General features: G+C 40.3%; 1 protein-coding gene across 1 annotated transcript; it reads right to left on the bottom strand.

The window, feature by feature from the left end:
- Positions 1-15933: 15933 nt before the first annotated feature.
- tmem245 (transmembrane protein 245) lies at positions 15934-134771 on the bottom strand. Its single transcript, XM_059972482.1, has 17 exons — positions 134194-134771; positions 110383-110500; positions 105458-105553; positions 102799-102912; positions 93892-94113; positions 86469-86638; positions 64633-64737; positions 55466-55548; positions 53738-53828; positions 48913-49011; positions 48059-48190; positions 41641-41763; positions 37671-37816; positions 31787-31887; positions 30024-30198; positions 26830-27024; positions 15934-18408 (listed from the first exon to the last, which is right to left on the bottom strand). Exons 1-17 carry the CDS (start codon positions 134752-134754, stop codon positions 18363-18365), a joined length of 2577 nt encoding a protein of 858 aa, XP_059828465.1. The 5' UTR covers positions 134755-134771; the 3' UTR covers positions 15934-18362.
- Between the last annotated feature and the right edge of the window lie 1581 nt (positions 134772-136352).

The raw sequence follows: 136352 nt of genomic DNA, 5'->3' as shown, positions 1-136352 counted from the left end.
TAACTTTACTCCATCAATGATTGTTCCCATAACCTGTGGATTCACTTTCAAGAGTTTTTCATCTCATGTTCTCGATATTTATTGCTTCTCTGTTTGTTTATTTACTGTCGTTTCTTTTTGTATTTGCATAGTTGTCTTTTGCACCTTGTTTGTTCTGTTGGGATGGTCTTTCATTGATTCTATTGTGTTTCTTGTGTTTATTGTGAATGCCCACAAGAAAATGAATCTCAGGATGAATATGATGACAAATGTACTTGGATAATAATTTTTCTTTGAATTTTGATCCTACTTTGACTTGAATGGAAATAAGCTGTAGGGAAGTTGTAAACATTGTCAGCTCCATCATGGCTACTCGATTCCAGGACATCTTCAAGGAGCGATGCCTCAAAAAGCTGGCATCCATCATTACAGATGCCCGTCATCCAGGACATGCTTTGTTCTCATTGCTACCTCTAGGAAGGAGGTACAGAAGCCTGAATTGAATTGACTTTATTTCTTACATCCTTCACATATATGAGGAGTAAAAATCTTTACGTTACGTCTCAGTCTAAATGTGCAATCATATTCATTTGTAATAGAACAGTCAATGTAACATAGAAATACACTCAAATCAGCGTGAGTTAATGTGATGACCTGTTGGAAGAATCTGGCCTGGAGCCTGTTGGTCCTGGTATTTATGCTGCGGTGCTGTTTACCGGATGGTAGCAGCTGGAATAGACCATGGTTGGGGTGACTCAGGTCCCCAATGATCCTTAAGGCCCTTTGTTCACACCTGTCTTTGTAAGTGTCTCATGCTCAACAATTCAGGAACATCATTTTCCCCTCTGTCAGCTGATTACTGAATGGACATTGAAACCCTGAACACCACCTCACTACTTTTTATTTTTACTCTACTTATTTAATTTAATTATTTAATATATATACTTACTATTTAATATAAATACATTATTTATTGCATTGTACTGCTTCCGTAAAGACAACAAATTTCATGACATATGTCAATGATATCAAGCCAGATTCTGGTTCTGATTTCTCTGGACAGAGCAATACTGGACCGCTTGTTATGGCACAAGGCGGGCCATTTACTAAAATGGTAGTTGGGGAGCACTTTGGATCCAGTGACCACAATTCTATTAGTTTTAAAGTTATTTTGGCAAAAGATAGAACAGATTCACTGGTTAAAGTCCTGAACTGGAGTAGGAGCAACTTTGAGGGCATTAGGCAGGATCTTGCTGGGATTGACTAAAGGAGCAGTTGACAAAGCTGGAGGCTTTTAAATGGATCATATCAAGCCCAGGGGCAGCATGTTCCTGTTAGGGGAAGGGAAGACGTATCAAGTTCAGAGAGCCATGACGAATGAGAAATATCAAGGTGCTGGTAAGGAAAAAGGAAGGAGACATCACTTTTAGGCAGATGGGTACAAATGAATCCCTCAACTAATACAAGATATTTAAACACACTCTTTTGAGAGAAACCCAGAAGGCAAAAAGAGGGTCAATGAGATAGATTTGCAGATAATCCCAAGAGGCTATTCAATTATATCAACAGTAAAAGTGATTAGAGAGAGACTAGTTTCTTTTAAAGACTATCAGGCTTGCCTACATGTGGAGTTTTGGGAGATGGCTGAAAATTTTAATGTCAATTTCTTTTTGGTGTTCACTCAGGAGAATACCATGGAAGCCAAAGAAATGAGGGTAAGTAGTGAGGTCTTTGATTACATGCATATTACGAGGAAGTAAGTATTCGCAGCCTTGAAACACATTAAGGTGGGCAATCCCCAGGGCCTTATGTGAAGCCAGAGATGAAATTGCTGAGGTCCTTGTAGAGATATTTGCTTTGTAATTATGTTCTAGTGAAGTTCCAGAGACTGGTTGGTGGCTAATGTTCCATTGTACAAGAAGGGTGGCCTGGGCAGGTTGGGGAACTACAGGCTGGTGAGTCTGACTTCAGTTCTAGGGACATGGGTAACAAGATGTACCATCACTTGGATGGTCAAAGCCTGATCAAAAATAGTAATGCATGGTTTTGTGCATTGAAGGATATGTCTGATGAATCTTTGAGTTTTATGAAGAGGTTTGGATGTGAATGCGCATGGTGCAATTAGCAAGTTTGCTAAAGGTACCAATTTAGGGGATCCTGTTGACAGTGAAGTAGACTACAATGAATGACAAGGAGATCTTGATCAGTTAGGGAGATAGACTAAGCTATAGCAAATGGATTTCAACTTAGATAAGTGTGAGGTGATTCATTTTGGACAGTTGATCTAGAGAGGGACTTATACTGTGAATAGCAAGGCACTGATGAGTCTGTGGAACAGAGGGACCTGGGAGTACTAGTGCACAGTCTGCTGAAAATAGCTGTGCACATAGACAGGGTGTGATGAAGGCATTTAGCATGAGGCATTGAGTCTAGAAGTAGGGACATTATGTTGCAGTTATACAAGTCATTGGTGAGACTGCACTTGGAGTGTTGTGTACAGTTTTGGTCACCCTGCTATATGAAAAAGGCATTGTCAAGAAAAAGAGGGTGCAGAAGAACTTTATGACGATGCTGCCCAAGCTAGAGGGGCTAGGTTATAGGAGGTTGACCATGTCAGATCATTATTACCTGGAGTGCAGGAGATTGAGGGATTACCTCAGAAGTTTATAAAATCATGAGGGGTATGGATAAGGTGTACGGTCCCTAGGTTGGGGGTGTCCAAACGCAGAAGGCACAGATACAACATAAGGGGAGAAAATTAAAAAAGACCTAGCATTAACTTCTTTACACAGCAGGTGGTGAATAGCCACAATGAACTGTCAGAGGAGCTGGTCAAGTGGATAAAGTTGCAATGTTTAAGGGGCATTTGGATAGGTACATGCAGGGGAAGAGTTTGAAGGCCTGTGGGATGAGCAGAGAGGATACTGTGGGCCAATGTGCCTGTTTCCATCCTGTATGACTCTTTTAAATGGTTAAATGATTTGCAGAAATAAGAGTTTTTAACCAGAATTATGAGCTTGATTGAAAAGTAATTTGACAGGAATACAGTGGATATTTTCTAACTCTGTGAATGTCTGTGAGATGGTGTGCAATAGGAAAGAATTTCCAATTTACATTATTAGAAGTTGAAGCCTCCTGCTGGTAAGACAAAGGACGGTGATCACCTTTCTTTAAACAGGTATTCCTTTGAAGAGACCCTTAAATATATTGTATTTATTTGCTATAGACTGTGCGAGAGGGAAGATGAGCAGGTGATAGAGAAGGGACACGCTCAGACCGAAGGTTTGAGATGTGTCTATTTTAACGCAAGGAGTGTTGTGAACAAAGCAGATGAGCTTAGAGCATGGATCAGTACTGGGAGATATGATCTGGTGTCCATTAGGGACAGACAAGCTAGAAAAGCGTTTATTTGGAGTAAGGGGAATTATGAGGCTATCAGGCCGGAACTTGGAAACAGATGTTCTCGGGGAAAAGTACGGAAGAAATGTGGCAGACGTTCAGGGAATATTTGTGTGGAGTTTTGCATAGGAACGTTCCAATGAGACAGGAAAGTTATGGTAGGGTACAGGAACCGTGGTGTACAAAGGCTGTAATAAATCTAGTCAAGAAGAAAAGAAAAGCTTACAAAAGGCTCAGAGAGCTAGGTAATGTTACAAATCTGGAATATATTATAAGGCTAATGGAGCTTAAGAAGGAAATTAGGAGAGCCAGAAGGGGCCATGAGAAGTCTTGGCGGGCAGGATTAAGGAAAACCCCAAAGCATTCTACAAGTATGTGAAGAGCAAGAGGATAAGATGTGAAAGAATAGGACCTATCAAGTGTAACAGTGGGAAAGTGTGGATGGAACTGGAGGAAGTAGCAGAGGTACTTAATGAATACTTTACTTTAGTATTCTCTATGGAAAAGGATCTTGGTGATTGTAGTGATGACTTGCAGCAGACTGAAAAGCTTGAGCATGTAGATATAAAGAAAGAGGATGTGCTGGAGCTTTTGGAAAGCATCAAGTTGGATAAGTCGCTGGGACCGGATGAAATGTACCCCAGGCTAATGTGGGAGGCAAGGGAGGAGATTGCTGAGCCTCTGGTGATGATCTTTGCATCAACAATGGGGACGGGAGAGGTTCCCGAGGATTGGAGGGTTGTGGTTGTTGTTCCTTTATTCAAGAAAGGGAGTAGAGATAGCCCAGGAAATTATAGGCCAGTGAGTCTTACCTCAGTGGTTGGTAAGTTGATGGAGAAGATCCTGAGAGGCAGGATTTATAAACATTTGGAGAGGTATAATACGATTAGGATGGCTTTGTCAAGGGCAGGTCGTGCCTTACGGACCTGATTGAATTTTTTGAGGATGTGACTAAACACATTGATGAAGGAAGAACAGTAGATCTAGTGTATATGGATTTCAGCAAAGCATTTGATAAGGTACCTCAATGAAAGGCTTATTGAGAAATCCCCTTGGGATACAAGGGGACATTGCTTTGTGGATCCAGAACTGGCTTGCCCACAGAAGGCAAAGAGTGGTTGTAGATGGATCATATTCTGCATGGAGGTCGGTCACCAGTGGTGTGCCTTGGGGATCTGTTCTGGGACCCTAACTCTTTGTGATTTTTATAAATGACCAGGATGAGGAAGTGGAGGGATGGGTTAGTAAGTTTGCTGATGACACAAAGGTTGGAGGTATTGTGGATAGTGTGGAGGGCTGTCAGAAGTTACAGTGGGACATTGATAGGATGCAAAACTAGGCTGAGAAGTGGCAGATGGAGTTCAACCCAGGTAAGTGTGAAGTGGTTCATTTTGGTAGGTCAAATATGATGGCAGGATATATTAATAATGGTAATTCTCTTGGCAGTGTGGAGGATCAGAGGGATCTCGGGGTCTGAGTCCATAAGACGCTCAAAGCAGCTGGGCATGTTGACTCTGTGGTTAAGAAGGTGTACGGTGTATTGGCCTTCATCCATTGTGGAATTGAACTTAGGAGCTGAGAGGTAATGTTGCAGCTATATAGGACCCTGGTCAGACCCCACTTGGAGTACTGAGCTCCATTCTGGTCGTCTCACTACAGGAAGGATGTGGATGCCGAAGAGAGGGTTGCAGAGGAGATTTACAAGGATGTTGCCTGGATTGGGGAGCATGACTTATGACAGTAGGTTGAGTGAACTCGGCCTTTTTTCCTTGGAGCAACGGAGGATGAGAGGTGACTTGATAGAGGTGTATAAGATGATGAGAGGCATTGATTGTGTGGATAGTCAGAGGCTTTTTCCCAGGGCTGAAATGGTTGCCACAAGAGGACACAGGTTTAAGGTGCTGGGGAGAAGGTACAGAGGAGATGTAAGGGGTAAGTTTTTTTTTACTCAGAGAGTAGTGAGTGTGTGGAATGGGCTGCTGGCAACGGTGGTGGAGGTGGATACGATAGGGTCTTTTAAGAGACTTTTGGATAGGTACATGGAGCTTAGAAAAATAGAGGGCTAGAGGTAAGCTAAGTAATATCTAAGGTAAGGACATGTTCGGCACAACTTTATGGACTGAAGGGCCTGTATCGTGCTTTAGACTTTCTATGTTTCTAGGTTCAATTTTTGATTTCAGAGTGTGGGACTTGGTGATGTTACTTCAATTTGTTCATTTAAGTGTTTGGGCAACCTACCCAAAGAGTAACAGAAACCATCAATATCTTAGTATAGATTATGAAATATAGTTATGTTACCATTTCTGGAATTGTATACATTCTACGAAGTACCTTCTCAATAATTTTTTAATCTAAGAAATTGGTGTTAATTATACTGTATTTGAACTTTCAGAGTCTGAGCTTTGCCTCTTACTTCAACCTGTTTCTTCGGCCCAGGAGTGAACTTTATTTCTTTATTTTCAGTTGGGACTTTCTCATGAAGTCCAAAACTAGGGATTTTCATCTTCAATCTATGGAATGCCAACTGGATACTTCTTAATAAGAAGCCTTGAGGTAGTTGGTTCATCACCAACCAGTGCCCCGCCCCCCCCCCCCCCCCCCCCAAGTAAGTAAAGTGTGTATACCAATTTGTGGTTATACTTTTGTTTTGACTGATACTTGGGTTTTTGTAATTATGTAGTAGTTTTTAAATTAATAGATTCAGAGCCTGGAATCTACTGTCAGAGATAGTAGTAAAAGCAAATCTATTAGTAGTGTTCAAAAAGGGAGCAGGGTAGCTATGGAAAAGATGAGGATTCATAGGGCTAGGGCGACAGGTGTTGCACCATAGGTGTTTCACTCTTTGACATAGTGCTGAATAGCTGCATCCTGCACTATGATTATTTGATGAATTTCTTTCATTTGTAGAACCAAATACTGGAACTGCTCATTTACTGCTGTACATCTTTTTTCATCCTTTTCGTTATGCTCACATAAAACTTTTGCTCTCAGAACTGACATCAAACACAGATAATATAAAAACTGACAGTCAATTACTAATAGAAAGCCTGAAAGAACTCCCTTGGGTGGGTGCAATTGCCAAAAAAATTACTGGATAGTTATCTGGATTCCCACAGGGGCATTTAACTCCCTCTTAATCCTTTAAAATAACTTGCTTATCAGCCAAAGGTCAAGACGATGTTTCAGCCCGTGAGACCACTAATTTCTAAAAACCATTCAGTGCTATGCAAAAGTACTGCAGACTTAATATCGGAATTATGCCATAGTTACGTACGTGACAATTGGTTGCAAGAAACTTCCAAGATGACAACCAATCCTTAATCAAAAACACATTGAAGGAGAATTCAGGGAGTGCAAATATAATACCTTAAGATCTTCAAAATACTTGCTATGGTTAGGCCGGGAAATAATTTTAGAAAACACTTTGGCAAGTTTATAAAAGGTGTGTGCATCCATTAAGTAACTCTGTCCACACCTGTTTAAACATTGATTTAGTACTTTGAGCAAACTAAATGGAGCAAATGCTGCAATGCAAGATTATTCTGAGGTGCAGTGTGCTGACCCAAAACATATCTAAAGAGGTTTGATATTGAGCTGGGAAATCGTATATCTACAAAGGTATATCTTTTGAACCAATCATATTTATATACACAGTATTAATCAATACAAACTGTATATATCTGGTATTTTAATATTTTGCACTATATTTTTAAACAGAAAATAATTAAATCTATTTCTAATTTTCATTGCTTCCAAAAGCAAGCAATTAATTCTGAATAGGGGCATGAATAATATACTTGACATTCATTTACTCTCCTGATGTTCTTTTAAAGGGTCAAAACCCTGGTTGGGGTCATTTTGTGCATGTGTGTGTAAAATATTTTAATTTCCCAGAAATATTTCAATATAGTATAAAGTAAATTATCAAGTATGTATGTCAATGGTAATTTCTGAAGAGCCTCCTCTCAATGTGTTTTGAGAAGCTTAAACTAATTGCAATTAATACAAAAGCAAGTTACTTAATATATGTATGGCTTGCTTGTGATGATCTAATCTCTCACCATTTGTGCTCCAAACAGCTGGAGTTTTTTAACAACTTGTTTACCTTTTGTAGTTGTTGCAGCTGTGAAAGCTTTCCTGTCAGGAAATGGTTGAAGGCAGCCTTTGACAGAATCGATTAGCTGGCAAGGAGCTGGTAGTGTTGTGCAGTAGCATTGAGTTCCTATGATCTGAAGTTTCACGTGTAATTGATTTTCCTATGATCTATAAATATGCATGTAATTGATTTTGCATTTCATGTGTCTTTACCCAAGCATGTACAATGAGTGCCACTTCTTTGAAGCACTTGCCAAAGTGAGCTGCCTTTTGTCATATTTTCTGATTGCCCTTGTTAATACGTCCCCTCAACCTTCAAGGCTCAATTAGCTAACAATCTCCCTGATCCAGTCTTGGAGCACCCAATCCAGCATATATTTCGTTATATTGAATCTGTAAATTTGGAATTTATAATCTTATTCCCCACCCTTTTATAATCTTATCCCCTCCCAGTTATAATCTTAACAACTGTACATGTTGTAGACTTTAAGGACACTGGTTATAATAGGGAGCAGGGCATATAGCAGGAAATACATGGCAAATATAATACTTTGAGAATGTGCAACACTCACAAAATGCTGGAGGAACTCAGCAGGCAGGCAGTATCTATGGAAAAAAGTACAGTCGATGTTTCAGGCCTGTTGAGTTCCTCCCCTATATTATGTGTGTTGCTTGGATTTCCAACATCTGCAGATTTTCTCTTGTTTATGACATTGAGAATGAGCTTGATCTTAGAACATGGAGGACTCGATGTGCTGGGAGCTTTATGCTGTGCATAGATTCCATTACGCCCTCCACAGAGCAAATGGTCAGCTGCATGATAATAGTATCCCACCTTGACTTCGGATATCTGTTTGGAAAACAAAACACCATCTAAATGCAAAGGGCTTGGAAAAAAAATGGGAATGGTAGAAAATTTAGCCTGGCAACAACCATAGAAAAAAATTGTAGAATCTATTATTAAGAAAGTGATAAGGGACACTTAAGAAATAATAGCATTGAGCACAGTCAACATCAATTTATGAAGGGGAAATCATGTTTGTCAAATCTGTGGGAACTTTCTGAGGCTGTAACAAACAGTGCCGATGAGGGCAAATCAGTTGTGAGTTGGATTTTCAGAAGCCCATCATTTCACCATCCAGAGGGTGATGAATTCTCAGAATTCTCTGTCCAAGACGGCTGCAGTGGTTCAATTGCTGATTGTGTTCACATTAGAGAGTGTATTTATACATTGATGGATTTGAGGGCGATTGGTTTGGTGCTAAAAAAGTGGAGCTACAGTAAAATGTCTTGTGGAATGGTGGAGTTTCAAATGGAAGGGCAAAATAGGGTATCTCTGCTTTCAATTCTTATCGATAACCTCAGCTGCAAAGATCAGTGTTAATGCAGCATAACTTAAGCCTTGTGTTTTCCTTCCATGCAGTGAGAATAGTGAGGTGTATACCCCAGAGATCTGTATTGGCCCTGTTGGAAGGGTGAGGTTGTTCCTGGTTCACCTCTTATCCTCAATCGTTTGAACTACCTAGCCAGGTGAGCTCGGTTAATCCTGAACCGCTTGAGGCATCTTCCCCACAATTTCATGACCTACTATCCAGGTCATGCTCTCTTCTCACTGCTGCCACTGGGAAAGAGGTACAGGAGCCTTGAGTCCCACTCCAACAGGTTTAGGAACAGTTATTACCCTTCAACCATCAAGCTCCTGAACCAGTGTGGATAACTACACTCATCTCAACACTGAACTCATTCCAAAACCTAACGACTCACTTTCAAGGACTCCACAACTCATATTCTCAGTATTATTTATTATTTATTTATTCATTATTTATATTATATATTTTTGTTTTTGCACAGTTTGTCATCTTATGCATGTTGATTGGTTGTCTGTCTTTGTATGTAGTTTTTCATTGATTCTATTGTGTTTCTTTTTATCTACTGTGAATGCCTGCAAGAAAATAATTCTCAGGGCCGTATATGGTGAGATTTAAATACTTTGATAATAAATTTACTTTGAACTTTGAAAAGACATATAAAAATAGTTCAAATTAATAAGCTCTTTCCAATGGATCAGACAATAAGAGGGCTTTGCAATGGTTTTTTCGTGTAGGTCAACTATCTAATTAAGGTCTTATGGTTTCAATCACTAAGAAAACCTTTGCTCCTGTGTGTTTTCAAGCAAGGTATTCTATATAAACAGTTATCAAGTCTATGCTTTTGCTTTGTCAGTTTGTTCTCAACTCATAGCACCTGCCCAAACTTTAGGGATCCATCTTCTTTTCAATCAGTTTGATGGTTTGCTAGGTCATCAATCCTTTAGCCACTTTTGATTTTAATATTTGTGATATTCCTTATGCATCATCAAGCCATATCCTTGATGCAATTGTCTTCATTCTGATTACCTGTACAGAATGCATGTAATATATCTTCATTCTGTTCACCACACACTTGTTAAGTAAGTTAATTTAAATTTTTCCATGTTCCCTGGAAAAGTTGAAATCTTGTTGTTTTGATATTTCAAAACAACATTTCTTCATTCAATCCTCATGTACCTAATCAACATCTACTGCTCATGTTTTAAACACACACCTCACTAAGCTAGTACTGAATCCTAATCTTCAGTGTTTTCTCTTTTATACCAAATGTTTATCTCTTCATGCCGATCCACTTTTACACAGAAGTTGAATGTACTTAAAATTATAATATTCATCTCATTGCAGAAAGCTACAATGGTGATCTGTGATTAGCTTCCATCTTGGCTGTCTATTAGCTATCAACTTGAAGTCCAAAATTAGATCACATGTAAAAGAAAAGCACTGGAGAGTACAGGATTTTATTGGCATAGAATGTTTGTCGAATCCTGTCTTAATATAACTTTGCTTTCAGGCTAAATTACTCTTAAGTACTATTTAGTTTTGATGAGAATGTCAAAAAACACAATGCTTGCTGCAAAATGCTAGTACACTCAGCTGTATAAAATGAAAAGTAAAAATGCTGGAAACCTCCAGAGTACAGGCAGGATCTGTGGAAATATGTGGATAATGTTTCAGGTCAAAGGCCCTTCACCAGAACGCAAGTCTGAAACATTAACACTGCTTTTCTTTCCATAGAAGTGCCAGGCTTTCTGTGCTTATCAGCAATTTCAGTTTTTATTTAGTTTCTTAACATCTGTTGGTTTTCGATTTTCAACCACAGCAGTTTGTTGTCTTATCAAGTTAACTACAATCAATTTATAACTGAGTAAGTGCTTCAGAAGCTTTGGAGGAAATGCCTTCTCTCAGCCTGAAGTTTATGGTCAGCAATGGAGTGGTATCACTTGCTGTGATCTTGAGGAAAACTGCTTACAAAGACATAATAAACACTGTGGTGTGAAACTTCCACTTTTCTGAGGATGGTTGCTATCAGGCTTCATTTCAAAGGTTCTCTCATGTCTGTCAGATATGAAATCATTAGCTTGTTCAGCAGTTAATTATTTTGAAGCTGACTCATGTGACTGTAATAAAGTGAAATTTCAAACTTTTTGAAAAGAATTTTGCTTATTATAAATGGAAACATTTGATGACCTTAGAATTCATACATGCAAATTATTAATTTAAGAACCAAAGGCTTTACTAAGCAGTAATTGTGCCTTCAAAGGCTCATGAAGAATTTGTGCAACCAAGTATAATATCTCCAGGGAGTCTGCAGTGAGACTAATTTGTAAATACCTGGAATCCTTGTCAGTTGTCTTTGATTGGCTCAATGCAGAGGAGGGTTTGAATCGCAGATGGCAATATGGATTTTTTTTTTGCTTAAACTATTCATTTGATGGAAATTGACAATTACTGGAGCTGCACACATAGTTAATTGTTTCCCAGGTTTTGCAAAACAAATCTGGGCATTTGTCCTGTAATTCACCAATTGCGGCTTATATTACACAAATAGGAGTACTACTTATAGAAGAAAGCTTTTTAAAAATTTTATTTGGAATGTTTAATGAGGTTTGTCCTTGGGGATTTCTACTTAAATCAGCTCCATTAACAAAATGCATCTTTCCACTTTTTTCATGTCTTGTTAATCAGCCTGATACTGACTGCTCCTAAACCTGTTTCCCTAAGGTGAGAATTTATTCACATGGGTGTAATGTGAACCTGAATCTAATCTTTAGTAAATAACCTATTTGTTTTGTGTAACTTATTTTTTCACATTTTCAATAAGCCTATTTAAGTGGCTGTTTGCATACATCTATATATCTCTGTATGCTAAACCTTGTGAGTACTTAGGGGTGTGAGATTAAATGTATTTCTATTTTACCTTGGTATTGTGCTGCATTCTGCTTGGTAATTTTTCACTCATTGCAACACTTGAGGCCAGTCAGACTGCCATCTCTCTGCTGCCTCTGAACATACACATTCTCCCACTACTTCCCTGTATCCTTTTCTTTCATACACAGGTGAACCCTCTCCTGGTTCTCTCACACCCATATATGCTGTGGGCAATTGAAATGTGGAAGGAAACACACATGGTCACATCATTCAGTATTAAACCCAAGTTGCTGCAATTCTGATCACAGATTTTGAATATGATCACAGAAGAAGGACTGTTTGTGGCAGCTTTCATTCTTAAAACTGTCTCTTGAACTGAATAACAAGGTTGGTTTATCGTATTCAATTTGAGTTTCCGGCACTAACTATAAACTGGAGTGATGGAGAGAGGAATTGCGAAAACATTATGTTTCAGGCAGTTCAGGATTTCAACTGATTTAGCTCAGTTTTGAACATACTCCAGACTCCTCTTAGTTCAGCAGAACTGTGTTCTTTGTCAATATTCTATGTACATTCTGGAGTAAGGAAATCCTATGTTTCTTCCGGCTAGATATATATATATTTATTTTGGAGATACAAATGCTAACAGGCCATTTTGGCCAATGAGGCCATGCTGTCTAATAAACCCTCATCTGATCAATTAATCTACTAACCCGTCTGTCTTTGGAATGTGGGAGGAAACCTGAGCAACTGGAAGAAACTCACGCGGTCAGAGAGAGAACATACAAACTCCTTACAGACAGTGACCAGAATTGTACCTGGGTCGCTGGTTCTATATAGTGATTGTACTAACTGCCATTCTGCTGTGTTGCCCCTGTGTTAACTGGACACATCGGGACCAGTACATTTTGGCCCGTCTGAAATAGGCAAAATTTCATGGAAATAGTTAACAAGGTAATAAAAAAAGACAAACTACTGTTTAATTATATATTTGAATGAAATACAGAACAATTAGAACACTATAAATACTACTAAAGCACTATAAATTGTGTATTAGTTCCTAATATTTATCAACAGAGGAATTCATGCCATGTTATTTTTGATTGGAGTTCCTTCATACGATGTTAGCGATGAATGCATCTTCCAAATCTTCAAATTTTATTGTAACATTTAAGATGATTGTCTATATCTTCGAATTCTTCATAGTTCCTACTTGTTGAAGTAGTGAAATCATTTCATTTTTCACTCTCGGCCATCTCTGGCATCATCAAGCATCAATGCTCAAAACCATGGTGAGCAAAACAGTTCTGAATTGTCTTACTGCTTATTTCTCGCTAACAATCAGTGACAGAAATCACTGCTGTTTGAACACAAACACATGGAACTGATGCTATTTTATAACTGTTCACTCTAATATGCACAGTGTGGTGTCTAACAGTCACAAAAGTGTACCAGTCTCCTGCCCCTAAGTAGCATAGCATCCCAAATAAACAAAAGGAATCCCAGCTATTTTCTCAATTGGTTTTTCTTCTTTAAGAATTGTCCTAAATAAGCACTTGCCCCAAAAAACCAATGGCCTAATTAACTGGTAACCACCGTATGTGATTTAGAACTTCTGCAGCTTGGTGTAAGCAAAATTTAACAAACTGTGTGCATAACATGTATATGATGCTGCTCAAACAGTGAAGATTGTTCAAAAAACTCTCCTCTGTAAGTCTTGCCTAGCATCCTTCAAGCAGAGTCCTTTTGTCCCTATGGTGCAGTTCTGAGCATCACACCCTGAACACAATGCAGCATTCAAACTAACTTATTCCATCTCCATGTTTCACCTGCAACGTGTATTCTCACTTCACTGACTTTGTGATACTTTTGTCCTAGAGTGAAATAGGCAAACCATGTTCCATGCTGACCTTTGAGAACTTATCTACTCCCTTACTCCTATGGACCCACTCTCCTTTTCTATCAGATTACTTCCTCTCCAGCCCTTTATCTTCCCCACCCACCTGGCTTCACCTTTTACCTTCCAGCTAGCCTCCTTCCCCTCCCTCCCACTTTCTATACTGGCGTCTTCCCCCTCCCTTCTCAGTCCTGAAGAAGGCTGTCGGTCCAAAACATCGATTGTTTATTAATTTCCATAGATGCTGCCTGACCTTCTGAGTCCCTCCAGCATTTTGTGTGTGTTGCTTTGGATTTCCAGCATCTGCAGACTTTATTGTGTTTATTTTTATCTCTTGTTATCCCATTTACTAGCATTTGGTCTGTAGCCAAGGTGATTTAAGCATTGTCCGACTGAGCACTTTCATCTATTTTCTGCCTGCACAGATCTCTACCTAGTATTTCTGCTAATTTCTACTGAAAGTTTTTCCCCTTTCCTAAAATGCCCCTCAACATTTCATATAATAAAGGTTATTTTGAATGTCGTTAGTTGGGAACCATTTTGTGGATCTCTCACTGGTTGTCAGGCCCCACCCAGCTGCTGCACCTGTGAGACATAATAGGTGTCTAAAAATGGCTGCATACAAAATCTGTTGACGTATTGCTTTTAAGAGGGATGAATATCATGGTTCTGGCATCTGAATAATGCCAGGCTGTAAAAGAAAAACTCGACAACAATTTTGTCCAGGTTTTAAAGCAGGCTACAAATTTGATGTACTGGTTTAAATAATCATTTCTACAGGCTGATATTATTAGGTCTGTGACAACATAAATCATATATCTGAACATGGAGCTCAAATAGGAAATGGACTGAATGTGTTGTGTGATAATCAGTAAAATCATCTGCACCCAGGTTTAGGAAATCAAGCAATGTGTAAATTACCCATTCAGAGAACTGCAGTGTTCTAAATTAAAAATAAACAAAAATATATATAAATTCCCATGAAAAATATATACAGAAGCTGTTTTAAATATTTGTGACATATGCAAATATTAATAATCATCTTGGTTCCAGAATAATTTCCTTCTGGCCTCAGCACCTAAAGAACCCACGTACGACATGACCTCAGACAGGCGGGATATGGCAGGCAGGTAAGTCGGTGTGCTTCTTCTGTTGTTTAAATTCCCAAGGTTTCAATGCCACCCAGTGAGATTTCTGGTTGTCAGTTACATTTCTTCATGGAGTCTTTGAGCACTGTGGCAATAAAGTTAACGTTGACAGCCAGTGAGAACCGTTCATCTAAGGAGTTTGTACTTTCTCCCCATGACCCCTCGGGTTTCCTCCCACTTTCCAAAAGATGTACAGGTTAGTGGGTTATTTGGTCACATGGGTGTAATTGCATGGGCCAGAAAGGTCTGTTACCATACCATATTCTAAATAAATTAATGAACATCAGTGGCTCTGCTAAAGGAAGTTTGCAGTGCAGCTATTGAGTCAGAGGCCATGCCATCAGTAATTTGCTGAAATACAAGTGATGCTTGGTGATTGTTGGCAATGGTACTATGCTTGAGCTGGCAGGAACAAAAGTAAGTACTGCCTGTACTGTAGTGTGAATGGTTTGGCTGGAGAACATTACTTGTTTAGTTGCCAGTGACAAAAGTATAATTGATAATACTTTACGATTATGTTAGTATTTCTAGGCTTCATTTATCTGCTACATTCCTGTCACCTTTGTCAAAATGTCTGAAAGATGATGTAATAGTTATTAAAATTAAGTTTATATCTGACATCTGTAGACCTATTAATTTATTTCTAGAAATAAATTAATCAGGTTTACTGTGCATACCTGTGTTAGACATTTTCCAGACATTTCCTTTCAAGTAGACTGGTTGTCATGTTTCAGGATTAATTCTAGTAACTAAAAGCAGCAGTCCTTTAAAGCAATTTGTTATAATTTTAGCCTTTTCATTACTTGCTGAAAGTGAAAAGACTGTAAAAGCAAGAACAGAAATGTGCCAAAATGCAAATCTTTACAAGTATGTAAATGACTGGAGTGATATTTGAAACGTACAAAGCTTTGCCTTAATTTCAATGATGTGGATTGTGCTAGCAAAGTCGGTATTTGCTTGTTTCTAATTTCCCTTGCCATCATCTTGAGTCCCTCTAGAATTTCTGCTGATGGTTCTCCCATAGTATCATTGGGGTTGAGAATGCCATGATTGTGATGAAGGATTAGGGACTGTTTTGCCCTGTCCATCACCTCAAGACAGCTTCATAATTCAAGAATAATATCAAAGGATTGTTGGTAATGCTGCTCAGGATACAGAAATATACTTAAACATGGAAAAAATTTCATTTATACTTTATTTTTGAATCCATTCAGTTTAGACAGGTTACAATTAGCTAGCTCAAATCTCTTGCAAATAAGATAACTGAACAGCACAATTTCTTATTTTTTGTATGATAATGTATCAAACAATTAAAATAATTTGGAGAAACCATGATAAATTCATGACCTAAAAAGTTTATAACAAATATACTGATACATATGAACCAAGCAAAATTAAGTATCAGTATCAGTATCACACACATGGAATTCCTCAGCCAGGATCCACTGCTAATACAGTCAGAAGGGAACATCTATAACAGGAGTTCTCAACCTTTTTTCAATGCCATGGACCCATAACATTAACTGAGGGGTCCGTGGACCCCAGGCTGGGAACCCCTGACACTTAAACTAATTGATGTAAACTGAACCATTCAAACATTTACACAAAACTTTCAGATTGTGTACCATACAAATTGTAAATTACCAATTGGAATCGTCTGCTAATAAAAAAAACACAGCCAGTGTAAATGAGTTCTTCCATCTGAATCCTAATAATGCATTCAACTACATTAGAAGTGCCCCAAATTATAATGTGTTTACAGATTTTATGTCTTTATAGTTATTGTCTGACTAGAAACAGAAAATAATAGATGAGTAACAAATTTAAAATATTAATATAATTTTCTCCTTTCATAATATAGCTCTACATCTCTGAATAAAATCCTCAAATCAATTTGTGACTGTTAAATCCCCTCAGAAGTTAACATTTACTAAATTAAATCATAGAATAGTCTGCTTATTAAATCATTTTGCTACTTTTACAACTTTATAGACGAGAATAAATTGGCATTGGTCTACATTCTTTTGTGAAATTAATATATTCATCTTTCAACATTTATAAAAAAAAATGGTATTTCAGTCTAACTCCTCCCAGCCTTCCATTCAATAGTCTTAAAATTTGTCAGTTCTTTGAAAATAAACTGTAAGTCAGTGCTTAATTATGATTGAAACATACAAGAATCACACTTATTATCACCCCATTGAGTTGACCAGAATGTACTTGTGGGCTCCATACCAAATTCAAGGCAATGTGAATCCAAACTTAAAAAGTGGCCTAAAATACATTAAAGCATTTGCAAGAAAAACATTTGAAATCAATCCAATATATAGCAGCACCACCTTTTAAGTCGTAAATGTAACTTCCAAGGACACTGTCATGTGCCTAGGTTAGAGATTTCATTGTGATACACATTTGGCATGGAATTACTATCAGTAAGCTTGCTATGGAGAGAAAGTGAAGAAAAACCCTTTCCACATGTGCTCTTTAAAATGCCTGAAATGGGTAAGAGGTTGCACAAATTTAATCTGTTCTTTCTCCCCTCTATTGTCAATTTAGGAGATACAGAGGCATACCATATAGAAATAGGACCATCTGCTCACCAACTATCGAACACTCATTTATTTATTCTCCCTGGATTATAACATTCACTTACACAAAGGGGCAAGTTATTATGACAAATTAATCTGCACATATTTGTGATGCAGGAGAAAACTTGGAAGAAACCCTCGTGGTTACAAGGAGAATGTGTCAGTTTCACACAGACAATGCGGGAAGTCAGGATTGTACCCAGAACACTGGAATTGTGGTACTAAGTATTCAACAAAAAAACTTTAGTGTACACTCTATGGGAATTAAGGGCATTTTGAATGGGTGGCAAAAATACCATGAAATCCTACTGTACTGTCCTATATCCCAAGTATCTCTGGTAAAACTTTTACTTACAGTACAATAATTTCAAATATCATTATTGTAGATTAAACTGAAGCACTGCATAACTTCAAGCAACAGGAATCAAGGAGTGACTATTAAAGAGGGAAATAATTCAGGAACATCAAAATAGAGAAAGATTTAGTAACTTAACTGTATTATTTGTGTACTTTTAATCACAAAAATGTTGTTTTGATTTTTGAGCGGAAGGATATAAAGACTACGTCAGCTGAGTAATTTTAAGGCTTAATCAGGCCATCTGCCCAGATATCAAGGCGTTATGGACATTTACAGAACTGAAAGTAAACAAACCAATACAAAATGTTTTCAATACTTCAGCAAGCACTTAGAACATAAGAATAAAATTAAATTAAAACAGCATTTCAACCTTTCTTCATATCAAACACAGCTAAAGAACTATAATAACTGGAGATCGTATGAAAACTAAGGTTCAGGAGTTACAAAGATAAACTCTGGATTGTATTCTTGATAGTTATGTGCAAAATATTGTGAAGCAGATTCCTTATGCCCATCTGGTGTGAATGACATCTTCCTGCTAATTGCAGCTAATACAATATTCATCTTTGGATGTCCAGGAAGGCCATAACTCTGAACAGTGCAGGAAAGCGACAGATAGAAGAGCCAACACTCGTCTCAGTAATAAAAGGAAACACATGGTCACTCAGTAGAAGGCTTTACTTCCTCAGCACTATCCCCAAAAGGCCTGAAATGCAAACAAACACATCAGTTATCAACATGCAAACTGACTGACTGAACAATCTGCCCAGCTGATACTTTGAAAATATCTTTACACTAATGGTAAAAAAAAATCTATACTTTTCATCAAAAATTAAGCCAGTCAGAAATATCTATTTATCTTTACTAAGCCACCTGATCTAACAAAGGGTGCAGGAGTTGTTTTGTGAGCTAAGGACCAGCACCATTAGAATTAGAAATTCCTCAAACATAAGCAACTGAATTGTGCCCTGAAGCAGTAGTTTTTAGAAATGCCCTGGAAGGTATACACTGCACTATATCAACCGTACACTACAAGAGAACTGCAATAATCTACGGAGATTTTAAGAAATCCTGAAATTTCATCATTTGGCTCACGTTGTTTGTGTTCCAAATAAATTCTTTTAAAATCCCCTGGTTCACTAGAAAATTTAATATACTGGTGTGTGTATTACTAGGAACATTCACATGATATGGAGAATCAGAACTTTACTGAATTTTTTTTATATGTAGCTATCACTAGAAATAAGACAATGTTAAAATGAAATGTACAAATACCATTTGAAGTAAAATTAAATAAAGAATCAGAAATCAGAGGTAAACTATTCTTACTCATAGATTGTCTTTTAGAATCAAAAATTAAGTCTGTACAAGTCAATCCAGACACAAAAAAAAACTATTTGGAAAAAATGAATTTTTTTTTAAAAGGCTATATAAGATTGCTGGGATTGGAAACATATGGTGATGGAGTACGGGCTAAAGCAGCAGAGGGGTTGGGGGGTGGACAGTATATTGAGTGACATGAACAACCACAGCAAGGGAAGCATGGTACTGGACAGGACAAAAAGAGGAGGAAGTAAAGAGATTAAAGAGTTTGATTCCAGTAATCTGCAATGTATTGAATATTCCTATGTAATTTTACTTACCTCATTGAAACATGGGAGTATAGTTCTTCCCCTTACTTTATTGCAGCCAAGTCTTAGTCCAGGTTAATATGTTAAACCACAGGCTATTCTGTATCATCCTCTTATCAGTTAATTATGATTATGACAGCAAGTCATGAACTCACGTTAGGCACATTTGGAGAGTCAAGTTGCAGTGTTGAAGAACAGATTTTTATCAGGGAGTAAGTTATCAATGGAAAAATATTTTTTTTTAGCTGAATTCAGATTTTCTGAACTGTTTTAACCCAAGCTCCTGTACAAACAGCGATTAAGAAAGAATAGTTTCTGTTGCTACAACGATGTAACAGTCTGGAGAATTACTGGAATCATCTTTGACAGAGTTGTGCTGATTTTCAACATTTGAGTTATAATTCACTAAACAGCCCTGATAAGATGCAGTTCCCTTTCATTCTAATATATGGTTATATATATCTTTTACTATTTAAAGCGCCCAGAAAGATTGAGACATCGAGGTACATGGGAGTTCAGTGCCAACTGCCTTCCTTTTGACCCCCGCCGGAGAAGGAGCCTGTGAATGGCCTATCACCGTGTGGCTCACTGTGGCAGGTGGACAGGCCTCTCATGTGGTGCTCCTCTCTTTGGATGAATGTCAGTGATATTGTAAGATAGTATCATGATTTCGCATTTATGGTTTGGATTACTGTTTATGGGCTGTGAAATGTTCAGACTTATGGTTTTATATATTGAGTTTTTTTAATCACCTATTCCTTTTCCATTTTTGTTGTGCGAAGAGAAGTTGTTTGCAGTTTGATGTTCTGATAGTTTTTTTAAATATGGAGGAAGGGTTGCATTTGGGGGTCGACGTTTGTGTTGTTTTGTGTGGGAGAGGAGAGTTTTGGGGGTTTATGATTGGGATGCCATTTTTTTGTGCGGGGGGGGGTTGGTTTGATGTTTCTCTCTTTTCCAAAATTTTTATTAGTTTCTACATAGAAGAATAGAGTACAAGAAAGTGTATATAAAAGGTAAAAAAAATTTAAAAACTATCAATTACATTATATAAGTTCATAACAACAATCTCATTACCCCATATTCATGTAAATTAATCAATAGTTATATTGAAATATACTAATTTAATACAAAAAAAAGAATCTAACCCCTACCAAGACTGAAGCTGTTTATTAAGGAGAAAAGAAGGTAAATACCTTCTCATATAATAAAAAATAATAATAGCCAACATCTGAACTTAAATAATGAGTTGAGGGTTTTGAAAATAATTCAGAAAAGGTCCCCACTACATTTGAAAGTCTTGACGAGATTCAGAAATTGAACAACGAATCTTCTCTAAATCTAAACGTGACATTGTCACATAACCATTGAGCATGAGTAGGAGGAAAGACATATTTCCATTTAAACAAAAGCGTCCTCCTAGCTAGAAGAGAGCTAAAGGCCAAAATATGTAAATCAGATGCCTTCAGCTTAATATCTTGTCCTGCAACAATACCACACAGGGCCGTCAGAAGGCTAGGCTTAAAATTGACTTTAAAAAGTAAGGGAAAAGTTTGTAAAACTTCCTTCCAATATTTTTCAAGATCCGGACAAGTCCAAAACATATGAATTAATGAAGCTTCTCCATTATTACATGTCACAGTAGGGAGATATATCTGAATAAAAATGAGATAACTTATCCTTAGTCATATAAGCTCTATGTACCACCTTAAATTGTATGAGGGAATGACGAGCACATAGCGATGAAGTATTAACCAGTTTAAAAATCTCATTCCAGGCATCCTCAGATATCGATGTCTGTAAATCTTGTTCCCAGAGATTCTTAATTTTGTCTGAAGGAACACTCCGCATCTCCAGTAACATACCATAAATCTTAGATATTGAATCATTATGAAAAGGTGTCAAACTAAAAATTACATCTAGTAAGTTCTTATCTGAGTTTATAGGGAATGTACATAATTGAGATCTTAAAAAGTCTCTAATTTGTAAATATCTAAAAAAGTGAGTTTTGGGTAAGCTATATTTAGCTGACATTTGCTCAAATGAACAAAGGTTCCTCCAACAAACAGATCTCAAAAACATTTAATACCCAACCTGTCCCATCCCTTAAAAACTATATCAGTCATGGAGGGTTTAAAAAAATTAGAATAAACGGGACTTGAAAGGGAAAATCTCAATAAACCAAAGTTTTCTAAATTGTATCCAGATCCTCAGAGTACGTTTAACTATTACATTATCAATTAGTTTACTTACAAATAAAGGAAGTGAGGATCTGAGAAGAGAAATAATAGAAAATTTATTAACAGAGTTAACTTTTAAAAAGACCCATACTGGACAGTCTACAAGATCAATACAATATAGCCAAAATGTAAGATATTGTATATTAACTGCCCAGTAATAAAACCTAAAATTAGGTGAGACTAAACCTCCAGACTTCTTAGATTTTTGAAGATGAACTTTATTTAAATGAGGACATTTACTTTTCCATATATACTTTTCCATATAAATAGAATCAAGAGAGTCAAAAAAGGATTTAGGAATAAAGATGGGTAAAGCCTGAAAAAGATATATAAATTTAGGTAAAATATTCATTTTAATAGAATTAATTTGTCCAATCAGCAATATTGAAAGAGGTGACCAATTTAATGATATCCTTTTTACATGAATCAATGAAGTAAGAAAGATTTCTTTAAACAGTTGTTTGTAATTCTTAATGACTGTTACACCCAAATAAGTAAATTGATTCCTTACAACTTTAAAAGGGAGATTAGTATTAATTGATACCAAATTATTGAAAGGAAATAATTCAATCTAATGTAGGTTCGATTTATATCCTGAAAACTGGCTAAAATGGGAGAGTAAAGTAAGTACGCAAGGCAACGAGGTCTCAACATTAAAGATAAACAGCAATATATCATCAGTGTAAAGCAAAATTTTGAGAGTGAAACCTCTCCTTAAAATACCACAGATATCATTAGATTTTTAAAAAGCAATGGCAAGGGGTTCTAAAGCTAGATCAAAGAGCAAAGGGCTCAATGGACAGCCTTGTCTAGTTCTGTGATGAAGTTTAAATGGTTTCGAATTTTGAAAATTAGTAAGAACCCGAGCAGAAGGAGATAGATAAAGTAATTTAATCCATTGAATAAAATCTGGTCCAAAATTAAACCTTTCTAAGTTTTTAAATAAATAATTCCATAAAACCTGATCGGAGGTCTTCTCAGCATCTAAGGATATCACACATTCCGATATCTCCTGGGAGGGAGAGTAAATAACATTTAATACATGGCGTATATTAAAATGGGAATGTTGCTTTTTAATAAATCCAGTCTGATCATCAGAAATAATAGAGGGTAAAATATTTTCAATCCTACGAGGCAGAACCTTAGAAAGGATTTTAGTATCAATATTGAGGAATGAAATTGGCCTATAGGAAGAGCATTCAGTTGGGTCCTTGTTCTTCTTAAGCGAAATAGAGGCTTCATAGAAAGATTGAGGCAAGGTACCCAATTTGAAAGAATCCAAAAAGACTAAGTGCAACTGCAGTATAATTAATGAAGAAAAAGCCTTATAAAATTCTCCAGAAGATCCATCTGGACCCGAAGCCTTCCCCAAGTGTAATGAACGTATAACCTCGGCAATTTCCTCATAAGAAATGGGTTGATCCATCTGTTTACAATTATTTGCAGAAAGTGCAGCGATAATTAATTGATCTAGAAAATTATTCATTACAGTATTATCTTTAGGGGAATCAGAACTATAAAGTTTAGAACAGAATTCTCTAAAAGTATCATTTATTTCAGAGTGATCAGTTGTCCTATCACGAGGAAATCTGCAGATGCTGGAAATTCAAACAACACACACAAAACGCTGGTGGAACACAGCAGGCCAGGCAGCATCTATAAGGAGAAGAACTGTCGACATCTCGGCCCAAAATGTCGACAGTGCTTCTCCTTATAGATGCTGCCTGGCCTGCTGTGTTCCACCAGCATTTTGTGTGAGTTGTCCTACCACCATTACTTTTGCAAATTTCTTTTAATTTGTCATTTAACTACACAAGTTCTTAATTGGTTGGCCAATACTTTGCCTGATTTATCTCTGTGAATGTAAAATTGAGTCTTATCTTTAAGAAGTTGAGTTTCAATTGGATATGTTAACAGAAGATCATATTTGGTTTTAACTTCAACGCATCTTTTATATAAAATAGAATCTTAAGCTATAGCATATTTTTGATCTAATTGTTTCAATTGATTGGCTAATTCAATTCTTTCTTTATTAGCTTTATTCTTAACACTCGCAGTATAAGAAATAATTTGTCCTCTAATATAGGCCTTGAAAGTATCCCATACAATATGATTAGAAGTCTCTTCCTTTTTATTCTCTTCAAAATATGCCTCTATAGAAATTTTAAAAATTCTTTATCTGATAACAAAGTTGTACTAAAACACCAAAATCTGTTTGTTTGAGGAAGGCCAGGGAGATTAAAAAATAGAAATACAGGAGCATGATCTGAAACAGCAATCTCTTTATATTCACAGGAACGAACTGATGAAATCGTTTGACTATCAATTTAAAAAAAATCAATCTGGGAATATGTATGATGAAAAAATGAGTACTCCCTATCTGTGTAGTAATGTAGGCCTCCGTTAGTCTCGATAGACCATGGATTTGCACCTTGGAAAGTTTCCAGGGTGCAAGCCTGGGCAAGGTTTTTTTTTGGAAGACCAGCAGTTGCCCAAGCTGCAAGTCTCCCCTCTCCACACCACCAATGTTGTCTAAGGGAAGGGCATTAGTACTCCCTATCTAAAGGATGTAAGAAACACCAAACATCAACATACCATATTTCAATAAAAAAGACTGAATAAAAAAAGCTGATTTATTAAAAAACGCTGGTTTAGACGATCAGTCTAAAATTGGATCTAGCCAGCAGTTATAATCTCCTCCCATCACCAAAGAATAAAGACACAGATCTGGTAAAAATGAAAAAAAAACCCTCAAATAATCTACATTTGGAGCATACACATGGGCAAATACTATTAATTTATTATCTAGTTTTCCTAAAACTATAAGAAAATGTCCATTAATATCAGACACTACCTTATGTTGGACAAAGAAAAGTGTATTATCTATAAGAATCGAAACTCCTCTAGATTTGGCCTACAAAGGCAAATGAAAACAAAATCCATTCCAACGGCTAAAAACACGTAGATGATCACATTTATATATGCGAGTTTCTTGTTAAAAAAATAGGGACCTTAAATTTCCTAATACAAGCAAAAATCTTATTACATTTAACAGGATGATTTAACCCTTTCACGTTAAAACTGAGTAAATTAATAGTTTTGTCCATTTTTAATATTATTCAAAGGAAGTGTTAAAACGTAAATTAAAATCAATCCATAAACCTTGAGAAATGGTAACTAAGCAACAAGTTGGCTAAAAAAAATTCAAAAACAGCTTCTGAGAGAAAAAACCATAACCCGCCCACCTCCCAAAGAAAGAAGACCGACCAATAGAAAGCCGGCATCTACAACTACGAACAACGCCCCCCCCCCCCCCCCAAAAAAAACCTGGTGATCGCTCCAATTAGTTTCAAGGTTATTTATATTCCAACCTAGACTAAACAATATCCAAACAAGAAATTCAATTCTCATATATCAAAAATACAGAAAAAATACAAAAGGAAATTAGTTACAAAGGCTTACCAAAAGTAAAAGATACAATTATTCATACATTAAACATTTAATCTTACATCTTCATAAGTAAACAGGCTAAGCAGTTAGCTTTCAAATTTAAAAAATCTTTATGCTTCAGCATTCAAACGAAACCATTCGAAGGAACCATCTTTAATGAGATTCTCAGTCAAACTGGGTAGCCAAGGGATGGGTTAAAACGCTTGTTAAAAAACTTCCAACAAAGCTTGTTTAAACTTAGCAAATTCCTGCATAACCTCTTTTTCTTTTTACAATATTTTTATTCAGAAGAAAAAAAATTTAGAGTACAACACATAGATACATCTCAACATACTTTGTGTACATTCATATATTGTACTAAAATTGATCAAAATGTTATAGCATAACACAAAGGTATACCACTCTGTAATCAAAAGTTTAAAGATAGGTCATAGATCATAAAATAATTTTTTTATATATATAAAAAAAGTCAAACCCCCCTACCAACTACCAAAGAAAAAAGCTGCCTTTTTCATTTCCTCAAGCGAACAGTCTTCAAGAAACTTAATATTCCATCCTATAATGAATCATGCCCCTCCAACAGGATTTGCAAATTAAAAGTTTCTCATTTAATCTTGTCTTCATGTAAGGACAAACTAAACAGCTAGCCTTCAGATTTTAAAAACCTTTGTGCTTCAGCTGTTGAACAAAACCATTTGAAAGATCCATTTTTAAGTGTGATTCTGAGTCGAGCTGGGTAGCGAAGGGAAGGCTTGAAACCCTTGTTAAAAAACTCAAGACGTAACTTCTTTGAACTCGGCACGTTCCTGCATAAGCTCAGGCGAGTAATCTTCAACAATTTTAATCTTGCAACCATGATAGTCAATGATGCCTCTTCGATGAGATTTGTGTATTAACTGTTCCTTTGTTTTAAATTCATGAAAACAGATTATTACGGATCTTGGTCTATCTCTGTTAGGAGGTCTAAACACGGGAGACCTGTGAACTCCGTCAATCATAGGCAAAGATGCCAAAATTTCCAGAAATAATTCTTGCAGAAAGTTTGCAAAGAATTCTGTAGGATGATTACCTTTGGTTAATTCTTCAAGACTCAGAACCCGTAGGTTGTTCCTTCTACTTCTATTTTCTATGTTGATAATCTTCCATCGTAACTTTTCGTTGGACTTCGATTGCTTTTCACAAAGCTTTTGCAGTTCATCCACTTCCGTTTCCAGAGACGACAACATTGCTTCATTATTTTTAATACGTTTATCGTGTTCATTAAGAGTTTGTTGAATAGAATCCAATTTACCATCTATTCGTTTAAATTCAGAGATGAATTGTTGAAACTTCTCAGAGGCTTCTCGTATATGACTTTGCAGTAAATCCATAATAGAATCCAAAGAAGCAGGGGAATCATCATTTTTAGTACCTTGGCAACCCCTTGATGTAGCCATAATGAAAAAAAATCACACTTAAAAAAGAAGTTTCAAGACAGGTTGGAAATAGTAAGATAATTAGAGTTGGAGCAACTACAGATTGCTGTTACTCCATCAGCCACCACCAAGAAAGATCCTGATGTTTCTCTCTGAATGACTTTTGTGTTTTTTCTTTGTTTCGTGGCTATCCGGAGAAGAGGAATTTCAGAGTTGTATATGGATACATGCTTTGATAATAAGTGAACCTTTGGTCCATGGTCCAAGAGAAGAAATTATGGATCTTCTGGAAAATCAATCAGTCAATGTACCTCCTATTGAAATCAATTTAACTTCTGAGACACAATATACATATCAAGGATCCATAAAGCCTAATGACCCAGTAGGAACTTACCGATGTATTTGCAATGGCCAAGGAGTCTGGGAAGGAGTCGGTAAGGCAGTTGATGGACTCATCAACATAGCACTGTATATGTTGGAGGCAACTACTAGGATGCACAACAGTATAGGGCCAATGATCGCACCTTCTAGGCCAAGGTAGTAAGCTCCGCCTGCTACTGCCAAACCAGTGAGATATGGGTGACCACCCCTGTGGAAACAAATAACAAAGATAACATTTTAGGAGTTCAAACTGCATTTCTTTTTAGTTTTTACTTCCCCTCGCCCATCTTCCCAAGTGTATCCAGTGATTTTGAGAGGAGGGGTAGAGTGAGATGCCAGTGAACTTCAAAGAACAGAGGAATAAACCAGGTGAGCCAGATACCAGACCATAAGTATTTCCAAAACAAAAATGGATGGCAAATTATCTGTGTCATTTAAGCAGTATGTGATTTTCTTAATCTTTTAACCAAAAGCACATCTGCTTTATAAGACCATAAGGCCACAAGACATGAGTTTTGAAACTCATTTGCCAATTGAATACACATACAGCAAATTTATTCATGGTTTGCCTTTTTACTATTTGTAATAATACTTCCTTTAATTTGACTGTGTCTGCAAATTTAGAAATCATATTGAAAAGAAAGCGACCCTTGACAAACTGGATTTAACTGGTAGTAAACTATGTGTGGGATCCACAAACTCCATTGAAATTGTTGAAGATCAGAAGAATGCAAGTTTGTAAAATAAAACAGCACTTTAATACATTGTTGGAGAATCCAAATCACAAAGATCATTTGAATCAATCCTTCAAAGTGAATATTGCTATTACTCAAAGATTTAGATAAAGAGGAAAGTTAGGCATTGATAATACAACACTAACACAGTGCAAGAGAAAGGCATTGAAAACATGCTATTGTTTAGCATAAATGTTTTCTGTTGTCAGTTGTGTTGCCACAAGGATGATTTTACTGTTCATATTTGTATGTAACTTAGACTTTATTCAGTCTACCTCATTACAAATATGTAACACTCTGGTTTCGTCAGCTGCGTAAGTCTAGGGGAAGACACACTCCAGCCCTGCCAAATGTGGGAGATCGATGCTGAGTAGTGATTTGTTACCCTATTACAACTCAGCACCGTGAAATAACAGATGGTACACCACATACAATTAAAAGATTTAGCTTTATAATTCTTAATTTGACTAAAGAAAGAGCAAAAAAGGGCCCATTTTAATGAAACAGTCTAACGTGCACAAGTTGCTCATGTTTCCCCCTTGGCCAATCCTCCTTCAATGTCCCCAAGCTTCATCGAAACCCAGCTCCACTCCAGGTCGAATCCTCCGACCTCTTCTCCCCTCTCAGAAACCCCAAGTCCAACCTTCGTGTCCCTTACCAGAGAAGCCTCCCCTGAATCTATTCATCCCCATTGAATGGCACACATTTCTCCTATCTCTCGTCTTCAACAGCAACCCAAACAAGTAGCTTACACAGGAAACAGAAAAGCATAACAGAGAAAAAATATGAACCATGTGAACCAGGGTATTATAAATAATTATATAATTAGTGCTTTAAAAGCTGTAAAGACTGTCCTCTGTCAATGGAAAGGGGGAGTGTCATCTCCCCCAATTTGTCTGTGGCCCCAATCTGCAAGAAATATGTCAAGAATAACCTATATAACATTCTACACAATATAAATAAGGGAATAACTCAGGTTGAAAATGCATCACTAAAAAAAGGCAAAATTTTTTGTCCTGACGAAGGGTCTCGGCCCAAAATGTTGACTGCTCATTTCAATGGATGTTGCCCGACCTCTGAGTTCATCCAGCTTGTTTGTATGTCTTAAAATTAAATCGAGTAGCAATGTACTTCATCCCAAAAATTAAATCTTTGAAAGGTAGTTAAAGTTAAAACTTGTCCTCTAATTGCAAAAACAAAGTTTTTCCAAATACTCAGATTCCCTAAGTGCCTTAAAAAGTCTAATCAGTCTGAGCCCTGCATAAGCATTTTTGGAAGTGCATAATGCATTTGGGAAAACGCACTCGGGCAAGGTGATAGACAATAAATAGGAGAATATTGAGAAGTATGAAGGAAAAAGAAAAGTATTCTCTCCTTTATGGGTGGAGTCACCTAATAAAAAACAAAGGGAAGTTGTGTTTGAATTTCATACATGAACTATTCGGCCACAGCATGAATACTGAATTGTTTGGACATTACTTTATAGAAAGGATGTGATGCTCTAGAGAGAATGCAGACAAAAATTAAGGATTTTGCTAGCACAGGAAAAAAACTAGTTATGAGAAAATACTGAAAAAAGTTAGTGTTGTTTTATTTGAAACAGAGGGTATTGAGAAAACATAACTATAAATTTTGAAAGGCCCAGATGAAGTACATAGGTACCAATTTCGCTTAGCTGAGTTGAGAGGGTCAAAAATTAGAGGGCATAACTTTTAAGTAACTGGTAGAAAATGAGAGGAGGTGCACAGAGAACATATGAGTCTGCAACTTCAATGCATGTAGGGCAGGGGGGTCAAAAATCCCAATTATATTTAAACAAATTCTTAAAATGAAGATTACCTTTACTTGCCACATATGCAGTATATCGAAACATGCAGTGAAATGCACCTTTTGAATCAGACCAACATAGTCTGAGCATGTGCTGGGGCAGACATGCTTCTAGCGGCAGAATAGCATGTTCACAAACTAGTAACACTTAACACATATGACTTTGGAATATCAGTAGAAACCTACATGGTCATGGGGAGAACATACTAATTCCTTATAGATAGTGGTAGGAATTGAACCCCAACCTTACAATTGGCACTATAAAGCATTATGTTAACCTCTACATGACTGTGCTGCCTATGGTACAAAAGAGCCAAGACTTGTAGTGCCATGAACCTAACACTGTCAAATGGGATTAAGCTGAGTGACTCTCCTCTAATCTGTGGCAACACGATGGGGAAATTTTGTGTCACGGGTTTCCCTACCTAGTATTTCACCTATATGACAATGCTTAATATTAGATAAAACATTTTATCAAGTGGATTATGTCTGTTTATCTACGTTCTATCTTTCGTTTTGAAAGGCACTTTACACAACTAAGTACTATAATAATAATGACAGTTTTGCATAAATCAACTTCAAAGCCAAATCATTTTTGTATGTGTGCTATAGCTACAAAACTGGACATTACGCATTTAACACTCACCCAGAAATATCAGAATAAATAGCTGTATCCACAAAATAGGTTGGTAGCAAATGGCAAACTAGAAGGAGGATGGCCATAAAGTTCTCTCCTTGTGTCAACCAGAGGTCTATCACTGCAGGCATTGCAGCCCAATAAGTTCCTAGAAATGGGACTGCTCCAAGAGTAGCTGCTAGTGCTATTAATTAAAAAAGAGAGATTTTACCCACAAGGTGTCCAAATGTAATCAAATAAAATCCATATCCTAATGTTAGTTTTCATAAATGATTACTACAATCAAATGTCACAGATGCTTAAAATCTGAAATAAAAGCAGACATAGGAATTCAGATAGACTGCATCAGAGTAGTGAAGAAAATAAATGTTTAAAGCTGATTATTTTTCATCAGCAAAGGAAAAGAAATTAAAGTAATGGAAATAAAGTTGGAGGAAAAAATACAGGAAATAGTCTGTGAAAGGATTGTGGGAATGTTTAAATGAAAACTGACTATTAATTTAAAGGAAAAAACATAGTGAAGGAACAATTTAATTAAACAAAGGAGATGTAAAAGACAAACAAAACATTACCCAAAATAGTTAAATCCGATGATGACTGTGAAAGGATATAGCAGTGTTGAGTTGAAGTGTAAAGTTCATTCTGAGTAGTGGAAAATGAGGTAAAAAGACAAGAGCTGAATTCCTACATCTGCATGAGAAGGTGCTGGGAGGGGAAGGGGAGAGGATGTTGATCGCGAATGATCCTATAAAATACTGTAAGGGAAGAGATGATGTCCAGTGTGGTGGCATCAGATGACATTTCTGGCACCTTAAATAGGATGAAATAGAGAAGTTGGAAGGCAAGAACATGGAAATCTAAGAGGGAGGCGTAGACACAAGTCTAATAGCATAAGGAATAGGAATGAAAAGATGAAGGGTATGCTCAACAAAGAACAACAATCTTATATTTTTTAGTCAATTGTTTGTTCACAAAATCATAATCCTCAAGAAAAAGTTAAAAGACGCCTTGAGGGTTGAGATTCTTTTCTAGGTCACTAACCTTTAAAGTATTTTGCATCACAATGTAATTCCAAAACCAAATGTCTAACTAAAACATATAGCCATGGTACAATCTTTTTTCCAACAGATAATCCAGGAAACTCCTGCATAACATCTGATTATTGAATGGAAATTCACCCTTACAAAATTTATATGACTAGGAAGTAAATAAATAAAACATATTTATCTTTTTCAACTTGTAATTCTTGACGCATGCAGTGATGCACCTTTGTGATATGCAAAATTGTGAAACTATTCTCTACGAAAGCAACACCTCCCCCTCCACTCAACACTGGAATGTAGGTGTTGCCTGTATGATGTATCAAAGGTCTTTCCATTCTGGTAACAGTCTGAAAGTTAGACCAACTTTATTTTCCTAAAATTTCAGATGGGTATTTTTAAACAGATTTCAAAATCAATGCAAAGTCATTTGATAATTTTAACAAAAACTAGAAATTAGTTGCATGGTTCTTGTACTATTTTCTAAATGTATCAGTTTTTAGTACATTTTTATGTTAGAATAAATGTTGCATGCAACGCAGATGACACTCTTACACTTGTTGAATGTGCATTACCATTCCTTGTTCCAGTTCTATTTTTTGAGCTGTTAATTCTTGAGCAATTATTTATGAATGCTTACACAAGCATGGCAAAATATTACAGCTGAACTACAACTATAACTGATAAATTGCTTACAAAACTGTATTTTACAAAAAGGCAAACCGAGTATACCTGATGGGATGAAGACGATATTGATTCCAAATACAGTATGAGTCAACCAGGTGTAAAGCCCGTAGAAAGCGGCCATCTTGAGGGAAGCATCAAACACACCGCTGCAGAGGATACAAAATCATAAACTTGGTTTATTTGTATTTGACCTTTATATATTCAGAAATTCTAATGAAGAAAATGACAAATGATGTAATACATGAAGCTGTGATAATAAACTGAAGAAATTAAATATAGTAGCTTCCAAAACAATGACACCATACAAAATATAATGGGCAAACTAGGTAATATCTTCCCAATTAACGTAGAATGGTGCCAGAGCCACAATACCTTTCACCACACAGTACACAGTCAATCCTGTCAGGTAATTTTGACACATTCCTGAAACATGCTTGTTTTAAATCTCTCCTAGTAAAAGGCACCAGGTATCCAATTACTTGCAAGTTTTCAAATTTCATTTTGATGCACATTACACAATAAAACTAAGTCTATCATTGTTGGATATGTTTAATTTTAAGTTTCCATTATGTGGTATACGATAGCCATCTTGGAGACCTAAAACAGTTCTGTTTACTTGCTTGTTGACAACAAACTTTCCAAAATTTTGGATGCCTTCATTTTGTACTGTCATGAAATTTCTTTATTTAAATGAACTGGCAGAATCCCATTTTTCTTCTAAGAATAGAAGTGGCAATATTCTTTTCAAAACATTGAAAAATGAAAATTGTAAACATATACCTTCAAACAAAAGGGCAGCTTAAAATATAGTGAATAAATTTTACAGATAATGTAAAAATTCCAACTGAACCCAATAAGCAATAATAAACAGCAAGAGAAGTCAAAGAAGAGAAAAAGATAAAGGAGAATGAAAATGAAATTGTACATTTAACAAGAAACTGACAAATAAAAATGGATTGTTCCAAAAGAAATGATAGACAACAGAAAATTGGAAAATAATGCATGGAAGAGAAGTTAAGGTGTGTGAAGATAAGTGTTCTAAACACTGTAATTCAGGTCAAACTGATTCACATTAAATCTTACTATAAAACTATAAAAGAGATATAAGAGATATATAAGAACTATAAAAGAGATATCTACAAAAATATCAAATTATTCACTGCACTTCAAACTGGCACCCCACAACAAAGTAGTTCAATGAGATAAAATAAACATATAACAAACTTCTTGGAAAATTCTGGTTGTGTATTTCAGAAGGAGAGATTATGATGAAATTGAAAGAAGTGAGGGTATAAAGCAGAATTTTGAAGGTATGTAATAAAGTAAAAAATGTTCTTATCATTAAGGAGGCAGATTACAATGAAAAGATTTTGGACAAAGAATAATGGCCCATTTTTACTTTTTTGTAAGTAACATTGAGAAAATAGGAAATGCACCTCTGCAGTTCCTACAGTGATAGAGCACTCAACATTTGAAAACAAGATAAATAGTTGTCAAAATTGTAAATTCTTTGCTAATATTAAAATACTTGAGTGCAGAATATTTATAATATCCCATTTGTGATGCTAAAGCCCAAGATAAAGGTATGAACCACCCTTCGGTATCAAATATACTAAAGCACTTAAAATGGTGATAACCATTTATCTATCCTAATCTTAAAACTGATGTGGCCTCTGCTTCCATAATTGACTCAGAAATTATTTACATACTTTCTCACATTTCTCACATCCATTGCTCATAGCCGAGCTATTTCAGTGCAATTACACCACCTGATAATACCCCAAATTTTCCTGGAATATCACGTTCACAAAAAAACAGTACAAATCTAACCTGATTAATCACAATTCCATCTGCTTCCTTTCAGTATTATTCAACTAGGTGATGGATGGAATCATCAACAATACAATTAAGGGGCAGCCTACTTACCCGAGACTACCATGGAGCACTGACTTAATTACTTTCCATCCCCAGAACAACTCCTGCAGTAATGGATGCTTTTTCTTTCCTATGTTATTGATACTGACATAAATTACAATTTCCAGCTGATCTCTTTTTTCCCCCTACAAGCTCCAATCAATCATAATGGCAGCATATTAGATAAATTTATCATTAGATAAAAGACCATCTATCTTCGTAACTAAGCTTCCACTATCATTGATTTCTGGCAAATGATTCATCATCAATAGAAATCATTTGCTCTGTGTTACTGAGGATTATTCACTAAATCTGTTATGAATCTATGTACCTTATCAGTTGATCAATCTCACTGTTTCACAAGCTCAGGAAATTATGCCACTGACTACTTGCAAGTTGCAAGCACTCCTCACAGAAACTTCCTTCAAGAAGCAGTGATGGCTGCCACTGCTCTTGAAGTGAAATTTCCAGAATTCCCACAATAATGAATTTCTACAAAGCACAGACACTTTGCTGCAATAAGCATATCGTGACTCCAACAACTTCAGAAACAAATTCATGCAAAATCCTAACATTTACTCATTTGTCTTTCCATTCCGCATACTTTTCATTAATGTTGATTACCTCAGTTCTACCTAAATTCATTCAACTAGAGAGCAAAAAATTTACCAAGCTATTTCGTCTCAATTTGTCACTGCACTAAACTTTTAATCAAGCTAAACATATTTCACTCACCAGCAGAATTTTACAATAAACACATATTTACAAAATTCTCTCAATGCTCCTCTCAGGATTTCACTCAAAATTTCTACGGTTTCATTAATTCAAATGTATAATCAGTCATTTATGGTCAACCTAATGAATCTTGCAGCTAAATTACCAGTAATACATAACCATCACCATTCCTCTTCAAGACAGACCCTTCTACTTGCCGTTACCAAAAGCCTACTGAATGCCTCTTTCTTTCATTGTATAGTAATATATGTTCTTAAGAAGCTTACATACATTTGTCTATGTTACAAAGTTAAAGTTTCCCTGAAAAAGAAGGCTCTCAATACTTACCTTAAAATAGATCCCTGCCTTGTAGTATATTAAAATAAATGTCACAACCAAATTTTGAAGAGCTCAATAACCATATATGGGAATTGACAACTTCAAAGGTTTAAGTGCTATTCAGGGCATTCTTGATGGGCAGGAGTATTGACCACCTGGTGCTCAATGAACCATATAATACCTCCTTATGAACATAAGAAATAGGAGCTGGAAAAGACAATATACTCCTTACACCCACTCCACCTTTCAATAAGATCTGATCTGATCCTATATCAGATCAATAATCTGATCCTGGCCTCATTCAATTTTTTTGCCTAATCCCCATAACCCTTGACTCTCCTGCAGTGTAAAAGTCTACCCCAACTTGGATAATTCTCATAATTCAGCTTTCACAGATCTGCGAGGTGGTAAGTTCCTTATCATCTCTATTTTAAATGGACCATCCAAAAAAAAAAGAAAATGCTTAAAAATAGCAAGTCAGGTGTCACCTTCGAAAAGAAAAACGTCAACATTTTGAGTCTGCTATCCTATACAGAATTCAATTTCAATCTCAATGGTCAACCCCTTATTTGTAAACTACTGTAAATGGTCCCAGCTCTAGGTACCCTTTTAATAGATATCTTCTCCCCAGTTAATTCCACTAAGAATGCCACTAACCAACAATGATCCAATGTGTTGTACAAGACATTCCCCTTTCATCTCACTAATGAATGCTCTCCTGACTTCCACACAAATATATCACTCCTTTAAAAAGGAGACAAAAATTGTACACATTAACCTAAGTACAATCTCACCAAAACCCTCAAACCTAAAATCATGTACTGTACTCTTCCACTGGCAATAGAGGGAAACATTCCACTTGTCTTTCTCTTTTACTCCCTGTATACCCATGAGTGTGTCACCACCCACAGCTCTAATCTGCTAATTAAATTTGCTGATGACACTACGATGATTGGCCTGATCTCAAACAATAATGAGGTGGCCTACAGAGAAGAAGTAATCTCTCTGACACAGTGGTGTGAAGAAAACCTCTCCCTCAGTGTTGCTCAGGAGCTAGTTGTGGATAACTCCTATTGACATCAATGGATCTGGAGTTGAGAGGGTAAAAAGCTTTAAGATCCTCGGCATCCATGTCACCGAGGACCTCTCATGGTCTGTACACACCAGCTGTGTGGTGAAAAAAGCAGAAAAGCACCTCTTTCACCTCAGACGGTTGAGGAAGTTTGGTGTGGGCCCTAAATCCTAAGAACTTTCTACAGGGGCACAACTGAGAGCATTCTGACTGGCTACATCATTGCCTGGTGTGGGACTGTACCTCCCATAAATCGCTGGATTCTGCAGAGTGGGGCGGACAGCCCAATTCATCTGTAGTTGTGAACTTCCCACAATTCAGGACAATTACAAAGACAGGTGTGAAATAAGGCCCCGAAGGATCATTGGGGACTCAAGTCACCCCAATCATGGTCTATTCCAGCTGCTACCATCTGGGAAACGGTATTGCAGCATAAAAAGACAGGACCAAAAGGATCTGGGACAGCTTCTTCCACCAGGCCATCACAGTGATTAGCTCACGCTGAGTTGAGTGTATTTCTATGTTACATTGTGGTTCTATTTATTATAAATTACTATGATTCCACATTGCACATTTAAACGGAGATGTAAAGATTTTCACTCCTCATGTATGTGAAGGATGTAAGAAATAAAGTCAGTTCTATTCAGTTACATGCTTTACCTTCATGTTAACTTTTGTCTTTCATTTTGGAGGCCACCTACAGCAATGTGAATAATTTTTTGCTTTTCTGTTTTTATCACCCACATTTCACTTTCATCTGCCAAATATTTTCTACTCATAGCTATTTTACTCTGAAAGTATTTTGTATCCGCTTCACAATTTCCTTCCTTACACTTGCATCCTTAGCAAATTTGGTCACTTTCTTGAAGCCGGATGCTATAATAAAACCAATTAAAACATTCCAAAGGTCACTTGATGAGCTAACATTTGCCTCTAGGCTTTATATGACAAGACTAGAAACTCATCTGCATTTTATTACCCCAAGGAATTTAATCTAAAATCTAAGATCTAAGGCTTCAACCATAGAAAATATAATTGAAGTGGGATTAGAGATTGAGAAAATGGGATTGTTTGCCAAGCAAAAAACAGGACTACATGTCTATGTTAACATGCAAGATATATAATGTTTGATGACTCTGGTATTTCTAAATTTACAATTAAAAAGTTAACTTCATAACTTTAATAACAGGCAAATGGAATATGGAGTCAATTAAGAGAACAATCACTTTTGAGACAAAACTGACATATGGTGATGAGATGAAAATGCTTCATCAAAAGTGCTTTTAAATTAAAAAAAATATAGATTTTAACAATGGTTCTCAAAACACTGAGCAATGAGCACTTATCGATCTCCACAAGCTGCAGTCATACCAATGTGCATGCACTCACATGAAAGTATCACACACACCAAGCTGCACGGAGCCTCTCACAACATGCAACTTGGTAGTGTGCAATGCCTCCACCAGAGCAGAGCAGGCAGAATGAGAACTCTAGATAAAGAATGAGAGCTTGATCTATTCAATCCAGGATACGAAACTGCATGCTAATTAACAGGGAAAGGTTAAGTCAAATGAAACCACATGCTCATGCAGTGTACTTAATCATTGACATTGGTTCTATTACTAAAAACATCTCAAAGCATATTGCTACGTCTCTCACAATGTCACAGGAAATGCTAAGCTGCAGTTAAGCAAATTATTTGAACATAAAGAGACCTAGCAACATTTAAATACTGTTAAGCAATTGTGATTGTTTGTTAAACCAAGGACAAGAAAAAACAAATTAAGTATTGAATGCTACTGAACAGGACAGTTAGTTTGATAGTCAGAAGAATTGTCATCTGACTAATTAAGCTTTTAAAAGCATGAAATTGATAACTGGGCTTCCTACCGTATAGCTTCTTCAACAGATTGCCCCACGATGTTGGAAGAAGGGCCTGGCTGGGAAAGTGGTGTCAGACCAATCACCCACTTCACTGGTTTGTAGCATTCATCATTTGAACTTAAGAGATAGAACAGTGTGGTCAAGAAAATGACCTGTATAATAGGGAGTTGGGGGGGAGGGAGAGGGCACAGGAGGAGAAAAGAGTATCAGAACTGAACCCAAATTTAATGCATTAAATAAAACAATCATTAAATTACATCAGAATCAAAACTGTGAATAAACCTGCCAAAATAAGGCAGTACAATCACAAACTGATATATTATACAAATTAATCTTTACGCATTTTGGGTGACATTACTACCCCTGTTATTTGCTGAAAGAGGATTGACCATTCTAGGATTTAAATCCAATGGATTCATCTTATTAGTTTTAGTCCAAAGTATTGTAATGGAACAACTCAGTAATACATTTTTTGTAAGCTTACATTGAAATGTGGAAAAGAGGGTTGGGGGGGCGGGGGTTTGCAGTGGTGATAGCGGTAAGTGTTCAGCCACAAAATAATGTTTAAAAATATTTTACAGCTAGCTCAGGCTTCAGTGCTTGTCAAACCCAGAGAAAGCTTTCTTCTGTCATTCAAGAACTATTTGTACTCTTTTTTTAAATCTTGAAAACTTTAAATAAATGCAAACTATTTGACACAAAATCATTGAAGCAAACTCAAATGAAAACAGTATCAAAATATTAACATTTAACCCTCTACTTAAACCAATGGAGAAATAATGCCCCAGCACATTCTGCACTATATGCAGAGGGAATTTCTAGAATTCTCCCTTTCCTCACAGCAGTCCAACATCATACAACATTCAGGAAAACTGCAACAATTAGCTGATAGCAGATTCAGGGCTTCCAGTTTTGCACAGTAATCAAGTTATGGAGAGGAATGCTGCTCTAATATCTGTGTTAATACTACACAGCTATCATAACTTTATAAATGTCCCAGAAGTATTTCCAAATTTTCTCTGGTGTAAGTATCTCAAAGGTGAAAAAGGTGGGATGACAGGAAGAAGAATACAAAATTTGAGAGTTTTCAACTGGGAAATTTTGATGAACAGTGTGACAAAATCTCAGGTAAATAATGCCCCTAAGTATTCTGATATAGTTGGCCCTCCATATCTGTGGGTTCCACATCCGCGGATTCAACCAACCATGGATCAAAAATACTCAAAAAAAAAATTTCCAGGAAGTTCAAAAAAACAAAATTTGAATTTGCCACACGCTGAGCACCACGCTGAATCCACGTGAATGAAGTGATGTGTAGGCATACCCTGCTGTAGTCTCCCAGCATTTCATAGATCCTCTATCTCTCTCCAGCACTCATTGTTTGAGCATTGTTCGCCTTGTGTCTCGCTCATTCACTATTTGTGTTGTGAGTGAGAGGAAGGAGTTTAAGGCTAGTAAAGGATGGCTGGCTAGCTATGTAAAGCGCTACAGCCTCAAGAACTTAAAGATCACCGGAGAATTGGCATCGGCTGATGCTGAGACAGCATCAGTATTCCCAGAAGAGCTATGATGGTTGCATCTGTACTGAACATGTACAGACTTTTCTTTCTTGTCATTATTCCCTAAACAATACAGTGTAACAACTATTTACATTGTATTAGATATAAGTAATCTGGAGATGATTTAAACTATATGAGAGGACGTGTGTAGGTTATATGCAAATACTACGCTATTTTATATAAGGGACTTTAGCATCTGCGGGGGGTCCTGGAACCAATCCCCCGCAGATATCGAGGGACAATTGTATATCCGTTTGTATGCACTGTCACAAAATACAGCCAGCTCTATAACTTATATACAATAATAATTGTTCTTAGCTTTCATTGAATATAATACATTTAATTGCATAATGGTGCTGACAGTTTGCAATAGTTCACTGAACTAAAAATGTTTTGTTGATGATTTTCATTTGTATTCTGTGTCTGAGGATTCTCACTTGTGTCCAACAATAATCAGCCAGTATTGATGGTTCTAGTTGCCCTGGTACAATTTCTCCACGACCACAATGCCCTGATGAAACATTTCACCATGCTTATCACTGACAGCACCATGATTTGCAGGGAAGAAGTCTAAGTGGGAATGCAGAAAATGCACTTTATGGTTTCGTATGTTTGAAGCATGTTGTCAACCAGCTGCATGCAGTGCTCTGTAGTCGCCAAGAAAATTTTCAACAACATCCTTGAACTCCTTCCATCTGATTTTCTCCAGTCCCATGAGAATTCTTTAAATTGCTTGTCATTGATAACCTGTGATTTGTGGCCCAACAAAATTACTTTCCTTAATCTTGGCATCAGTTATTCTGGGAATAACCTGTCTCAGATATCAAAATCCTTCATCTTCCTTGGTCATTGCTTTGACAAAGTTTTTCCTACGGCCCAGTTTTATATGAAGGGGGGTGGGGAAGCAAAAAATATCTTTGTTGGGTCTACAAGTGACTTATGTGCCCCACACCTTTAGCGCTGAAACCAACTGCTTAAAGAGTAGCCAATCCTTTTTAATATAATGAGATTCTTTAGCATGTCGGTCCCATTCACAAATGAAACAACATTACTTAGTGTATCTGAGCTGCATTCCCAGTGGCAGTGCTACATTTTCAGATCACCACAGATGTTCTAGTTTGTAGTTGCTGTAATGTATGTATTTCAACGAGACTTCCAAATTCCGGTAGTGTGTACCGCACAGCTGATTGGTGTTGAAGGGTGGGCATTGCCATTGTGTGGCAGCACAGCCTTCAGACTGAACACTGAAGAATCAATAAGAAGATGCCATTGCTGTGGGTCATGCTGGTGACCCAAAACATTTCCAGACTTGCCTGGACAAGATAGAAAACTTTATTGCTACATATAGGGCAACATTTAATTGACTTGAATTATTAATTGAAATAACAAATATAGGCCATTCCAAAAATAAAGGTGTGTGATAGGAAACTTTATGGTGATTTTCATGATCAGCAGCCCAAAATCTTTAAGATACACCAAAATGTATTCAGGAAGCAAAATCTTTGTTGTTCAGTGCTAAGGAAAAGTGCTGAAATAGTAAGAAGATGACTATTGCCATTGTTTAGTGGTCTGCATCAGGGCCAAAACATTTTATAAAGTTCACAAATGACTTACATAATAGGACAGAAAGCCACAAATCAAAATTTGCTGATGGCATGGATGGTTTCATTATATGTAGAATAATTTTATGTTTCCATATACAGAGAAATATCAATATATTGTATTAATGAGCAAACCAACCCCCAATGGATATCAATGCAGGTGAACACAAAGTTATTGCTGATAGACACAAAAATAGAAAGAACAGCACACTTTTAAATGATGAAAAGCTAAAAACAGAGACTTTGGGTGGTCATTACTATGCCCAATATTGAAATACTATGGGCAGCATTGAAAATAATGTTAAAGAGTGAGAAGAATGGTGATCTTTATATCAAAAGCTCTGCACTACATGGTTATGTTGGAGCGTACAACTTACTCTCGTGGGACTAGAGAAAATCACATGTAAGGAATATATATATAAAAATTCCAAGTTGCACTGTCTTGATTATGTCAGGCAAAGTTTACTATTTACTACCAGCAAAAAGTAAATAAATGGCATAGGGAACTGTAATAAAGGAGCATTAATAAACCAAACCAGGTGGTCAGTTTTAAATGCACCGTAGCTGTTTGTCAAAATACATTTCCTCCCTCAGCTACACCCATGCTATTGAGCACCACCTTTATGAAACTGGGTTACTATTCCAATGGCTTAGTATAATGCAGCAAAACCATCCATGGAACTGGAAAACAATGTTCTTGTGATACAAAAATGAAAATATTTCAATATTTTCTTTCTCCGATACATAGAACAAGCATAATTTTATTTATTCATTCCAGTACTATTGTTAGAAACAACTTGTCATTAATTTTCTCACCAAGGAAAGGGCGAAGTTGAGGAGCGCGGTACCACTGTGAAACAACACGGTCAGTAAGGTGGTGGCAGTTGTGAACAGCAAACTCACATTTCGGCTCATCACAATCCACAAAGACTCCAGTATCTAAGGGAATGCAAATACAAAACGTGAGAAATATTTGCTTCCTTTCCCTTAACAATACAAGCAATCCAACAGGTCTCGGCTTTGAGCTACACAGTTTTATGGTGCAGTTGAAGCTGATTACTACAGAACTGATTGGATAATTAAATTCAAAAGTCTAGAGGACCTTTGGTTTAAAAGATTTAAATCAATAATCAATCAGAACACCTTTCTATGTTATACCTTTTGCATACTCACCTGATTATATAAATTTGCATCGTCTCAAATATTAAAGAAGTGGGCTCCAAACAGAAAATCAATAAGGGTTACACACAATTTTGAAAGCACTAGAAAGCTTCCAGAGTATTAGTCTACAATAACAGAATAAAAAGAATGGAGAACACAGCCAACAATTTGGGAACATTGTATGATTCAAAGGTATGATCTAACGTAAGGGAAAACTGTGGAAGGTATAAAAAAAGAACTTAAAGCAAGAGATTTTCCACCTATGAAACAAAACCAAAGCACGATAAATTGTCGGTTTACTTCCCGCTCTGCAACAATAAGAGTCTGTTCACCATCTTAAAGAATCACAGAACACTACAGTACAGAAACTGGCCTTTTCTCCCATCTAGTCTGTGCCAAAGTATTTAAACTGCCTAGTCCCATCAACCTGCACCCTGACCATAGCCCTCCAATAACCCTCTCATGCATCTTCCTATTCCAAGTTCTCTTAAATGTTGAAATTGACTCTACATCCACCACTTGTGCTAGCAGCTTGTTCCACACTCTCACCACCGAGTGAAGAAATGGTCCCTCATGTCCCCCTTAAACATTTCACCTTTCACCCTTAATCCATGACATCCCATTGTAGTCTCATCCAACCTCAGTGGAAAAAGCCTGCTTGCATTTACCCTATCTATACCCCTCATAATTTTGTACACCTTTATCAGATGTCCCCACAATCTTCTACATTCTAGGAAATAAAGTCCTAACCTACTCAACCTTTCCGTATATCTCAGGTCCTCAAGTTTTGGCACCATACTTCTAAGTTTTCTCTGTACTCTATCAATCTTATTTACATCTTTCCTGCAGGCAGGTGACCAAAGCTGCTCACAATATGCAAATAAGCCTCACCAATGTCTTATACAATTGCAACATCCCAACTCCTGTATTGAATACATTGATCTATGAAAGCCTATGTGCATTGTTTATGACCCTACCTACCTGTGATGACGCTTTCAAAGAATTATAGATCTGTGTTCCCAGATATCTTCATTTGTAACTCAATAGTTCCTACATGCCTATAACTGCAATGCACTTCCTTTTCTCTCTCTTAACCAGTGCCTCAAAAACTCTTGAAATCAAAGGTTTCCTAAACCTATTATCCATGCCTTTTATTTTGACAGGCACATACAAGCTTTGTAGCCTCAAAATTTCACTTTTGAAGGACTGCCACTTACCGAATACACCTTTGTCAGAAAACAGCTTGTCCCAGTCCACGCTTACCAGATCCTTTCTGATACCATCAAAATTGGCCTTTCTCCAATTCAGAATCTCAACCCGAGCTCCATATCTATCCTTTTCCATAAATACCTTGAAACTAATATCTTTATGTTTATGTTCACTAGATGCAAAGTGTTCCCCTACATAAACTTAGCCATCTGCACTGTCTCATTCCCTAAAAGCACATCAAATATTGCACACTCTCTCACTGAGATTTCTATGTATTGATTAAGGAAACTTTCCTGACCACATCTGACATACTCAATCTCATTCAGTCCTTTTACAGTAAGAGAGTCCCAGGCAATGTGAGTCAAGTTAAGTCACCTACTGTACTACAACCTTATGTTTCTTGCAACAGTCTGCGATCTCTCTACAAATTTTCTCCTCTAAATCCAGTGGACTGCTGGGTTGTCTGTAATATAGCCCCATTAATGTGGTCATATCTTTTTTATTCCTCAATTCTACCCATAAATCCTCACTAGACAAGCTCTCCAGTCTGTTCTGAGCACTGCCATGACATCTTCCCTGACAAGTAATGTGACCCCTCCCCATTTAATCCCTTCCACTCTGTCACATCTAAAGCAATGGCACCCTGAAATATTGAACTGCCAGTCCTGCCTCTCATACAACCAAGTCACACTAATGGCTATAATATCATAATTCCAAGTGCTGATCCATGTCCTGAGCTCCATTTGTCTTTTGTACGATACTTCTTACATTAAAAGATAAGCAGCTCAGAAAATTAGTCTCACCATGCTCAACCTTTTGATTCCTGTCTTTGTCTGAGGTCTTAACAATATCTGTCTCTACAATCACTCCACCATTTGTTCTGGCACTCTGGTTCCCATCTCCTTGCACCTCTAGTTTAATCCCCTACCATGAAGTACTAGCAAACCTTTTTGCTAAGATATTGCCCCCCTCTCCAGTTCAGGTGCAAATCATGCCTTTGGTAAAGGTCCCATCTTCCCTGGAAGAAAGCCAAATGATCCAAAAATCTGAAGCCCTCAGTCCTGCACCAACTCCTTAGCCATGTGATCTTCCTATTTTTCATTTCACTAGCACGTGGCATGGGCAGCAACTCTGAAGGTCCTGTCCTTTAACTTAGCACCTTGAAGTCACACCGTTGAACTTCAACCCTCTTCCTGTCTATAGCATCGGTACCAATATGGACCACGACCTCTGGCTGCTTACCCTCTCATTTAAGAATGCTGAGGACTTGACCTGATATGTCCTGGACCCTGGCACCTGGGAGGCAACATAGCATTGTGGAATCTCATTCTTGTCCACAGAAACCCCTTTCTGTTCCCCTAAGAAACCCCCCATCACCACAGCCTGCCACTCTTTCCTTCTGAGCCAGAGTCAGACTCAATGCCAGAGACCTGACTGAAGTGGTAAACCTGTTGTTGAGGGGGATGGTCACAGGAGTACTCTGCACTAGCTGCTTAAACCCTTCCACCCTCCTATTACCCAATTTCCTATGTCCTGCACCTTGGGTGTAATTACCTTTCTATCACCCCCTCAGCCTTCCAAATAATCCGAAGTTCATCCAGCTCTAGCTCCAACTCCTTAAAACGGAGTATTAGAAGCTGCAGCTGGATGTTCTTCCTGCAGGTAAAGCCTTGCAGACGCAGGTCTCCCTGCTTTCCCACATTCTGCAAGAGCAACATTCAACAATCCTCCCTGGCATCCCAACTGCTCTAACTATGCAGTTATAAAGAAGGAAACAATGAATAAACAGAAAAAAAGATCCATCTACCCCTTTTCTCCTTCTATCACTCAAGCCTCTCTTCTCCTTGCCGAAGCCTCAAATCCCTACTCTAGCATTGTCCACTCCAACAATGGCTGCTCTGCTGGCCCCAGCCTTATTTTTATTTGCCCTTGCTAATGAATCCCAGTCTCTGATTGGCCACTGAAAGTCCTGTGAAGCACTGCTTTTTAATGCACACCTGTTGATCTGTGAATCACCACTTCACTCCGACTGGCCACTGTTCAAGCATGAAGTGCTGCTTTTAGTGCACATTCGCTGACCTGTTTGAGTCACCTCTTCTATCAGACTTGATTCTGATTGGCTGCTGTCAAATATCTATGACTAATGCTTTAATATGCTTTTGTAATAACTATGATTAAATGACAACATAGAATTTACAGAATTACATGAGTATCTAACTCCTTTAGAATCATGTCTAAAATATAACATCAAGTTAAGATATAGCAATGTGCTGCACCCTACTGGCATCACTATATTAAAACATGATGCAAAACAAATGTAAAATGCAATCGAAGCATAGGAGATTCTTCAGAACCATTAAAAAAATCTTCATTGACTATTTTAAAATGAAGATTTAAAAAATCTTTTATTATTAACACCAAAAAACAGGAGGAAATCCAATATTTTGGTGAAATTATATCATATTCATAGAAAATTGGTTTGCATTCCATGTACCACCAAAACTCAAGGGGACAGGGTAGTTAATTAAACATCAACTGAAAATATAAAATTTTAAAAATGGCATTAAAAAGAGATGAACTGCATTCATTGACAGAAATACTTAAGAGTATCACTGAGGATGGGTATCTTACTGGAAATTTATTTCTATGTCACAGAAACAGAATAAGCAGCCTAAGTGTTGTAACATGACATCAGCATGGAAACATTATATGAATACATTGTTGTCATTTGCATAATTTGTTTATTTTTGCATAGGGGTTATGTTATGTTATTCTTTGAATGGGTTCCATGGATTTCTTTGTTTCGTGGCTGTCTGGAGAAGATGAACCTCAGTGTTGTGTACTGCATACATACTTTGATAATAAGTTACCTTTAAGTTTTGTGATCTGATCTTCTAACAAAGATCCTACAAGTTTCTGCTGTACCTCCACTGGCAGTACTTTGTTGGTAAATTTAGAGGTGAAGATCTCTGAGGATATTGCCAAGCCAGGAATATTGTGTGCAATTTGTGACCGCACTTCAGGAAGGATTTGTTTAGGCTCAAAAGGATACAAAAAAGATTCAAAAGGATGTTATTTGGTTTGAGGGCCTTGAGTTATTTAGAAAAATTGGATATGCTAGGCTTGTTTTCCAAGGAGCATAGAAGGCAAGAGGTGACATGACAGAGAAATGTAGAATTATGAGAGGGGTTGATAGCCAATGTTGATTTCCCATGTTAGGGGTGTCTAAAAGAAGGCATAGGATTAAGGAGATGATTTAAAGAGCATCTGTGGGTAAACTTTTCCAAACACAGGGATGATATCTGGAATGAACTGCCAGCTGAGGTTGTGAAAGGAGGAACAATAACAACATTGAAGAGGCATCTTAACAGGAACTTGAATGAGCAAGGCTTAGAGGAAGTAGTTAATACAGTTATGTGGAATGGGCATAGATAAGCATTGATAGTTAGCAAACACAGGGTGGGCCAGAGGGCCAGCTTCTATGCTATACAACTCTAACTGTGGAAGGTATCAGGTACAAGCCTGGGGCTATCTTCAATAGAATAAAGGGACTGAGAATACATTCGTAAGAGGCCTGAATGTGTATCGATTTTACTTAGCATAAAAATCAATATAATGGTGACTGTCAAGGTAAATAGTAGTAGGATTAAAACTGAAGAATATTTTTGTACATAGTAGTGATGCATTGAAAATGTCCTGAAAGAGGCAGAAATCTTCAATGGATTTAAAACAAATTTGTCTTCCAGTAAGACAGTGGCCCACTTGAACACAGTGGACTCAGGGAGCCAACTAAAGGTGCACTTTTCTTTTTAAAATATTGCTTTTTATGTTTGTAGGACTACATTGGACTCCAGGTAACAATGAACACAGTAGGTCTACTGCATCAGTGAGCTGCCCGTTGTTCAGAGCAGCCGGGCAGGCTGTCAAAGGGGAAGCCAGCGCTCGGCTCAAAGGGGAAGCCAGCACTTGGCTCGAAGGGGAAGCCGGCGCTCGGTTCGAAGGGGAAGCCAGCGCTCGGTTCGAAGGGGAAGCCAGTGCATGGCTCGAAGGGGAAGCCAGCGCTCAGTTCGGAGAAGTCGATGGACAGGTCGGAGAGGGTTCAGAGGAGCTGAGCTGGGTGCAGACCGTGTTGCTGCCTGCTACTCGAAGACATTAGAGTTGGTGCACAAAAGCAGCATGTAGTGACTGTCTTGGATGTTTTTCTTGTGATTGCAAGACCCTGTTGAACATTGATAATATAAGAAGCTGCAGGCCTGTTTCACTTGTTCAGTGGCGACACAGACAATGAGGCAGCAGTGTGGCCTCAGTTACAGCAAGGATTAGGCCTCGAATTAGGCCTGCCTGTTGCTGTTCAGGTGAGACGATGCTGGAGGTGGTATAACATGGGCAGGAGCTGGTCTCTCCTGTCAGTGCTGCCCTCCAGTGTTAAATTGGAGGAATGACAGGATGGATTGCTGGGAGCCATACCATCGATTTGCATGTCAATCAGGCACTTGGACTATGTATGTGTTTTCTTGTGTAACGATGTGTGTTTTTTTCTCTCTCTCTCGCTATTTTGAATGTATGTTATTCACCTTGGTCCCAGAGGAATATTGTCTCATTTGACTGTTTCCATGTATGGTTTGAATGGCAAAGTAAATTTGATTTGATTAAAAAAGACACCTGGAGTGTTAACAACTGAAGGCTAATCCAACCATCTCTTTCTGCCTGGCATGGACAGAATGTGCAAATGTATTCACACTGCATCAAATATTAACTAGACAATGCATAACACTTATCCCAATTTTAAAAACTGCCATTACTTTGTGTAGGTGAAATGAAAGACAAGGACTTGTTTTAAACTATTAACATGCAAGATACTCACGGAAAGAAATGTCTCAATGTTCTCATGAATAAAGGAGACAACATCTTGCCAGTCTAATATATCTCCAAGCCAACTATTCTGCCGACTGATAGTGTATTTGTGCCCCTTATGTCTTCCAGAATGAGTTACGTTCTAGGTAAAGAAATAAGAGTAAAAGTAGATTGTCAAAATAAGTAACACATACAACATTGTGAAAATTAATTAGCAGCAGCTCAAGACCACATGGAAAGATCACTTACAGACTTCACAACTATCTGGCAAATGAACACTTTGAAAGAGTAAAATTAAGAAGAACACAAAATGCTGGCAGAACTCAGCAGGTCAGACAGCATCTACGGGAGGAGGTAGTGACGACATTCCAGGCCGACACCCTACGAAGGGTTTCGGCCCAAAACGTCGTCACTACCTCCTCCCAATAGATGCTGTCTGGCCTGCTGAGTTCTGCCAGCATTTTGTGTTTTTTAAAAATTTATTTCCAGCATCTGCAGATTCACTCGTGTTGACTTTGAAAGAGTATATATGTTATTCCAAGGAAGTGGTAGTGAGAGGTAGAGACACTTGTGGGAGGGGAAAGACCTGTGGAAATGGGTGGGGTAACTCTGCAAGAGGATGCAAGGAGGGCCCTGGAGATAGCAAATACATAGATGAGGGAAAGAGGTTAGAGAAATGAGCAGCATGAGTAGGTGCTAGGTAGGAATCTCTCAAGAAGCAGACAGAAGGCAATGGGAGAAATTGAGATCGTGGCAGATTAATAGAGGAGGAAGACTGTAATCACTGTTGTGGGATATTTCATTACTTTTTCTTGACCATATTTATGAGCATTTTATATAGTTACAATTGATATCAACACTCACCTTTACAAACCAATTTTGATATAACCTATCCCAGAGCTCCAGAACTTGCTTCTCTATAACTGTTGTATTGTTCACCTTGTCTCCCAACATCTTATGAAGCTAAACAAGATAGAAGATATAAACACAAGATAATCAGAATAGGATCAATTTTGAGTTATGAGAATATAAGTAATTTAAAAATCAACCAAAAGTTTCAGGAACCAACTAATGCATGATCCAGGGAAGAAATTTAAGAGCTTATCTATGGGGTTATCAACCTTTTTTTTATAAAAAAATGTCATGGAAACCTAGCATTAATGGAGGGGTCTGTGGACCACAGATGAGTTTATATAATTTAAAAGTTGTGACACAAATTCTGAAATGGTTGGGACAAAAAGAGGAAAAATTATAGAGACTAAATAATGAAAAAGAGACAGTACAGGTAAAATTCAAATCTGAGAAACTGGATGCTTTCTTGTACATGGGTCCGATAGATATTTTAAATGTGCACTGCTTAAGACAGACACATAATCAGGGTGCTTCCACAGTTCAGAAATGCTTCACACACAGAAAATAACCTTGCAAATATTAAAATCCTGAACCTGATCCACTGAGTTTCTGACAAGGGGCCTTGGACCTTGAACATAAACCTCGTTTCTCTTTCTACAGTGGTGCCGTCTGATTGCTGAGTGTTTGCAGTACTTTCGAATTTTATTTCAAATTTCTAGCATCTGCAGCTTTTTGATTTTCACCTCACCCTTCATGACTGATGTATTCACTGTTCCAAAAAGAGGATTTCCAAAGTTGGTTAGGAAAGGAATAAATTCTGATTCTTGGTTAGCCTTTTACCAATTTCTTTATTTATTGAAGGACATAACAATTTGAAGAGCAAACGATTCAAAGTTGAACCAAAAGCTGCAGCAGCAATCCTGCAACCACTGTTTACTATAATCTGGGAATGGAGCAAGTACCGAAGGACTGGACAAAGGGTGTCATTGTTAGGGTCCCCAAGAAAGTAGTGCTAAGTGATTGCAACAACTTGTGTGGCATCATACTTCTGTCAGTGCCCAGCAAGATTCTTGCCAAAATCATTGTTTAACGGATTACAAATGCAGTCAATGTGTGCTTGAGGAAAGAGCAAGTGGGCTTCAGGAAGAGCAGAATCTGTGTCAACCAGATCTTCATGCTGCATAACATCAAAGAGCAGTGCACAGTTGGCAGAGACAACTGCTTATAAATTTTGTGGACTTTGAAAAGGCTTTTGGTAACACCCACAGGGGGGAGCCTCTAGTGAATTCGCAGATTTACAAGATCCTTCTAAAAATCGTCCAGTTTATCCGGAGTTTCTATACTAATTTTACTTGCACAGTTGGGGGTTGCAATTTGAGCTTTGAAGTCAAGATTTCAGGCAAGGCTGTGTGATGTCAGGGGTATTATTTAACCCAGTGATTGACTGGGTTATGAGGCAAACAATGAAAGATAAGCAGAGAGGCATTAGGTGGACTTTATTCTCTACTTTAGAAGATCTTGACTTTGTGGATGACCTCATGTTACTAACACATACATACCAGCACATACAGGAGAAAACGCAGCACCTATGTACCTTTGGTGGACAACCTGGACTTTGAGTCAGCCAGAGAAAGACTGCAACCATGACCCTCAAAGTAGAGTCTCCTCCCGTCAAGCCATATGGCACTGAGTTACCCAGAACCAGCAGATTCACCTACCCGGGCAGTATCTTTCGGTATATGAGGAATAACCAAGTACAACATCCACACCATGGTGAAGCTCTACCAGAGCTGTGTTCAGTCCATACTCTTGTACAGGTCAGAACGCTGGTGCATGTTAGACAGCAACCTTGCCAAACTGTCATCATTTGTACACCAGGACCCTTTGTATTTTCTGGCTAAGAAAGGGATCCAACCATGCCCTACACCTTCAGTGTCATCAAGAGACTATGGCCACCATCATCATGAGGAAACGTTGGAGATGGATTGGGTACATGATGAGACCATCATCAAGACAGCACTTCATTGGACCCTTGAAGAGCGGAGGAAACACAGGAGACCTATGACAACTTAGTCCAGTACCGTAAAGGCAGAAATGAGGACTCTGAGCACTCCTGGAGCACAATAGAGAAGATGGGCAAGGACAGACAGAGACAGAGGACCTTCACTGCCGCTCTAAGCACCAGTGGCATAACGGGCAGTAAATAAGTTTATTTATTGAAATATTTTCCCATGAGAATCATTTAGCATAACAGGCTATGCATATTTATTTACACTGTTTCTTTCATAGCTAATCACTGATCAATTAATTTGTCGAGAAATAATGTCACTTCTGTGGAGTGTAAAACTAGAAAGATTGTTGACTGTGATCTGGACCAGCACTTGAGAAAAAAAAGAGGCAAGAGGGAAAGGAGTAGAAGGCAATTTTCCATGCACGTTGAAAACTTTTAATAGTGACAAATTTGAGATTAGTAAACTACCCAAGATCTTGAGCAACTTCATTACTTTTGCTGTTTATTAAGAGTCATAAAGAGATACAGCATAGAAATAGGCTCTTCAGCTCAATGGCACATTTTGACTATCAACTACCTATCTTGCACTAATCCTCTATTATTCATAACATAGGACAGTACAGCATAGTAACGAGCCCATGATCCCATGATGTTGTGCTGACCTATATAAACCTACCCCACAATTAATTTAAGCTGTCCTTTCTACACAGCCTAGAACTGGCCATATTTTCTTACATCCATGTAAGATTCTAAGTGTTTCTTAAATGTCCCAATTGTATCAGCCTCAAACACCAACCCCAGCAGTACTTACTACACGTACTTACCACTCTGCTAAAAAACCTCTGACATCTCCCATAAACTTGTGTCCACTAACCTTAAAAGAATATATTGACCACTGCCTTCCTGTGGAAAAGGTGCTGATGTCCACACTATCTCTGCTTCTCAATCTTATATACCTCTATTAAGGCACCTCTCATTCCTTGTTGTTCCAAATATAAAAGCCCTAGCTTGTGCAACCTTTCCTCACAAGATATGCTCTCTAATCCAGGCACATTCTGGTAAATCTCTTCATGGCCTCTCGAAGCATCCCACATCCTTCTTACAATGAGGTGATCAGAACTGAACACAATTCACCAAGTATGGTCTAACCAGAGTTTTATAGAGGCAAAACAGTATCTCCAGGGACATATCTACTCTAATGTTTTTCATAAGCTCCTTTTTTAACTTCAACATACTCCAGCACAATACCTAATGTATCTGACCTCACACTTGTCAAAGTCCTTCTCTCTGGAGAACACTGAAGCAAGGTACTCTTTACAGGCCTCCCATGCCTCCTCCACCTCCAGGCACGTTTCATTTTCTGTCCCTAATCAGCCCTACCCTCATAATAGTCATCTTCCTGTTTTTCACGCTCATGTTGAATGTTCTGGGGATTTCCTTAATACTACTTGCCAAGGCCTTCTCATGTCCGCTTCTAGCTCTCTTAGGTACATTCTTTAAGTTCCTTCCTGGCTAGCTTGTAACTCTCAAGAGTCCTGTTTGATTCTTATTTCCAAACCTTAAGAGTGCTTCCTTCTTTCTCTTGACTAAATGTCCATCTCTCTTATTAACCATGGTTCTCTCAACCTACCAAAACCTATCCAGAACCCCATGCAGGTGCTTCCTAAACAACTTCCACATTTCCATTGTGCATTTCCTTGAGAACATGTTCCCAATTTACATTCCTATGTTTCTACCTAATACCATCATAAGTAGCCCACTTCCAATTAAATACTTTCGCATATTGTCTGCTCTTATTCTTGTCCATGGCTATGCTAAAGGTTGGAGGGGTTGTAGTCTCTATCTCCAAAATGCTCTCCCACAGAGAGATCTATCACCTGACCAGATTCATTTCCTACTAATAGATCCAGTCTAGCCTCTCTTCTGGTAGAACTGCCAACATACGATGTCAGGAATTCTTCCTCGGCACATCTAACAAATTCTGACCCATCTAAACCTCGTGTACTGAGGAACTGCCAATCAATATCAGGAAAGATAAAGTCACCCATAACAATAGACTCATCATTTCCTGTCCTTGCAAAAGCAAAGTCTTTCCCATGGCCACATCATAATTCCATGTATATATCCGTGCTCTAAGGTAATCACTCTTGTTAATACTACTTGTGTTAAAGTAAAATTCTCCCCCCCTTGTCCTCAACTCTCCCCAGATTCTATCACTCACTCGGACGACTTACAGTGGTCAATTGAACACATATATCTTTGGAATGAGAGGGGAAACCGATGTGGTATACAAAATCCTCAAGCTGATTGAAGAACATATAGTAATTAAGATCCTTTTTTCATTTGTTTGTAGACAACATAGAAAAGCAAGGTATGCATGCTATCCAAGCTCACGGCCAAAGTATTACAGAGAAATAAAGGTATACAGATGACCAAGATGTCTTTCCATAGAATAAATGTTCTTCCTGATTCCATTTTGAATCATCTGTGACAATAAGTGTTTAATCTTTCATCAAAATAATGCTACATTTACTTCTAATTCTGCTTTTGAGGAATGTAAAGAACAACAAAAATGTTAAGGGAAATAGAATGGTTTAAGAACAGTATATGATTTAAGTGCCATATTCTACTCCTTGACTGATTAAGATTACCTAGAGTTCTATCCTCAAGCTGTTTTTTTTGTTTGCCCAAAAGTTAAATGTTCTTGACAGGAACCCAAACTAACACTGCTCTTTGCAACACCACGTTACTACACAAATGAGCTCTGGCGATCTTTCCTGTAATTAAATTGAAATCAATTCTAGATATTAGAAATCAGAATTTCACCTTGTGGGTTATCCACTCTCTTCCATACTGGTAGACATTGTTAGCAGCAGAATTTAGTGCCTTCTGTATCACCTGGGCCTCAGGTAGCCAGCTGAAACAATTCAATGATCAAAAGGTGACATGAAAATTGGAGAAGCACAAGTTTAACACATCCAAACAGCATTGCATGGCTTTTGCGTACACTGCAAAATCATATTATCCATAAGGTCACTGTTCATTCACCAACTACAAGAAAATTATTCAAAACAAAGTGATATTACATAATTTAATATTTTAAATTCTTTAAAATTATTTGTTAAAATCATCATCAATGGTCCTCCACTTCTTTCTTTGCTTTGGCAGCATGCTCTTGAATCTTTCCATATCATCGAAAAACTTTATATCTGACTGACCTCTTAGCCATATTACTCTCTTTAGTTACTGATTACCTGCAAAGGCCCTTCAAGATTTTTAACATGTTAATCTGCCCTTTACCTTCCCTACCCAAATAAGTGCCATGTCTAATTCTCTCATCTCTAACTAGCCAAGCCACTCATTCTCTGCACCCTAATTTGTTTTGCTACGAGCGGGTTATGATCAGAGTCGAATCCTACACTGTATTCATAATCTAGCCAGAGTTAATGATTTAACAACTTTCTCACTTTTCTAGCTAATGCCTCATTTAAAATCTGTATTGAACTTTTATTATGTTGCAGATATCCAATTTTTACATCCACTGTATCATTTATTTTTCAGTCCAACTCATTATTTTAATTCCACAAAGTGTCAAAGTGGCTTGCTTGTAACATTTCTATATTTTCAAAGAAGTTAGTGAGAATTTATCAATTCTTCCTTTGGATGTTCATGCTGGCGATTTATTTATCTGGATAAATGGTAATTTCACCTCCTGATGGGGCAAGTGAAGTTGAGTGAAGTTACCCCTTCTGTCTGAGTCCTGAGGCTTCTGCACCTTCCTTCCTGATGGCTGCAGTGAGGAGAGAGCATGACTGGGCGGTGGAGGTTCCAGATGATTTACGCGCTGATTTTCTGCAACAATGCTTCATGTAGATGTGCCCAATGGTGGCGAGGGCTTTACCCGTGGTGGACTGGACCATATCCACTACATTTTGTAGGATTTTCTATTCAAGAGCATTGGTGTTTCCATATAGACTGTGCTGCAGCCAGTTGATATACTCTTCACTATACATCTAAAGATGTTCAGCATAGTTTTAGATGACATGCTGGATTTTTGCAAACTCTTAAGGAAATAGAGGTGTTGCCATGCTTTTTTTGCAATTGCACTTAACACGCTGAACCTAAGACAGGTCCTCCAAAATGATAACACCAGAACTTCAGTGTTGCTGTCCATCTCCACCTCTGATGTGGACTGGCTTACAGACTCTTGTTTTCCTTCTCCTTAAGTCAATAATTAGCTCCATGGTCTTGCCAACATTGAGAAAGAAGCTGTTGTTACAGCACACTCAGCCATTTTCAAACTCCCTCCTATACGCTGATGCATCACCACCTTTGACTTGGCCTATGACAGTAGTGTCGTCAGCAAATTTGAATATGGCATTGGAGCTGTGTTTAGCCACACAGTCATAGGTGCAAAGTGAGTGTAAATGTAGAGACCATGAGAAAGCACAGGTACATTTGCGTCAAGGATTATGCAGATACAACAGAAAGAAATGAAATGCAGACTACAAAAAAAAAACTTGTAAACAAACAATTAGTAATTTTATTGCTTACTTTGCCCATTCCGGATGGTTAGCAACGGTCTCATTTATCAGATTGCTGGTGACTTTGATGATGTGAACACTTTCCTCATGAACCTACAAAAGCACAGAACCAGCGAAAGAATCAAAAATGTTCTGGATTTTTTTTATTAGTGGATTTTAAAATACATTTTCATTCACTTATTCTTGTAAATTAAGTTATGGCCAAATTCATATTTATTTATTTTTATCCTAGGCACTGCCATAAATTTGACATTTATTAGCTATTGCTACAAATGGTAGAGTCTTTCTTGAGCATGAGGAAATCTGCAGATGCTGGAAATTCAAACAACACACACAAAATACTGGTGGAACACAGCAGGCCAGGCAGCATCTATAAGCAGAAGCACAGTCTACCTTTCGGGCTGAGACCCTTCATCAGGACCTTCGTCAAGATAGGAGAGGACAGAAGGCCATAGAAGAAAGAAAAGGGGAGGAGCACCAGAGGGAGATGAGAGAGGGAAATGGGAATGAGGAATGGTGAAGGGAGGGGGAGCAATATGGGAAGTTCATGAAATTGATGTTCATGCCATCAGGTTGGAAGGTACCTCTGACCTGACTGTGGCCTCATCGTGACAGTAGAGGAGACCATGGACTAACATGTTGGAAATGGAATGAGATGTGGAATTAAAATGGGCCACTAGAAGATCCTGTTTTTTTTTTCTGGTGGACAGAGTGTAGGCGCTCAACAAAACAGTCTCCCAATCTACGTCAGGTCTCACCAATATACGTTGTGCCACACTGGGAGCACCAGATACAACAGATGACCCCAACAAACTTATAGTGAAGTGTTGCCTTGCCTGGAAGGACTGTTTAGAGCCCTGAATGGTAGCAAGGGAAGTGGTGTAAGGGTAGGTGTAGCATTTGTTCTGTTTGCAAGGATAAGTACCAGGAGGGATATCAGTAGGGAAGGAGGAATGGACAAGGGGGTTGCAGAAAGCAGAAAATGGAGGGGTGGGGGGGGGTAGTGAGAGATGTACTTGGTGATGGGATCCCCTAGGAGATGGCGGAATTTATTTGAGGGTTATGTGCTGGATGCGGAGGCTGGTGGGTGGTAGGTGAGGACAAAAGGTACCCTATCCCTGGTGGGGTGGCAGGAGGATGGGATGAGGGCAGACATGCATGAGATGGAAGAGATGTGGTTGAGAGGAGTGTTGATAATGGAGCTCCATTCTTTGAAGGAATAATTAGCATGGCTTTGTCAAAGGCAGGTCATGCCTTAGAAACCTGATTGAATTTTTTGAGGATGTGACTAAACACATTGATGAAGGAAGAACAGTAGATGTAGTGTATATGGATTTCAGCAAGGCATTTGATAAGGTACCCTAGGCAAGGCTTATTGAGAAAGTAAAGAGGCATGGGATCCAGACCTTGCTTGCCCATAGAAAACAAAGAATGGTTGTAGATGGGTCATATTCTGCATGGTGGTCGGTGACCAGTGGTGTGCCTCAGGGATCTGTTCTGGGACCCCTTCTCTGTGATTTTTATAAATGACAAGGTTGTTGTGGTGGGAGATTTTAATTTCTTAAATATTGAGTGGCATCTCACCAGAACAAGGGGTTTAGATGGGGTGGAGTTTGTTAGGTGTGTTCACGAACCTGTATGATGACACAATATGTAGATAAGCTTACAAGAGGAGAGGCTGTACTTGATCTGGTAAACACAAAGTACACTGCAGATGCTGTGGTCAAATCAAGACGTACAAAAAAGCTGGATGAACTCAGCAGGTCAGGCAGCATCTGTTGAAAGAAGCAGTCAACGTTTCGGGTCGAGACCCTTTGTCAGGACTAAAGAAGGAGGGGGAAGGGACTCTATAAAGAAGGTGGGGGGAGAGGGTGGAAAACCAATCAAAGGGTGGGGGAGGGGAAGCAGGGAGGGGATAGGCAGGAGAGGTGAAGAAGGAATCTAAGGGGAAAGCACTATGGATAGTAGAAGAAGGCAGAGTGATGAGAGGTGACAGGCAGCTAGAAGAGGAGACAGAGTGAAGGTGGGATGGGGAAGAGAGAGGGTGGGAACTACTGGAAGTTGGAGAATTTGATGTTCATACCAAGGGGCTGGAGACTACCCAGATGGTTTATGAGGTGTTGCTCCTCCAACCTGAGTTTGGCCTCATCATGGCAGTAGGGGAGGCCATGTATGGACATATCATATCATACTTGATCTGGTACTGGGAAATAAACCTGGTCAGGTGCCAGGTCTCACAGTGGGAAAACATTTTGGAGATAGTGATCACAATTCTATCTCCTTTACCATAGCATTGGAGAGGGATAGGAACAGACACTTTAGGAAAGCATTTAATTGGAGTAAGGGGAAATATGAAGCTATCAGGCAGGAACTTGGAAGCATAAATTGGGAACAGATGTTCTCAGGGAAATGTATGGCAGAAATGTGGCAAATGTTCAGGGGATATTTGCATGGCATTCTGCAAAGGTATATTCCAATAAGATAGGGAAAGGATGGTAGGATACAGAAACCATGGTGTACAAAGGCTGGTGAAAATCTGTCAAGAAGAGCTTATGAAAGGTTCAAAAAACTAGGTAACGATAGAGATATAGAAGATTATAAGGCCAGCAGGAAATAGCTTAAGAATGAAATTAGGAGAGCCAGAAGGGGTCATGAGAAGGCCTTGGTGAGCAGGATTAAAGAAAACACCAAGGCATTCTACAAGTACAGTGGCATACAAAAGTCTGGGCACCCCTGGTCAAAATTTCTGTTACTGTGAATAGCTAAGTGAGTAAAAAGCGATTTCCAAAAGGCATAAAGTTAAAGATGACACATTCCTTTAATAGTTTAAGCAAGATTATTTTTTTATTTCCAAAATATTATTCAAAATACCAAAAAAGTTTGGGCACCCCGCATGGTCTTAGTAACACCCCCTTTGACAGGTATCACAGCTTGTAAACACTTTCTGTAGCCAGCTAAGAGTCTTTCAATTCTTATTTGGGGGATTTTCACCCATTCGTCCTTGCAAAAGGCTTCTAGTTCTGTGAGATTCTTGGGCCGTTTTGCATGCACTGCTCTTTTGAGCTCTATCCACAGATTTTTGATTATGTTTAGGTCAGGGGCTGTGAGGGCCATGACAAAACCCTCACCTTGTGCCTCTTGAGGTAGTCCATTGTGGATCTTGAGTGTGTTTAGGATCATTATCCTGTTGTAGAAGCCATCCTCTTTTCATCTTCAGCTTTTTTACAGATGGTCCGATGTTTGCTTGTAGAATTTGCTAGTATTTAAACATACTTTTGCTCATTGTGGCCAAAAAGTTCTATTTTAACTTCATCAGTCCACAGGACTTGTTTCCAAAATTTATCAGGCTTGTTTAGATGCTCCTTTGCAAACTTCTGACGCTGAATTTTGTGGTCAGAACACAGGAAAGGTTTTCTTCTGATGACTCTTCCATAAAGGTCACATTTCTGCAGGTGTCACTGCACAGTAGAACAGTGCACCACCACTCCAGAGTCTGCTAAATCTTCCAGAAGATCTCTTGAAGTCAAATGGGGGTTCTGATTTGCCTTTCTAGCAATCCTACGAGCAGTTCTTTCGGAAAGTTTTCTTGGTCTTCCAGACCTCAACTTGACCTCCACTATTCCTATTAACTGCCATTTCTTAACTACATTAAGAAATGAGGAAACAGCTACCTGAAAACGCTTTGCTATCTTCTTATAGCCTTCTCCTGCTTTGTGGGCATCATTTATTTTTAATTTTCAGAGTGCTAGATAGCTGCTTAGAGGAGCCCATGGCTGCTGATGGTTGGGACAAGGTTTGAAATTTGCATCACCTGGCCTTTCCTAACGATGACTGTGAACAAGTCATAGCCCTAACAAGCTAATTAAGGCTGGGACCTTGGTAAAAGTTATCTGAGAGCTCAAATCTCTTCGGGTGCCCAAAGTTTTGCATGGTGTTCCTTTCCTTTTTTCACTTTAAAATTGTACAAAACAAAACTAATGCACTAATCTTGCTTAAAATGTTGAAAAGAACATTTCATCTTTAACTTTAAGACTTCTGGAGATCAGTTCATCTTCTGCTCGCTTAAGTATTCACAGTAACAGAAATTTCGACCAGGAGTGCCCAAAATTTTGCAGGCCACTGTACGTGAAGAGCAATAGGATAAGACGTGAGAGAATAGGACCAATCAAGTGTGACGGTGGAAAAGTGTATATGGAATTGGAGGAGATAGAGGAAGTACTTAATGAATACTTTGCTTTAGTATTCAATATGGAAAAGGATCTTGGCGATTGTAGAAATGACTTACAATGAATTGAAAAGCTCCGGCATATAGACATTAAGAGAAAGGATGTGCTGAAGCTTTTGGAAAGCATCAAGTTGGATAAGTCACCGGGACTGGACAAGATATACTCCAGGCTAATATGGGAGGTGAGGGAAGAGATTGCTGAGCCTCTGGCAATGATCTTTGTATCATCAATGGGGACAGGAGAGCTTCTGGAGGATTGGAGGCTTGCAGATGTCATTCCTTTGTTCAAGAAAGGGAGTAGAGATAGCTCAGGAAATTATAGACCAGTGAGTCTTACTTCAGTGGTTGGTAAGTTGATGGAGAAGACTCTGAGAGGCAGGATTTATGAATATGTGGAGAGGCATAATATGATTAGGAATAGTCAGTATGGCTTTGTCAAAGGGAGGTTGTGTCTTACGAGTCTGATTGAATTTTTTGAGGATGTGACTAAACACGTTGATGAAGGTAGATCAGTAGATGCAGTGTATATGGATTTCAGCAAGGCATTTGATAAGGTACCCCATGCAAGACTTATGGACAAAGTAAGGAGGCATGCGATCCAAGTGGTGTGCCTCAGGGATCTGTTCTGGGACCCGTTCTTTTCGTGATTTTTTTATAAATGACCTGGATGATGACACAAAGGTTGGGGGTGTTGTGGATTGTGTGGAGAGCTGTCAGAGGTTACAGCAGGACATTAATAGGATTCAAAACTGGGCTGAGAAGTGGCAGATGCGAGTTCAACCCAGTGTGAGGTGCTTCATTTTGGTAGGTCAAATATGATGGCAAAATATAGTATTAATTGTAAGACTCTTGACAGTGTGGAGGATCAGAGGGATATTGGAGTCCAAGTCCACAGGATACTCAAAGTTGCTGCACAGGTTGACTCTGTGGTTAAGAAGGCAGATGGTGCATTGGTCTTTATCAACCATGGGATTGAGTTCAAGAGCCGAGAGGCAATGTTACAGCTATATAGGACCCTGGTCCACTTGGAGTACTGTGCTCAGTTCTGGTCACCTCAAGGATGTGGAAACTACAGAAAGAGTGCAGAAGAGATTTACAAGGATGTTGCCTGGATTGGGAGCATGCCTTATGAGAATAGGTTGAGTGAACTCGGCCTTTTCTCCTTGGAGCAATGGAGGATGAGACATGACCTGATTGAAGTGTATAAGATGATGAGAGGCATTGATCATGTGGACAGTCAAAGGCTTTTTCCCCAGGGCTGAAATGGCTAACACGAGAGGACACAATGTTAAGGTGCTTGGAAGTAGGTACAGAGGAGATGTCAGGTGCAAGTTTTATTATGCAGAGGGTGGCGAGTGCATGGAATGGGCTGCTGGCAACAGTGGGGGAGGCAGATACGATAGGGTCTTTTAAGAGACTCCTGGATAGGTAAATGGAGCTTAGTAAAACATGAGGGCTATGAGTAACCCTAGGTAATTTCTGAAGTACACGTTCAGCACAGCATTGTGGGCCAAAGGGCCTGTATTATACTGTAGGCTTTCGATGTTTCTGTTTCTATCTCCTTCGTTCGGGAATGAAAAGCCTCATCCTGACAGCCAATGCAGCGAAGACAGAGGAACTGAGAGAAGGGGATGGCATTTTTACAAGTAACAGGGCGGGAAGAGGAATAGTCCAGGGTGAGAATCAGTAGGTTTATAATAGATATCAGTAGTATTGCTGTATCCAGAGACAGAGACAGAGAGATCAAGAAAGGGGAGGGAGATGGACCAGGTAAATTTGAGAGCTGGGTGGAAGCTGGAGGTGAAGTTGATGAAGACGACGAGCTCCACACGGGTGCAGGAAGCAGCACCAATGCAGACGTTGATGCAGCATAGGAAAAGTTGGGGAGTGACACCAGTGTAGGCTTGGAATATAGACTATTCCACACAGCCAACAAAAAGGCAGGCATAACTGGGACCCATGCAAGTACGCATGGCGACACCTTGTTCAAAGGATGTAGAAGAAGGCAAAGGAGAAATTATTGAGAGTAAGGACAAGTTCTGCTAGGCAGAGGTGGAGGAGAACTGGTTGGGTCTGGTGTCCAGAAATAAACAGAGAGCTCTGAGGCCTTCCTGGGGTGGGGGCGGGGGATGGGATGGAGCTGTATAGGGACTGGACATCCATAAAATGCTCATGGCCAGGGAACTTGAAATCATTGAAAAGATCAAGAGCATGTGAAGTGTCATAGATGTAGGTAGGAAGGGACAGAACCAGGCGGGATAAAACAGAGGTACACAGATATAAGTTCAGTGGAGCAGGAACAAGCAGAAACAATAGGTCTACCTGGACAGGCTGGTTTGTGGATCTTGAATACAGGGTAGAAATGGGATTTGCTGGGTGAGGGAATGATGAGGTTGGTGGCAGTGGATGGGAGATTCCCAGAATTAACAAGGTCACAATGGCGTGGTAGACAATGACCTGGTGCTTAGTGGGATGCTATTGAAGGGTTAAGTAAGAGGAGGTGTCTGGCAGTTGTTGCTGGACCTCAAGAAGGTAGAGGTAAGTCCACCAGACTACTAGAGCACCTCCCTTATCTGCGGGTTTGATGGTGAAGTTAGGATTAGTGCAGAGAGAGTGGAGAGCAGAGTATTCGGAATGAGTTTAGTTGGATTTGGAAAGAGGAGTGGTGAAGTCGAGACTTTTGATGTCCTGTCGGCAGCTGGCAATGAAAAGATCCAGCGAAGGCAGAAGACCAGAGTGGGGTGTCCAGGAAGGGATTTTATTGAGACCTGAAGATCCACACAGAAACTTGTTGCTCCAAAACAGGTAGATATTTCTGCTGGAAAGCAGCAAGAGTGGGAGAATGTGCAGAAGCCGTGCAGGGTAAGGTGAGATGCTGAAAACCTTCCAAGACAGGGTGGAGGATTAAATTAAGAAAACTAGGAGAGATCAGCTAACATTTTCTTATATATTAAAAATAGTTATATTGAGAATATGGCAATAATTTACTTAATCTGAAATTAAACAGCCCAGTGATGAAAAACAAATGGATTAAACCTGAGATTGCTGTTTGGTTTTTATTCTAGTAATAGAAACTAGGCAGGACATCCCATTGAATATGTCATGGGAAATCAGGATACATCTGGCATGAACACCTTTGGTGCAGAAAACACCCACAACTGAAAGAGCCAAAATTCCAGATTCTGAGCCCAGGGTACAGCTGATGCTACAATAGTGCATCCATATGGTGGAGTGTCATAGAAAAAAAACACATTTCAGAAAGATGATCATCCCAAAGAAGGTAAAGACAGAATAAGTAATCACTAGGTAGTTAAAGCAGATGCAGTAGTGTGGGAGTAACTGGTATTTAGCTTTGAATACTGTAAGGAGTTCACCTAGAACCAAGACTACAATAGCATGGGCGAAGTGTCAGGAGATGGGGAAAGTTAGTGGAAGGATCATGAAATGGTCTGGAAAACTATGAACCATTCACAGTTTAACTCCTTAGTCCTCTCTTCCAATTCCACTACCCATCTTTTCTTAGCACTTCACCTGTAAATGTGGAGCATGCAACACCTGCATTTTTTACCTTGGATATCAGTGAGATAAAGAGGATTTCAAAGAGTCAGGATAGTTTTGGGAGAGCTTTCATTATCGTGTGGAAGATCGGTGACCACCTGAGACAGTATTCAAATAGTTGAGTTTATGCCTAATAGAAGCCTGGATAGGGGTTTCATCAGCAAATAATTAATGCAAATTCTCTTATGACTTATTTCCCCAGTGATTTTTTTTTTACACTTAACATCATGATAGACAGAATATGGCTATAAATGTGAAAGAAAGCTGCTCTTTTAAATGTTAAGACATATAATAAAATACAGGTTTTGCAGGACTACTGTCAATAAAAATAGATGCAATATAGAAAAGTTTATACATTGAATTACATAAAAGTGGAATGTATATCAGTGACACCTGACGTAGATTGGAGACCGCTTTACTGAGCACTTATGCTCCATTTGCCAGAAAAGGTGGGATCTCCCAGTGGCCACCCATCTTAATTCCCATTCCGATATGTCTATCCATGGTCTCCACCAATGTCGTGATGAGGCCATGCTCAGGTTGGAGGAACAACACCTTTTAATCTGTCTGGATAGCTTCCAACCTGATGGCATGAACATCGATTTCTCGAACTTCCTGTAATAGCCCCCCACTTTACCATTCCGCATCCCCTTTTCCCTCATTCACCTTATTTCCTTGCCTGCCCATCACCTCCCTCTGGTCCTCCTCCCCCTTTTTATTTCTTCTATGGCCTTCTATCCTCTCCTCTCAGACACCTCCTTCTCCAGCCCTTTATCTCTTTCACCAATCAGCTCTCCAGGTTAGCTCTTATCTTCATCTCTTCCCCTTCAGGTTTCACCTACCGCCTTGTCTTTCTCCCTTCCCTTACCTTTTAACTCTACTCATCTTTTTTTCTTCAATCCCATTGAAGAGTCCCAGCCCAAAATGTCGACTGTACTCATTTCATAGGTATTGCCTGGCCTGTTGAGTTCCTCAGCATTTTGTGGGTGTTGCATGTATATTCATAATGCCATATACCCAAGGAAATGATTAGCAAACTTCTTTTTTTTAAACTGGAATTCTATTCAGGATTTAGTAGCTGCCCCACTGAATTGTCAAAACAGTTTATATTTTAATTCCTTGAATGCCAATTATTTTCTGTCTACCTCATTCCAATCTTTGCAACCACACAATCAACAGCTCACCCTCCATCTCCCTGGCATCTTCTCTACAATCCCCACCTCATCACCCACCCACCCACACAAGTACATACACCTTACTAAGTACCACTGCACGATTTCTCCTGTGTAACTCCAAAAGATATTTTGCATGTGTGTCACTATTTGGAAACATCAGCTTAGGACAGCGTACTTCCTCAATGTTCTTTTTTCTCAAAAAAATGTACACATCTTTACCTTTGCAGTTAGGAGCAGAGCCAGAAGTAGTGTTCCCATAACCAACAAAAAGATGATAAAAACGCTGATTAACTTATCCAATGATTTCTCCAGACAAAAAATAATCTGAAAGTAAAAGCAAAATACTAGTACTATGATCAGTGTCTATTGAGAAAATTCAAGTACTTATGAAACATGCAGAAACTTGTGCTATAAATACGTAATTCAGCCATGTGTATCAAACATGTTGTAAACTGTTCAGGCAAAACCCTCTGCAGCTCTCATAAATGAATAACGTTCGTGGAAAGTGCAGATCCTTTGATAAATCTGTTAAGAATTGCATCAAGTGCAGAAGGACTAATGAAGTAATGATGTTAATGCTGTATTCATAATGCAGACGAAACACAACCAATTAAATCAAAGTCAAAAATTCTGGAGTGTACATTTTTCTTTCAATGGAACTAAAATCAAAATTTGGACATTAAAATGAATTAAAAGTGCTTCTTTACATTCAAATTTCTAAGCAAAGTTGTAACAAAGGTTAGATATAGTGTACAGTACAACTTTTGCAAATGGCCCAAGCCATATAACCATGTAACAATTACAGCACAGAAACAGGCCATCTCGGCCCTTCTGGTCCGTGCCGACGCTTACACTCACCTAGTCCCACTGACCCGCACTCAGCCCATAACCCTCCATTCCTTTCCTGTCCATATACTTATCCAATTTTACTTTAAATGACAATACCGAACCTGCCTCTACCACTTCTACTGGAAGTTCATTCCACACAGCTACCACTCTCTGAGTAAAGAAATTCCCCCTCGTGTTACCCTTAAACTTTTGCCCTCTAACTCTCAAATCGTGTCCTCTTGTTTGAATCTCCCTTACTCTCAATGGAAAATGCCTATCCACGTCAATCAATCTATCCCCCTCATTATTTTAAATACCTCTATCAAGTCCCCCCTCAACCTTCTACACTCCAAAGAATAAAGACCTAACTTGTTCAGTCTTGCCCTGTAACTTAGGTGCTGAAACCAAGGTAACATTCTAGTAAATCTTCTCTGTACTCTCTCTATTTTGTTGATATCTTTCCTATAATTCGGTGACCAGAGCTATACACAATACTCCAAATTCGGCCTTACCAAAGCCTTGTACAATTTTAACATTACATCCCAACTCCTATACTCAATGCTGTGACTTATAAAGGCCAGCATACCAAAAACTTTCTTCACCACATGAGATTCCACCTTCAGGAAACTATGCACCATTATTCCTAGATCACTGTCAATTCCTGTGAAAATTTTTCCATTTTTCCATAAACATTGACCTAGAAATGTGCATTAATAAATCTTTACAGTCATAATTAGAGAGGGTTTAATATACAACTAAACTATCTATAGTGTATTCAAAGGTCAAAATAAATTTGCTATCGAAGTACATGTCACCATATACCTTGCTTTATTTTATTTATTTAGTAGAGTCCCACTACCTGTTGCAGGTTCAAGAGTTAATTCAAAAGGACTCAGTGCAAAAATAAGTGCAATCAGGAAATTAATAATCTGTTCTCTGATAAACCCAAATAAGACAAGTGGTGCAGAGATTAAATCTGTCCCCTATGAAGGCATCCACATCCACTAGCATACTGATCTTGCACCTATTAAAAATAGAGTGGTCAAATGGCTAATCTCTAAGAGGAATTGAGTTTAATTATTAGACTCAGTTTGAAGTAGTTGAATAGTAGCACTGCCACCATGTGCAGATAAATATTGAATTTCTGTAGGTGCTGTCAAAGACTCTGATCTTCAACAGGATCTGCTTATCTGGCATAATTTTCTGATGTCAATCTCCTGAGAATGCCTGCGTTTCCAAATAATTATTCCCGTTTAAAACCCCAGAAACTGTCATGCCCTGTAACACAAAGTGTTACTGAAAAGTTAAAAGGTTTGCCAATACATGATTACTTGCCAATACATGATTACTATTTAATGAACATGTCAGAATCTGGCTTCTTTGAAATTATTTTAGAATATGATGATTTTATTTTTAGGTTTTAACCTTAATTTGATACTCTGTGTGATGTTTAAGAGTTAGTTCCCTACTTGCCTCCTGAGATTTCTTCAATGTGATTGTTTTGCCTACTGTCACAACAGGTGAACAGCAATGCCATTTCAATGGCTCGTCACTCATCTCTGAAATATCTGGACAGTGAAAATCAGGATGCACTTCACTGACAACTGCTCAGCATTCAACACTATCATCTCCTTGAAACAAATCAATAAGCTCCAAGGCCTAGGCTTTGATACCTCCATGAAACAACTGGATCCTCAACTTTCTCACTTGCAGTTCAGCTTGGCAACAACACTTCCACAAACACCATCAGCACAAGTGCACCACAAGGCAGTGTGCTCAGCCCCAAGCTCTACTCTCTTTATATTTATGACTGTGAGGCTAAGTATAGCTCCAATTCCATACTTAAGTTTGCTGATGACACCACTGTTGTTTGCAGAATCAAAAGTGGTGAAGAATCGACATATAGGAGGGAGATTGGAAATCTGGCTGAGTGGTACCACAACAACCTTTCACTCAACGTCAGCAAAACCAAATAGCTGATTATCGACTACAGGAGGAAGAAAGTGGAGATTGATGAGCCATTCCTCATCAGGGAATCAGAGGTGGAGAGGGTCATAACTTTAAATTCCTTAACATCATATCAGAGGATCTGACCAAAGGCCAGCATGTAAGTGCCATTACAAAGAAGACATGGCAGTACCTCTACTTTCTTAGACGTTTGTGCAGAATCAGCAGGTCATCTAAAGTTCATAGACTTCTGTGTATGCACATTGGAAAGTATCCTGACTGGTTATATCAGGGCCTGGTAAGGAAACACCAATGCATAAGAATGGTCAAGTCTACAAAAAGTGATGGATACAGCCTAGTCGGTCACAAGAAAAGCTCTCCCCATCATCGAGCACATCTGTAGGGAGCGATGCCACAAATAAGCAGCATCCATCAACAAAGACTCACACCATCCGGGTCATGTTCTCTTCTTAATGTTGCCATTAGGAAGGCGGTACAGGAGCCTTAGGTCCACAGCTCCAGAATCACCAACAATTATTACCCTTCATCATAAGGATCCTGAACCAGCATGGATAACTTCACTCAACCTCAACTCTGAACTGATTCCACAACCTATGGACCACTTTCGAGGACTCTACAACTCATTCTCAATACTAAATTACAATAATCACTAATATTATTTTATACTTGCACACTGGTTGTCAGTCTTTCTGTGTAGTTTTTCATTGATTCCATTGTATTTCCTTGAATGTGAATACCTGCAAGAAGATGAATCTCAGGGTATTATATGGTGACATATGCATAGTTCAATAATAAATTTACTTTGAACTTTGAATCTTGAGAATTGAAGCCTGAAAGGAACTCTGCTCTAGGACTAGCTACATTTGTTGAATGCCTGTGGGGTGCACCATCACTTTGACCTATGCCATAGTGTAAGCTACTTTGTAATGGGATGCTCAAGTTGGGACATCATATTTCAACCAAGACCTGATGTAACTCTGCCATGGATAGTCCCAAGCCTGGCTACAAAAGGAGGAGGTTTGGGTCAGGGTTAGCAACCCCATCATGTAAAAATCCACAGCTACAGAAACTTGAACATGCGCTCCAAGGACTTCATCCTTGAGAGAGTAAGGATCCTTGTCTAAACTGGCCCAGGTCAGAGTACTCTGGTGAGCTGCTGTCAGCAGTCTACGGCCCAGTAGGAGTGATGGACTTAAATAAAAAACAAACAAAAACTGACTTATCTTACCATGTCAGCTTTATTCTCTATATACACTCTATATGCACTCTTACAAATAGTTAAGCACCTTAACTGCTGTATTCATCCCCAGCATTTTTCTGTTTTCTTTCGGATTGCCAATATCCAGTTTCCTTTTACCTTCCCAATCCACCAAATCCATTTATAGTTGCTTTGCTTGTGTTATCAACAAATCTCAAGGGCCAAAATCAAGAATTCAAGTCCATTGTTTCAAACCCATTCTCCAGTCTACTTTTACTCTTGTACCAAGATCTCATTTCTCCAAAACTTTCATGTGAGATACGTTAAAGAACAATGAGAAAATCTTACATCATATTGATATAATGATCACCTTTTGAAACATGTCCACTTCAAGTATTTTTCCAAAATATATTAATACTGTTGTTCTTAACCATAAACACCTCACAATGAAGAACATGTTCAGTAATAGACTGAGACAACAGCACTGCTCCAAAGAGTGCTATATGAGGCCATTAGGCCCACAATGAGGCAACCTATAGCCAGGGAAGTGTTAGACAGTTATTAACCTCTGTTTACCCCACCCTGTGCAATACTACCATCTCTTCTTATCTGGACGGTATGTGCACCCATTATTGTATAACATGGTACTTCTTACACTACCATCTTATCAGTGTAAACTAGTAAATCTTGTACATCATATTTATAAGGTAACTTATTTAATTTTTTTCTTTCTTGTCTTCTAGTACTTTAAATGCTACCATGACACTGTAATTTCCTTTGGGATCAAAGAAACATAGAAAATAGGTGCAGGAGTAGGCCATTCGAGCCTGCACCGCCATTCAGAATGATCATGGCTGATCATCCAACTCAGAACCCTGTACCTGCTTTCTCTCCATACCCCCTGATCCCTTTAGCCACAAGGGCCATATCTAACTTCCTCTTAAATATAGCAAATGAACCGGCCTCAACTGTTTCCTGTGGCAGAGAATTCCACAGATTCACCACTCTTGGTGTGAAGAAGTTTTTCCTCATCTCAGTCCTAAAAGGCTTCCCCTTTATCCTTAAACTGTGACCCCTCATTCTGGACTTCCCCAACATCGGAAACAATCTTCCTGCATCCAGCCTTTCCAATCCCTTTAGAATTTTATACGTTTCAATAAGATCCCCCCTCAATCTTCTAAATTCCAGGGAGTATAAGCCTAGTCGATCCAGTCTTTCTTCATATGAAAGTCCTGCCATCCCAGGAATCAATCTGGTGAACCTTCTCTGTACTCCCTCTATGGCAAGAATGTCTTTCCTCAGATTAGGGGACCAAAAGTGCACACAATATTCTAGGTGCGGTTTCACCAAGGCCTTGTACAACTGGAGTAGAACCTCCCTGCTCCTGTACTCAAGTCCTTTTGCTATGAATGCCAACATACCATTTGCCTTTTTCACCACCTGCTGTACCTGCATGCCCACCTTCAATGACTGGTGTATAATGACACCCAGGTCTCGTTGCATCTCCCCTTTTCCTAATCGGCCACCATTCAGGTAATAATCTGTTTTCCTGTTCTTGCAACCAAAGTGGATAACCTCACATTTATCCACATTAAATTGCATCTGCCATGAATTTGCCCACTCACCTAACCAATCCAAGTCACCCTGCATCCTCTTAGCATCCTCCTCACAGCTAACACCGCCACCCAGCTTTGTGTCATCCACAAATTTGGAGAAGCTGCATTTAATTCCCTCGTCTAAATCATTAATATATATTGTAAACAACTGGGTCCCAGCACTGAGCCTTGTGGTACCCCACTAGTCACTGCCTGCCATTCTGAAAAGGTCCCGTTTAGTCCCACTCTTTGCTTCCTGTTTGCCAACCAATTCTCTATCCACATCAATACCATACCCCCAATACCGTGTGCTTTAAGTTTGCACACTAATCTCCTGTGTGGGACCTTGTCAAGAACCTTCTGAAAATCTGAATATACCACATCCACTGGCTCTCCCCTATCCACTCTACTAGTTACATCTTCAAAAAATTCTGTAAGATTCGTCAGACATGATTTTCCTTTCACAAATCCATGCTGACTTTGTCCGATGATTTCACCTCTTTCCAAATGTGCTGTTATCACATCTTTGATAACCAACTCTAGCATTTTCCCCACCACCGATGTCAGACTAACCGGTCTATAATTCCCCGGTTTCTCTCTCCCTCCTTTTTTAAAAAGTGGGGTTACATTAGCCACCCTCCAATCCTCAGGAACTAATCCAGAATCTAAGGAGTTTTGAAAAATTATCACTAATGCATCCACTATTTCTTGAGCTACTTCCTTAAGCACTCTGGGATGCAGACCATCTGGCCCTGGGGATTTATTTGCCTTTAATCCCTTCAATTTATCTAACACCCCTTCCCTACTAACATGTATTTCCCTCAGTTCCTCCATCTCACTAGACCCTCGGTCCCTTACTATTTCCGGAAGATTATTTATGTCCTCCTTAGTGAAGACAGAACCAAAGTAGGTATTCAATTGGTCTGCCATGTCTTTGTTCCCTATGATCAATTCACCTGTTTCTGACTGTAAAGGACCTACATTTGTCTTGACCAATCTTTTTCTTTTCACGTATCTATAAAAGCTTTTACAGTCAGTTTTTATGTTCCCTGCCAGCTTTCTCTCAATCTTTTTTCCCTTTCCTAATTAAGCCCTTTGTCTTCCTCTGCTGGTCTCTGAATTTCTCCCAGTCCTCAGGTGTACCGCTTTTTTTGCTAATTTATATGTTTCTTCTTTGTACTTGATACTATCCCTAATTTCCCTTGTCAGCCACTGGCGCACTACCTTCCGGTTTATTCTTTTGCCAAACTGGGATGAACAATTGTTGTAGTTTATCCATGCAATCTTTAAATGCTTGCCATTGCACATCTACCGTCAACCCTTGAAGTATCATTTGCCAGTCTATCTTAGCTAATTCACATCTCATACCTTCAAAGTTACCCTTCTTTAAGTTCAGAACTTTTGTTTCTGAATTAACTATATCACTCTCCATCTTAATGAAGAATTCCACCATATTATGGTCACTCTTACCCAAGGGGCCTCGAACAACAAGATTGCTAACTAACCCTTCCTCATTGCTCAATACAGAGTCTAGAATGGCCTGCTCTCTAGTTGGTTCCTCGACATGTTGGTTCAGAAAACCATCCCGCATACATTCCAAGAAATCCTCTTCCTCAGCACCCTTACCAATTTGGTTCACCCAATCTATATGTAGATTGAAGTCACCCATCATAACTACTGTTCCTTTATTGCACGCATTTCTAATTTCCTGTTTAATGCCATCCCCAACCTCACTACTACTGTTAGGTGGCCTGTACACAACTTCCACCAGCGTTTTCTGCCCCTTAGTGTTTTGCAGCTCTACCCATATTGATTCCACATCCTCCAGGCTAATGTCCTTCCTTTCTATTGCGTTAATCTCCTCTCTAACCAGCAATGCTACCCCACCTCCTTTTCTTTCCTGTCTATCCTTCCTGAATATTGAATATCCCAGGATGTTGAGCTCCCATCCTTGGTCATCCTGGATCCATGTCTCTGTGATCCCAACTATATCATATTCATTAATAACTATCTGCATGTTCAATTCATCCACCTTGTTACGAATGCTCCTCGCATTGACACATAAAGCCTTCAGGCTAGTTTTTACAACACTCTTAGCCCTTATACAATTATGTTGAAAAGTGGCTCTTTTTGTTTTTTGCCCTGGATTTGCCTGCCTGCCACTTTTACTTTTCACCTTACTACTTTTTGCTTCTACCCTCATTTTACACCCCTCTGTCTTTCTGCACTTGTTCCCATCCCCCTGCCACATTAGTTTAAAGCCTCCTGAACAGCAGTAGCAAACACTCCCCCTAGGACATTGGTTCCAATCCAGCCCAGGTGCAGACCGTCCTGTTTATACCGGTCCCACCTCCCCCAGAACTGGTTCCAATGTCCCAGAAATTTCAATCCCTCCCCTTTGCACCATTTTTCAAGCTACATATTCATCTGAAATATCCTATTTCTACTCTGACTAGCACGTGGCACTGGTAGTAATCCAGAGATTATTACCTTTGTGGTCCTACTTTTTAGTTTATCTCCTGACTCCCAAAATTCACCTTGTAGGACCTCATCCTGTTTTTTATCTATATCGTTGGTACCAATGTGCACCACGACCACTGGCTGTTCACCCTCCCATTCCAGAATGTCCTACAGCCACTCAGAGACATCCTTGACCCTTGCACCAGGGAGCCAACATACCATCCTGGAGTCTCGTTTGCGGCCGCAGAAACGCCTATCTATTCCCCTTACAATCGAATCCCCTATCACTATATCACATTGTTTTGATGGTAGTAAATCACAGGAATGGCTGTGTTTCTCACTGCCTGTGACATGTCCATTGACAACGTTCCTTCTCACTGTTACCGACGCCCAGATCAACACTGACTGCAGCAGGTGGGTCAGAGCTTCATACCCCTTCCCGGTGAGAAGCAAGAGACAGTCAGTGGACTGTTCTAGTGAGAAGGAAAGAAATACCACTGTAAGATTGTCTTCCCCTGTTCTTCCTGTGTGTTACTATCACTATCAGTGAACGTGAGTGACTTTGCTCACCACCAGATACCCAGACCCTAAGGGCACATCTCATCTCCCGATTGTGGGCCTCAGTTCAGACTCACCCCCCTCGTACAATCTATTTCTGCATCCTCTCATCGTGTGGGATTAGCTTTTCCCATTGGTATCGTCCTGTGGGACCTCTCTTCCACACCCCCCTTCCTCCTGCATATCCTGTCTTCCTGTCCCTTTTCCACCATCTCCCATTGACATTTCCTCAATCACAAACCTTCTTCTCTGTGGGAATTTCTCCCCTTCAAACCTGCCCTTCCGACCCTCTCGTCAGTAACTCTTTTCTAACCAATGGGAGATGTGGCAGAATACGTGGAGTTTACAGGGTCACACTGACAGACTAAATAAATCATTAAAGTATCTATCTTAATGTCAAAATACAGATTGTGAAAAATCATCCAAAATACTGATTAACTGCTTTTCCTTCTTCCTCTTTTTGATCAGTATTATCAAATCAGCCTTCCTCAGCCACACCGAATGATTTGTACATTGAAGAAATTTTCAAAATAAAATTGATGGTCTGACTCACCCGTGTCTAGTCTGACTGCAATCACTATTCTAAGAAACATGCTTCCAAAATTTCCATAAGTAAAATGTCACCTGTTCATAACTATACAAGACATTCATAAACAATAAAATTAAAATCTCATGCCCATCCATCAGTAATGAAAATATATGATTGAACAAACTGCGTTAAAATGAAAGCAAATCAAAAGAGCTGGAAGCAGATACTTGGTGGTGAATTATTATCAGAGTAATAGATAACATTCAAGGAAGAGTCAGTAGGAACTCAGACCAATTTTACTGTATCTTCAAAGAGTGAAATTCCAAATCTAGATCCCCTTGAATGTTGGTGAATACACTTTATAAGGAAAAAAAAAGAGAAACATTTGATAAATGTAAAGAGTCTGTATACCCTCCCCATGCAATGTGTGGATTTTCTCCGTGTTCTGGTTCCTTCGCACAGTCCAAAGTCATACCAGTTAGTCGGTTAATTGGTCATTGTAAACTGTCCTATGATTATGCTAGGGTTAAATTGAAGGTTGCTGGGTGGGCACCTTGAAGGGTTGGTAGGGCCTCTTCCTCAATAATCTCAACAAACAAACAAAAATTGTAGCCCAAGTTTCGGAGAGGTTGCATTCTGAAAAACATTTTGCAAAACTGTTTTCCTTACCAAATCCCATTTAATAAGTGGAGCTGCGTTCTTACTGGAAGTTTTTCTCTCAGAAGTAATGTTTCTACAGGTGCACAGTCTATATGCAAGGAAACTCTAATTGTATTGTAGGCAGGAAGATTGTGGTTGTAATTAAATAGAAATTGATGTACACTGTTCAATAAAGTTTCATTGGACAAATATCATTAGAGATTGCTGCCTTATCATTTTCCAAAGCAAATAATTTATGTGGCGTCCCACTGTGTACAGGCTTTCTGTAACTTATGTCCTTGTTAAGTTAGTGCAGTATACATCTTGTGATGATTTATTTACTTTGACATAAATTCCATGAGAAAATTTCTATTTTCTGTCTCCAATTTTTGGTAGTGTTCACGAATTCTATCGGGACAAATTTCTGTTACTCGAGCTGGCACTGCATGGGGGCACTTATACTGGGAGCTCAGAACTGCCATATACCTACAGAAGATGGAATGGTTGGATGAGATTAAAAAGGAAGACTAAATGAAAAAATACTGTCAGGAAACATCTAGGAAGCACTCAAGTATAGATAAAGGATAACAAAAGAAAGGTCCCATGAGAGACAAAAAGGTTCCTTTCTTGTGAAGGTGAAACCTACACAAATATCCAAATGAGTATTCTGTCCATCTCCAACAAAGAGTAACTTGATGCAAAAGAGGAAGACTGAATATTGGAGATAGTAAACTAAAGAGATTATAAGAAAATGTATCCCAGAATATGAGATAATTGGATTAAAACTTGGCCCAATAAAAGAAAACCAAGGACTATAGTCAAGAGGCCTTTTTTTGACAGAATGATGTGTTCAATTAAATTTTCATAAAATTCAGTTAAGACAGTCCCTGGTTACATAGGGAATTGTCCATGAACTGCCTGCAAAGAAGTCGAAAGCAAATTCTTTCCTCCAAAACTAACATAAAAACCCGTTTCCATGAAATAATTGAGCCTCCCTTCCTGATGTATATTTTCTTTTCTTACTACTGCATCATACTGTCAATTATTTTCTACGGTTACCTACACCATATTGCTCTGCATGTACTTCCTATAATTCTTCCATTTCATCAAACATCTACGTTCACTCGAACACTAACCATAATTAAACTAATGAAACATACATTGCATTCAGTTATTAATGAATAACTCCAAATATTTTAATATTATTTGTTAGTTGAATCATTTATGGAAGTATTTGCATATGGTGATGAAGAAATTTCTAGGTTGCTTCGAAGCATACAAGAGTGCCAAATATAATTCAATCTGGAAAAAGAGAGCATTTGCTGAGGAAATGTATGATAAATGCAGCATACTAACTCACCCAGAGAAATAGATATTTTTAAGTGTTCAATACTAGAAAGTAATAAAACCATAAGACACAGGAGCAGAATTAGGCTGTTCGGTCCATGGGATAGTCCCTCCATTGCCCAGTGCAATGAATATGTGTAATGCTCAAAAGTAGGGAAGTTATGCTGAAAGAATATTAATTAGGCCACAGCTAGAGTTCTAGCTCTGATCACCACATCTCAGGAAGAATGTGATTGCTTTAAACAAATTTATGATGACACTAGGGCTGAAGAATTATAGCAATGAGGAGAGAACAACTGGCATGAGGTTATTTTTTGTATAACAAGGGTAATGTGAGAAAATTTATTTATATAAATATAAAAAAAATTAAGGTTTTAGACCAGGTGAACACAAAAGTTTGATAGATACATTACATGGATCTCCAAATCTGACACTTTATTGCTCCTTTAATTCCTAACTTCCCTGAAATGCCTGCGAAAAATGCTATGGACCTATTTTTTTCCATGAATCCACTAGGTAAAGGCTTAATATCAATCATCCGAGATAAACTAGCGGCCTTATGACAGGCCCCCATAGATAAAATCAAAATGGCCTGGGAGCAGGATTTAAATATCTCCTTATCTGAGGAGAGCTGGGATTCAGTTCTCAAATCGGTTAACTCAACCTCTCTTTGTGCTCGCCACTGCCTTTTACAGTTTAAGATTGTTCATCGAGCCCATATGTCTAAATCTAAACTATCTCGATTCTACCCTAGCGTTAGTCCGCTCTGTGATAAATGCAAGAGGGGCGTGGCCTCTCTCATCCATATGTACTGGTTCTGTCCTAGCTTGGAGAAATTCTGGAAAGATGTCTTCACTACGTTATCGTGTGTTCTGAATCAGCACCTAGAACCAAACCCCTTAATTGCTCTGTTCGGTTTTTGGGGCGAGACAGATTTATGTCTGGGTCCGACCAAATGTCGAATATTATCCTTTGCCTCTCTCCTGGCTAGACGCTTGATCCTCCTCAGATGGAGAGATGCTGCCCCGCCCACTCATGCTCAATGGCTTAACGACATCATGGCCGGTTTGGACCTCGAAAAAATTCATTATTCAGTTCTCAATTCGGATCTAAAGTTCCATAAGGTCTGGGGACCTTTTATCGAGTACTTTCATAACCTTCCTCTTGACTAGGGTTTTTTTTTCTCTTCGGTCCCTTGCTTTCAGCTCTTTTTTTTTCTGGTAGAAGGCATTATTATCCTCTGTTGCTGAGTGTATTCACAGTCTGGGAGCTTGGCTGTCCTGACTTATACTCTCTATATTGTGTTGTGGTTGGTCTGGAGTTGCTGTTGTTTTTTCTTGTGTTGTGGGGCTTGGGAAGGACACTAAGCTTGCTTGTCTTTAATTTAGGTGCTTTTTTTTTGCTAAATTCTCTTCCTTTGTAACATATTGTTATTGTATGCTTAATTTTGCACTGTTTTAATGTTCCTCATTGGGATTTTGGGTTTTTAAATTTGTAAAATGTTTTGAAAAACTAATTTAAAAAATTTTTTTAAAAAGAAGTGTGACATGGAACTGGACTTCATTGCAAAAAAAAATAGAGGAAACAGAAACACTGGTCATTTTCAAAGATACCTGAATAAACATTTGAAAGTGTGCAATGCATACATCTAGGGACCTATAAACTTAGAACTGTGAAGTTTGAGGTAACTAAATTATAATAAACGTCTATGCGTCTTGTATAAATGTTTTGTCAGTAAATATCTGACATCTGTTAGGTAAATTTGGGGCAATATAAATTAAGTACTTGGCCAGTTCTTTCAAAATTTGCATTTGAATAGATAGGGATACTTCTATTTTACTTGGCATTCTGAAAGTGGTTGCTATCAAGCATGTTCAATGGCCAAAATGACGTATACATACAGTACTGTGTAAGCCTTAAGTTTATGTGGAAGAGCTGCAGACACACCAAGCCCTGAGACACCAGGCAAGGTCATTTGATTCCTAACATTTGGTTTATTGATTATTACAAAATGTAATGATCACCAGCATGTAATCACCAACAGGCAGAACAAAAAGGATCCTTGCTCTCTGCTTATTGTTGCTTTCTGGTCCTGTAAACCTCCGAAGCAACTGTGCCCCAACACTTTGTTCTTCACCTAAGGCCAAAGACCAGTTCTATGAAGCTCTGGATGAGGCAATATTCAGAATCCCAAGCACTGGAAGATTGTACCTGCTGGGAGACTTCAATGCCAGAGTTGGAGCTGACCACGAAGCATGGCCTTCTTGCCTTGGCCATCATGGCATCAGCAAGGTGAACGAGAATGGGCAGAGAGGGCTAGAGCTGTGCTGCCATTCTGGACTGTGCATCATCAACATGTACTTTCAGTGTAAGGAATGGCACAAAGTCTCCAAGAGACATTCACAGTCCAACCACTGGCATCAGCTCAACCTATCACCCGGCACAGGGACCTGAACAGCGTCCTTGGCACTCACAGTTACCACAGTGCAAACTGCGACACAGACCACCCCCTTGTCAGTAGAGTGGGGCTGACACCAAAGAAGCTCCTTCATTCAGAGACTAAGGGCTGATCTGCACAGCAAACCCCGACAGAGTACAGCAGTTCGCAGACACCTGAAAAACCCTCTTTCACTTTTAAGGTTAGTTCAGGTTGCTTTCTTTTTTCCCCCAATTAAAATATTGTATGGTCATGCCAAGCACATCAAATTAACATGCCCTTCTCTCCCACATACAAATTAAGTATATTATGAAACTTAATGGAAATACTTTTCTCAATAAATATTAAGAAATGAATAAATGTTTTCCCTTATTTCTTGATTGTGATGTATAAACAAATTTGTAATATATTTTTCATCTAATCAGCAGCTTTAATAGCTCTTCCAATAGCACAAGTTTCTTTATGTTGAATCAGGGTCAGTATCATAAATTAAGCAAACCATCACCATTTAAGGCTGCTAGAATGTAAGGGACAAACATCAACAATTACCAGTTAAAAAATGTGGAACATTCATGCACGTCAGCAATGCAAGCAGAAAGTAAAAGTAAAAATCTGTAGTAGATGAAAACATCAAATCCACCACCCTAGCAAAGCAGCTGTTATTTTTCTTTTCAAATAAACCACTGAATCAGGACTATACAAAATAGAACAGTTTTTTAAAAATACATTACGATGAAAGTTGAAGAATTTACAGCCGATATGCATTTAACAGTTAGGGATTAAAGTTAGTTTGTTAATATACGTCCTCCGATGAGCAACTGGCTCTTTAGTAGCAAGACAATTTTCTGGAAGTACTATAGGATTCACCTGACCTGAAACATCTGACCCATGTTCAAACAATTATCCAACATAAAATATTGGTGGCTTAACAGAAACATATTTTTAAACCGTTCAGCAAAAGGCTGGAAAAAATTCATGAACACAAGTGTGCCAGCCAAAGTCTTGGAGTAATTCTGGGTGCAAATGTTTTGCTTTAAAATTAATTTCAGCATCTACAATGTTTTGTTGGTAGAGATACATATATTAAAACCTACCCTCCCATGGTTTAAATCAAGATAATTAACAAAAGAAATTGGAAACCTTGCTGCTAACAATGAAAAAGTAATTGAGTCCATTAAAATCTGAAAATTACGCAATCCATGCTTAAATTAATGAGCTAACAGATTGAAGCAGCAAGCGTTGAATCTGAAACAGCAGCCTACTAGTTACCTGCTTATTAAGCCAATGCCACAGCTTTTGGAAGAAGAACAAATTGGAGAGTTACTGATGAAAAAAATTCACAATATAAAACGTAATAAAGGCAGTTTAGGTCAAAAGCCAATGAAAATCTTACCTATTCAACCTGCACAAACATTTTTTTTGTTGGATCATTGCAGAAAGGAGCATTAACTCAGCATTGGCAAACAGTTCACATAACATCAAACTAAACTGTGCACAGAGACAACCAGGGAGAACTTCAAGCCTGTGAGCTGAGTATCTGTTAGGTGAAATTATCAAGAAGTTTTTACAAGATGAAATACTTTGAAAGGAACAAATGGGAGAAGTGATAACCTCTGGTGATTGGTACTAAATGAGTGTTAATGTTTCTGGTTCAAGTCACCACTTAATCTTCTTATGCAGAGCCACGAGTTCAGCCTCTGGGTAACACTCTTGCGCCCATTTAGCATGAGCAACCCAAGAATAATTTTTTTTCTGAGATGTGAAGAGAGGAATTGTTTTCTACTATCCTAGTAGTAACAATGTTGTTGACGATCCCTGCTAATCAGTTTCAAACAGACCTAGACAAAGTTGTGGAAATCCCAATCTTGAGAATGTACAGTATGTATAAGGAACTTTTCAATCAAAGTTGCCTGTTCTTTCCAGGCTTTTTTCAGCCTACAGCCTCTTTGTACGGTTGGTGAAGATGTTATCTTGGACTATTGGTTAACAACACGAGTGAATCTGCAGATGCTGGAAATAAATAAAAACACAAAATGCTGGCAGAACTCAGCAGGCCAGACAGCATCTATGAGAGGAGGTAGTGACGACGTTTCGGGCCGAAACTCTTCATCAGGAGTGAAGTAACATGGGATGGTCGAGGAGGGATAAGTGGGGGGAGGGATAAAGTAGAGAGCTGGGAAGTGATAGGCTGGAGGGAAATGGGCTGGGGGAAGGTGGAGAATTATGGGAAATTAAAGAGAAAGAAAGGTAGGGCTGGGGGGAGATTATAGTGAGGGGAGAAAAAAGAGAGAGAAAGAGAACCAGACTAAAATAACAGATAGGGATGGGGGCAAGGGGGAGGGCAGGGGTATCAACGGAGGTCTGTTCATCCCTGCATGAACATCCAAATCACAGACCTCCGTTGATACCCCTGCCCTCTCCCTTACCCCCATCCCTATCTGTTATTTTAGCCTGGTTCTCTTTCTCTCACTTTTTTCTCCCCTCACTATAATCTCCCCCCAGCCCTACCTTTCTTTCTCTTTAATTTCCCATAATTTTCCACCTTCTCCCGAGCCCATTTCCCTCCAGCCTATCACTTCCCAGCTCTCTACTTTATCCTTCCCCCCACTTCTTATCCCTCCTCGACCATCCCATGTTACTTCACTCCTGATGAAGGGTTTCGGCCCGAAACGTCGTCACTACCTCTTCCCATAGGTGCTGTCTGGCCTGCTGAGTTCTGCCAGCATTTTGTGTTTTCATTGGTTAACAATATTGGTCGAGATAGACTCAAGAAACTTTTTTGTTTAAAAAAATGTAATTGTTAAATAATACTTGTTATGTTCCAGTATCACTTTTAAAACCATGCCAACAGATAACAGAGGAAAATTGATGGCAACTTCTGTGATGTGCAGCTTAAAAAAAAGAGGGGCAGGGGAGGGAATCTCACTGAAACAGACTGAATATTTAAAGGCCTAGATAGAGACAACATGGACAAGATTTTTACAATAGTGGGACTGTCTAGGGCACAGACTCAGAAGAGAAGAATAGAACAGTGATGAAGAGGAATTTCTTTGGCTAGATGGTGATGAAGCTGTGGAATTCATTGCCACAGACAGCTGACAAGGCCAAATCATTGGATACACTTAAAGTGGAGATTGATAGGTTCTTGATGAGTAAGTGTCAAAGCTGAAAAAGCAGCAAGTTTCTGATGGAAGTTGTTGATTGTACTATTGTGCAGATGCAACAGAAGCGTTCCTGTGTAGGTCCAACAAAGATTTTCGATGGGAAACCCAGTCTTTGTAAAAGAGCGGTACTGGCTAGCGGAGCAGTCATTGTGAGTCTGAGTCAGAGTAGGAAGGCTTTGGCTCAAACAGGGCTTCAAGCGAGAACAGGCGGTGTCTAGGGAGGTTCATTCCTTATTTCTTATTCAACTCTAAAGGGAATAGGGAGATTGTCTACAAAGATACTGTTCTGTTTTGGGTGTCAGATGGGGGATTTCCAGTAGATTCCCAGCCTCCCCAGAGGCCACATCTGCATCTGGTGCATCGAGATGCAATTCCTCAGAGACTGTGTTAGGGAACTGGAGCTGCAGCTCAATGACCTTTGGCTTGTTAGGGAAAGTGAGGCAGTGATAGACAGAAGCTACAGGGAGGTAATTAGCCCAACGCTACAGGAGACAGGTAAATAGGTCAGGAGAGGAAAGGGGGAACGTCAGATAGTGGAGAGCACCCCTGTGGCTGTCCCCCTCAGCAATAAGTATTCCATTTTGAGTGCTGTTAGGGGGGAATGACCTATAGTGACCGTGCCTCTGGCACTGAGTCAGGCCCTGACTCAGAAGGGTAGGGAATTGAAGAGGATGGCAGCAGTAAAAGGGGACTATATAATCATGGGGACAGACAGGCGACTCAGTGGACGCAAAAAGGAAACACAGATGGTAGCTTGCCTCCCAGGTGCCAGGCTCTGAGATGTTTCTGGACACAGCCACAATATCCAGCCAGAAGCTGTAGTACATATAGATACCAACGACATAGGAAGAAAAAGGGAGGTGGTCATGAAAAAAGAGTTAGGAAGGAAGCAGAGAAGCAGGACCTCAAGGGTAGTAATCTTGGGATTGCTATCTGTGCCACGTAACAGTGAGGATAGGAAGAGAATGAGGTGGCAAATAATTGGAGCAGGGGGCAGGGATTCAGATTTCTGGATAATTGGGACCTCTTCTGGGGCAAGTGGGACCTGTATCGAAGGATGGGTTGCGCTTGCACTTAAATCTGAGGGGGACAATATTCTTGTGGGGAGATTTACTAGAGCTGTTGGGAGTGGTTTAAACTACTATGTCAGGGGATGAGTCAGCCGGGTTACAAGTAGATTTTGGGTGTAACATGAATGTAAGGAAGACAAGCCACTAATTGGGTTAAATGCAGACTGTGCTAAGAGTTGAATTGTACAACAGAGGCAAAATTCAAAACAGTGAAGAATGCAGGACTGAATGTGCTGTATTTAAATATGTATAGCATTTGGAACAAAGTTGACGAACTCGTGGCACAATTAGAGATTGGCTGGTATGACATTGTGGGCACCACTGAGTTGTGGTGGAAAGAAGGCCATAGTTGGGAGCTTAACATCAAAGGATATACTTTGTATTGAAATGACAGGCAGGAAGGTATAGGTGGTGGTGCAGTTCTGTTGGTAAGAGATGGAATTACATCTTTAGAAAGGTGACACAGGGTCAGAGAATATTGAATCTTTGTGTGTGGAGTTAAGAAATGGCAAGGGTAAAAAAAACCATAATGGAATCATACATAGGCTTCCAAATAGTAGCCAAGATATGGGGTTGAGATTGCAAAAGGGAGCTGGAAAAGGCATGATACAATGCCCATTAAGGGTAATGATACAATTGTAATGAGTGACTTCAATATGCAAGGAGATTGGGAAATTCAGGTTGGTGTCAGATCGCAAGCAAGGGAATTTGTTGAATGCCTATGAGATGGTTTTTTAGAGCAGCTTGTGCTTGACCCTACTTTGGGAAAAGGTTATCTTAGATTGAAAATTGTGTAATAACCTAGATCTTATTAGGGAGCATAATGTAAAGGAACCCTTAGGAGGCAGTGATCATAATACGTTTGAATTCATAGTGCACTTTGAGAGGGAAAAGCACAACACTCATGTATTAACATTGCAATGGGAAAAAAAGGGGAATTACAGAGGTATGAGGGAGGAGCTTGCCCAAGTGGACTGAAGGAGGATACTGGTGGGGATGATCACAGAGCAGGTGTGGCTGAAGTTTCTGGGAATAGTTCACAAGGCGCAGGACAGATATGTCCCTCAAATGTCTGCAAAAAATCCAAGGAAAGAGCATATAAGGTAGCAAAACTGAGTAGGAATTCAGATGATTGGGAAACTTTAAAATCCAACAAAAGGCAACTAAAAAAGCTATAAGAAAGGAAAAGATGAAATATGAGGGTAGACTAGCCAATAATATAAAGCAGGATACAAAAAGATTTCAGTTATAATAAAGAGTAAAAGGGAGGTGAGAGTTGATACTGGACCTCTGGAATATGATGTTGGTGAGGTGGTAATAGGGGACAAAGGAATAGCAGATGAACATAATGGCTACTTTGCACCTGTCTTCACTGTGGAAGACACTAACAGTGTGGCAGAAGTCCATGAGTGTCAGGGAGCAAGAGTGAATGCCATTGCTTTTACAAAGGAAAAAGTGATATGCAAATTCAAGGCTCTTAAGGTGCGTAAATTACCTGAGCCAGATGGACTACATCCCAGAGTCCTGACAGAGGTTGCTGAAGAGAAAATGGATGCAATGGACATGATCTTTCAAGAATCACTTGACTCTGGCATGGTCCCGAAGGACTGGAAGATTGCAAATATCACTCCATGCTTTAAGAAGGGAAGAAGGCAAAAGAAAGGAAATTATAGACTATTTAGGCTAGCCTCAGTGATTGTGAAAGTGCTGCAGTCTATTATTAAGGATGAGGTTTCAAAGTATTTGGAGACTAATGATAAAATAAATCAAAGTCAGCATGGTTCTTGTAAAGGGAAATCTTGCTTGACAAATCTGTTAGAGTTCTTTGAGGGAGTAACAAGAAGGATGGACATAGGAGAGAAAGTGGATGTCACTTACTTGGATTTTCACAAGGCGTTTGATAAAGTGCCACACATGAGGCTGCTTAACAAGATAAAATCCTGTGGTGTTATAAGGAAGATACTGGCATGGATAGCGGAATGGCTATCAGGCAAAGGAGCAATGAGTGGGAATAAAAGGGGCCTTTTCTGGTTGGCTGCCTATGACTAGTGGTGTTCCTCAGGGGTCAGTATTGGGACTGCTGCTTTTCACATTGTCAATGATTTAGATAATGGAATTGAGGGCTTTGTGGCAAAGTTTGCAGATGATATAAAGATATACGGAGGGGTAGGTAGTGCTGATGAAGCACAGTGATTGTAGTACAACTTAGACAAATTAGAAAAATAGACAAAAATGTGGCAAATGGAATATAGCATTGGGAAATATATGATAATACATGTTTGTGAAAGGAACAATAGTACAGACCATTATCTACATGGGAGAAGATTCAAAAATCAGAGGTGCAGAGGAACGTAGGAGTCATCGTGCAGGACTGCCAGAAGCTTAATTTATAGGTTGGGTCTGTGGTAAAGAAGGCAAATGCAATGTTGGTATTTATTCCAAGGGGAACAGAACATAAAAGCAAGGAGATAATACTGAGCCTTTATAAGACACTAGTCAGGCTGCTCTTGGAGTATTGTCAACAATTTTGGGCCCCATATCTCAGAAAGGATATGTTGTCATCAGAGTCAAGAGAAGGGTCACAAGGATGATTCGGGAATGAAGGGGTTAACATATGAGGAGCACTTGGCAGCTTTGAGCCTGTACTCACTGGAATTTAGAAGAATGCAGGGGGATCTCATCAAAATTTACTGAATGTTAAAAGGACTAGATAGGGTAGATGTGGAGAGGATGTTTCCAATGGTGGGGGTATCAAGAACTAAAGGGCAGAGCCTCAAAATTGAGGGGCAACTCTAGAACAGAGGTAAGGAGAGATATTTTTTGGCCAGAGATCAGTAAATCTGTGAAATGCTCTGCCACAGACTGCAGTGGAGGCCAAGTCCGTGTGTATATTTAAGGCGGATCGGTCAGGGCATCGAAGGATATGGCGAGAAGGCAGATGTATGGAGTTGAGTGAGATCTGGAATCAGCCATGATGGAATGATGGAGCAGACTCAATGGGCTGAAATGGCCTAATTCTGCTCCTATGACTCATGGTTATGGGGAGAAGACAGGAGAATGGGGTTGAGAGGGAAAATAAATCAGTGATTATTGAATGGCAAAGCTGATTTATGGGTCAAATAGCCTAATTTGAAATATATATTCATAAGCAAAATAAATGCAATACACAGCTTGAGACAAGTGACTGAGAATAGGGATGAGTGGGTGGTGCATTACAATAAAGGTATCCACATTCTGGTAACAGTACAGAAAACAGCAACTAAGGAAACACTCAGTTTAAGGCACATAAGTACTGTGCAGAGATTAAAGACCAAAAGTTTGTTCACCTTACAACAAAGGAGGCTATAAGGTGAAGCTAGAAAATTTGCCATGATGAAGTAAACCTGAAACTGAGGGAGTGAGCACAAGTTTAAAAAATAAAAAGTCTAGTTTCCATATAATTATTTTTATCAAGTGATGATGGCAATCAGTATGTAAGTATCAAAGTGATGGATTGCTCTTCAAGATAATCAAAAAACTGTAACTTTTGGGATGAATCAAGGTGAAAGCATAATGTTTTGTATTTGTTTCTTTTGGATATTTAGGTTAATATTAAACAGAAAATACAGAAAGATCCAACATACAGACATGTACTAAACTTAGAATACACACATGCAACAATGTTATGTGAATGGTTAAATTGTCTTATCTACAAATTCGAAGTGCCTCCTATTAGAGATTTTGAATAAGTTGGAAAGAGAAATCGGTGGCAACTATTTAAGTTGTTAAAATTATTATTTCATTGAATATGTTAAGGTACTTTGGCTGGAACAATATGAACAATCCTAAATGCTTCAATGCATTAGACTCATTTTATAAGGCATAAGAAAGTAGATCTAAGAATTAACCTCAAAATTAATTGTGATGTTAATTTTTTTCCGGGTAAAATTTAACAGCTAAGCATCAATTTCTTCAACAGATAATAAAGATAAAAATGGGAAGCAAATGCTTAACTAAAGCTAGATCTGAAATGCACATACATAATTTAATTATTGTTTTTCTGGAGATCATTTATTTTTAAAATAATCTAATTTTGAACTATTTAATCATGATTAACATTGCCTGCAGGTAGTCTAGGTTATCAGGAACTTATTTCTTGTGCTTCAATTAGTGGTTTCATCAAGAGCAGTAACAGAAGCAGCCTCCCTATTACTGGTCAGCCAGGCAAAGAAGGAGACAATCTAAAATAGTCTTGTTAGAATAATATGTTCAGTAAACTGTACCTTACTGTCAGCTTTTATAACAATTCTTCCAAGTCCTCGTATGGGTCCTGGAGCTAGAGCATCTTGTCTGTCTTTAACAAAGGCCGATAGAATCTTCCAATAATTACTAATGTGTCTCTCTGCAAAGTTTATTAATCCAAAACGTAGGACCAATTTCTTAAGTCCCCAAACTGTCATCAAAACAAATTAAGAATACTTCATAAACATATTGCAACACATTGAATAGGAAAATATCCAACAATGGCAGCTTTTATAATGCTTAACTAGACCTCTATTTCCATCATATTACAGGTGGATTCTCGTTAATTGGGCCATCGATTAATTGAGCAGCCGTTTATTTGGGTCAACTCTAAAAGAACAAAATCTATGTTGCTAAGATAGCTGGGATTCCCTTTGTTTATTTGGGCCACTATGCTGCCTAATTGGGGCAGAAGACTGTTGCCGAACGGTTTCTAACTAGTGTAATTTGTGTGACCGTTAGGCACTACACCATGCTTATGGCAAAGAGTTTTTAAGTAGTGTCAGTTGCGTATGTTTGTGTTCAAATAACAGTGATTTTTGTCACTGATAGTTGGTGAGAATTAGCAGTAAGACAATTCAGAACTGTTTTGCTCACTGTGGTTTCAGGCATTCGGGCTTAGAAGCACTAGAAACGGCCATTAGACATAAGGAGTAAATAGTTCTTAAACAACATCAGCTGCATGTGTTAGTGTTATTTCCTCCACTTGGGCTGTTGGATACTGATGGATAAAGCAGTGATTTTTTGATTATTTGTTTTTTATTTTGACTTTATGCAGGAAGGCAATGAAGGAAGTCCATTATCTGCACTAAGTGTCTGTGCTGATTTTGTTCTTTTACAATCAAAAGAACACTGTATTGATGAATTCTTCCATTGATAACTATTAGAACTCATACACAGTTTTATAATACTGTAGTAATATCAGTTGTGTTCTAATTTGTTCTGTATTTCATTTAAAAGCATAATTTTTACTCAGTTAAACAACAGTTTGCCTTTTTCCTATTTCCAAAAAACTTTGGCTAATATAGGGTCAGCTGCTTAGCTGGACCAAAGTGTATGGGTTCCGATGTGTCCCAATTAACTGGAATCCACTGTTCATCTTAAAACACTTTCTATGGAACTTTAAAAATAGAAATATATCCAAGGATACTTCACAGATACATTTATCAAAATGGCAGGCACAAAAATGTCCAAATAATGAGAATACAAAGTTCTTAACAGCTGACCACAGTTTCTGAGCAAGCGGAAGAATGACCCTATAAAATGAGTTGAACACATGACTGTTTCAATCATAAATCCATGAGGGACTTGAGAGAGAAACCTTCAAGTGAGCTGATTTTTATAGTGGAAGAGTGATGGATGGTTACAACAAAAACATAGAACTACTGACCCTATAGATGACAAGAAGTTGATAGATTAACAGATAGGTTATGACTAGATAGAGAAGGTTAATGTGTTCTGAAAATAGAAGTAGGCTGTATTCACATTGAAATGCATCTATGACTTAATAGCAACCAGAAATCAATTTGGCTAAATCTGAAACAGCAGTTCAGGACCAGGATAAAGTAATTATGGACTTTTTACTACATAAATACAAAACATCTAGGACTGTATGTTAAATAAACCATTTGAGCAGAAGCACTGATAGAATCAAGACAGCTGAAGTAGATCTAAATGTTATCAGCATTCATATATTCATCTGACTTGAAGTCAGAAATGATATTGACAAGACATGGTATGTTGATGAGACACAGGAATACAAACATACTTAGCAGACTCAAGAGTAATGAGTCCAAAACCAATAAAAGATAAACATCCTAAAATACAGATTGCTAAGACTTAAAAAAAATGAGGGAAATCATGTTTAGCTGGTAGAGAGGCATAGGAAGAGAATGGTGCAGTTAGTTAGATTAAAGGATGCAGACACGAGAAACAGAATGCTTGGCAATTAAAATTTACAGAGAATGTCTTTTGATAGGGCTTTTTTAACGCCGGTAAATATTGAGATTTGGCAGGAGGGATTCTAATATGTGCAGATGAACACAGATATAGATGTGATAATTTATTCAAGAATGTAAACAGGAAGGGGAGACCAAAAATGAAATGAAAATAAAAAATGATGGAAACATTGCAAAAGAACAACTGACTGAAATTGTCATCCTCTCTGCAAAGATGCCAAATGACCTACTTTCACCATTTCCCGCTTTTATTTCAGATTTCTATTTTGACTTAAAGACCTTCTTAATATCTCTACACAAGTTGTGACTTTGTTCAAATACATATCCTGGATTTGGCTGACATTGAAGATCACACCCTTATCCAGTAGCTAATTACAATCTGCAATGAGATTCTGGCATGATTTCTTTTAAAATCAAGGGTAGGCCATTAGTTCACAAATATAGAAGTAGGAATTTTCCTGCTATAAAAAATGTGGTGTGCAAACCGAGTTTGTGATGGGGTCCAGAATTGACCCTATGAACTGTGCTGCTATTAAGGGGGGGGGGGGGGGGGAGAGGCATCCGGCGCAGATGTGAAAGAGAGAGAGAGAGACAAGGTTTAATGTTATGGTTCCTCGGCTGATTGTTTCTCCAAGGACACTTTGCCTGCTTGTTAAGATTCCTGCAGAGACAGCTGGGATGAGCCGGTTGATGGACAGCTGGTGTCCAGCATGTGGAGATAAAAAGCAGGTCTGCTGAGACATAGGCGGACACACCATGGGACACTGAACGACCTTGGTGCACCCACGTGAAGGTGGGGTTTTTGGAGGATCAATTTGGGGAAATCAGTGGCTTGCAGTGAGTAAAGGTGCGACCGGTGGGGAACTGCTTGTGTGTCCACCCTTGCCTGGGTGACAGGCCCACCTCTGAAGAATGGTCGTAAGTGGTATGGTCATAGTCGGTGACCACAACAGGAAGACAACGGGAAGATCGACGGCAACGGCATCACCTCTGTCTCTCTCTCCAACAACTGCCTCAAACTGAACTGAACTCTGCATCATATCGTAAGACTGTATCCATTTACCCCTGGCTCTGAAAGAGCGTGGTTTTGGTTCCTATTTCCACACTTCTGTATATATCATTGCTAACCTGTTTCATATACTTGCATTTTATAGTACTGTACTGCTTAGTTTACTAACAAACACTATTAGTTTATGGTAGTACCAGACTCCAAGGTGTTTTCCATTTCTGCTGGTTCTTAACCTGGTCACAAACAAGAACAAGAGAATAAAAAAGGCCACAACAACTTCTATCGTCCAATTTACTTCCTTTTTTAAAGATTGTAACAATGTTGGCTTTTCTCAAGAATGCTTGAATTTTCTCTTTATACCAGATTCTGTGCCAGTTATTTTTCTCAGATTTGATGATGAGTCTCATTTCAAGGAAACTGACAATGGGGTGGGTCAGATGGTTAGCAAGAGGTTCTCTTTCAGAGCATTGAGGGATGGTTTTTGTACTGATACATGGCATAGTGCTCTAAGTATCCTTCCATCCAGCTATGCTTTCCTTAAGGAAAGTTAGCTCATCTTTGGTTTGAAGTGTTTCCTCAGAAAAGAAACTTTGACTGCAACTTGGAAAGGGGACACACCATGTTTATTAGCAATAACCTCAATCTTCTTGGATCTATTGCACTTTTACTTATTTGCAATGACTGTGATGGTCTTCTGAATAGCTTCACACCAAATAAATTAAGGTCCAAAGACTTCTTCATAATCAGTGGACCATACTGTTGTCTGTAATATGCTGCAGCAGATGGGCCAGTTTTTCATTCCAACTAAGATTAAACAAGGTCATATCACTTCTTCAATCATGTTTTTCATCTTCAGACCAGACATGTTTGCCCTCTTCAGAATATCCATGACACATGCACAATGATAACGGCTTTCAATCCATTCAATATCGTTTTTGCACAGGTTAGCAAAGCCTCAAATTTTCTCTCAACATCAAACAAAACAAAGTCCTCAACAAGGCTGCCTCAGGCCAACCTCAAATCACTGCTGAGAGTTCCTGAGACTTTGGAGAGCATTAGACATGAAGGATTGTAAAGGCAGAGTGATGTATATAACTGTATGGACATTAGCAAAGCATTTGTCAAGGTCCCCATGGTAGGCTAGTCTTGAAGGTTAAATCACACAGGGGTCCAAGAGAGCTAGCAAATTTGATATACAATTGGCCTGATGGTAGGAAACAGATGGTGATAGTGGAAGGCCGATTTCCATACCAGAGGCTTATGATTAATGGTGTACCACAGGGATCAGTACTAAGCCCATTGTTATTTGTCATTTATACAAACTATTTGGATGGGAATGGACAACAATGGTTAGTAAGTTTGCTCGTGACACAAGAATAGGTGACATCATAGACAGCAAAGTAATTAATCAAAAATTACAGGGTAAATCTTGATCAGCTATGTAAAGTGGGCCAAGTAATGGTAAATGACAGTCAATTCAAATAAATGTGAGGGTTGCATTTTAGGAAGTCAAATCAGGGTAGAACTTTTACAATGAACAATCGAGCCTTACAGAATGTTCTAGAACAGAGGGACCTATGAATACAATTACACAGCTCCTTGAAAATGGCATCACAGGGTTGCGAAGGCAGTGTTTGGCACGCTGACCTTCAGTTAGGGCACTGTGTATACTGAGAGTGAATGCCTGCAGGCTTTTCCCTCTTAGGTTGGGTGAGTCTAGAACTAGAGGTCATAGGTTTGTAGTAAAAGGTGAAATATTTAAGGGTAATCTGGAGTGGAGGGAACTCCTTCACTCTGAGGGTGGAGTGAGTTGGAAGTGAGCTGCCAGTGGAAGTAGTAGATGAATGTTCAATTGTAACATTGACGAGAAATTTGGAGATGTACATAGATGTGAAAGGTATCGACAGCTATGGTTCAAGTGAAGGTAGATGGAACAGGGTAGAAGAACAGGCCGGCAGACTAGATGGGGGGACGTGCCTGTTTCTGTGCTGTAGTGCTCTATGACTCCATCGGAGTTGATTTACATTGCAGCTGTACAAGATGTTGGTAAGATTGTACCTCCAGTATTGTGTACTTTGTTGGCTATCTTGATATAGAAAATACATAATTAAGCAGGAAAGATTGCAAAGAGATTTATGAGAATGTTGCCAGAACTCAAGGGCCTGAGTTTATAGGGAAGGTTGGGTAGGTTATGACTGTATTCCCTGGATCTTGAGGATGAGGGGTGATCTTTTTAAGAGTATAAAATCATGAGGAACACAGAAAAGGTAAATGCAAACAGTTCCCCCCCCCCCCCCCGAGAAAGATAATCAAAAACTAGATGGCACAGGTTTATGGCAAGAGGAAAAAGATATAAAAGAGACTTGAGTAGCAACTCTTCACTTAGTGGATCTGTGTGTACATGGTACAAGCTACTAGAGGATGTAGTTGAGGCAGGCATAGTAACAACACTGAGAAGACACGTGGACAGATACAGGGATAGGAAAAGTTTAGAGGGATATGGGCCAAACAGTCAAATGAGATTAGCTTAGATTGACAACTTGCTCTATTATTCTTTGACTCCATTTCTGTTACCTCACGAGCTACCCATCTCAGAGCCAAAATTCATCCTGACATTTGTCACAGGATCCTTCAGCACAGAGTAGTTACTTAAAGGAAATGCTGCAGCACATTTTCATCAATCATGATCTACACAGTGACACCAAGATCCGGAAGTATAACGCAGTCATCATTTCTACATTCCTCGAAGGTCGTGAAACCTGGCCAATCTACGGCAGCGTGTATGGAAGAGATTAAACAGTCAATGTTTTGAACTGAAGGGGGAAGAAGCCAGAATAAGAAGTTGAGGCGCCGGGAGGGGAAAAAGTACAAGCTGGCAAATGATGTGAAACCAGGTGAGGTGGGTGGAGGATGGGGATGAAGTGAGAAACTGGAAGGTAATAGGTGGAAAAGATAAAGGACTAAAGAACAAAATCAAAAAATCAAAAAGAGACTATAGAAAATCCTTTACTTTAAATAGTAAAGCCAGCATTCCTGTTGCAACCAATGTCACCAGCAGTGAGACAATGATCTCACTGTAGTCATTCCCCTGAACGAAACATTCTGTGCACATACCAGATTCTTTTTTCCGAACAAGTCCTTGATTCTCAGCCTAACTATGGCTAGGAGATTTATGCAAGCACAAAACAGAAAGGAAAAATATGCTGAAAATATATCTAAAGAAAACAGAAACAGATATTATATTGTAAATCTGTAGTACCAATCCTTGAATATAGTCAAACACTGATAAGAGTGAGCTGGTAATGTCCACAAGAACAAAGGGAAAAGTTTCTGTTTGGAATAGTGCTGACCAAGTTGGATGGAGTAATGCACTTAAAAAGTCTGGTGATGTGAAAGAAGGGCAATTTGACAAGAGTCAGAGAGATCAAGCTACAATGTCCATTAGCACAGGGACCAGTAGCATAGTGGAAGCAAGAAATGGGTCTTATCGACCACATTTAATCAGAGAAACCATCTAGGAAAAGTAGGAAAAACATGGACTCAAAGCTAAGGTGAAATGAATCCTGCAACAAATGTGACATTAAAAATGTGAGGAGCAAGGGTTATGAAAAAGTAGTATTTGAATGAGTGCTAATGACCTTGATGTAAAACAGGATCTGGAGTATTTCACACTTGTTGCCTGAAAACACTGCTGGAGGGGTTAGGGCAATTTAAGATACTGGTTATGGAAAGAACCATCTTTTTCAGCTCTGGAATTTTGCCATTCTGTGCATAGTAGTAAGTACAGTTGAGTGCTCGATTTTCTGGGATCCCAACATATACTGTTTTCTCCCCTGAAGTGTTGCCACAGTTTCCTTCTAAAAGCTAAGATTTTTATAGCGTGGAAACTAGCTCTTTGGTCCAGTATGCCCATGCCAAGCAAATAGCCATCAAACCTATGGCCATTTGTCTCTGTTTGGCCCATATCCCTCAAAACATTTCCCATCCATACACAGTACTGTCCAAATGTATTTTAAGTTTTGTCACTGTACCTGCCTTAACCTCTTCCTCTAACAGCTTGTTTCAGATACACATCACCCTAATGTGCAGAAATTGCCTTTTAAATCATTCCCCTCTCACAAAGCTGGAGCTACACCTAACATATACCTTACAAACAAGATCTAGAAAACATTTGGGGATCATCTATCACAAATGCTTTATGTACTAAAAATCTCAAGGTGGTGAAAAAGGGATCTGGGGCTGAAATGTAAAGTTAACATAAGACATTAACTTCATAGAACAGTTGATAGCTGCACAAGGAACAGTCATAGGGGCCATTATTAAACGGTACATTCATTTTTGGCATATGGACTAATGACTAATAAGGATTATTTTCATTCTGGTGTTTTTAACTAACAAAACAACATCAACCAGTTGTTTGAGAGTCAAATATATTACCAGCTACTGGAACAGGAAGCAGCTCCAATATCCAAAGATTCAGCCAGATCTGCACTATAGCAATAGCCCAAACAAGCATCACAAAGTAGATCGCACTTGTTTTCTTCTTTTTGGCAAATGACACAATTCCAGGCCTTGGTACTCTGATTGGAGTAAACAAGGTTGAGGAGGCAGAGGAGGTGGCAGATGACGAAGAACTGAAGTCTCTAGATTCAGCAGACCCTAGTGAGAGAAAAAAATACATTACTGTTTGATTAAATCAGCAACAGGAACACTGCAAGAACTAACAAAATTAAATGGCCAAGCTATAACTATTAAGTACGATCCAGAGCAAAGCAGTAACTAAATCAAGAAAACTGCCAAATTTTGACTAAAAACCAAAATGAAACAGATTGATTTTCTGCAGGGAAAAAAGTCTGTCCATTTATTTATTGATTGATTGAGATACAGCGTGGAATAGGCCCTTTGAGCCGCACCTCCCAGCAATCTTTAATTTAACCCTACCCTAATCACGGAACAATTTACAATGACCAATTAACACACTAACCTTTGGACTGTGTGAGGAAACAGGGGCACCCGGAGTAAACTCACACATTCTACAGCAAGGACTTACGGATTCCTTACTTTGGACTCTTTCAATATCAACTAAACTACTCATTCTCAGACTATCTTATTGCTCCTTCCAAAAACAAAATTTGATTATGACTCTAAAGAGCAAATGCAAGGAAATCTGCAGATGCTGGAAATTCAAATAACATACACAAAATGCTGGTGGAACACAGCAGGCCAGGCAGCATCTATAAGGAGAAGCACTGTCGATGTTTTGGGCCGAGACCCTGGGACGAAGGGTCTCGGCCCAAAATGTCGACAGTGCTTCTCTTTATAGATGCTGCCTGGCCTGCGGTTCCACCAGCATTTTGTGTGTGTTGTTTATGACTCAATTATTTAGTTCTCCTTAATAGTATTAATGGCAACTAACAATGTTTAAAGTGATTCTATTCTTACCCTAGTTTTAACATGTGTCCTTTGGCACAACTTTGTCAGCAAGCAAACAATTTGTCATTTGCCTCAATGAACATTTCCAAATTCGTAAAAAAAAAAAGAGCCAGAAGTCATGCTCTGTACTGGAACCAACAACAAGGATTCACATTTGTTTCACATTCAGGTCAAAATTTTAGGAGTTAGGAAGTTTGAAAGCAGATACATACTTCTGGTGACATACACAAGTGAACAGAGAAGCAGGAATACATGAGAAGTCAATGCTTGTTTCAGAAACAATGCAAATAGGTGGACTTGGATTCTTGATGCACTGGAACTCGTACAATTTGAACAGCTTAAAAAGACCAAAACTAATTATTGCCTGGAGAATTGGTGTTTTGGTTGTGTATATAACTAGAAGATGCAGCAGACTGAAGAAGGCAAGAGAAGATACAAATTACTGTGAGCAAAGGCAAAGAGTGGTTGTCGACGGATCATGTTCTGCATGGAGGTCAGTCACCAGTGGAGTGCCTCAGGGATCTGTTCTGGGACCCTTACTCTTCGTGATTTTTATAAATGACCTGGATGAATAAGTGGAGGGATGGGTTAGTAAGTTTGCTGATAACACAAAGGTTGCAGGTGTTGTGGATAGCGTGCAGGGCTTTCAGGTTACAGTGGGACATTGGGCAAAACTGGGCTGAGAAGTTGCAGATGGAGTTCAACCCAGGTAAGTGTGAAGTGGTTCATTTTGGTAGGTCAAATATGATGGCAGAATATATTATTAATGGTAAGGCTCTTGGCAGTGTGGAGGATCAGAGGGATCTTGGGAGTCCAAGTCCATAGGATGCTCAAAGCAGCTGTGCCGGTTGATGCTGTGGTTAAGAAGGCGTATGGTGTATTGGCCTTCATCAATTGTGGAATTGAATTTAGGGACTGAGAGTAGTTATGTTGTAGCCATTTCGGACCCTGGTCAGACCCCACTTGGAGTACTGTGCTCAGTTCTGGTCGCCTCACTACAGGAAGGATGTGGATGCTATAGAAAGGGTGCAGAGGAGATTTACAAGGGTGTTGCCTGGATTGGGGAGCATGCCTTATGAGAATAGGTTGAGTGAACTCGGCATTTTCTCCTTGGAGAGACAGAGGACGAGAGGTGACCTGATAGAGGTGCATAAGATGATGGACAGGCATTGATCATGTGGATAGCCAGAGACTTTTTCCCAGGGCTGAAATGGTTGCCACAAGAGGACACAGGTTTAAGGTGCTGGGGAGTAGGTACAGAGGAGATGTCAGGGGTAAGTTTTTTGAGTGGTGAGTGCATGGAATGGGCTGCCAGCAATGGTGGTGGAGGCAGATACAATAGGGTCTTTTAAGAGAATTTTGGATAGGTACATGGAGCTTAGAAAAATAGAGGGCTATAGGTAAACCTAGTAACTTCTAAGGTAGGGAGATGTTCAGCATAACTTTATGGGCCGAAGGGCCTGTATTGTGCTGTAGGTTTTCTATGTTTCTATTTGGGGGGGGCACACATAATTAGAATAAAGAAAGTTCTAAAGTAAAAAGGATCAGGCAGTAGGTAAATTTGTTGTGGACTATCTTGAGTATTGAGTGCAAAAGCATAGATCCCAATTACGAGATAGCTGCAAACTGAACTAAAATTGAGTAGCAGTAAGCGAGATAGGGTATTCAAGGAGATCCATGGTTACAACATTTTCAGAGGAAGTAGAACAAAATTAAAGGGATGATAGACTTGGAAGCTTTTAAGTATAAAATTTATTTGGTTAGACTTAAACAATACAGGAACTACAACAACGCTGATTGAACAGTACATTATAGTGATAATGGAAGACCTCAATTACACTGGACAGCAATTTTTTTTTGAAAAGTATTAAACACTGAGCATCTATAGCACATTACAGGCACGTTAAAGTTGTGCTGACCATGTAACCTACTCTAAGAAGCTGCCTCGAATTTCCCTACCACACAGCCCTCTATTTTCCTAAGCTCCATGTACCTATCTAAGTCTAAGACCCGATTGCATCTGCCAAAATTTGGCTTTTAATTTTCAAAAACAAGAAAAAAAAATGCTGACTCCCTTTCTTCTTCCAATATTTATTGAAGTTCAGAGCTGCTATAATTTTCTCTCATTAGGCCTAACTAGCTAATGTTCACATGAATCCAAATGGAAAGCTGTCACCAGATTAACTCAGAAGCACATGAAAGCTGAACAGATTCTTATCACAAAGTCAAAAGCATAAATGCCCACACAAGCAAAGGGTTTCCACATACTGCGGTCTCAAATGTTATTTATTCAAAATATCCCTAGTAATCAATCTGTGCATCAATTGTTTCATAAAAGTTGACAATAAAGCAGTTTGTAATAAGTAGTGAAATAAAAACTCAGAACCAATCAATAAATTTTAAAAATAATTTACAGTAACCATGCAAACATAAATATTCAAATGAGGAGAAACTTTAATACTAGTTTGCTGAAAACGAATACATTTTGACTGGATTTTATTTAAAGTTAAATTCATTATTTTAATGTTACAACCACCAGTTGAAATTTTCCTTAGCCTTTGTGGTTTTTGAAGCTAAACGAAAAAATTGCAGACTACTTGTATCATCACGTAGGAATTTGGAGAAACTAAAAATGAACTTTTATTGAATACAATGCAATTAATTGCATAATGGTGGGGACACTTTGCAATAGTTCAACTAAGCTAAAAATATTTTGTTGATGATTTTCATTTGTACACAGTGTCAAAGGCTGCTCAGTTAAGCGTCCAACAATGATCAATCAGTGTTGATGAATTTTAGTTGCCCTGATACCGTTTCTCCTTGAGCATAATGACCTGGTGAAACATTTCATCACACTCATCACTGACAGCACTAAGATTTGCAGGGAAGAAATCTAAATGGGAATGCAGAAAATGAATCTTTAGTGACATGCTGCACTTCATAGTCTTCATTTGCTTGAAGCATATTGTCAACCAGTTGCATGTAATTTGGTACTCTGTAGTTGCCAACAAAATTTTCAACAACATTCTTGAACACCTTTCTCCAGCCCCTCTGGAAGCTGTTCAAACTGCTTGATGTTGATGGCAAAAAAAATGACTTCCTTAATCTTGGCATCAGTTATTCTGGGAAATCTCTCTCTCAAATAATGAAATCCTTTATGAGCATATCTGCCTGGTGACAGCAGATTCCATCCTTGCAGTCTTGAACACAGTAATTCTGCTTTCACCTTTGACAAACCCAAATCTCTAACCAAGTCAATTAACTCAGATTGACTTATCAGAATGAGGCTCACTCAACATAAATGTTCAAAATTGGTATCAGTATCATTTTCCATTCCTGGCTCGTGAATCATGACATCTTTGTCGGCCTCTTCTAGACTCCATGTCTCTGGTGGCTTTGGTACTGGAAGACTATTGTCATGCGGCACAGGTCTTATAGCTGAAGGAAGACTGGCGAATTCAATGGCTTTCTTGTTTTTAGCAGAGAAACCAGACACACCGTTCAGACAGATGCAGCAGTCTGTCACACGATCCTTCTGCTCTCACCACATCATCAAGACAGTGAACGAGATTGATTTCCCAGTACTTCAGAGCCAAGCTCTACGATCGACAGTGCATGTTGTACAATAGATGTGGGGAGCCCAGGCTTTGTCTTGGTCACGGTTGTTGCAACATTGGCGAGACATTTTGCTATCACAAATTGTCCTGAAAACACATACCTTATTATAATGAGTACACACAATATGGTATGTGTGTAGAGCAGGAGCATCAATGTGATCACAAACTGATATACATGTAAACACAATGCATAAAACAGTGTGAGCATGATGATTTTACAGCCTTTCTAAAACTGGTCCTGCCACGCACCATGCCCTGCCTAAGCATGTTTGAACAACAGAGAAAGCTTTCAGCTCACATTGTGGGCAACATTTTAGCAGACTCAAATTATGAACTGAAATAACAAATACAGGCGATTATAAAAAGGTAAGTAATAAGGAAATTTCATAGTAATTCTCATGATCAGCAGCCCACACTCCACAAGATATACCCAAAAGTATGTAGGAAGCAAAATCTTTGTTGTCCAGTGTTACTTTATGATTGATGGGGAAAAGTAAATATGTATGGGATAATTAACAGATAAATTCTTGAATTTTGTAAGACTTAAATGAATTTCCAACCCAATGATGTTATTCTCCTGATGAGATGGAAGGTATTAGAATCTGGAGTAACCAACAATGTACTGGAGGAACTCTGGATCATGCAGTATGTGTGTCAACATTTTCTTTCCTCCCACAGATGCTGTATGACCTGCTGAGTTTTCCAATGGTTAACATAAGTAGAGAAACTATGGAGTGAATTGGCAAAGCGGAACTATAAAGTCAATGGCATACTTCTTTCTCCTAAATACTTCACAATTTCTTAGCAGGAGTGTATTTTTAAGGATTTTAATGATAACAAGCTTGATAAAATAAACTACTGTAGTGGATTCCACCACATGAATCAAACTTGTTTGGTCAAGAAATATTTCGTAAAACACTATTTTTACATTTACCATCTCGTAGAACACCATGCATTCAAGTCCACGAAACCTTAATTGGTATCCCTCAAAACACTAAGATCAATCTGGAGCCTTTTGGTCATATCTTTATTTTATGCTATTCCCGTTAGTGAATAATTGTCTATTTGATGAAAAGTGGCCACACAAATTCACGACAAATTTGGGAGCAGCACTGTATCAGTGAGGTTATAATCTGATACATGGATTTTTAGCAAGATCTATTCTTTTATGTGTTGGGGCTATAAACCTCTAATTTTTCTTGCTATTGGCACTTGGCCAGTGGTGATGGATAACTGGACTTCATGGAGGCTGAATGAGGGTGGCAGAACAACATGCATGACTGGGAAATGACTGGGTGAAAAATAAGCTCCAAAATTAGCCTACATAGCATTCTTACTCTCTGCAGATTATATTAAATTCTTTCAAAACAGTATAAAAGGCTGAGGATAGGGCCAGGCATTGATTGTAGTCTATAAAGCTGGAGTCACCTCTAGTTCTAGACTGTCTCATAGGAGGAAGCATCTCTCCATATCCATTCTGCCAAGACCCCTTATTATCTTTTATGTTTCAATTAAGGAGATTCCTGTTGTTTTAGGGGGAAGCAAGACGAGCCTGTGAAACCTTTCATTGCATAATGCACCCATAATTATTATTCTTATGACAGAGCTTCAGCTGTAAGATCAAGCACAGAATTATACTGTCAACATTGGGATGTTTTTACTCTGATAAACAATGTATTTATCAACTCAGAGATTTCCTTTCAAAACAACTTTCATTTATAAAGTAATTAAATCAACCGTTGTGGATGTATATGGGCTTATTTGAACATAGTTGCTGCTATCAGAATCAAGTTTAATGCCATAGGCATAGGTCATGAAATTTGTTGTTCTGCAGCAGCAGTACTGTGCAATACAGAATAATAAAAAAACTATGCAATACACTAAGAAATACACATAAAAAATTAAGTAGTACAAAAAGAGAGCAAAAAAATGTGTTCATGAGTTCATTGTTCATTCAGAAATCTGATGGCAGTGGGAAAGAAACTGTTCCTGAAACATTGAGTGTGTGCCTTCAGGCTCCTGTAATTCAAGGTTCAAAGTAAAATTTATTATTAGAATACATGCATGTCACCACATACAACCCTGAGATTCTTCTTCTGCAGGCATACTTAGCAAATCTAGTAACTGTAAACAGGACCAATGGACAACAAACCATGCAAATGCAGATATAAATAAATAGCAATAAATAACAGGCATGAAATAACAAGATAGAAGTCCTTAAAGTGAGACCATTGGTTGTGAGAACACTAGTAGTAGAATGAGTAGTTATCCCATTTGTTCAGGACTCTGATTATTCAGGGGTAGTACCCCTGCTACTACCCCTGTTCTTGAACCTTTGGGGTGTGAGTCCTGAGGCACTTGTACCTTCTACCTGATAGGAGCAGCGAAAAAAGAGCGTGGCCTGGGTGGTGAGGATCATTGTTGATGGATGCTCCTTTTCTTCGATGATGTTTCATGTAGATATGCTTAATGGTTGGCAGGATTTTACCTGTGATGTACTGGGCTGAATCCACTACCTTATATAGGATTTCCCACTCAAAGGAATTGGCATTCCCATACCAGGCCGTAATGCAGCCAGTCAGCACACTTTCCACCACATATCTATAGAAGTTTGTCAAGGTTTCTGATGAGATGTCAAATCTCCGCATATTCCTGAGGAAGTAGAGTTGCTGTCATGCTTTCTTTGCTATTATATTTTTATGATGGGTCCAGGGCAGGTCTTCTGAAATAGTGACACCTAGGTATTTAAAGGTATTGATCCTCTCCTGAAGTCTACAATCAGTTCCTTGGTCTTATTGACATTGAGTGAGAGGTGGTTGTTATTACATCACTCAGCCAAGTTTTCAATCTTTCTCCTGTATGCTGATTCATCTTCACCTTTGATATAGCCACCACAGTGGTGTCATCAGCGAACTTGTATATGGTGTTGGAGCGGTACTTTGCCCCCTGCTCTACTCACTTTATATCTATGACTATGTGGCTAAGGACACATTCCTGTGGAACAATAGGCAGTCTACCTCCTCCTTGATGGTATCAATGAGAAGATGAAATGTCCTGGGTGATAGGGTTCCTTAATGATGGATGCTGCCTTTTTGAGGCATCACCTTTTGAAGGTGTCCTCAATTATGGATCAGTCCATGATGCAGCTGACTGAGTTTACAACTTCCTGCAGCTTTTTCCAGTTCTCTGCAGTGACCTCTCCAAACTAGAGGCTACGAATCCTGAAGCCAGTAACTCATCTCCTAACTCCCCAGACCCTATCCATAGTTACAAGGCTCAAGTTGGGACTGTGATAGAATATTCTTTCACTTGCCTTAATAAGGCAGCTTCAAAAACACTCAAGAAACACAACCCCATATGGGATAGGAATCTCATCCACTACCAACTCACAGTGACAGTAGTTGTTGGTACACTACAGGATGAACAGTAACAACATAACAAGACTCCTTGGGCATCACCTTCCAAACACAGCTAGAACAATGACAATAAAAATCAGTGAATACCACCACCTGGAATTTGCTCCCCAGGCCACTCTCTATCCTGATTTGGAAATATATAGTTGTTTTTTCAGTGTTGATGGGTCAAAATCCTGGCACTCTCTCCCCACTGCATGGTGGGTAAACCCACATGTCAAGAACTCCAATGGTTCATGAAGGCAGCTCAACACCACCTTCTCAAAGACAATTAGGGTTGGGCAATTAAATACTGTTATAGTATATATTAATTTATTTCAAATATTTGAAAATTGAAAAACTGTTAATGTAGAAAATCCAACATAAATACAGAAAATATTGCTAACACTAAATAGGTCAGGCAACATCTGCGAAAGATTGATGACTTTTTGTCAGATATTTACTTCAAATATATACTGAGAGTTGTTCAAATTTCTGCACATACTTGTAAAAACACATACAGTGTATCAGTATCCCCATATGATCTATCTGGGTTACAGGAATGAGAGTACAAATGGAATCAGTGCTAGAAGACGTCATTACAGCAATATAGTATATCCGGGAGTTGCATTATTAACAATACTACTGAGGTTGGAGCCTGGTTGAAGGTTCAGTCAGCACTTCTCCAACTATGAAAATTTTAAGTGACCTCTTCGTTTGATGGAGATATGTATTCACAAGTGAAGCCCTGGACAGAGTGCTAAAATGATCAAATACTCTGCAGGGTAGAACTGTAGTGTACCAGTATATAATTAATATATTTTAGCAACTGTGCAATTTAGTTATTAACATACTTCAAATTTTCTTTCCTCAATTCATATAGGCAGAATACAATTAATCACCTGATAATTCTTTTGCTGGATTTTCCTCTTGGTGACTTGAGAATCCTATCATTGATGCTGCCATATTGACAGTGCTGAAAACCATTTGAATCATATGACCTAGCAGCTCCAAACCTGCAGATAAAAAAAAAAGAAACAAATCAGAAGACAACTAGCAGCCGGAACATAACACAACACTGAAAACAGAACTAAGCATTTTCTACAAATAAAATAAAATTAATAACTGTAGCCAACAACTACAGACTTACAGGCACTGACAATATAAAATTCAAGCCCTTTTATGTCTTTGCCCTAACTTTTCCAAAAACTGAATGAGACTTATAAACATATTCCAATTCCTCTCACAAACATCAGAAAGAAACCTTATTAAGCAGGAAGAACGTACATCTAAAAGAACTTGCTTTTCCCATCTTGATGGTCTGGATTGTTCTGCCACAGGGTTATCAGCTATAATTGCCCCTCATATTCTCTGCTTCCCAGGACCTAACACAGCTGAATCTAGAAAAGTCGATATTTGGGTTGGATGATCCTGGAATCAACCAGGAGCTCTGAACAGCTGGAGTGGGCATAGTAATAGTGAAAGCAAGCCCTAAACATTAAATTCTTCTGGAAGACCGACAGCTTGTAACAGTATGCCCTAGCTTTTCTGTTGTCAAATTATAGAACACTTGCCTTTGACATATAGAAATATATAAAATTTAAAAAATTATAAAGTTAAACATTTAAATAATTGAACATCAAAAACAAAATCAACTAAAAGCAATTAAGAAAGCTTAAATGATTTAAAACCCAGAGTACATTTTTTTTTAAACTCTGCTTACTTTATCCTTATGTTTTTGTAGCTCTACAGCTTCTACGCAAACGCTGTATATGCAAACGACTTCATCAGGTCCAGAGTGGTACAGATTCCACATCTTAAGTTTTGGGGAATCTTAGCAAGGTAATGCTTCACCTGGGTTCCAGTGGAATACACTTCATCAATCTAATCACAAATACCAAATTTGAAGGCTGGAATTTTGTAATCAGCAGCAGAAAGAGGATGCTCACCATCCATTGTGCTTACTTAACCTCCAACGATAGTGGCAAAATATGGGAGCTAAAGGTATTTCATGTGTTTTACTGATTGCTTCTTCTGAAGCCTTACACTTATAAAATTACAAATCTGATTTGATGCTTAAAGGCAAAAAATGTTATTACTAAAATTTCAAAATATGACATGCTTTTTAAAAGCTAACAAATTTAAAGTGAAACTGATAATTATTGCTAACAGATCAGTAAAACATGCCACTCAAAAGCTGGAGTGAGAAATTGCCTGATGAATAATGACAATAGTTAAAAGGGAGGTGCATAATGATATAGTAAGGGTTCAGGGTCAAATGGAAGATCATGCTTGTTCTGTTTGTTGCTTGGATTTCCAGCATCTGTAGATTTTTCTTTTTTTGTGGTTTGATTACTACTCTGTGAAGTCTCTTCAAGGAATGCCTACCCTGAAGGTTTAAATCTTTGCTTTGACGGGAATTCAGTGAAACTCTCACTGCTCCCCCACTGTGATCCCTGCTGCTCTCTGACACTTTGACCATGTGCTTATCCAGCCATGTATCCTTTCTGGGAACACGTCTTTGCCACCAGCTTATACCACATGGTTTCCAGATTCTTCTTCAAGCTTTTCAATTTTGAACCTCTGAGGATCCCAGGTACTCACATTCAATTGACTGCTCCATCAGAACAAGCAGGATCTCCCTGTGGTCACCCATTTTAACTCCACTTCCCATTCCCACATGTCCATGCATGGCCTCCTCCACTGCCGTGATGAGGCCACACTTAGTTTGGAGTAACAACACCTTGTATTCCGTTTGGATGGCCTTCAACCTGATGGCATGAACATCGATTTCTCAAACTTCTGATAATGCCCCCCCTACCATTTCCCATCCCATTTTCCCTCTCTCACTTTATCTCCTTGCCTGCTCATCACCTCCCTCTGGTACTCCTCCCCTCTTCTTCTTTCTTCCATGGCCTTCTGTCTCTTTCACCAATCAACTTCCTAGCTCTTTACTTCATCCCTCCTCCTCCAGCCTTCACTTGGTGTTTCTCTCTCCCCTCCCCCCACCTTATAAATCCACTGCTCTGCTTTTTTTCACTCCAGTCCCGCCAAAGGGTTTTGGCCCAAAACATTGATTGTACTTTTTTCCACAGATGCTGCCTGGTCTGCTGAGTTCCTCCAGCATTTTGTGTGTGCTGCTTGGATTTCCAGCACCTGCAGATTTTCTCTGGTTTGTAGTTAGTGACCCAGATGTGTTGTCTACCATAAGTAAAAATGCCCAGACGGTAAATGAACAATACATGCTTCATCATTAGCAAAGATATGGAACAACAACTATTTGCTGGAAAAAACTCAGTGGGTTAAGCATCATCTATGAGATGAAGGGAACTGCTGACATTTTGGGTCAAAACTCTGCACAAAGAACTCATTGAGTCTTTCCAGCAGATTGCTTATTGCTTTAGATTCCTGCATCTGCAGTCTCTTGTATCTCCAAAATTATAAAAGAAACCATTATGTTTACTCACAAAACAGGGTGAGTATTGCTTAATAATTTAATGAAACATGTCAATAAATATGTTTACATATAAATTTAAGTCACTTTGCGCAGTATCAACTCACCAGTGCCATCCCCTGTCCCTTCCTGAAATGCTCCCATTACCAGCAGAATGACTATCACCAGAAAAACTGGAATTTGCCAAGCTCCAGCAATTGATGCTGTAAGGAAAATGAATTATTAATCTACAAACTTGAACATTCATTATAGACTTAGGATACTGAGGAAATTAGAGATAGAAACATAGAAAACCTACAGCACAATACAGGCCCTTCTGCCCACAATGCTGTGCCGAACATGTACTTGCTTTAGAAATTACCTAGGGCGACTCACAGCCAGCTCTACTTTTCTAAGCGCCATGTACCTATCCTAGAGTCTCTTAAAAGACCCTATTGTATCTGGTCCACTACCATCGCCGGCATTCCATTGAGCAGCCCATTCCACGCACTCACCACTCTCTGCGTAAAAAACTTACCCCTGACATGTCCTCTGTACCTACTTCCAAGCACCTTAAAACTGTGCCCTTCCGTGTTAGCCATTTCAGCCCTGGGAAACAGCCTTTGACTATCCACATGATCAACGTCTCTCATCATCTTACACACCTCTATCCGGTCACTTCTCATCCTCTGTCACTCCAAGGAGAAAAGGCCAAGTTCACCCAACCTATTCTCATAAGGCATGCCCCCCAATCCAGGCAACATCCTTATAAATCTCGTCTCTACCCTTTCTATGGCTTCCACATCCTTCCTGTAGTGAGGCGACCAGAAATGAGCACAGTACTCCAAGTGGGGTCTGACCAGTGTCCTGTATAGCTGTAACATTACCTCTCGGCTCTTGAACTCAATGAAATAGTTTCCTTAAATTCCCATATTCTATTGTAATTTCCCACTGATATTAGTTTTCACAGTGGACCTTACTAAGAGTTTCTTTGTAGAAGTCCTATAAGAAAGACGGATTTCGCTATCATCCATGTAAAGCCTGGATTGGAAGTGAAACAAGATAACAAATTTAATTAAAATTGAGATCACAATACTTGTAAATAGAATTAGGCCATTCTCTGAAAAACATGTTGAGAGGCCTATGTCCTTATCTATTGAAATTATTCAAATACAAAAATAAGTTTGTTATATTTACAAAATAACACTGCAGTTGAGGTTTCAACAGTTCAGCTGAAATGTGAAACCACAGAGGAATGATCAATGTTGCTGGTATGGGGAGCCTGAAAAATATAAAAAATGACATTTCAACATCCAGAAATTGTCAAAGATCATTTTAAAAAGATACAGAATCCCTTCCAGTATAATCCACAACAGTTAATGATAAACATGAAGTTATTCTGAGTATTCAGATTTGATCTAGACTAAAGAATGCTGCGATAAGGAGGAATCAGTGTGTCTTTGCATATGAAGCACAGAAAATTAAATGTACAGATATAGCATGCTAACAGAAAGGCAAATGGAATGGAAAATAGAGCTTTTGGTCACATTTTGATTATATTGTGCTATAGATTTCCCAAAACCAGACTGCATTAAAAAAGCTAATTCTCTTTACATATATTATCCTAAAGTACTTCAGGATTTTAGTTAACATTTTTGAGGTACTTTTGGAATTTACCAGTGAAGAAAAAATGCATCACTGTTACATCTTTCCTGACGTGGTTTGTTTATCTCTATTACCATATCTCACTACTTCCAAGTTCACAGCTGTTGGTGATTACTTATTATCTCATTGTTAACCAATTAGTTTTCATCATCAGGGTGTCCATTTTATATCTTTGTACATTTCATTTAGTAGTTAAAAGCACTCATTAGAAGTCAAAGGAATTTCAATCAATATTTGAATCTGCCTTTTACACAGGCTCCTTGCATACTGTAACGCATTGGTGAATAATAAAATCTCCTTCAACTACAGCTACTTTGGGACTGGAGTTACCCATCAGTCTAGCTTGAAAAAACAGGCAAAACTCTTGAGGGCAGAATAATTACCATGTGCAATATCCTGCGAGAAACAGTAACAGACCATCAATTCTGTTTTGTTTTTTCATTCCCAATTAAGGATTACTTACATTCTTGATGAGTTAGAATGGGACTGCAGGAGTCTCTACTTAAAAATATTGTGGTGAGCATTTGGTCCATAATGACAGACGAGGAAGCTCTTTCACTCAACAACAGTTTCATTGTGATAAACACAAAACAGATGGGGCATCATGACACGGAGAGTGAACCCAACCAGTCTCACACCAACGGGGGAGGTGACCATCACACACTCCGGTTCCAGTTAGGGTGACCCACAAATACACAAGCAAATAACTGTATAAGCCAAGCTAACAATAAATGAACTGGAAATTCCCACCATAATCTGACAAAAGCATTTTAACACAAGCTCAGTAAACAGGGCTGGTCATTGGAAATGCAGGGCAGATTGTCGACCACACCCCCCCACCCAAGGGGTCAGCCATCCCCGGCAACCCCAGAGTCCATAGCAAGATCCACAAGTTCCAGTGGGCGTCGACACTGCTGCTTGTTTGTGTGAGGCAGAGCCCGGGCCCGGAGTGTCAGTTCCTTCCTTCAGCCTCGCTGGGCCAAGGACCGAAATAGTGCCAGCCGTTCTGGTGCAGCACGACTGCCTTCCACCGCTCAGGTAACTGCACTCGATATATCACATCAGAGATGTGGTCCAGCACCTTTCCAGGCCCCTTCCAGTGGCTTCCAAGCCTGGGGGATAGTCCCTTCTTCCAGGAGGGGCAGTAGACACTTAAGGGGGCCCCCACCATGTACTGCTGCATTGGTACCCCGAACTGGCAGCCCAGCCCCTTCTGGGCCTTGCAGGCATCACAGCCATGCATGAGCAACTCCACATCCTGCCTGTATCCAGGCCAATAGAAGCGTCCACGCAGCCTGCCCACGTCTTTGCAACTCTGAGATGGCCGGCCCCCACCAGCCCATGCACCGAACCACAGCACCATGGTGCGGAGCCCCCGAGGGTCCACCACCTGAAAGAGTCTGTCACCATCGGACAACCGCCACTGCTGGAACAGCAACCCGTCATGGACCTCCAGTGTTCCCCACTGCGAGTACCCTTGGTCTCTGGGTCCAGGGCAGACACCTCTGCCCACTCCAGCCCTTGCCCCACAGTAGCCATTCCCTTACCCGGGCCAGCACAGAATCACTCACCTGATCGCTGCGCAGCTGCTGGTCCATGGTGAGGAGGTGGTCGCTGGCTGTCAGCAGAAGTGCCTCACTGACGCTGTTGCGCTGGGCCGCTGCGGGGGTGCCGCACTGCCGTGAGCCACTGTGAAACCGGTGGTGGTTGTTGCTCCTGCTGGGACTGCTTCCTGGAGCTGCCCTGCCAGAGAGCGACGGCTTCAGCACCAAGGTAGGGTGTTGCCCCCAACACATCCACGCGGAACCCCCAGCGGGACAGCAGGTCCAGGTCAAGGATATAGGACTATGGGCTGTCGGCCAGACACATCTCGTGCTCCACCGTGTTACTCCCCACTGCGATGCACAGCCTCCTCTTCCCTCATATCGCCGCACAGTCACTGGTGACCGTCGCCAGTTGAACTGCCATCGTTGTCCACCCAGGTGGGGATGGCTGGTCTGTGTTGGGGAGGACACCAGGATGGATGATGGTGATGGCGCTGGTTGGACCCATCTCACGGACTCCTCCTCGTCAGAGTCCTCCTCCACCTCGGTGACACAAGCCCAGGCACGCTGCATGCAGGGCGATGCTGGAACATTTTGGGGGGGGGGGGGGGGCTAAGATCGCTTCTGCTCTCTCTGCCTCGGCCAGCACCTCATCCAGCGATGATGGCGGCATCAGGCGAACATGCTGCCAAAGGCGCTCTGGCATCAGCACCTTTACAAAGGCGAGAAGGGCAAGCTATTCCTGGGCCACAGGAGGAACTCGGGGTACCAGGGAACTCAAGCACAAAGGTTGAGAACTGCTGCTAGTGCCCCCAAGTTTTCTCCCATATGGTGCCATCTGCTGCACAGTTCTTCCCTCATTGTTTCCGCCCACGGCCTCTGCTCAAAACTCCGCTCCAGTGCCATTACGAGCGCCCGGTAGTCACATGGCTCCACCAGCGTTATGTCGAGGAGGGTTTGCATGGCATTTCCCTCCAGAGCCAGGGCAAGGTGCACCACTGTCTCGGTGGGGCTCCACCTGTTTGTCTTGGGACCAAGTTTGACTTGCTCCAGGCGGCTGGTACCATCGTATCTGGTGGAGCTTCAGGGTAGACCTTGAGGCACAAATTATCGAGGCCCTTTGATCTTCCTGTTGCTCCGGTGGCGTCTGCCAGAGTGCCCATCCTGCTGTGGCTATGGCATCTTGGGTTCCCTGGTGTGGGTTGCTACGGAGGTGAGTGATGTGCTCCGCTCTGTCCCCGGGTTGGGGAGCCTGGCTACACTCGCTCTGTTGTGGCTCCCTGAGAAGGTACGATGCTCGGTTCCCAGGTTCTCCCTCCGGGTCCCGTCTTCACCAGCCTTGCCCGTGGACGAGGGGGAGGCATACTGCTCAGTCCCTCCTCTGATTCCCTGGGTCGGAAGGCACTCTAACCGCCGTTGGAGCTCTTCACACTCGTCTTCGAACTGTTCAATCTCACATCCCACTCCTGACACCAATGTAGCGAGCATTTGGTCCATAATGACAGACGAAGAAGCTCTTACACTCAACAACAGTTTCATTGTGATAAACACAAAACAGATGGGGTACCATAACCCGGAGAGTGAACCCAACCAGTCTCACACCGATGGGGGAGGTGACCATCACACACCCCAGTTATAGTTAGGGTGACCCACAAATACACAAGCAAATAACTGTATAACCCAAACTAAAATGTAACAATACATGAACTGGAACTTCATAATCACATAAAAGCATTTTAACACAAGAACAGTAAACAGTGCTGGTCATTAGAAATTCAGGGGCAGGCTGTCAACCATGCCCCCTGCCCAGAACGTCACAGTATTTTTAAAGAAAGGTTTCTTACCTAGGTAAAAGAGAAGCACTGTCCAAACTGGAACAGAGATTGTTTTAAGAAAACGCTCTGTTTTTGTATTCCACTTAAATGAAACTGCCAATACATATCCAACAACAAGAGTCCAGACCTGTATCAAATGAAAATAATTGTTATAAATATTTTGATAATATCAGAGGTATTTCAGTTCAGGACAATCAAAAACAATATTGTAGCACCATGAAAATTCTATTTTTTTTTAAAGAACTTACTGGATTTGGAATATTTTTGACATTAAGAGTTAGATACATTTTTGCCAAAAGGTTATTGGTTACAAATAATGGAGACGGCCTCCTGGAAAAAAATTATGAATTATCAATATAAATGATCAATTATCATCAAGTTTTAATCATATGAAATCTTTATCAAAATATCTTCCAACATATGGCTACAGCTGAGATAACCAAGCAAGCATCCATAATTTTGAGTTGTATGTAATAGCTGTTTATCCTTTAGATATACTCAGGATGACTGCAGTCTTTTTCTCAGGGTTGTGGAATTGAGGACTAGAAGGCATAGGTTTAAAGTGAGAGTAATTTACCACCAAAGGGTGGTTTGTGTATGGAACAAGCTGCTGGAGGAACCAGTTGAGGTAAGTACACTAACAACACTTTAAAGGCACTTGGACAGGTACATAGATAGGATGAACAGTACAGCACAAGAACAGGTCCTTTAGCACATGACATCTGTACCAACCATAATATCAAAATAAACTAATCTCATCTCTCTGAACGTGTTCCATATCCCTCCATTCTTGGTATGTTTGTGTAACTGTCTAAATACTGTGGCGACCTACTTTCTGCGCAGGCGAACTGGCTCACAAATAGCCAGCACGCGGGGAGAGACTTTGGTAATGCACCTCTGATGTCATTTCCACCCGGAGAGGGCGGGCGCAAGGGATTAAATGCCAGCGCCGCGAAGTTTGAATAAACTAGTCTCAAAATGACTTACCGACTACGTGTCATTATTTCAGCGCTGTGTGTAGCACATCGCTACGTTGGTGACCCCAATGGTCCAAACGGGATTTGGACCAAAGATGACCGACTCTTCATCTGTTCACGCAGTTTTGCTAAAACTGCCGACTTTCTGGACGCTGCGACCACGCGTGTGGTTTAGCCAAGCAGAAGCCCAGTTCCAGATTCGGCAGATATCTCTGATTCCACGCGTTACTATCATGTGGTGAGCGCCCTTGACCAGGAGACGGCCGCCCAGGTTGCGGATTTCATACAGTTGCCCCCAGAAGAAGGCAAATATGAAGCGTTCAAAGCACTGCTCATTGGGAGCTTTGGCCTCTTGCGGCATGAGCGTGGTGCCCGCCTGCTTCACCTGGACAGTTTGGGAGACAGGCTGCCGTCAGCATTGATGAACGAGATGCTGGCCCTGGCTGACGGACACAAGCCCTGCCTCATGTTTGAGCAGGTGTTCCTAGAGCAGCTGCCCGAGGACATACATCTGCTGCTGGCTGACGCAGATTTCAGTGACCCCCGGAAGGTGGCGGCCCGGGCAGACATGTTGTGGAAAGCCAAGAGGCAGAGCATGGTGTCCATCGGTCAGATTACCAGACCACACGCCTAGCAGCAGACCAGACCAGGCCCGGCAGGGGGTGCACACAACACAGAGGCAGGAGTGAGGAGGGCAGTGAACAGTGCTGTTTTTACCACCAGCAGTGGGGCACAGAAGCTCGCTGTTGTCGCCCGCCCTGCAAAGGCCAGGGCCAGGAGCCGCTAATGACTATGGCCGCCGGCCACCAGGACAGCCTCTTGTACGTTTGGGACAAACAGTCGGGACACCGCTTCTTGGTGGACACCGGAGTGGAAATCAGTGTCTTGCCCCTGAGGGGGTACGACACCCACAACAGGAAGCCAGGACCCATCCTGAGGGCTGCAAACAGCAGCACGATATGGACCTACGGCACCCGCACAGTGCAGCTGCAGTTTGGCGCCAGCCGGTTCACGTGGGACTTCACACTGGCTGCTGTGGCCCAACCACTTCTGGGGGCGGACTTCTTGCGAGCTCACAGCCTGCTGGTCGACTTGCAAGGGAAAAGACTGGTACATGCCGAGATTTTCCAGACGTTCTCCCTGGGTGAAGCCAAGTTGTCGGCCCCACAGCTGGACTCCATCATGCTGTCAGACAACAAATTCACCAGAATCCTGGCGGACTTTCCATCGATTCTGGCACCGCAGTTCACGGCAGCCATGCCCAGACATGGGGTACAGAACCACATTCCGACCCAGGGACCATCCCTCTATGCCCGCGCACGAAGGCCCCCCCCGGAAAAGTTCCGCCTGGTGAAGGAAGAGTTCAAGAGGATGGAGGAATTGGGGATCGTACGGAGGTCCGACAGCCCATGGGCCTCCCCCTGCACATGGTGCCCAAAGCAGCCGGAGGTTGGAGACCATGTGGCGACTACCGCAGACTGAACGAGGCTACAACTCCAGACCACTACCCCGTGCTGCACATACAGGACTTTGCAGCAAACCTGCACAGGGCAAGAATATTTTCCAAAGTAGACCTCATCCAGGGATACCATCAAATCCTGGTGCACCCGGAAAACATTCCCAAAACAGCACTCATCACCCCATTCGGCCTGTTTGAGTTCCTCCGAATGCCGTTCGGCAGGAAGAATGCTACACAGACACTCTAGCGGCTAATGGGTGCAGTGGGACGCGGCCTGGACTTTGCGTTCATCTACTTGGACGACATCCTTATAGCCAGCAGTAGTCACCAGGAGCATCTGTCCCACCTCCGCCAGCTCTACTCCCGCCTGAGTGATTTCGGCCTCACAATCAACCCGGCCAAATGCCAGTTCGATCTCGATACCATTGACTTCCTGGACCACAGGATTACCAAAGGTGGGGCAACACCTCTGCCCGCCAAGGCCAAAGGCCTGCAGGAGTTTGTCGGTATGGTGAACTTCTACCACCGTTTACTCCCCTCAGCAGCCCGTATCATGCACCCTTTGTACACCCTGGTGTCGGGTAAAGGCAAGGGCATTACTTAGGATGAGGAGGCCGCAGTAGCTTTTGTTAAAGCCAAGGAAGCCTTGGCAGATGCCGCGATGCTGGTGCCCCCCAGAACAGACATTCTGACCGCCCTCACGGTGGACGCATCTGACACAGCAGTCGGTGGGGCGCTGGAGCAGCTCATTGAGGGGCGCTGGCAATCCCTGGCATTCTTCAGCAAGCACGTACAACCACCCGAACTCAAGTACAGTGCTTTCGACCGGGAGCTGTTGGCACTTTATCTGGCAATCCGGCATTTCAGGTACTTCTTAGAAGGCAGGCCGTTCACCGCGTTCACGGACCACAAACCATTGACCTTTGCGTTTATGAAGGTGTCCAATCCCTGGTCAGCTCACCAGCAGCGACATCTGTCCTACATCTCCGAGAATACAATGGACATCCAGCATGTCTTGGGAAAGGACGACGTCGTGGCAGACGCACTCTCCAGACCAGCTGTCCAGGCCCTGTCCCTGAGGGTGGACTATGCAGCACTGGCGGAGGCGCAGCAGGCAGACGACGAGATGCCGAGCTACAGGACCACAGTCTCGGGTTTGCAGTTGCAGGACTTTCTTGTAGGCCCAGGTGAGAGGACCCTCCTGTGCGACGTGGCTACCGGCCAACTTCGCCTCATCGTCCTGGCAGCCTGGTGGCAGCAAGTTTTCCATACACGGTTTGGTGCACCCATCTATCAGGACAACCGTCTGGCTGGTCTCCAGCCAGTTCGCGTGGCACGGACTTCGCAAGCAGGTCAGTGAATGGGCCAGAACATGCATGCAGAACCAAACAGTCAAGGTGCAGCGGCACACTAAAGCCCCGCTGCAGCAGTTTGAACCCACCCACCGGTGGTTCGACCACATTCATGTGGATATCGTGGGCCCCCTACCAGTGTCCCAAGGAGCGCAGTACCTCCTATGGTAGACCGGTTCACGAGGTGGCCAGAGGCGGTCCTGCTCACTGACACATCTGCCGATTCCTGCACCCGAGCACTGATTGCAACCTGGGTAGCATGTTTCGGGGTACCAGCCCACATTACCTCCAACAGAGGTACCCAGTTCACCGCCAGCCTGTTGGGAACGCAGCTACACCACACTACTACCTACCACCCACAGTCAAACGGACTAATGGAATGCTTCCACCGTCACTTGAAGTCGGCTCTCATAGCCCGCCTGAGAGGACCTAACTGGGTGGACGAGCTTCCCTGGGTCCTGATTGGAATTCGCACAGTGCCCAAAGAGGATCTGCACACCTCGTCGGCCGAGTTGGTGTATGGCACACCCCTGGCCATCCCAGGGGAGTTCATACCAGCCCCAAGGGGGCAAAAGGAAGAACCCGCAGCAGTCCTGGACAGACTACACGAAAGGCTTGGCAACCTGGCCCCCGTACCGACTTCACAGCATGGACGGACCCCGACCCATGTACCCAAAGACCTGCAAGACTGTAAGTTTGTGTTTGTATGAAGGGGCAGACACCGGGCACCGCTACTGCGGCCGTACGAGGGGCCGTTCAAGGTGATCAACAACAACAGGTCCACATACGTTCTGGACATTGGGGGTAAGAGGAGGTTTTCACGGTGGACCGACTCAAACCAGCCCACGTGGACTTGGCGCAGCCGGTCGAGTTTCAGGCACTGCGGCGCAGAGGCAGACCTCCCAAACAGAGGCTGATCCAGACTGTGGACATTGGGGGGTGTATCGCTGGTTCGGGGGGGGGGGTGGGGATTATGTGGTGACCCACTTTCTGTGCAGGCGAACTGACTCACAAATAGCCAGCGCACGGGGAGAGACTTTGAATATGCACCTTTGACGTCATTTCTGGCCTGGAGAGAGTGGGCGCTACAGATTAAATGCCAGTGCCGCAAAGTTTGAATAAACTAGTCTTGAAACGACTTACCGACTGCGTGTTGTCTCTAGCTCTGTACGTAGTACATCGCTACAATACCTCTTTAATATCTAAGGACCAAAATGGACAGATCATTGACATGAAATCTTAACTCTCTCTACTGAAACCATCTTACCTGCTGACTATTTCCAACAGCTACAAAAAGCAACTATTTTAGATTTAAGATTGATTGATTTTTCCTAACCACGTTACTTAGATATGGGAAAGTAGCAAGATATGAAGTGCATCATACTGTAGATCTGTCAAAATATTGGTGAACGATGGACAAAACTCAGTCACCTGGCATACCGGACTTCATTTTCCTATGTAGGAAATTTCATCAATAGGGTAAGTGACAAAGCAGAGTCCACAACATGATCAATGGAAAACTGCATTAAGTAGACAGGCCAAATGCCTGGTATTGTTCCATTTCTAATCATAACTTATATCTTTGATAGCTTTTCATGTATACATTTTTCACAAAGATCATTTTGACTGAGACTTAGTTTGAAAATTACTTGCACACTGTTGCCCTGTTTGTTTGCTTGTTGTTCGTCTCCGCATCTGTGACGCATCAGGCGGCAACCTTACCATTTCTTTAGCATTTGTCTTTTTTTACGAGTCCAAGTTGCTAGCTCAATGCTCAAGCCAGAATGGATGGCAAGTGTGCAAGTAGCTGTCCGGATTCAAATCTGGGACCACTTAACTCGAAGTCCAGTGCAGATGCCGGTACACCACCAGCCAGCTTGCCTGAATATTAATTCCCTATTTTAAAAAGTTTATGTAAAATCTCAGTTTTGTTCTGCTTAGACGAATCTTTATTGCGTGAGAATATAGTACAAGCTGGAAACACAACACATGACAAACACAAGGAAATCTGCAGATGCTGGAAATTCAAGCAACACACACAAAATGCTGGTGGAACGTAGCAGGCCAGGCAGCATCTATGGAAAATAGTAAACAGTCATCGTTTTGGGCCGAGACCATTCATCGGGACAGGAAAAAAAATGAGAAATCAGAGCAAGAAAGTGGGGGGAGGGGTAGGGAGATGAGGAAGAAATACAAGGTAGTTGTCGTCGTCGCGGCTATCTCTCGAGGTCGAGAATGATGGTCTTCATTTCGTTTCCACAGAGTGAAGACGCCTCTGCATGTATTTGTTTAACGTGTACTTGATATTGCACTCCAAGAAGCACAAGATACGTCACAAATCAACCGATTCCAATGGCATGGAAAACACGACGATTGGAGCTGATGGATTTGTTGCAGTCTTCATCCGCCTTCACAGCCACTAAGTTCGAAGTAACTTTGTCCGCTTGTTCCACCACTGAGGTCTTGGTTGGATTGTTCTTTGTCAGGGACCTCGCCCTTGACCTTACCGCCATGGGTGAACCTACCAGGAGCGTAGCTCCAGACGGCATCGCTCTCAGGATCTTAGGACCACACAAGCTTCTCCACCGTGACAAGGTGACAATCCACGGAGAAGACAAGGTAGTGGGTGATAAATGAAACTGGGAGGGGGAGGTGAAGTAAAGAGCTGAAAAGCTGATACATGAAAGAGATAAAGGGTTGGAGAAGGGGAAATCTAATAGGATAGGGTACAAAACAATGAAAAAAAGGAAAGGGCAAAGGATACCAGAGGGAGGTGGTGGGCAGGTAAAGAGATAAGGTGAGAGAGGGAAACAGAAATGGGAATGGTGGGGAGGGGGAAGAGCAGGGCAACAGGATCCCACCACCAAGCACATCTTTACCTCCCTCTGCACTTTCCGCAGGGATCGCTCCTTGTGCGACTCTCTTGTCCATTCATCCCTCCCAACCGATTTCTCTCCTGGTACTTATCCTTGCACGTGGAACAAGTGCCATACCTCCCCCTGCACCTCCTCCCTCACAATCATTCAGGGCCCCAAAGAGTTCTTCCAGCTGAGGCAACACTGCACCTGTGAGTCTATTGTGATCATTACTGTATCCAGCGCTCCCCGTATGAACTCCTGTATAGTGGTGAGACCTGATGCAGATTGGGAGACCGTTTCGCCAAGCATCTATGTTCCGTCTGCCAGAAATAGCAGGATCTCCTGGTGGGCACTCACTACAATTCTACTTCCCATTCTGATATGTCAGTCCATGGTGGTTTGAGGAGCAACACCTTGTGTCTCCAACACCTTGGATGGTATGAACACTGATTTCTTGAACTTCCAGGGTCTTGACCCAAAATGTCGACTGTTTACCCTTCTACATAGATGCCTCCTGGCCTATTGAGTCCCTCCAGCATTTTGTGGGTGTTGCTTGGATTTCCAGCACCTGCATATTTTCTCGTCTTTGTAATATTTTTAAACTGCTTTTGTTTTACCAGGAAGAAAATAACTAGATGTGTTCACAATAAGCATTTGTTGAAAATCAACTGACATCACTCAAAGATAGTTTCATGTCTGTTGTTCAGATAATGAGATTCTGGCACTGTACAAGCAAGTCTGTATTCACGCCCCACAATCTTACTGCCGCAAGGTTTGTGCACGCTGCCTCTGCCTCCCAGAATCCTCTCGGAGACTGCAGAATGCTGAAATGACCAAATGATTTCTGAACTGCAAATCACAGGCTCCAACAGTTCCAGAATCACATTCAAGACAAAAAAAGACATAAAATAAATGAAATATATAGTTTCATGATCTGCCTAGAAGATGCCAACTGAAGGAGTGTTGTACACAGTCACCAGCTTGACCAGAAGTCATCTATTGTACCAGTGCTCAAGAAGAGCGAGATCTTCTTCCTCAATTATTACTGCCAGGTAGCACAGTTGCAAGAAAAAATTCGTGAACCCTTGTATTTAATAACTGGTAGAGCCTCATTCAGCAGCAATAAACTCCACCAAACATTTCCTGTAGCTGCAGATCAGACTTGCACAACAGTGAGGAGGAATTTTAGACTATTCCTCCACACAAAACTCTTTAATTTCATCAATATTTCTGGAATACCTTGCATGAACAGCCCTCTTCAGGTCAAGTCACAGAATCTCAATTGGGTTAATGTTTGGACTCTAACTTTGGCCATTCCAAAACACCAAGTTTCTTCTTTCTTTTAAAACCATTCTGCTGTTGATTTACTCATGTTTCAGATCATTGCTTTGTTGCAGCATCTAACTTCTACTGAGCTTCAGGTGACAGACCACTACTCTGGCATTCTCCTGTAAAATGTCTTGACACAATTTTGAATTCATCGTTCCCTCATTGATTGCAAACTGTCCAGGCCCCGAGGCAGCAAAGCAGCCCCAAACCATGATGCTACTTCCACTATACTTGGAATGAGGTTTTGAAGTTGGCAAACAGTGCCCTTTTCCCTCCAAGCATAGCAGCATGCATTTCTGCCAAAAAATTTCAACTTTTGTCTCATCCATCCACAGAACATTATGGAACATTGAGGTGGTCTTTTGGAAACTTGAAATGTGCAGCAATGTTTTTATTCGAGAGCAGTCGTTTCCTCCATGGTGTCCTTCCACGAACACCATTCTTGTTCAGTGCTTCTCTTCTAGTGGACACATGAACAGAGACTTTAGCAAGTTCTAGAGATTTCTGCCACTCTTTTGTGTTTCACCCCCTTCAGCATTGCGTATTGTGCTCTTGGTGTGATCTTTGCAAGACATCCACTCTGAGGGAGAGCAGCAACAGGACTGAATTTCTTCCATTTGTAGACAATTTCTCTTACTGTGGACTGATAAAACACTCAGGTCTTTAGAAATGCTTCTGCAGCCTTTTCCAGCTTCATTTATCTCTACAATTCTTCTTCTAAGGTCCTTTGGAAGCTGTATTGATTGAGGCATGGTGCATATAAACAGATCTTTCTTGAGCAGGCTGTCACAAACATTGTGTCTTTTTTAATAGGGCAGGGCACCTCTGTAACACAAACCTCCAATCTCATCTCAATGATTGGAACACTTGACTCCAAATAGTTTTTGTAGAAGGCTCCATCGGTTCACATACCTTTTTGAACCTAAACTGTGATTGCTTAAATGGTGTACTCAGTACTGACGAGATGTAGTACAATTGTTTGTGTGTTATTAGTTTAGTCAGATTGCGTTTGTCCATTATTGTGACTTAAGACGAAGATCAGACCATATTTTATGAGTAATTAATGCAGGAAACCAGTTAATTGCAAAGGGTTCACAAACTTTTTCTTGTAACTGATGATCGACTATAATCAAGTGTTTCAAGAGGTTTGTTATGGCATGATTCAGCTCCTCTGCATCAGAGATGACCTAGATCTACACCAATTTGCCTACCACCACAAGGTCAAAAGCAGATGCGATTTCTCTGGCTCTCACTCTGCTCTGGGCCATGAGGAAATCAGAAACTCATACAACAGGCTGCTGTTCATTGATTAGAGGTCAGCACTGACACAATCATCCCATCCAAACTCATCAAGTTTTGAGAACAGGGCTATGGTATCTCCTTTTGTAACTAGATGTTTGAGTTCCTTATCAGCAGACTTCAATCAGTGAACATTGATAACATCTCCTCTTTGCTGATCATCAATACAGGTGAACTCAAGGCAGTGTGCTTAGCCCCCTGCTCTATTCTCTACACACACAACTGTGTGACTATACACAGCTTCAATGGCATCTTCAACTTTGTTGATGACACTACTGTTGTTGGATTCAGGAATCAGCTGTTTGTCCACTAGCAAGACTATCCTGATGACAAAAGAGATATCTTTCTAGTTAGTACAAATGGATGTCTCCTTTCTTGAAGACTATCATCATTGTGGCATCTCTTAAAGTCTACAGGTGGATAATAAGACTGTGAATTTGTGATTTAGGTTCTTCATTGTCAAATTTTAGAGTTTCAGTGGGGATACCATTTGTGCACAAAGGCTTGTTTATTAAATATGGCCTTATGGATTTCTTGTTGGTCAAGAATTGTGGCAAGGCTGAACTGAATAGGTTGCTATGGGACAAAGTATGCCAACATCAGTAATACTCAAGTTCAGAGTGCATTTTGTATTTGATGTTGGCTGCTTCTTTCTTTGGCTGGTAGGTGGCCTTGACAGTCACAACATACACAAATTCTTCACAGGAAGTTGTTAAATATACTGTGTTTTTTTCCATCTATCATCTGTTCTTCAGATTGTGGGTTTTCTGTCTGAACTTTCTTTCACATTCCTGTAGATTTCTAAAAATTTATTTGGGAGAAACAGAAAATAATAAAGAACAAGTTTCAGAATATCTACTCAAAGAAACAAGTTGCTGTTGAATAATCTTTTTCCCAGGACTGAAATGTTAAATACTAGAGGGCATGCACTTAACGTGAGAAAGGAGATGTGTTCAAAGCAGATGTGAGGGATAAGTTTCTTTTTTAAAAAAACACAGAGAGTAATGGGTGCCTAAAATGCTCTGTCAGGGTTAGTGGTGGAGTAAAATCCAATAGAGGCTCAAGAGGCCCCTGGAAAGGCATGTGATTGTGCAGAGAATGGAGGAATAATGACGTTGTGTAAGAGAAGGTATTAGTTAGGTACTTACATAGTATGGCACAACATCATGGGCCAATAGGTCTGTTCCTGCACTGTACTATGCAATACTGAAAAATAAGGTAAACCTCCCATAATAAGTACAGCTAAACAATTCAATTTAGTTTACAGTATTAAAATGCAACTGAAAATGAGCAAACAAATAGCATTTGTACCAATATGAGTCTGACAGTCAATGCAGATTTGGAAGACCAAAGAGCTTGCTTCCATGCTGTCTGACTCTACTCAAGTCAAGTTTATTATCATATGCACACGTATGGTGAGATACAGGTACAGTGAAAAACTTGCATGCTGCAGTATCACACCACACAGAACTTATACAAGAAAGTGAAGAAATACATTGTACAAGTACGACATAACTGAGGTAGGATTAGGTCTGTTCAGAACCTTGTAGGGAAACAGTTGTTCCTGAACCTGCTGATGGAGGAGGAGTTTTGGCTCCTGTAACTCTAGCCCAATGGCAGCAGTGGGAAGAGGGCATGGCTCAGATGGTAGGCATCCTTGATGATAAATGTCACCTTCTTCTGACAGTGCATAATTTAAATACTTTCAATGCTGGGAGACTCTGACCATTACTTTGTGCAACATCTTGAATTAGAACTGCCATCCCAAACTATGTTACAAACTGTCCAGAAACTTTTGACAGTATATTTGTAGAAGTTTGTTAGGAGTATTTGGTACATACCATATCTCCTTGCTTTTATAAAGCAGAGGCACTGGTGGACCTTTTTCAGGATTACATCTATGTACTGGGCCCAAGACAGGTCAGAGATGTCAGTGGCCAGGAATTTGAAGCTGCTAACTCTCTCTGCCTCCAACCCACCAATGAAAGCTGTCAAGTGGCCTCTCTCGACTTCCCCTTTCTGAAGTCAAGGATCTGAAGTCTTGGTTTTGTTGATGTTCAGCAAAAGGATGTTACTGTAGCACCATTCAACCAAGTGAACTATCTCACTCCTGTACACTGACTCATCACTACCCATGACTCAAAGAGGTTCATTGGTAAACTTGCAGATAGTATTGGAGCTGTGAATGAAAAGAGAGTAGAAGGGGCGCTAAGCATGCAGCCTGGAAGTGCACCTACGTGAATGTCAGTGATCCAGTTACAAATGAAGGTATAGAGGGCCAGGGCAAGTTTGGTGGTGATAGGTTTGCAGGGGATCATTGCGCTGGATGCTGAGTTGTAGTCAATAAATAACAGTGCAACACATAAAAAACTTGACTAATTTCTCAGTTTCTTATTTTCCCAATATAATTGATCCCATTGCAATTTGTAGGGAACCCACATCAACTTTAGTTGACATTTTGCATTTTATGTACCTTTAAGAGGACTTAACAGTCCGTGCGAGTGTCTCTCACTAAACTCTTCTCATATTCTAGTTTATCTTTCCTTATCATGTAATGAACCTACTCACCCAATTACACACACACACACACAAACAGGATTCCAGTTAATACATAGGGACCAGTATATCTTGGCCCAATTAAGTGGCTGTCCCAATTCGCTGAAGTTTCATGGAAATAGTTAAGAAGGTATGGGAAGACAAATAACCATTTAACTGAGTAAGAAATTATGTATTTAAATAAAATTCAAAACAAATTAAAACACTACAAATATTACTACAACTCTATAAAACTTTGGTTGTATTGGTTCCTAATAGTTATTGATGAAACAATTCATCCAGTTTTTTGTTGTCCTGTTCTTTTGATTGAGTGTAAATGAACAAAATCAGGAGAGACATCTAGAGCAGATAATGGACTGCCTCAAGTTCATTCAAGTTTTTCAAGTGCTTTCAAGTTCACTTTCATTATCATTCATCCATACATGAATATAGCCAAACAAAACGTACATAGTACAAGGCATACACAGCACATTCAAATTTGGGTAAACAAACATATGTTCATGGAAAAATAAGCATATATATAGCCCAAGTCCTTGAGTGACATGCCTCGTCTCTTGGACTGCAGCAGCAGGCAAGCCAGCAGCTTGAGGCCTAGTCTTTGCTAGAACTGATTCCACGCAGCTCTCCTACCATCTGCTTCACCAACAAATAAGGGAAATGGGTTTGTGGCTTCTTACATTATCAAAGTCCAACAGAAACCTGCGATTGCAAGAGAAAACTTCAAGACAATCACCCGCTGTTACTCTGCATGCTGCCTTTGTGCACCAACTCCAATACCTTCAAAGCCTTCTTGTAGCAGGCAGCAACATGGTCTGCACTCAGTCCAACTCCTCTGCTCACAAGCAGCTCGCTGATGGGGTAGATCTGCAATACCCGAAGTTCAAGTCCAGCGTTATCTTGTGAACATAAAGATGACATTAAAAAAGACAGATACACCTTTGGTTAGCCAGGACGTCACAGTATCCAGGTGCACCGTCATCTTGCCAGAAGCGCTGATAATTGCATCTTCTAAATATTCACTTTCACTGTAACACTGAAGACTCAGGCAAGAAATGAATGCATCTTAGCATGCCAGCCTTAAACCTCTAATCTTGCTGGCAACGTCGACAAACTTGGGTGTGCTTCAAGAGAACCCAGCAGAAACTATAAATACCTTGGCACCCTGGCAGTAGGGGAGAAGCAGCAAAATTTTCAGGGATGGTGTCAGCAAGCACTAGTTCACAAAAAAATCATGTAAAGCCTGCAAATCTTGTCAATAATCATGAGAATTGATTGGAAATTATGAGATGGAAATGGACAGAATTTGCTTCTAGTGAGGGCCACTGGCCATGTTATCCTCACCACAGATGAAATATGGATACATGTCAGCTCTGGCAGGGTCTGCAGGCTATTACTTCCTACATGGTGAAACCGAACCAGATGAGCTCAACACGCTTATGCATACTTTGAAAGAGAGAAGTTCCCTTTGAAAAGTAACTACATGTGTGAATTTCCGCAACATCTGATGATTCTACAGCCTCTGGCTTGAACATCAGAACATTTTTCAGGAGAGTGAACTCTTGCAAGACAGCAGGCCTTGATGATGTAACTGGTAGGGCACAGAAAATCTGTGCCAACCAACTGGTGGGAGTTTTCAAGGATATCTTTAATCTTTCACTGCTGCATTTAGAGGTTCCCACCTGCCTTAAAAGGAAACCAGTCTTATTAGTGCACAAGAACAGCAAGGTACAGTGACTTAACACTATCACCCAGTTGCACTCACATCTACCGTTATGAAGTGCTTTGAGAGATTGGACATGGCCAGAATCAACTCCTGCCTAAGCAAAGACCTGGACCCGCTGTAATGTGCCTATCAATAGGTCTACAGCTGACGCAGTATCACTGACTCTCCTTCGGCCTTGGATCAACTGAACAACAGCAATACCTACATCAGGCTGCTGTTTATTGATCAGTGATCAGTGATCAGCACCATCATACCCTCAGTATTAACCAACAAGCTTTAGAATCTGGGTCTCTGTACCTGAGCGACTGGATCCTTGACTTCCTCACCGGGAGACTACAGTTTGTACAGATTGAAATTAACGTCTCCTTCTTGCTGACAGTCAACACCAGTGCACCTCATGGTTGCATGCTAATTCTATATACACCCTTGACTATGTGGCTTGGTACAGCTCAAATGCCATCTATAAATTTGCTGATGATACAACTATTATTCGCAGAATCTCAGATTGCGACAAGGAAGTGTGCAGCAGTGAAATAGATCAGTTGGTTGAGTGATGTTGCAACAACAATCTTATATTCAACTTCAGTAACACCAAGGAACTGATTGTGGGCTTCAGGAATGGGAGGTCCTCATTGAGGGATCAGCAATGGAAGGGATCTTCAAGTCTGAATGAATACACTACAGTTGTCACTGACTTCCAAGAGCTGTGGGTTTTCGGGCTATTACTTTTTAAAAAGTGAAATCTAACATCATGAATGGATGTGATGCTTCACTCCCAGATGAGCTCAGTGCCTTTTACGCATGCTTTGAAAGGAGAATACAACTACACCTGTCCACTAGCTTTCAGTGATCCACTAGTAAACCCAAATCCGTCGGTACTGCACACTTGCAGTCTCTCTCCATTTGGATAATAATGTTTATTTGTTCTCTTCTCATAGTGCCTAAGTTCAAACTTTCCACATTAAACTCCATTTGCTAATCTTTTGTCCATTCACTCAGTCCAATTATATCCTGTTGCAGAATCACACAATCTTTACTACAATAAACCCTTCCACCTATTTTTGTATAGCCAGCAAATTTAGAAACATAGTATGCTCTTCCATCCTCCCAGTCATTCATACAAGTACAGCACAATTGCAGGCCAACAACTAATCACAGCCACACTCCACTAGTTACCTTCTTCCAGTCCATAAAAGAACCAATTTAATATATCTCTTTTTGCCATTATCTTCTTCTAGCACTTCATCAAATACCTTTGGATACCTAAATATATACACCTACAGGATTCCCTCTATCAACTCTCCCTCAACGGATACAAGGAAAGTTGCCAAACTTGATTTATCTTTCATAAAATCATGTTGCTCAGGCTCAATTACATTCAACTTTCCTAAATGATCAGCTATTTCAAAGTTCAAAGAAAATTTATTATCAAAGTACATTAGCTAGCACCATATACTTACTTTTACTTGCAGGCATACTCAATAAATCCAACAGCCATAACAGAATCAATGAAAGACTGCATCAATTGGGCATTCAACGAGTGTGCAAAAGACAACAAACTGTACAAATAAAAGGAAGAAATAATAATTTATAAAAATGTGTATAAGATGATGAGGGGCATTGATCATGTAGAATAGCCAGAGACTTTTCCCATGGCTGAAACGGCTGACATGAGGGGGCAGTGTTTTAAGGTGCTTGGAAGTAGGTACAAGGGAGATGTCAGAGGCAATGTGTTTTTTTTAAACACAGAGAGTGGCGGGTGTACGGAATGCACTGCCAGCGACAGTGGTAGAAGTGGATACAATAGGGTCTTTCAAGAGCCTCTCAGATAGATACATGGAACTTAGAAAAATAGAGGGCCACGTGCTAGGGAAATTCTAGGCAGTTTCTAGAGTATTTTACATGGTCAGCACAACATTGTGGCCTGAAGGGCCTGTAATCTGCTGTAGTTTTCTATGTTCTAATAATAATAATAATAATAATAATAAGCAATAAATATCAAGAACCTGAGATGAAGAGTCCTTGAAAATGAGTCCACAGGTTGTGGGAACAATTCAAGGATGGGGCAATCAGAATCAGAATCAGGTTTATTATCACCGGCAAGTTACATGAAATTTGTTAACTTAGCAGCAGCAGTTCAATGCAATACGTAATCTAGCAGCGAAAAATAAAATAAAAATAATAATCCCTGAAGGTGTCCTGTAGGCTAGTACCCAAGAAGATGCTGACAAGATTTACAACCCTCTGCAGCTTCTTTCAGTCTTGTGCCGTGGCCCCTCCCTACCAGATAGTGATGCAGCCTGTCCGAATGCTCTCCACGGTACAACTATAGAAGTTTTTGAGTGTATTTGTTGACACACCAAATCTCTTCAAACTCCTGATAAAGTATGGCACTGTCTTTATAACTACATTGATATGTTGGGGTCAGGTTAGATCCTCAGAGATCTTGACACCCAGAAACTTGAAACTGCTCACTCTTCCCACTTCTGATCCCTCTGTGAGGATTGGTATGTGTTCCTTTGTCTTACCCTTCCTGAAGTCCACAGTCAGCTCTTTTGTCTTAATGATGTTGAGTGCCAGGTTGTTGCTGTGACTCCATTAGTTGGCATATCTCACTCCTATATGCCCTCTCGTCTCCATCTGAGATTCTACCAACAATGGTTGTATCATCAGCAAATTTATAGATGGTATTTGTGCTATACCTAGCCATACAATCATGGGTATAGAGAGAGTAGAGCAGTGGGCTAAGCACACCCCTGAGGTGTGCCAGTGCTGATCATCAACGAGGAGGATATGTTATCACCAATCCGCAAAGATTGTGGTCTTCCAGTTAGGAAGTTGAGGATCCAATCACAGAGGGAGGTACAGAGGTCCGGGTTCTGCAACTTCTCAATCAGTATTGTGGGAATGATGATATTAAATGCTGAGCTATAGTCGATGAACAGCTGATGTAGGTATCTGTGCTATCCAGGTGGTCTAAAGCTGTGCAGAGAGCCATTGAGATTGCGTCTGCCATTGACCTATTGCGACGATAGGCAAATTGCAATGGGTCCAGGTCCTTGCTGAGGCAGGAGTTCAGTCTAGTCATGACCAACTTCTCAAAGCATTTCATCACTGTCAATGTGAGTGCTACTGGGCAATAGTCATTAAGGCAGCCCACATTATTCTTCTTAGGCACTGGTATAATTGTTGCCTTTTTGAAGCAAGTGGGAACTTCCGCCCATAACAGTGAAATTTGAAAATGTCTTTGAGTACTCCCACTAGTTGGTTGGCACAGGTTTTCAAAGCCTTACCAGGTACGCCATCGGGACATTCCGCCTTGCGAAGGTTCACTCTCTTTAAGGACAGCCTAACGTTGGCTTCTGAGACAGAGATCACACGGTCATCAGGTGCATCAGGGATCTTCACAGCTGTAGCCGTGTTCTCCCTTTCAAAGTGTGCACAGAAGGCATTGAGTTCATCTGGTAGTGAAGCATCGCTGCCATTCATGCTATTAGGTTTTGCTTTTGTACAAAGTAATATCTTGCATACCCTGCCAGAGTTGCCATGCGTCCAATGTCGCCTCCAACCTTGTTTGAAATTGTCTCTTCACCCTTAAAATAGCCCTCCTCAAATCATACCTGGTTTTCTGGTCTAGGCCTGGGTCGCCAGACTTGAATGCCACAGATCTAGCCTTCAACAGACAATGTACATCCAGGTTCATCCACGGCTTTTGGTTTGGGAATGTATAGTAAGTCTTTGTGGCCACACACTCATCCACACAGGTTTTAATGAAGTAACAACTGCAGCATACTCATCCAGGTTCGAAGATAAATCCCTGAACACAGTCCAGTCCACCGATTCAAAGCAGTCCTGTATGCACTCCTGTGCTTCCCTTGTCCATAATTTTTTGGTCCTCACTGTTGGTCACTGTTCAGTCTCTGCCTATACTCAGGGAGCAGAAGTACAGCTGGGTGATCAGACTTCCCGAAGTGAGGGTGTGAAATAGTGAGGGTGTGAAATACACCACCATTCTTGATGGTGGTGTAACAATAATCCACTGTGTTGTTTCCTCTGGTATTGCAAGTGATCTGATGGTAGTTGCTTACTGATTTTTTTCAGCCTGATCTGGTTAAAATCTCCCAAAACGATGGTGAAAGTATTAAGGTGCGCTGTTTCCTGCATGTTGATCCCATTGCTCAGATCATCTAAAGCCTGCATGACATTCACCTGAGGTGGAATGTAAACTGCTACCAGAAAACTCCTGTGGTAGGTAAAAAAGAAAGCGCTTTACTGCTAAATATTCCAGGTCTGGTGAGAAGAACTGGGATAGCATTTATATGTTTGTACACCAAGAAGAGTTGGTCATGAGGCATACTCCTTCACCTCTGCTTTTGAGAGACTCTATAGATCTCTCCTGATAGTGTATAGTAAACCCATCAATCAGAATCTCTGCATCCGGTACAGAAGGGCTTAACCACGGTCCCATGAAACAAAGGACATACACTGAGTCCTAATGTCCCTCTGGTTCAGCACCCTAGCTCTGAGATCATCGATTTTAGTCATCAGAGACTGCATGTTCACCAGCAAGATAGTCCAGAAAGGGAGTTTAAAACCCCGTTTCTTTAAATGCACTTGTAACCCCGGTCTACACCTGTGCTTCCTCCGAGGTGTCCTACATCGATGTTGTTTCTGTCAGCAAGTGAAGTTAATCCCTTACGTTCCACAGTTTGATGGTTAAAGGGTAATAACAACTTTTTCTGAACCTGGTGTTGTGAGTCCTGAGGCTCCTGGACCTTCCTCATGATGGCAGCAATGAGAATTTAGCATGACCTGGGTGGAAAGGGCCCCAAATGATGGATGCTGCTTCCCTGCAACAACACTTTGTGTAGATGTGTTCAATGGAAGGGAGGGCTTTATTCATGATGGACTAGGCTGCATCCACTACTTTTTGTAAGATTTTTTGTTCAAGGGCATTGGTGCTTCATACTAGGCTGTGATGTAGCCAGTCTATACACTCTCACCACACATCTATAGAAGTTTTTCGAAGTTTTAGATGTTACGCTAAATCTTTGTAAACTTTTTGCTCTTTGATTATTGACACTAGCACCTTGTCAATAATAGCTGTTAAGCTAACTGGCCTGTAGTTACTTGCCTTCTGCCTTTCTCCTTTTTTGGTCATAGAAATCATTCCATTGCCCGTTAGTTTCCAGTCATTTTCTTTCAAGTTGTTTCCAGTACAGGCAGTCCCCGGGTTACATACGAGTTCTGTTCCTGAGTCTGTCTTTAAGTCGGATTTGTACGTACGTCGGAACAAGTACAGCCGGTATTATTTAGCGTCAGTTAGTCAAACGTTTGTCTTAGTATATGGTATATATTTTACCTTTCTATGTATATAAAACACTTAAGAAACGTATGTATTCCAATAATTAAACCACTGCATTGCTTAGTAATAATTGTAGCTTTCATGAGGCAGGGCCTTTCACAGGCTCCATTATTCTCACTTTTATCTTTTATCCTTTAAAATTGTTCCGATCGTTGACTGACTGTAGCCTAACGCTTTTCCAATGACCGATGGCGTTTCACCTCTTTCCAAACGCTTTATTATTTCCACTTTATTTTCAATCGCGATCGCTTCCCGTCAATGGAACAGAAACACGGCGGGCGGCAGGTCCAGACCTCCGCCAGCTCCTGAGGTCCACTGGGTCCTAAGGACCACCGCACTGAATTCCCCAGGTCCTAAGGACGATCGCTCTGACACAGATTAAATGGGACAAGTAATGGGTATTTGATCCTCCACAATATTCCGCGTGGGAATTTAAACCGGAGGTGGCAATGCTGTGTTTTTTTTACGAGGTCGAGTTGCAAGCTTGACATCAACCTGGCACGGATGGTATGGGATTCACTGGATTGACATCAAACTGGCGCGCTTGGGCGGGAGCGGTCTGTCTTGAGGCCAGCGCTGATTTCACTATGCCACCAGCCAACCAGAACCGGGGGGGGGGCAGGTCAAGGTGACTCTTGTTAAGAAAAATTTAAGCGAAATACAAAGTTACACACTGAACACTGTGTCAACGGCAATGACTTAAAATGGCGGATGGCGTCGCGATCTGACTTAAAATGGCAGATGGTGTTCTCCTTCCTCGGTTCCTAAGTACGAGTTGTCCGTAAGTCGGACGTTTGTAACTCGGGGATTACCTGTACAGGCATTCCTATATTCTCAAATTCGCCAGACTTCTTCAGTGTTTTTGTGCAATATCTAGTACAGAGTTTTGTGCTACTAGCTGAAGGACGGTGTGGAAGAAAATTTCAAAAATAGGATTAAATGAGCTGTGTCTATTGCTAAGCTTTGTGTACTTGAGAAAATCCAGTGTTTTTCCAATTAAATTTTTAAATCTGCATAACTAAGATTATAGTTCTGGCCAAAATCCCTCACTAAAGTGATAACACAGCTGCACTAATGAGATGAGTGTAGACAGAAAATAAAAAAAAGAAAAAAGATTATGAATTAACACCTTTGTTTTACTAAGGTCACGCATGCTTGCTACAAGATAGAAAGCAACGCTTTTCACTTGTATTTCAGAGCTCCAAATGTGTGGGCTCTCCTTGGAAGTCTGGTATCCAGCTTTATTTTAAAAATTCTCTGACAACGATCTGGTGGTAATTGTCAGATTTCCTGGCCCATGCTGCTGTGTCCCCATCAATGCTGGAGATGTTGACTCAGGAGAGCACACTGACTTCAGTTTACTGAAACTGCTGGAGTGATTTTGAGGAAAAGTCAATGGTGATATTTCTTGTGTTTTCTAGTTGTCTAGGACCACAAAGGCTTTTGTATCAGCTCGAGGTCTTGGTCTTTACTCTTTACTCAGCCAAAGGATTTGCTGCTGAACTGATGTTGATGGCAAATTTTATCTTCCTTGAGTACCTGTCTTATTGAGATGTGGCTCCCAAAATATGGTAAGCTGGAAACACAAGAAAATCAGCAGATGCTGTAAATTCAAGCAACACACACAAAATGCTGGTGGAACACAGCAGGCCAGGCAGCATCTATAGGACGAAGCACAGTCGACGTTTCGGGCTGAAACCCTTTGTCAGGACTAATGGAAAAAAGAGATAGAAAGAGATTTGAAAGTGGGGGGGGGGGGGGAAGGGAGAGACCCGAAATGATAGAAGACTGGAGGGGGAGGGATGAAGCTAAGAGCTGGGAAGTTAATTGACAAAAGGGATACAAGGGTAGAGAAGGGGGAGTATCACAGGATAGAAGGCCTTGGAAGAAAGAAAGGGGGAGGGGTGCACCAGAGGAAGATGGAGAACAGGCAAGAGGTTATTGTGAGAGGGAAAGAGAGAATTTTTTTTTAAATTAAAAATTAGGGATGGGGTAAGAAGGGGAGGAGGGGCATTAACGGAAGTAAGAGAAATCAATGTTCATGCCATCAGGTTGGAGGCTACCCAGACGGAATAGAAGGTGCTGTTCCTCCAACCTGAGTGTGGCTTCATTTTGACAGTAGAGGAGGCCATGGATTGACATATTGGAATGGGAATGGGATGTGGAATTAAAATGTGTGGCCACTGGGAGATACTGCTCCCTCTGGCGGACAGAGCATAGGTGTTCAGCGAAATGGTCTCCCAATCTGCATCGGGTCTCACCAATACATAGAAGACCACACCGGGAGCACCAGACACAGTATATCACACCAGCTGACTCACAGGTGAAGTCTGTGAAGGACACATCTGGAAGGACTGTCTGGTGGTGAGGGCGGAAGTGTAAGGGCAGGTGTAGCACTTGTTCTGCTTACAAGGATAAGTGCCAGGAGGGAGGTCGGGGGGGGGGGGGGGAAATGAATGGACAAGGGAGTCATGTAGGGAGCGATCCCTGTGGAAAGCAGAAGGGGTGGAGGGAAATATGTGCTTGGTGGTTGGATCCCTTTGGAGATGATGGAAGTTATGGAGAATTATATGTTAGACATGGACACTGGTGGGGTGGTAGGTGAGAGCAGATGTGTGTGAAATGGGTGAGATGCATTTGAGGGCAGAGTTAATGGTGGAGGAAGGGAAGCCCCTTTCTTTAAAAAAGGAAGATATCTCCTTCATCCTGGAATGAAACGATTCATTCTGAGAGTAGATGCAGCAGAGGGAGAGGAATTGAGAGAAGGGGATAGCATTTTTGCAAGAGACAGGTTTTGAATAGTCCAGGTAGCTGTGAGAGTCCGTGGGCTTCAGTAGATAAGCTGTCTCCAGAGATAGAGACAGAGAGATCAAGGAAGGGGAGGGAGGTGTTGGAAATGGACCAGGTAAATTTGAGGGCAGGGTGGAAGTTGGAGGCAAAGTTGATGAAGTCAACGAGCTCAGCATGCGTACTGGAAGCAGCACCAATGCAGTCATCAATGCAGCAAAGGAAAAGAGGGGGATGGATACCAGTAAAGGCTTGTTTGTCACTGGCAAACTGAAGCAAGTGAGAGACTTGCTGTTCCACATAGCCAACAAAAAGACCGGCACAGCCCCGACCCATACGGGTGCCCATGGCTGTGCCTTTGGTTTGGAGGAAGTGGAAGAAGCCAAAGGAAAAAGAGTAAAGACCAATTCCGCTAGATGGATGAGAGTGGTGGTACAGGGGAACTGGTTAGGTCTGGAATCCAAAAAGAAACTGAGAGCTTTGAGACCTTCCTGGTGGGGGATGGAGGTATATAGGGACTGGACATCATGGTGAAAATAAGACGATGGGGGCCAGGGAACTTGAAATCATTGAAAAAATCCAGAGCATGAGAAGTGTCACGAACATAGGTGGGAAGGGATTGAACAAGAGGGGAATAAAACAGTGTCGAGGTATGCAGAAATGAGTTGGGGGGGGGCGGGAGCAAGCGGAAAGAATGGGTCTACCTTGACAGGCAGGTTTGTGGATCTTGGGTAGAAGGTAGAAACAAGAAGTGTGGAGTGTGGTAAGCTGGACCTCACTTTCTAGAGGTGGAGCCATAAAGCAGAATCTTTATCTGCTGATGCTTAGCTTAAAGCTAATTCTCTCACTTGCTTCAGTTTGTCAATGGTGACTTTAAGCGCTGGGCCAACGGACATGTCCATAAGCAATCTACATGTTACAACTTACTGCCTGAAGCTGGGACCATTCATGGTGTGCTGGGGATCTTTGCAGTCTGTCATTCATATCAATATATAAGGATTTTACAACTTTTCCCCATTTCCTGCATCCAATGAATTTGCTCTAATATTGCAATTTTCACACAGAAGATACTAGAAATTATTTTCCCTAAATGAAGCTTGCCCTCTACTGTCTTATTAACAAATAACCCTTCTTACTGTCACCCCATTTTCTTCCAGCTCAAGTGAGAATAAGAATCCCCTGAGCCTCACTTACCATCTCACCAACCAATTAAATCAATAGACAATAGGTGCAGAAGTAGACCATTCGGCCCCTCGAGTCTGCACCGCCATTCTGAGATCATGGCTGATCATTCACTATCAATACCCAGTCCCTGCCTTGTCCCCATATCCCTTGATTCCCCTATCCATCAGATATCTATCTAGCTCCTTCTTGAAAGCATCCAGAGAATTGGCCTCCACCATCTTCCGAGGCAGTGCATTCCACACCTCCACAACTCTCTGGGAGAAGAAGTTCTTCCTCAACTCTGTTTTAAATAACTGACCTCTTATTCACAATCCATGCCCTCTGGTACTGGACTCTCCCAACATCTGGAACATATTTCCTGCCTCAATCCTATCAAATCCTTTAATTATCTTAAACGTTTCAATCAGATCCCCTCTCAATCTCCTCAATTCCAGTGTGTACAAGCCCAATCTCTCCAATCCCTCTGCGTAAGACAGCCCTGCCATCCCAGGAATCAACCTAGTGAATCTACGCTGCACTTCCTCAATTGCCAGAATGTCCTTCCTCAAACCTGGAGACCAAAACTGTACACAATATTCCAGGTGTGGTCTCACCAGGGCCCTGTACAAATGCAAAAGGACATCCTTGCTCTCGTACTCAATTCCCCTTGTAATAAAGGCCAACATTCCGTTTGCCCTCTTCACTGCCTGTTGCACTTGCTTATTCACCTTCATTGACTGATGAACTAGGTAATTCATTACCCTTTGCAATTACTACATCTTTACAAGATCCAACAGGCACAATCTGATTCCCGAAGTCGATCAAATAAAACTTCAAAACAGCAAATGTGCACTATTCAAATCATTTTAGCAGCAACGACAGCTCTTCGGTTAAAATAATTTGTAATACTCATATAACATGCTTGACGAAATCAGTCTTCTTCCAACTTACCCACAATGTACTAAAATACTCCAGCCCCAAGGAGATTAACCGGCCGGTGTCAGTGAGCAGCAATCGCAGTCCGACCCAGGTGCTGAAGCAGTAGAGGAGAGAGAAAACAGGCGCACCCATGGCTAACATAAGCAGTATTTTGCGGTTCAGCAATACTTGATTGCCCAACGTTTCCACCCCTTGGTTGACGAAGGAAATAGGCAGCATGAGGGTGCCCAAGACGATAGGCGTGTGGGAATCCTGCAGGCCATCCAGCCACTTCCTTACCAGGTTAGTGAGAGTGGTCTTGAAGGGATGTAGGAAGGTACCACAAAGTACGGCCCAGAGTAGCGGCCGCAGAAACGCCTCCAGGATAAAATAAACCAGCACGGCTGCACCGCAAGAGATGGCCACAAATATCAACGCGCCCGTGTTATAAAAAGCCTGCTTAATGTTCTTATCGAACCTGAGCGGCAGCAACTGCTGCACTCCTTGCTGGACGCAGTCGGTGAAGAGACTGACACTCGAGGACCTGACGAGCAGAGGTTTATCCTCCGATGCCGCCGTCTCCTCCTCCGCCATGTTTGCTTTTGCTTAGTAACAGCAGGCGGGTGGCAAGGCATGCCGAGAGTTGTAGTTCACTGGCTTCCCGGAACAGTGAAAGAGTAGGCAAAATGAGAACTACAATTCCCGGAAGAGCATGCGATCAAAGTCGTTTAGCCTTGGATGAACTTTTGGTTGAGGACTAGAATAAAAAAATGTGGGAACAACTGGTAGGTCAGGGATCATCTCTGGAAGGTTAACGTGCCCACTTACAGTCGGGTTTTCATTGTCCATTCAAGATCGCGAGGCTCTTTATCAGCATTTATGAAGAAATATATATTTAGGTACGTTTAGCCTGCTAATATCACTATAATTAAATTGACACTAATGTGGTTGAGATGTGTAACATTTGGCGATTAGTCTGTAAAAGTTCCTCCGATAGCCTCGGTTAATTGAAGATATAAAATGTGGAAGGCACAAGGAATTGCTCCAGAACTTGGCAAACGAAGATTGAATTTAAGTTATAAACCATACAGCCTGAACTCTAGCGATGCCCGAAATCAAACTCAACTTCCATTTCCCGCTAGGTCAGTTTCTCAGAACACATTATTTAAGATACTTAGAGGATCTGCTTAGAACCTAATAATTATGAATCTGAATGAACACAACCACTGAACTTACACAGTTCTCCTGAGCAAAGAATTCCAAAGGTTGACCCGTCCATGATTTTTTTTTTGCCTGAGTTCTTAATAGTCTAAACTTTAACAAGTACACTTAATGAAGGTGGTGCACTTGATGTAGCAAGCATGGATTTTAGCCAAGTGCCAGGGAAAAGTTCCACATGACAGATCCTGGGGTAAAGGTCCTGGGGTTCAAAGGAAAGTGGTGGTAACATAGAATCAATGACATGGAAGCAGAATACTTGGCCCCTACAAGTGCTCTGCTATTTAACAAGATCATTGCTGTTTACTGCCTCAACACCACTTTCCTGTAATATTCCAATCTCCCAGATATTTGTGATATTCAGAAATCTATCAGATTTGAAATGTAATCAATGACTGAGCTTTCATGAATCTTGTGGGTAGCAAATTCCAAAGATCCATCAGCCTCTGAGTGCTTTTTTGTTTCAGTACTAAAGAGCCTATCCCATATTTGGCAAGAGGGAACATCCTCCGTTTTTAACCTAGTGAAGCTCTTGGAGTATTTTCATTGAGTTATAAAGTTGAATAGCACATAAGCAGAACACTCAAGTCTGTACCATTAATCAACTACATTAATGCTGTTTTTTTAAAAATTCTGCCTACATTACCATCAACCCCTCTCCAGATTCTACTGCACACCTGCACATTAGGGGTAATTTACATTGGCCAATTAACCTATCAACCACATTTTTTTATTAAACAAAATACACTTCATTCAAAAATAAAATTATATACAATAACTATTCAAAGACTTTCAATTCTTTACAGTTGGTACCATTACTGTCTTTACATTTCCAAAGTTCAAAGGTTTTGCCACCCACGTGGCACTCTGTTCTTTCATATTTACATTCAGTGGGGTATACCCCCAACCCCCCTACCCCTCAACTCCCACGGGAGAAGAACCCTAGACTGTGGTCCTTCCCCACCAGGCCCTTG

The sequence above is a fragment of the Hypanus sabinus genome, chromosome 6 (genome assembly GCF_030144855.1).
Source record: "Hypanus sabinus isolate sHypSab1 chromosome 6, sHypSab1.hap1, whole genome shotgun sequence".
NCBI classification, from domain to species: domain Eukaryota; kingdom Metazoa; phylum Chordata; class Chondrichthyes; order Myliobatiformes; family Dasyatidae; genus Hypanus; species Hypanus sabinus.
This window is presented reverse-complemented; position numbering and strand designations above follow the sequence as displayed.

Coding starts and splice junctions, on each gene's coding strand:
- tmem245 (XM_059972482.1), bottom strand. CDS start 134,754: ATGGCGGAGGAGGAGACGGCGGCATCGGAGGATAAACCTCTGCTCGTC. Junction 48,191..48,912: donor ATCAAAATTGGTTTGTAAAG/GTGAGTGTTGAT, acceptor TTCTTTACCTAG/AACGTAACTCATTCTGGAAG. Junction 37,817..41,640: donor TCAACTTCGCCCTTTCCTTG/GTGAGAAAATTA, acceptor CCTATTATACAG/GTCATTTTCTTGACCACACT.